At 41.3% G+C, this 125,064-nt stretch overlaps 2 protein-coding genes across 4 annotated transcripts; both read left to right on the top strand.

Moving 5' to 3' along the window:
- Positions 1-2,563: 2,563 nt before the first annotated feature.
- Positions 2,564-16,475, top strand: XIAP (X-linked inhibitor of apoptosis). The gene is made up of 7 exons (XM_033137448.1): positions 2,564-2,645; positions 7,811-8,727; positions 10,240-10,339; positions 10,816-10,891; positions 13,222-13,255; positions 14,070-14,270; positions 16,209-16,475. Exons 2-7 carry the CDS (start codon positions 7,845-7,847, stop codon positions 16,400-16,402), a joined length of 1,488 nt encoding a protein of 495 aa, XP_032993339.1. The 5' UTR covers positions 2,564-2,645; positions 7,811-7,844; the 3' UTR covers positions 16,403-16,475.
- A 15,504-nt stretch (positions 16,476-31,979) lies between these two features.
- On the top strand, positions 31,980-100,931 carry STAG2 (stromal antigen 2). 3 transcript variants are annotated; one of them, XM_033137807.1, is made up of 34 exons: positions 31,980-32,365; positions 57,787-57,941; positions 59,296-59,374; positions 59,878-60,039; positions 61,487-61,583; positions 62,780-62,856; positions 67,471-67,675; positions 68,759-68,910; positions 69,467-69,540; positions 69,635-69,758; positions 70,720-70,818; positions 70,938-71,017; positions 72,508-72,615; positions 74,920-75,031; positions 76,118-76,235; positions 77,216-77,319; positions 79,645-79,737; positions 80,214-80,303; positions 80,606-80,809; positions 81,171-81,241; positions 85,263-85,350; positions 85,452-85,532; positions 86,005-86,097; positions 86,983-87,157; positions 87,804-87,943; positions 88,480-88,581; positions 89,161-89,309; positions 90,461-90,589; positions 92,585-92,790; positions 94,431-94,620; positions 94,714-94,827; positions 95,888-96,014; positions 96,335-96,412; positions 98,745-100,931. In XM_033137807.1, the coding sequence occupies exons 2-34, from the start codon at positions 57,898-57,900 to the stop codon at positions 98,766-98,768; spliced, it is 3,789 nt and encodes a 1,262-aa protein (XP_032993698.1). In that variant the 5' UTR covers positions 31,980-32,365; positions 57,787-57,897; the 3' UTR covers positions 98,769-100,931. The 3 variants fall into 3 exon arrangements, with proteins under 3 accessions (XP_032993698.1, XP_032993699.1, XP_032993700.1); XM_033137808.1 differs by lacking the exon at positions 31,980-32,365 and adding an exon at positions 35,426-35,493; XM_033137809.1 differs by lacking the exons at positions 31,980-32,365; positions 57,787-57,941; positions 59,296-59,374; positions 61,487-61,583 and having other exon boundaries at positions 59,903-60,039.
- The last annotated feature ends 24,133 nt before the right edge of the window (positions 100,932-125,064 follow it).

Below are 125,064 nucleotides of genomic sequence, written 5' to 3'. Positions count from 1 at the left end.
CCGCTTATGGCGAACCAGAGCAGCGCACGGAACCGCCGTTCACCTCACGGGAGCGGTACCTATTTATCTAGTTGCACTTTGATGTCCTTTCGAACTGCTAGGTTGGCAGGAGCAGGGACCGAGCAACAACAGGAGCTCACATGTCGCGGGGATTCAAACTGCCGACCTTCTGATCGGCAAGCCCTAGGCTCTGTGCTTCAACCCACAGTGCCACCCGCTCTGGGCTCAATGTGATCCAAACCCACACAGTAAGTTTCTGCACGCTAAGCACAAAGTCTGTCTCCCCTCACCCTTTGCCCCACTCATTCCAGGCAAAGGATTGCGCTTTAACATTCCATGCCCTAGCTTTATTATTATTACTACTACTTCTTATTATTATCCCAAGCTTTCCCACGAAGATCTGCTCTTTAAAGCTGAATTGGAGGTCAATTCAGATCTTCCACGGCAGGGGTAAGCAAACTTTTTCAGCAGGGGGCCGGTCCACTGTCCCTCAGACCTTGTGGGGGGCCGGACTATATTTTGAAAAAAATATATGAACAAATTCCTATGCCTCACAAATAACTCAGAGATGCATTTTAAATAAAAGCACACATTCTATTCATGTAAAACCATGCTGATTCCCAGACCGTCTGCAGGCCACATTTAGAAGGCGATTGGACCGCATCCAGCCCCCGGGCCTTAGTTTGGGGACCCCTGTTCCACGGTTTTCCATTTGCTCAGACTAGTGCTTAGGAAACATGGGGCAAGCAGAAGTGTGGATGCGCCCTGCTAGTCATAATGGCCAATGACCAAAGATTATGGGAGTTGTAGTCACAAGAATTTTAGGAGGGTACCATAGGCTAAGCTGTGCAGCTGCAAATGCAATGTTTTAACTGCGTTTTAAGTGCATTATACCAATGTGACACTAGATGGCCATGGTGAGCTAATGGCAAATTCAATATACTGTATATTTTTTAAAAAAATTCACAGTGTTTTTTATATGTGTCTAGATTCCACCCATGTTGGCTACCCCAAGGCTCAGAAAAAGTGTTTTAGGCACATAGCCTTAATTTTATCTTACAACAACAGAGTCATGTGGCACCTTGACTTGACTCACTTAGCTTGTTTGCTTTATACTTAACACCAGGTACAAACAGACTATATATGTACAAGTGTTTGCATGAAAGAGTGTAAACTTGTTGATTTGTGAAGTTCAGTGGTTGCGTACACAGGTGCAAAGACTCATAGAATGTAACGTGATGTAATGCTCCTTTTTCTTTATAACATTTAACAACTGTGATGTGCCTCTGCTTTGCTCTCTGTGCCAGCAGGGAAAGGCTACAATATTAATTCTACTGAATTTAATTCGACATCTGGGTATGTAGATTGCATGTAACCCACCATGGCACCCCAAGGTAAAATGTGATCTAAGAATACTGTTACAGAACTGGGGGGCTCCTCTTAAAACACTGCAATTACCATATTTTTCTGAGTATGACTAGGCTTTTTTCCTAAAAAAGAATGTCAAAAAATTGGGGGCATCTTATACATGGGGGCCATCTTCCCCCATTTTCTTAAATCGGAGTTCCCAAAAGTAGGGAGCATCTTATACATTGGGACATCTCAGAGAAGAAAATATGGTAATAAATGCTAGGATTTTGGGTTATTTATGATAGGAAGGGAGAATATAAGCTGCAAAGGAATTTCTGGGTGTTATAAGAATTTTATGGTCTTATATAATAAATGTTCATAAATGTACAAGACTAACACATACATAAATATATAAACCATGTGTCTGAAATAATGCAGGAGAACAATCCCAATGCCATTTTGACTCTTCCGAATTGACCTCAAATACCCGGTATTTTTCTGCCAGGAGAAAAGAAATGGGAAAAGCTTTCCCATTGTCCTTGGACTGTAAGGACATAGGCATAACTGCCGGGGCTTGAGGTCCCTCCACACAAACCTCACTAAGTGATCTTGAGTGATGGAAAACACGATACCTGGGAGGGAAGAGGGGGAGTTCTGCCTGAGCATACATTTACTAATGTAGAGTTGTCATATTTAAAAAACCAGGACACCCCGAAAGTTGTTGAGCTTTCCTTAGACAATACATATTTTTAGATCGCAGCCATAATTCTTTTATTGCCATTTATTATGGCGACGTGCCTCCTTCCTTCATTTCCCTTTCCTCCCCTTTTGGAAGTGCAGTCCGCAAACACGCCAATAAACCAACACAGGCAAGCTGATCCTATATGAAGATGTTGCCTGCTCGATTTTGAGTCGCTGGCTGTTACAAAAGAGCGCAGCGCACCGCCGGCTGAGGCAGGGGATGGCGGCCTGACTACAATTCCCATCACCGCTGGTCCCTGGCGACGCAGCGCTGGGGGCTGACGGGAATTGTAGTCCGCCCGCGGCCTCCGCCGCATTTCTCCGCGGCCACGCTTCCCGCCCTGGCAGCTGGGTCCCGCCAGGTGCCGCTCTTCCGCGAGGCGCTTCGCCCGGCATTGCGGATCCTTGCCGAGGCCGCTCGGTGGCGCTTTCTCCCGCGCCCGGCCGCTCTTCTGAGGAGACATAAGGGAGCCGCCGCCATTTTCCCCGCCCCTCTCTGTGGCAGCTGACGGTTTCTCGAGTCTCAGGAGCCGCTTGGCCTCGCGATTCCAAAGGTAAGGCCTACGTTGCGGGGCCAGGCATGGCCTTCCTCGGCGAAACGGGCGGGGTGAAGCGCCCGAGGCTAGGGTCAGTGGCTAAGCCAGGAAAGGTGGCGAACCCCTAATTTCTGGAGCAGGGCCGCCAAAGCCGCACCTCTTCATATAATAAGCAAATACAGAGGAGGTGGCCTTGGGGAGGACTCAGGAGGGAGTAACTTGGCCCACCCTCTCACGATTTCAGCCCCACAAACCCCTTTCAATAGGATTGGCGTGGGTAGGACCGGCCCACCCCATGAGGCAAAGTGAATCGGTTGCCTCAGGAAGCAGGATGCACAGGGGCGGCAGATGCCTAGGTGGATCTTTGTTCCCCACCTTCCCACCCCGCCCCCGATGCAGATCATTGCTTGCCTGGCAGGAAGGAGGGGCATTTTGTGGTTAAACTCGTGCGCCAAAATGCCACGTACTGGCCCTCTGCGCGGGTGTCCCACACGCTCCCCCCTAGTTGGACAGTTTCCTCCTTGCTTCTCCACCTTACCCCACAGATCTGTGGGACTGTGGGTGTGTAACTTCACTTTTGCACTCCTGCCGCCTTTATCCCGTTAGACTTGAGCGTGTGCATATGTGGGAGGAGGAGGGTGTGCTATCTCGAGTACATCCCCCCCCCTTACTTTCTTGGGAAAGGGTGTTATGAAAGCAGAGCAGCTGCAGCAATCTCGTTTTTAAAAATAAAAAATATATATTATTCCACAATCCCTTCCCTCAAGCTGAAGATGACGGATAGCCGGATGGTGGCACTACCACATGCATGTCGTGTTTTCTTTGGCTTCTGCTTCTTAGGTTGCTTGTTCGGTTTTGACACGTGGAATAAAAGCTGTGCAGGATAAAAGCAAGATGTTTCCTTGTAGTATGCAAAGAAACGGTGCCCCCTGGGAACCAAGATGGTTGGGTGTGGTTGCTGGACACACCTGTACACACGACGAACTCCTGATGCTGAATTCTCCTTTGATCATGCAACCCGAATCCTTTTCTTCATAGTACAATAGGAATGTCGATTACCCAGAATGTAATTGCTCAGGTTTTTAAATAAGTTGTTTGAAAAATGCAGCTTAGCTTAGCTAATTTTTCATCACGGTTCAAATCTGTCAAAGCATGGGAAAAAATAACTTCCATTCCTTTGAAGAGGGGTGGGGAACCTGTGACCATCCATATGTTTTGTCGGCCCCAATTAGCATGGCCAGTGCTCAGGAATGATAATGCTGGAGCATGGCATGCTCCCACCACTCATCAGCTGATAGGTAGTGGGAGCATGCCTAGCTCCAGGAAGGAACATGTTTACAACATTTGGGGCTTTTTAGCTTAGAAGAAAGGCAACGTAAGAGGGCACACAATGGAAGTTATAGAATTATGCATGGTGCAAAAAAGGCAGAAAAAGATTCCCCCCCCCCTTGTCTCATACTAGGACCTGGGTCATCTGATGAAGCTTAATCGTAGAAGATTCAGGAGAGACAAACATAGAATTGTAGAGTTGGAAGGGACCAAAAGGGTCATCTAGTCCAACTCCCTGCAATACTAGAATCTTTTGCCCAGCATAGAGTCTCATGCTCTACTGACTGAGCTATCTCTGTACTTCTTCACACAGCTGTTAACCAGGAGTGGGGAACTCCTGACCTATGGGCCAGACTGGGCCTACAATACTGTTTTCCCCAAAGCACACCCATCTATGATCTGCTGTGGGGTGGGTAAATATGAGATTTAAAAGAAACAATCCAGTGCTTAAAGTGAGCTGATAATTGTTTCTTTGCTTGGAGCAAGATGCAGTTCCGTGGTGAGAGTGCACCTTGCTCCAGCAGCATTTTGTGAAGAGGAACTCCCTTAGGTAGCTGATGCTTCTCTCCCCCCACCCCATGGGTGAGAGAAAGAAGCACTTTGCCAGCCCTATGCTATGTGCTTCCGAAAAGTGGCTGTCAGGTCAAGTGCTTGGAAACTCCACACAAGGGATTTTGACAGATGAGTCAGACAACCCACCTGTCAATAAGGTGATGCCATATTGATGTCAAGTGATTGAGAGGGAGGTTGCGATTTTGAATTGAGGCCTAAGATATTTGACTCTTGTGGCAACCAGCAACTGATGGGCATCCTACTTCTTGTCAACCATGTGAAAGAGTGAATAAAGCAGCTGAAATAATTGAGGTTGCTGTTGGTACATATGATGTTAAATTTGATATATTGAGTGAAGGAAATAACTAGTTGCCTCTGGTAATGCCCATCAACAACTTCTTTAATATTTGAATACTGTTTAAAATCTCTCATCTGTAATATGTCCACCATGACAGAAGCTTTTAATTTGCTGAGAAATTACGCGTACACAGCTGCAAAAAAGTAAAATGCATCAGTAAACAATTTTTGAACATTTTTTTTCTGTGAAGTGAGTAGTTTGTGGATGGCACATTACTGCGTTATTTGAAACACACTAATGAAAAAGTATGTGTGGTGTGCTTTCTTAAAAATTTAAAACTGAGGTCAGATGTGTATTTGTCAATAGTTGCTCCTCTTTGCTTCCAGAAATTTTGTGGACATAATGATTTCAGAAAAATCTTGTGCCATATTTGTGTTACTTGTGTAAACTTGTATAAAGTTTGTCATTTGCTTTTCAGCTGCAAGTTGCCCAAGGCAGTGTCCAACTTATAAAACTAGAAGAGCTGGAACAATAAAGCCATTAAGCTGACACCATTGACAGGGCTATCCTATGCATGTAATACCCCGAAGGAAGTCCAATTGTGTTTAATGGGACTTACTCACTGGTTAACCCAGTGTTTCCCAAACTTGGGTCTTCAGCTTGTTGTTGTTGTTCAGTTGTTTAGTCGTGTCCGACTCTTTGTGACCCCATGGACCAGAGCACGGCAGGCACGCCTATCCTTCACTGCCTCTCGCAGTTTGGCCAAACTCATGTTAGTAGCTTCGAGAACACTGGTCTTCAGCTACTTTTGGACTACAGTTCCCATCATCCCTGACCACTGGTCTTGCTAGCTAGGGATGATGGGAGTGATAGTCCAAAAAACAACTGGAGACCCAGGTTTGGGAAACACTGGGTTAAACTATTTAGGATCCCACACGTTTAATTAATTAATTAATGTTTTAATTAGAAAAGTGCCCACAGATTAAGTCAGCACCTGTACTAATTTCAGTGCATATGCTAGCAAAAGCTACAGCTGGCAACAGCATTTTAGAAGAACTAGAAATATTTTTATTAGAAATTTGCAGGTTAAACCTATTAATGTTGATAACGAATATTAAGTTAAGCTACCTGAAGACTAGAAGGAGCAATTATTAACCAAGAGCTCAGTCCTCTCTATGTTTTCTCAAAAAATTAGTCCCATTAAAGTTGTTGGGATTCATTCCCACTAAGGTTGCAGGCTGAATATTTGGAAAATACTTGGAAACCATCTTGACTTTTTCCACCTAGCCTGAGAATGAAGGGCCCTGATTGACTCCAGCTACAAAAGCTGAGACTGCTGAAGAGGCCAGATGCCATCTTTAGTCTCTTAAGTGCAGAACCAGGCCATGAAGCCTGAGCTTCCACAGTCGCCATGAGCCACCATTGGCAGCATTAGCAGCAACAGCTGCAAATATGTTCTATACATATGATAATAATTTGTTCTCTTGTTAATTATGCTGTTTTAAACACACATTTCATATTTGACTTCCTTTATTAATGCTTTCTTTTGAAAAGTTTAAGGTAATCCCCTCTCATTAGGTTTGCAAGTAAAGAAGCCATGATAGACTCAATGTTTATTTTCAAATCTCATTATGCTGGTCCAGATTTAACATTCAAATAAATCATTTTAACAAATGTATTTAACAGCTGTTTAAAGATAATACAGTGAATGATGTGTCAGAGCCTACCTTGAATTTATAGTATCTGAATTAAGGCTTAACCAGAAGTGTCACATAAACCTAAGAAACTGTTAAGTTCTTGAAGAAGATCAGCCCCACACATGATTACTTGTTGGTATTTTCTATTTCTTCAGGAGTGGGACAACATTTATTTCTACTTCTAAGAAAGGCTTGCGGTAGTCAGGGAATCTCATCAGTTAGTTGAGTACAGGTAACCCCCAATTTACGTGGGGGTTACGTTCCAAAGCACTGCACATTTAAGCGAAATCACATATACAGTGGTACCTCAGTTTACAAACTTAATCCGTTCCGGAAGTCCATTCTTAAACCAAAGCCATTCTTAAACTGAGGCACACTTTACCTAATGAGGCCTCCCGCCGCTGGTGCCCTTCCACCGTTCGGCTTCTGTTCGTAGATCAAGGTAAAGTTCGCTAACCGGAACACCTACTTCCGGTTCTGCGGAGTTCATTAACAGTAGTTCATTAACAAGGCTGTTCGTAGATCAAGGTACCACTGTATTTGAAACACCATTCAAACTGCCTGCATAGACCCAATTCCACCCCTTTTTGTGACATTTTTAGCTCAGTTCTGGGTTTGGCATGATGCACGCAGTCACACACATATCAGACACACCTAAAACAGTCACTGCCTGTAGTCTCAACTACTCAATGAACATTAAGGGTTCATTCACCACCATACATTCTGTTGGTATATACCAGGCTTCCTCAACCTCAGCCCTCCAGATGTTTTGAGACTACAATTCCCATCATCCCTGACCACTGGTCCTGCTAGCTAAGGATCATGGGAGTTGTAGGCCAAAAACATCTGGAGGGCCGAGGTTGAGGAAGCCTGTTATATGCTGTTATCTGCCAGACATACTGTACTTTTCTGCATTCTGCATAAAACAAAACAGGTTATTCCTTAGGGAAGTGAATCAACTCAAACACATCGGACATCAGGAATGATACTTAGCTGCAAGCCCACCCCTTACAATCTGTAAAATAGAAGGTAATAATGGAGGCGTTTATAGGTTTGTTTTAAGGATTATAGCTGGATCTGAGGTAGCCAGTGTGGTACCCTCCAGAAGTTGTTGAAGTACAACTCTCATGATCACTGGCTATTGACCATGATGGTGGCTGGTGTCAATGGGAGTTTGAGTCCAACATATGGAGGTCATCATGTCTGCTCTGAATGTAAAGCACTTTGAATGCTCGAAAACCCATATAAAAGTTAAGTATTAAGTTTCATACCTTTACATTTCTAAACTTAAATGTGTTCTTATTTAGGAAAACGCTCGAAAACCCTTTTCTTGAAGGAGGGATGACATGTAATGGACCAGATAACTGTGAAGCTCGTCCCTCTCCAGAGGATGATCCTGAGCAAGATCTTGCTAAAGTATGCTCCAGACTACAAACATTCACGAATTTTCCAAGTCACTGTCCTGTCTCCTCCTCAACTCTAGCCCAAGCTGGTTTCTTCTACACTGGAGAGGAAGACAAAGTAAAGTGTTTTAGTTGTCATGCAACCATTGAAGGATGGCAAAATGGGGACTCAGCAGTTGGAAGACATAGAACTGTTTCTCCAAACTGCAAGTTTATTAATGCCATTAAGATTCTGAAGAATGATACGCATTCTGTTTTCCCAAACTGTTCACACAGAACTGAAATCAGCCTTGCAGCTGACTCTGCCCAGCCCCCTCTTGATCCATCCTCTGATCTGTATGCAGATTATCTTTTGAGAAGTGGGCAAGTGGTAGATCTCTCTGGTTCTCAGTACCCCAGAAATCCTGCCATGTGTAGTGAAGAAGCCAGGCTGAGATCTTTTCACAACTGGCCTTCCCATACTCTTATCACTCCAAAAGAGCTGGCCCACGCTGGACTCTATTACACTGGCACTGGTGATGAAGTTGAATGTTTCTGCTGTGGAGGAAAACTGCAAAACTGGGAACCTTCTGATCGTGCTTGGTCAGAGCACAGACGCCACTTCCCTAGGTGTTTTTTTGTCCTCGGCCACGATGTGGGAAATGTTGGAAGTGTTCCAAATCAATCTGGTGATACCAGCCTGGATAGAAGTGGCATACATAATGCTGACCTTCCCCAAAGTCCATCTATGGCAGATTACGAGAACCGAATCAAGACATTTGCAACATGGAGGTATTTGGTTAGCAAGGAGCAACTTGCCCAAGCAGGCTTTTATAGCCTAGGTAAGCTGAATACAGAGCTTCAAAGTTTGTATTGCTATCCCTCAAGGGGGGGAAACTACATTATATGATTAGTAGTGCCTAACATGGTTTCAATGAGCTCTTAATAAAATTAGCAAAATGATGGAATTAAAAGCCAGTGGCCTTTTTCAGTTCTCTTACTGTTTTTTAGAGCACCAAGTTTTACTAACTCTTGTTAACATGGCATCAATAGTGTGTAATTCTAAATTTGGTGCTTTTTAAATAATTCATACAATTGAGTCACTTTTTGCTTTTTGTGCTAAATAATCTTCAAATGAAATATTTGTTCAAGTGTATAATTATAATGATGTCCTTTGCACTGGAGAGGATATACTTTTCCTGTACTGTACTTGATTTTGTCCAGATTCTCTTTTATCCAACTTACTTAAAATTCACCCCATCCCAAGAACTTGGGGTAGTTAAAATATGTTTTTGACAGAAATTTACAGTTGGCCTGTTCTTAGAAACCAAAAGTCAATTTGAATGTAAAAGTCTTTCGCTGCATAGGAGAGTTTAATAGGATACCTTAAATGATGTGGTGGGACATAAATTTGGACATGCTGGTTTTCAGTGATGCACAGTTCATTTGTGCTGAACTTTGGTTCCACTCCAGAAAAATGCAAATATCTGTATGTTAATTTGTATAAATTCAGCCTTGTGTAGAGGAGAAAAGTGTTGCCTAGTCACTTGAAAATAAAATAGGGGGTTCTAAAAGAAAAGATGGGATTCAGGTGGTGCTGTGGTCTAAACCACAGAGCCTAGGGCTTGCCGATCGGAAAGTCGGCGGTTCGAATCCCTGTGACAGGGTGAGCTCCCGTTGCTCGGTCCCAGCTCCTGCCAACCTAGCAGTTTGAAAGCACATCAAAGTGCAAGTAGATAAATACCAGGTAGGTACTGCTCCGGTGGGAAGGTAAACAGCGTTTCCGTGCACTGCTCTGGTTCGCCAGAAGCGTCTTAATCATGCTGGCCACATGACCCGGAAGCTGCACACCGGCTCCCTCAGCCAATAAAGCGAGATGAGCACTGCAACCCCAACATCGTCTGTGACTGGACCTAACGGTCAGGGGTACCTTTACCTTTTTAAGAGAAAAGATAAGGAATGATAGATGTTTCCTTTTAAAATACAGTTTGTCTACCTCAACTTACCTGCTGCAGTGGGTGCATATGTGTCTTGGGGCACACACTAGTTCATCTGAGGCAGTTGAGAGGCATGATCAGCAGCACCCCATGTAAACTTAATGTGCACCCCAGACACTCCAGAGTCTGCAGTGCAAGCATGCTAGCCTGATAGATGTGTAAAAGTTTCCCTGAAGGTGAAAAGGCCTGAAAACAGTTGATTTAATTAGGGCAAAATTGCCCCCATTTTGGATCATTTTCTCCAGGACTGCTCACATGGCACCTGTCATAATAAGCTTTCATTCCTTTCAAAGAAATATTTGCAGAGGCAAATTTTATTAAGAACTTATACATGAATATATTCCTACTTCTCCACAGGTAATGGTGATATCGTTGCATGCTTTCACTGTGGTGGTGGATTACAGGAGTGGAAGACAGATGAAGATCCTTGGGAGCAGCATGCAAAATGGTTTCCTGGGTGAGGCACTTCATTTCTCCGTATGTGTATTATCTGTTATCTGTGCTAGTGTCTATATATACATACTGTACATTGTTAATAAGTACTCTTCACGTGGTTCCATTCCATTTTCGGGAGTCTCTACAAATGTAGATTACCTGTTTGTAAAGTGGTCTATGATGTTGGAATTTAAACCAGATGCTCTGTGACCTCCTTTGCAAGCTTCTCACTAATCTATTCTTTAATATTTCCCTTAATATTTTATTTTTGGGAGGGGTGTGGAGACATTCCAGACAGCAGCCTGGTATGGTTCTTAACTTCCAGGTAATCTGCTCAGTGTACATTTTAAGGAATTATGATCACTTCCACTTCCATAACATATTAAGTACCTTTTTTCATAAGCTACTGTGTTTTTCCAGATACACTATAAGTGCATTTTTGCATGTGACTGTTTTAGGTAATATCAATTTTAATTAGTTCAAATATTTTCCATCTAGGTGCAAATACCTGGTAGAAGAAAAGGGGCAAGACTTTGTGAATAACATTCATTTAAAACCACAACAAGATTCTACAGTAAGTGTGTGTCTTCTCCACTCTCCTGCCCCCAGGAACCATGCTTTCTGGACACTGAAAATCCGTTTTAAGATAAATGTAATTTTGAACTATAAATTCACTGAACCAGTCAAATGAATAAAAGGGCTTTGGTTACTATCTTGCCATCTTTTTCCAGCTGCCTATGTGTGAACAGATGGTGCTTCCATATGTTGTTGTAAAGGTTAATTACTATAGTAGAGAATGCTGCGTTCAAGTTACTTAATTTATGGTTGGTTGGTTGGTTGGTTTCTTTTGCCAAAAACAACTGAAAGTGATTTGCCACCAGAAAAGAAAAGAAAAAAACCATCCCTATAAAAATGTAAAAAAAAATTTAAAAAATGTTTTAGTGTGAGATTCCAGGGGTTCCAGGTGCTTACTCAGGGTGTGTGCTGCATTTGGGAATGAGGCAAAGTGGAGACTGTGGAGTCTTTAGGAACTGGCAACACCTCCAACTTCCACCTCCATGTCCTTAATCTTGCTCAGCTGCTGCTTCTGTTGTTGCTGCTTCTGGTGGTGGTTCCTGTCAGGCAGTGGCAGTCGAAGCAAGATGATGATGATGGGGAAAACATGGAAAGTAAATGAGCATAAGACCCCATTTAGAACTATTGGTCCAGAATACATGCTGTTCTCAGCAGAGTAATTTACTTGCTCAAATAAAAAAATGGGCTTGTATAAATCACAATACTGCTTTGAAATTATTGTTTCTAGGGCTTCAATGTAATATTGATAGACTATGGTTATCTATGAATGTACAAAATATTAAAAATGGCACTGGTCATTTCTTCAGTCTGAAGATTACAATTTACAGCTTGACAAATAAGGCTGTATCCAGTATAGTCAGACTTTGAGTAGACCTACTGAAATTAATGGACATGAGTAGCATAGGTCCATTAATTTCAGTAGGTCTTCCCTGAGTAGAACGCAACCAATAGTCTATTTCATGTACCTCTACCCCCTTGGCTTGGATACAAATGTGCCCTTCTACATGCAGAAATTACCTCCCGATCACACCTTGCTTTGGATCACATCCACGCCATACATTTAAAGCACATCACGTCTCCCAAAGGTGTCCTGGGAACTGCAGTTTATCCCTCACCGAGCTACAATTTCCAGCACTCTTAACAAACTACACTTTCCAGGATTCTTTGGGGGAAGCCATGCCAATTAAGTGTGCTTTAAATGTATTGTGTTGATGTGACCTTAGAATGTTCCATGGGCAAAGTATACTTTGCCTGTGAAACCAGTGGCAGACTTGGGTACTATGGTACCCTGTGGAAGTCCAAAATTTGGTGCCCTTCCCAACCCTCACACTGCCTTACCAAAGGTGGTTAAGGAGGTGCCCAGAAGGAGACATAAGGGCTCTGGTAGGGCCCACAAGCACTTCCACCTCCTTCCCAAAGCCAAGCACTAACCTGGCTTTGGGAATAAGGAGGAAGGACTCTAGGACCCTGTCAGAGCCGTACACCTCCTTCCCAAAGCCCAGTGCAGATGTTGCCCACTCGATCAGCTCCTAGTGCATGCACACTGCATGCACTGCCCTAAATCCACACTTGGTGCATTCCACCCTTCACCACTGTTGTTGTTTTTTTAACTAACTACCATTTGGTCCCTCCCTGAACCGTTCCCAAACACAGTAACTTCTCAGAGGGAGAGGTGATTTCACTCCCAGTACTGAGTCCTGTAATTGTCATTCTTCCTGATCACTGTGTGACTTCCTTGCCTAACAATAGATGTAGTTGGTACTTGAATTTGCTTATTCTCTCTCTTTTGTACCACATCTCTTAGATCAGTGTTTTTCAACCTTTTTTGGGCAAGGGCACACTTGTTTTATGAAAAAAATCACGAGGCACACCACCATTAGAAAATGTTAAAAAATTTAACTCTGTGCCTATATTGACTATATATAAAGTAATTCTCTTGAATAGGAATCAAATAAACACATTTTTTCCCACGGCACACCAGGCAACATCTCGCGGCACACTAGTGTGCCACGGAACAGTGGTTGAAAAACACTCTTAGATTGTAAGCCATTATTTTAAAATGTTGAGTGCTTTGGCGGTAAAGTTGATTCAAATGTAGCAAGTAAATGTGTGGGGGTTATTGTGTTTGTTATTGTGGTTTGTATTTTTGTGTTTTTGTATTGTAAACCAACCTGTGATCTTTGGATGAAGGGTGGTACAGAAATTTAATAAATAATAATAGTAGTAATAAATGCTCTAGCACAAGATTTTACAGAACAACACCAGCAGTTGTTTTCTATTCTGCTCACAGTTCATTACATCCATTCTAATGTCAGTGTTTCTGTTTAGATAGAGGAAGCAGAGAAGTTTTCACATTTTACAGGTATGGATGCAATTGTTTGTAACTGTCCGGCTCAGTTTGTAACTCAGTAAGCCTAACAACAGTCACCAGGTCTTCAGTAAACTAGGCTTCCTGTATTTGTGTTCTTTCTCTCCTTGGATTTGTAAGGGAGATGGCAAAACCACAATCAACATAAAAATCTGGTTGAAGCATAGAAAGATTCTCCTCCTCGAAGAGAGACTTTATGTTTCTGCAATGAAGTCTTTTCTAGTCCCGATGGAAATCTCAGATACAGTTTGCAGGCAAGGAACACTTGGGGAAGGGAGAGGGCAGGTAGAGGCAATGAATGAGTCTTGTTAAAGTTTAAGCAGGAGATAATAGAGAGGAGCCAGCTTCTGCATGAGTTCTTGGGAATAATGCATCTGGAAAAAATAGCATAGAGCAGCCTCAGAATTTGAGACTGAAAAGATGAACGAAATTGGGATGTGATGTGCACCCAGCAGAAGGAAAATTTAGCAGATAGCCTCACCCTGAACTTGAAAAGCCTTTCCAACAAAGGATTTGGACCCGAGTGTCCTCACGTAACAAAAAGCATAGATCATATAGTTCTTGGGCCAGCCTGACTCATGTCAACTAAGTGTCATGCCTCAGGACTAGAGCTCAGCCATTAGGGCACTCTAGGAGCTCTACCTGCAATCCAGGAAACTATATCATTCTGGTTTTAATCTTACATGTATCTGAACATTGATAGGTTTTACTGCAAACTATGTTTTCCATTAAGTATTTTAAAGTAATTCAGTATATCAGGACACCTACTGTATTTTTATCTCAGTTAATTCATCTCCTGGTTTTGCAGATGATGAACTTTTACAGAACCAGCTGGTACAGAATGCAGTGCACATGGGTTTCAGCCTGGATGAAATTAGGAGCACTGTGGAAAGGAAATGCCATCTGTCCGCAGAGGGCTACAGATCTATTGAGACATTGGTCACTGACTTAATCAGTGCCCAAAGAGAGAATAACTCTGGTGCATCCTGGGAAAGCACCTTGCAAAAAGGTGAGCACAGAATATGTCCAAAGCATATACAGTGGTGCCTCGCTAGACGAAAATAATTCGTTCTGCGAGTGTCTTCGTCTAGCGATCTTTTCGTCTAGCGAAGCACCAATGCAAGTAGCGGTTTCTGCGACGAAAAATGTTTTTTTTTCGTCCTGCGAGGCAGCCCCAGTGACAATATCGTCTTGCGGGGCAGCCTTCCGCTAGCGAATGCCTTTCGTCTAGCGAGTTTTTCCTCTAGCGAGGCATTCATCTAGCGGGGCACCAGTGTATGGGATGTTGAGAACAAGAAAAGGTGCTCTGGATGGGATATATTTTTGCTTGAGGGCAGAGCGTTTGCTCATGGATATAAGTAGTGGGGTTTTGGTGACCAGAATTTTGGGCAGCAGCACCCTTCCAACATTTTATTACACATTACTCCATTGACTGACTGCTTTGACAGCTGTTTCCTATCTCTTTTTTCGGATGCTCTTAGTGTTCACTGATTTATCATTTTTTAAATACTTGTCCTGCTATGCCATTTAACATTCCTTCTGGTGTTGGTCTAGGAACACCCAGCTGCTCAGTATGTTGTTTAGAAGTTTGTTGGGAGTCAAGATTTACTGTATTTTTCGCACCATAAGAAACACCTTTTCCCTCCTAAAAAGTAAGGGAAAATCTCCATGCATCTTATGGTGCGAAGGCACCCCGTCAAGCAAGCCGCCCGCTGCCCCTTCCCTGCTCTGTGAAGCATCTCCGCTGCCCCCCCCCCCCCGGCCGCAGCAGCTTGCAAAAGCCTGCTTTTACAAGCCGCAGTAGGGTGGCAGGGGGAGGGAGATGTTGCACGGAGCAGGGAAGGAGGGGCGCGCGGCAGCCGCCCGCCACCCCTTCCCTGCTCCGTGAAGCATCTCCTCTGCCTCCCCCCCCCCCGCCTCCGCTGCATTCAGTGAGAAGCAGGTGGCAGCAGAGGGATGCTGCTGGTTCTTCCCCGCCAACCCCGTTTGCAGAAACAAGCCTGCTTTCACAAGGTTGGCGGGGAGCGCAATGGCCGCGGGGGGGGGGGGAGGAAGATCAGCCTGGTAGCTGCTTTTGCTTTATAGTTTAAAACAAAATTTATTTATTTTTTATTTGTTAAAAAACATAAATTGGCAGGTGTACAAAACATTTTGTATGCCAAATTACTTTGCATAAATAGTCTCCAAAGAGTTAGGCTGGTAGTTTTATCCTTATAATGTCGGGGTAAATTAGTTGTTGCTTTGTTTATTCAATGTACCTTTCACCCAGTCTTCCAGAGAATTTTCAAGGTGGCTTCTAAACATAGAATCAAACAATAGCAAAGGCTGCAATCCTAATCCCATTTACCTGGGAGTAAGCCCCACTGAATTAAATTGGAGTTTCTTCTGAATAGACATGATAAGATTGTTCTGTAAATTAGCAATCTCAGTGAAAAGAACAAGAAAATAGGCAATGAAGAAAGCTCTCAAATGGACTGTAGCGACATAACACAAAATTATTGTTTGCTGAAAGGTTAGTCAAAAAACAGTTGACCTGGTGCCATGTTATTTTCCCTTTGATACAGGAGTCTATCCTCCACTGATTTAAAAGCCAAGTGGCTCTCTGTTCTTTTTGTTAAAGAAGTGAGAAAAAATGATTTAGGGACAGTTTATTGTCAGTAGTTCAAAACTTAAACTGAGGATGACTACTCTAGTAAAATTCTAATGGAATTTTAAAAGGCATCCCAGTAAACAAAAGTAGGAAAGGCAATATACTGGGGACAGAGGCTAGAAAACCTGGTAAATGAGGACAGTTGCAGCTCATTAAAAGTTCACAACTTGCACTCTTGGCCAATATGCCACATCAGCTTAATTTAAGTTGTCTCTTTTTTTTATCAGTGATTGTCATATTTGTTTAAGGAGGGAAGACATTTCAAGAATTTTTTGTATCTTTCTGTTTCCTTCTTAGATCTCAGTGCTGAAGAGAAATTAAGAAGTTTGCAGGAAGAAAAGCTTTGCAAAATCTGTATGGATAAAACTATCTCAGTAGTCCTCATTCCTTGTGGACATCTTGTTGCTTGTAAGGACTGTGCTGAAGCAGTTGACAAATGTCCTTTGTGTTGCACAGTTATTACAAAAAGGCAGAAGGTATATATGTATTAATAAAAGCATCATACTATGCAACTGGAAAACTCCTATCATTACAAAAATAGATTGATTGCATATGCAGTGTTAATATGTACCGGTAAATGGTTTTAAAGAAAATTAAGCTTGAATTGAATGCACTGATTTACTCTATGAATTATGTAGCTGCTAAATTGTGGGTACTTTTACTCACTTTAGTCCTGATGGCGTGACCCCGAGAGCCACAATGTATGTAGAGGCATCAGAGATCTGCCCTGAGATGGTATATAGGGCAATATTTAGTTAAGTCACCCACCACCATCTGCAGTCTGAAGGGATACAGCTCAAGCAGAAGTTTACTTCCCCAGTAAGAACTAGGTTAGAGTTGCCCTGAGGTCTAGCCAAAGTTTTGTCCCCATGAATGGCAAAGTGTTTGAAGAATGTTTCACACCAGGGCAGAGAGAATCAGTAGATTGACATTATTTTGTATCGCTTTGGATGCAGTGGCAAGTTGATTGCACTTCTTGTGTCTTTGTCGTAGCAATGGAAAGCACATTATATCTCTACAACATTAAGTTTTCATAATGCATGTACATAAATAATTTATGTTGTTGCTTTATGTCTAGACCTTCTAGAATGTTTGGGGAGTTTCAGAACAATAGCTTTTTGTTGGTGTTTTTAACTCTAATGACTCTTTAGTCTCCAGTTGAGAGTTGAATTGCTGATGGGGAACCTCTCCTATATGTCAGAAGTCATATTCCAGTGATTTGAAGGAAATAGTTGAAAATCAATCCTATTTTGTACAATTTGTATTTCAAAATATTTACATCTACTAGTGTTAAATGTCAGGTGGTTATGTTTCCCCTTCCACCAGCTCACTTGTTATATTTGTTACTGGTGTCTCTTTCTTGTTGACTTTGCGAATGGATTTGTTGAATTTTTCCATTCTGTAGATCTATATATATATATCATGCTGCTTACTATCATGGTTAGGTCTGCATGAACACTAACTGAAAATATGTGTGACACCTTAAATGCATAAATCTATATGATTTGGGCTTTTCCATTAAACTGCAACATTACAGCTGCAGTTCTGCTTAAGTTCTATATTTGGAACCGCTGTTAACTTTATTGGGAGTTACAAAACAGCATAGGATTGCAATATTTAGGCTTGATTCAAAACACTGCTAGGACCATTCCCTTGAGTTGCTAGAAGGAGCAACATGGTGAGATAAGTCTCTGAGCCCCAGGGCTGGCAGCAAGTTTTTGTAGTAGCTGTGGGGCACTGTGCCCTGCTGCTCTGTGGAACTGCATTGTGGAACAGGCTTTAAATGTATTTGCTAGTTGATCTGAAAACAATCCAAAGTATAAATACCTCCAATATGTGCAGTAATCAGACAGGCTTTTGTATAACATTTGGTTTTCCACTTACTGTAGAGTTATCTACAAGTCACATGTTTTGAATATGATTCACATTGGTTAAGCTCAGTCAACCTAATGCTGTTGTTCATTGTAGTTTGTGTAAGAGCACCCAGCCTATCAGCATTAATTAATACTGTGCAGCAGCACTGCTAGTTAAATTATACCCTTCATTGGTAATTTATCCACCCTGGTCGTTATATCTTTGTAGCTTTCATTCTTATCCATTTGTGTTTGCATCATAATGAGAATATGATCTGTATCCAAAAGGGATATCCACAGCATTTATTCACCCTCTCCACTTCTTTCACTTTGCTTTAAAATATATATATTTAAATTTATTACAATTGATAGCAGCTTTAAACTATGTATATTTTGTGGAAAATATTGAAACATACTTATGCAAACAAATATGTTTGGAATCTAACTGTATAATGAGTTTGATTGTAAATATTGTTGATATATAACTATAAAATAATGGTTCACCACCATCTGGATTGAACGGAGCAAACATATGCCAATGTCTTGACATGTGATATATTTTTTTAAAAGTAGTATAATCATGTAATATAATCTTAGTACTATTTTGCAGTTCAACTCTGATGATTTTTAATAAAGTGATTTTATATTATATATTGAAATTTATTTCTCACATTCATAAGGGACACCACAAATAAGTCTGACTCCTTTCTTTTCTCTTCCCCTTCTTATTATTTGGATACAGTAGAGTTGAGAATATTAGTGCTTTAGCTGGAGTTACCATCTCACTTCTCATCAAAGAATTCATACAGGGGAGAAACCACCTCAATGCTTGGAATGTGGAAGGAGCTTCAGCTTAAAGCAAAGTCTCACTAGGCATGAAATAATTCATGATAGAATGAAACTATAAAAGCAGTGATTGCTGGCAGTCACTGGATCGGAGACGGCTGTGCTACAAGGTGTGAATCTGCACCCATACGTGTTTCCAGCACTCTTGTATATCCCTAGGCACACTCCTAACATGTTTAGAGTCTTACTGGAGTTAAAACATGCATCCACTATAAATATGTGTTTCTGTTCTTATCCTTATGCCCCATAAAGATGTTGCACACACCAGACCAGGTATCTCCCAAACATGCATTTGGGGACCCATTTCTTAATCTTATACCATATATTTGTATACTGGTAGTGCTCCTCTTGCACTGCATCTTGAATATACCCTTGAATAAGATTGCGACCCACTGGTCACAACTGGTACCAACCCACCAGTTGAAGGCCATTGCCCCAGAGAAATAAATAAAGATTGGTTTATCATAATAAATGGAAGTGATAGAGTATACAGCTGCTGTTTTCAGGCAGCAAGCTTACAATAAAAGTCGGTAGCAAATTGGGCAGCATGCACACATTGACCATGAGGGTAAATAGAATCCCTGTACTATCCTAAAGAAAGTTGTGGAATGGGTATCTGTCCTAAATAAAGCAGAACCTGTTAGGGATCAGAGGTCTGCACCTTTGGTCTGGAGTTCTGCTCTTCCTCTCAATAGCCTCAACCTGCAAGACTGCAGCATCCCTCTCAGCCCTTTGGTCCATGTCCAGCAAGACATGAAACAGGGAATTCCACTGGAGCTTTGAACTACCCAACCATTGAGAATCTGGGATTTAAGTATTATTTGGAGCCAACGTATCCTTATGGGAAAGGGATGAGTGAGGGTTGTAACAGCTTCATTTCTTAGTACCATTGTTTGTTTCCTACAAGTTCCTGTATGTTTACTATTCTGTGCTAAGTTTGAAGTTGAAAAGAGATGACCCTGGTGAGAAATGACTGGTTGGTTATATTTCTCCTGTTTCATGAGTTTGCCTTTGGAGGAAGATTCTATAGTCTCTGGAGAATGCCATTCTTTCCCACAGGAGGTGATAATTAAGTTTTGCTGGTAACACAGGATTAGTGCACTGAGGTTTGCATTAAGCTTTAGGAGGTCAGGATATTTACTCATATATTCCAGAACACATCACAAGTCACAATTTCTAGTGTTGGTTCATGCCACGATAGCCATACATTACTCAGAAATACGCCCCACTGAATTCAGTAGAGATTGCTTACATATTAGTGTGTCTAGGTTGCAGCCTGAATAGGCTAGTCTTATCAGTGTTGCACAGGACTTTTAACAAGTTACCCCATCTGTTTCTAGAGCGATGGGAAATTATTTTCCCAAGGACCCAGTTTATTCATTCCTTCGACATCTTTCCAGCCATGGCAGGCACTGTAACTTTCCCAGTGGTTTGACTTTACACTCAAAGGTGCACCCCTCCATTGTCTCCTGAGATAGACTGATGCCAACCAGTGATCGTAAAAACAGCACAGCCCCAGCCCTTTAATTAAAAGCATTCAGGTTCCCAAAAGGCTGTTGGAACAAGAAAGTCTGCTGGCAGAAGGACAACAAGGAGGAAGTAAGTCCAGCTTCTCCAGGGTCCAGAGTCTGGGAGCAACCACCAAGAAGGTCCTCTCCCACATCCCTATCAAGGGTGGCTGTGAGGGTGACAGAACCAAGAGAAGCTTCGTCCCCAGATACCCCCAAACCCAAGCAGGTTCATATGAGGAAATATGGGCATTCAAATAGCTTGGACCCAAGCCAAATAGGGCTTCATAACTCATAACCAGCACTTTGAATTATGCCTGGAAACAGACTGGTAGCCAGTAGAGTGATTATAAGAAGAAAGTTGAATGCTCCCTATAACCAGCCCCTTTCAAAAATCTGGCTTCAGCTCTTTGAGCAAGTTGGGAGTTTATGTGCACTTTTCCAAGGTGCCTGTCACATAGAGCATGTTGCAGGAATAGAGATGTAAAATTTTCAGAAATTTTGAAGCTTGGAAAAAAAACCCGGGTTTTTTTCTGGGTTTTTCGGGGAAAAAATGGATTTTTTGGGAAAATTGGAAAAAAATGCTACATTAGCACTTCTTTTTTCTTTTCCAGATTGAAAGTCATTCTGTTACTTTAGAAACAAAAAATATAACTATGGACAATTTCAATGGGCATAAAATTATCACAACTAGCATATTAAAAAATATAGTGTATCCAAACAATTATCACAAACAGAATTTACTTTTAAAATAATATTTATTTGTATTTGTAACAAATGGAGTAACAATCTCCTGAAATGTTTACTAGTTTATGTGGAACAAAAAAAAAATCTCCACAGAACAATTTTTAAAAATCCAGAAGTAACAATTATTCATATTTCCTCTCCACAGTATTTTAAAAAAAACATCCTCATAAAAAGAACTGAAGAAGGAAGTGGGACTAAGTTTCAGTGAATGGGCATGAAATTTAATCAGAATCATTTTCTGAGCTGTAATTAAGTATATACTTTCAGGCCCTTTTTGTTGCTCTGTATTTTCTTCCAGTGCTTTGAGGCCTAGTGAAGAGGAACAGAACCAATGCATACCACATGCATGCAAAAACAAAACTGAAACCTTTTTCTTTTCTGGTGACAACAGCACCTCCTAAAGGAAGAAATGTATCTTGTTCTGGCATTGGAGAGTTCAGTTTGTAACCTAGGACTTGCTTGTCCTCACAGAAATTAGAATAATCTGATACCATACATATTTTTTTTAGAAATGATTTATAAAATATTTGAACCCCTTATCTTAAAATATTTTATTCATCATGTTAAAATAAAACATTCTATAATCTATTTTTTATTTTTCCAATTTTTCGGGGGGACGGGACAAAAAAGGCTTTAGGGGGGAAAACGGGGGGGAAGTCCCCCCCCCGGGTTTTTTCCGGGGGCCGGGCTTTCACATCTCTATACAGGAATCAAGAGAGGATGTAGCCAGAGTGTGTGTCCCTGCCCATCTGCATAAGTCTTTAAAGGGCTGCTTGGCTATTGTTAGTTTCTGCTGTAAATTATGAGTTCACTACCCTTTGATCTTTAGGCGTTAAGCAAAAACATCCTTCTTCTTGCAGGCCTGTTATATGGTAAACTGCCCTGTGATCCTCACATGAATGGTGGAATAATAATAATAATAATAATAATAATAATAATAATAATAATAATAGGAGCCTAGTAAGTTGAAATAAACATAGATATCAGCCTTGTAATTGATGCTCTGTTGGGAGCAGAGGAGAGATACAGCACTCCATCTCCTCCACCAGCCTGCTCTCTATTATCTGCATGCAGTTCTTCATCACCTGTGGCTATCAGATTAGTGCTTAAATACAAGGCTTTTTTATTTGTTCATGGGTTGCTATATCCTTTGACTGCACCTTCAGTCTGCCAGCCTTGATAATCAGCCAAGAAAAGTTCATATACTTTTGACTCCCCACCCCGCCTGTTCCTTTGCATGAATATTAAAATGCCCTTGTTATAAATTTTAAAGAACATTCCATATGAACTTGACTTCCTTTCTCCCCACCCCCCCAGTGGACTGAAATGTGAAGTCAATATTAATATTTAGATTTTATGTACAGTCAGCTCTGCTTTGTAGCTCTGCTGTCATCAGCTCTTGCAATAGATTCTTATAATCTTCAAAGGCTTGGATTTCAGCTTTTATAGAAGCGGGCCTATTATTTTGCAGGCACAGTTATATGGATTCAAAATCTCAGTGTTGCAGAAATGCTTTTGATGGGTTTGAAGCTTGTACGTTATGTAAAGTTAGCTGTCTTATTCACAGCTTGAATTTGCAGGGGACAGAAAAAGGACAAATTTCTCCTAATGAAGCTCTAATGCAGCATTCCAATACCTTGAAAAAATCCTCTCTCTTTCTACCCGATTTATATTTATGAAATAAAATATATCCTTCCTACAAAAATGCGTTGCTGTTGTTTTTCTAAATACTTTCCAAACATCTGTACCAGCACTACAACATATACAGCACAATCAAATGCATGTCTACTCAGAAGTAAATCCCACAATGTTCAGTGCAGTTTACAGCTGAGTATATTGGAGTGCAGAGCCTAGGAATGTGAAAAAGGAAGTGATCTTAAATCTTTATTTAATTAACTGTTTTTTTCTATAAGTTACCTACAGACATGCAATTCTAAATTTCACATTTCTATTATTGAGAGAGTGAGAGAGAGACAGTGAGAAAGAGAAAAACAGGCAGGCAGGCAGAGATAAAAGCTGTTTGAATGAATTTTGGAGTGTTTCTAAGTTTCTATGTGTAATAAGAGAGAAGTTTACTGGCAGCTTCCCCTGTAGTAAGAATGGTAAGTGTGTTTTAAACTGTACCCTCAGTTTGTCGGGGGCAATAGGTGATCCTAATGTGCAGAGACTCCAAGACATATGTATTCATTAATAGGTAAATCAATGAGATAAAATATTATCCAGTGATAGCGAGGTTTTTTGGGGGGACGACGACTACTGGGGGATCTAATGTAATAGAGCAGACCTGTAAGTCAGAAGAACTCAGATCAGGTTAGATGCATTCATATCCAACCTGAACCTCCAAGGAGTTCAGACAGTACCTAGTTCAATCCCTGCCTCTTCCCTTTTATCCTCACAATAGCCCTGTGAGGGAGGTTAGACTGAATGATAGAGACTTTTCCAAGGTCTCATTCTGAACTTCTTGTCTGGCGCTGGGGGATGGGGATGGGGGGTTGAATCTGGATTTTCCTAGTCAATGGGAACCTGTTCCAACTCCAGCTTGCATCAGCCTAGCCAATTGTCATGGTTTATAGGAATTGCAGTTGAACACCACCTAGAGGACCACAGGCTCCTGGCTGCCTCCGCAGCAAACTGCATGGTGCTGAAGAGGCAGCCTTGTGTATGGAGTCAGTATCTTGAAACACCTTTGCAAAAGGCGTTAGGTCCCTTTCCTCATTCAGTGGCACTCAGTGGTGAAAGTTCTCAGCTGGGTGCTGAAGTGCCTCTAGACGTAGGGCTGCTTCCAATCAGAAGGATGATGATAACCAGAAGAAGAAGAAGAAGAAGAGTTTGGATTTGATATCCCGCTTTTCACTACCCTAGGGAGTCTCAAAGCGGCTAACATACTCCTTTCCCTTCCTCCCCCACAACAAACACTCTGGGAGGCGAGTGGGGCTGAGAGACTTCAGAGAAGTGTGACTAGCCCAAGGTCACCCAGCAGCTGCATATGGAGGAGCGGAGACACGAACCCGGTTCCCCAGATTACGAGAGTACCACTCTTAACCACTACACCACACTGGCTCTCAACTCTCATAACTCTTCAGTTTGCTGATACCAGCTTGCCACATAAATTGCACCATGCTAGCCCATTCCTTTCTAGTGTTACTAGCAAGGATTAGAGCCCAAATGGGGACAATTATTGAATTGCTAAAGGGGCAAGGAGAACCATTTTGGATTCAGAACACAGTAAACACACAAACTGGGTGAAAGCTAAATATTCCATTAAATACCCCACAGAAAGCTACAAAGCACCAGCATCAATGGGTGTGATGCCCACATCTGGAGCTTGCTGGTGCACAATGCTTTCTGGATGGCCCAGCCCATACAGAGCTTGTCTGAGACCTGGGGTGGCAGTCTTGTTAGAAATAGAATAAAGTTATAAACTCAAACAAAAAAACAGCCGGCAAGCATAAGATGGCAAGGGAGTTCAGATAAACCAGTTTATTGCATCATCTCCAACACAGTATATCTTACATGCTTTAGAAACTCAGAAGTTAGTAATCACTAATCAATCGTACCCAACTACTGTGTGACTTTTGGTCACACCGTTCATCGTCTCATCGACTAGTCATCCAAATAAAAGATTGATTAGTTCAGGACTAGAAATAGAAGCACAAAGGGAACATTGGGAAGGTTGCCATATGTTAATACACATACATTAGGCATTCAGTGGCTATTTCCCTGGGATCACCCTGACATAACATATAAGCATAAATATAAACTCAAGATACCTGCTTTCTAGATTTCTGTTCAGCAAAAGACTCTATAATGGCATTTTGGTCAATAAGATCTGGGATGGAATGTTCGATGCTGAGAATGAGAAGATCATTAAGGCGTTCATCACCCGTGGTTAACTGAAGTGAGTTCCAAGATAACTCCAGCACCAGACATGTGGTTTTAACACTCTCAATTCCATGAGATGCACCGCCACCTAATCTGATCTGATGTTACATGCTCAGGCCCTCCAAGTGTCCCTGTTTTCCAGGTACATTCCCGGATATACAGAAGCTGCCCCGTTTTCTGATTTGATCCTGCAATGTCCCACTTTTCCTTAGGACGTCCCTATTTTCATCAGAGAAATGTTGGAGGGTATGGAGTTATGTGACACCACCACCACCACCACCACCCCGAGCCAAGGAGATAAGTAACTATACAACCTTTAGAAGACATCTGAAGGCAGCCCTGTATGGGGAAGTTGTTTAATGTTTTATTATGTTTTTCTATATGTTAGAAGCTGCCCAGAGTGGCTTAGGAAACCCAGTTAGATGGGTGGTGTATTGTTGTTGTTGTTGGTATTGAATAGGACATCCTTATTTTCATCAGAGAAATGTTGGAGGATATGCATGCTAGTATGCAGTAACAGAGGTTCAGATTTCACTACTGAAGCCTTGCAGCGCATACGGACAGGCATGAGCTTCTTGTTCATTAAGTCGCTGGTCAGCTGGGAGGCATGGGGAGTTCTTGGCATGACAGTGTAAGACTCCAAGGCCCAAGGCAAGTGTACTTGGCTGCCCCTCTTCTGCACAGGGTTGCTGAGTTCAGGGACTGTTTAGTCCATGGAAAATGAAAGTGTTTTAATCTACTTTGTTTTGTCAATTTTGCTCTGATAAGACAATTATTTTCTGACAAGGACGATATCTAATCTGATGTGGTTTCTTCCCATTTTAACACCCTGATGCTTGGAAGCCCCAACCTTGAGAGGCTTCGGGAGTTGCCAGGAAGAGGAGGTTGTTTAGGCTAACTGATAAAGGGGGAAGCCTCATAGAATAATTTCCTCCCTTTATCTGGCCGCAGCAAGTTAAGTAGGGAGGATGGGCTGAGTATAGTGGAACACCATGTAGCTGGGGATTCCCTTCCCTCAGACGGCCCCAGACCCAGGGTGGCTGGAAGTTGGTCATGACCAGGGGTGGCCAACTTCCAAGAGACTGCGACCTACTCATAGAGTTAAAAACTGGCAGTGATCTACCCCCTTTTGGGGGGTTCAGTTCAAAGTTGTTGAGCTTTTTTTTAGGAAGGAAAGCCCTGTTTTTTTGGGGTTCACGTACAACTTGTTGAGCTTCTTTAGGGAGGAGGAAAGCGACATTGAGCTTGTGTCAGGAAGGAAAGCCCTGTTTTTGGTGGGTCGGGTCATTTTAGGGGTGGAGGGCAAAGATGTTGAGTTTTTTTAGGGGAGCCAAAGTTTTTTAGCTTCTTTGGGGGAGCCACTGATCTACTAGTGATCTACCACAGACATCCAGTGATCTACCAGTAGATCACGATCTACCTGTTGGACATGCCTGGTCATGACAATATGACAATCTGCTCCCCCCCTTTTTTTAAATAAAATTTTATTATTTTCTCTTTTAACAACTTTCAACAATACAAAATCCAACAACCCAACCCTCAACTCTGCCAAGTTCATGACTTCCCTCCCTTCAACAGGTAGATTATTTCAGTGCATTCGCGCACTTTCGTCTTTAACTATAGTCCACATTGTAGGATTTATTTCAATCTTGCTAGTGTCTTTAAATTTTTTTGCAATTGTCATTTAAATAAACAAGAAATTTACTCCAATCTCTATGGAATTTTGAACCATCCTGATCTCGGATTCTGCAAGTCAGTTTGGACATTTCTGCATTTTCCATCATCTTCGTCTGCCACTCCGCAATAGTAGGTAACTCTTGTAATTTCCATCTTTGGCCCAACAAAGTTCTCACCGCCACAGTGGCATACATAAAGAGTCTTTGGTCTACCTTTGCAATTTCATTCCCCATCAAACTCAGCAAAAAAGCTTTGGTTTTTTTTTTTTTTTTTTAAGGAAACGTGTACCTAAACATCTTCTTCAGTTCATTGTAGAACAGCTCCCAAAATGTTCTCACTTTGTCACAAGTCCACCACATATGGTAAAAGTTTCCATCTGATTCCTAATCTGCTTCCCATTTTGGCCTGGTACAAGATGCAATTCTCCCTCCTGGCAAACTAGAACAATGGTAACATTGCTGTAGTTGTAATACTGCTTTGTAAATGGATATAGGCTTAAAGGTGATATAAAATGATTTAAAAACAACCAAAGCGGCTTTGTGTCTTGAAATTAAAAGACTATAGAGGGTATCCTGGGCCCAAATTGTTAATTCATGAAAGAACCTTAAATCTGGTCTGGTAGTGTATGGGCAGTCAGCACAGTCTTCAGATAACATGAACTTATTTCAGCTCAGATCCCCCTTCGATATTAAACCAAAATAAATATTTAAATCAAACTATGCTCATTATTTGCACAATGAAAAAGAGGAAAAAAACCAAGAAATGACATAATCAAAGTAACACAAATATTGTGGAATTAAAAATGCAACTAGCCTTGCTCTCTGCTTTTTATCTTATTATTATAATTATTATCTTATAAGTAGCGACTGACCCAAAGTGAGCTTCAGGGCTGGGTGGGAGATTTGAACCCAGGACTCCCTGGTCCTAGTCACTTAGGTAGCCTAGTCACAGTCATTATGAAAGTTCATCAACACACACAGCTGCCAGTCAATGTCAACAACACTGAGCGAGATGGACTAAGAATATGGTAGTGTCCTATGTTGCTATGCTGTATGTAGCAAGCACCAGTTATTAAGTTATTTTATTATGGGTGCAAGGTGATTTATCTGTCCAGAATGTTAGTGCTTCCTCACTATTCAAATATCAAGTGCAACAAGTGATCAAATTATCTGGTATTACCACCTTAAAGCACTCAAAACACACAGAACCTTTAATCACCCATGAATCATGTCAGGTCACAGTGTAATGACAGAGTAAGAGAGTTTCAAGGTGGAGTTGCTATATTCACATGCAACTTCCTTTGAACCATGTGGAGTTTGGAAGCAATTGCCTTTGTGTTTTCAGCTGTTAGAGAAAGGTTCCTAAAGATAGCACAATTCAGCAATAACAGAATCAGACTCCACACAATAAAGAAAAAGCATCTTTGTGTACTCATTTTCTTATGGGTGGGAGGGAATAAACCCTTTAAAGAGTGGCAGAGGAAGGCTCCGTGCTACCCGGGGCGGCGAAAGAAAACGCCCGGGGGGGGGCATCGTGACGTCACATTGTGACGTCATGATCGGCAGGCCGCTGCCGCTTCTGCAGCCCCCTTTTAAGGCGCAGAGCAAAAAGGCGGCTCGTGGGGCTGCCGAGCGCTATCAGCGGCTCCCCGCTCTTTTTGCTCTGCGGCTCAAAAGGGAGCTGCGGAAGTGACGGTCCGACGACAGAGTTCACCTGCGTGAAATCGGGCCGTGCGCTGTTGCTCCTGGGGCGATGGAGCGAGCGGCGGTGCGTGGGGGTGACAAGTGGTGGCCCCTCCCGCCACTCCCCATGCACCACCGGTCACCCTGGGAGCAGCAGCGCTGCACAGACGGGGTGCTTGCTCGGCCGTGCGCTGTTGCTCCCAGGGTGACGGACGGAGCGGTGGCACGTGGGAGTGGCGCCTGCTTGTCACCCCCACCCTCCCGTCACCCGGGGCGTACCGCCCCTACCGCCCCTCCCCAGCGATGCCCCTGCCTTTAAATCTCTGGTCTTCAGCTTGTAGGTTGCGGCCTAATCCAATGTGGGTCACAACAGGAGCACTCCCCACCGTGCAAATATATGGCGAAATATTAAGAAATTGGTCCCCAAATGCATGCTTGGGTTTAAAGTTGGTCTTGGGTTTGAAAAGGTTGAAGATACCTTCTTTAAATGAAGCGACATGATTTACCAGAGAGACAGTGACATAATGTTTAGTGAGTGCCACAACCCCAAAGTCGTCCATGACTAGACCCAATGGTCAGGGGTCCCTTTATCTTTACCTTTAGGATTGGGATGGAGACCCAAGTTCAAATCCCCAACTGCCATGAAATGAACTGAGTTACCCTTAGGCCAACAAGCAGCCTAACACGCACCTAGGATTGTTGTGAGGATAAGAGGAAGCATGTGTATGCAAGCTAGAGCTCAAAGGAGGAAATCTGCAGATGCGAGGGAAAGAAGGAAGTAGCACAGCACAGCACAGCAGCAGCTGTGCAACCTGATCTTATTGGACTTCCTTCCATGTAAAGGTGTACAGAATTTGTGCAGCCTGATCTACTCAAGAAGCAAACTATATAGTTTAATGGGACTTATTAATAAATATTTATTTATTTTATTAAAAATTTATAAGATTTTTCAATTTAAAGCACAAATCATTACATGGTTAAATTTTTCATACTCCCCCCCTCTCCCACAGAGGAGAGCAAAATATCCAAACCCCCCTCTCACAGGAGTACATATAATATCATTTCACATTTAACCCATTATTTTGCATAAATCATTGCTTAGTCCTGACCCTTTTCCTGGGCCAGGTATTCCTACTCCTTTCAATTTCATCTTTAAATTGACTTCCTCGAATCCCCCCCCCCCGTTGACTTCAAAGTACAAACATATTTCCCAGTTTTCCAATCATCGTCAAATCTAATTTACACTACATTTCTTTCCTCCGTATTATTTTTAAAATCATTAATACATCAAACTTAATTACTTATATTTAAGTTTGTGTTATATCCTCCAAACAGTCACTTTTAATCTCTAGTCCACTTTTCTGTAAAGTTAAATTCAGTCTTTCCACACTCTGTCCCATGCACTCGATTTTTCCAGTTATCTGTTGCAAGAGTTCCAAAGTCTGTTTCTGAAATTCCACCGACCATTTTCCTTTAACCATATTCAAGGTCGCAAAACAACTTCCCAGTCAAAACAATTTATTGCATTGCTACGTACGGCGCCATTTTTGCTTTGCTCTTTGCCAATCCTTTCGAGACCTCCAGAAGGAAGGGGTATAAATTTTCAAAGTCAATTCCAGTCCAAATAAACCTCAAATCCAGCTCCCCTTTTACAGCAGAAAGTTTCAGAAGACTTCTTTATTTCACAACTTTGACAGCAGCTTCGGATACAATGTAGCACTGTCTCTTACTGTATCAGGTGTCAGGGACTGACCTCCGTTTTTAGAGTCCCTTCCAAACCTGATTTTGAAAATCCTTTTTTCTTAATGCAATTGGTACTTACAAAGTCCAAATAGGTTCCTAATCTTGGAGAAATTGAGCGCTCTTTCTGCCAGCAGCCGCTACTTCTCGCTGCGATGGTAGTGGTTTTTCCACAGTGCCCTAGCCTTCAACTCCGCTCGCTCACGGCTGCCCTTACTAGGGCTTACCGGAGCGTAGGGGAGGCTTCCTGGGCACCCGCTGGATCCACGCCTCCAGGACACCCCTCCTGGAGCTTTTCAGGGGGGTCGCAGCACAGTTACGACTCCCCCTCCCACCGCAGCGACGGAGAAACCTCGGAGCTGAGGTTTCTCCCAACTGTGCAGCTTGGCGCCCAATTATTAATAAATATTTAAAAGCATTTATAAACCGCTTAATATTTGATAAATCTCTTAAGCAGTGTTCAGTACAAAAACAAATCCTTATAAAATGCATAAAAGCATATAAAAACAAGTACAGCAGGAATTTGGGACACACATTTGTCCTAGCGAAATGTGTATGGAATCACTGCAAATGTACAACCTAATTTTCCCCAAGCATATTTTACTCTGAAACAAGCCCTTCTATGTTCAATGGGACTTTCTTCCACAAAGCACTGCAGCAGATGTACACAGTGAACCTAAGTATCTAAGTGTTAGCCATGCATCTGCTCAGGATAGTAGTATCGCTGTACAGGTATTCTGCCTATTCAGACCACACCTGCAATCCTGTGTTCAGTTCTGGGCGGCGTAATTTAAGAAGGATATTATTGACGAGATGAAACATGTGCAGAGAAGGGCAACTAAGATGATCAAGGGTCTGGAAACCAAGCCTTATGAACAATGGTTGAGGGAGTTGGGTATTTTTAGCCTGGTCAAGAGAAGACTGAGAGGAGAAATTAAGGTAAGGTAAAGGTAAAGGGACCCCTGACCATTAGGTCCAGTCACAGACGACTCTGGGTTTGCGGCGCTCATCTCGCTTTATTGGCCGAGGGAGCCGGCATACAGCTTCCGGGTCATGTGACCAGCATGACTAAGCCGCTTCTGGCGAACCAGAGCAGCGCACAGAAATCCTGTTTACCTTCCCGCTGGAGTGGTACTTATTTATCTACTTGCACTTTGATGTGCTTTCAAACTGCTATGTTGGCAGGAGCTGGGACAGAGCAACGGGAGCTCACCCCATCGTGGGGATTCGAACTGCCGGCCTTCTGATTGGCAAGCCCTAGGCTCTGTGGTTTAACCCACAGCGTAAAGCCATCTTCAAATATGTCTGTCCCATGGAGGATGGGGGCAAGCTTGTTTTCTGCTGCTCTGGAGGCTAGGACCTGAACCAATGGGTTCAAGTTAGAAGCAAGGTGATTCCGACTAAACAACAGGAAGAACTTTCTGATGGAAAGCGCTGCTGGACAGCGGACCGGCCTCCCGCAGAAGGTGGACTCTGCTTCATTGGAGGTTTCTAGCATTGCAGAGGGTCCCTTCCAACTCCACAATTTGAAGATTCTCTAAGTCCGGAAGAGCCCAACAGTGCTTTTCCCAGCCTAATTTCGGGGGCACATGCACTCAGGAGCAAGCCCCAGGTTATTTGCACCATGGGATTGTCGCGGAGCGGGAGGGGGGGGCAATCTTGCTTTCCCTTCCCCTTCCCTCCGGATTGTTTTGCCCAGGGTGGGGTGGAGGGGGGCGGGGCATTGCACGGGATCCCTGGGCGCGGCGCGCGCCCCGCCTTGCTCATTATCACCATCCCTCCGCCTCTTCTGGGCGATACGTGCGGACTCGAGCCTCCCCCGCGCTCGCAGGGGAACAGCCAGGGGCGTGGACGATGGCAGTGATGACGTAGGCAAGCGGAGGCGGGGAGAACTGGAAAGCGAGAGAAGCGGGGTGCGTGGGGAGGGGGGGGCGGAGAAAGAGGGCTGCACGAGCCGCGCACGCGCAGCACCTTGTTTACCCCGTTCTTATCCAGAATGTGTCTTGTATGCCGTCCTTTACCCCCCCCCCACCCCCTCCCTTGCATTCCCGGGTCCTCCCGGCAGATGCCGCTCTAGGCCCAGCAGCGGAGAGCGTGCTCGGTGGCCGCCAGGTGGCGCCTGCGCTCTCCATTCGCTCTCCTGCCGCCGAGCTGCGAACACCCCAAACAATCCCCAGCGCCGCCGCCACCGCCAAATTAAATAATCCGCCCGTTTCGCTCCCTTCAACCCCCCCCTCCCATAACGCCCCGCTCGAGGGCCCCCCCTTCTCGGCCTTCCTACTAGGCCCCACTTTCCACCACCCCCTCCCCCGCTGAGGGGGCCTTGAAGGTAAGGGGTCGACCTGACCCGAGTTGTTTGGCCTTGGAAGTGAGAGCGAGGGAGGGAAAGAAGAGAGGAGAGAAGCGAACAGCAATAATTACTTGGAAGAGGAGAGCGAGAGAGAGGACGGAGGGGGGAAAAGGCGCGCAGGGCCCGAGGAGCCCCGTCACCGCCAGTCCAGCCAGGCCTGCCGGCTGAGGTAAGTTCGACCGTGGCGTAGAAGCTTCTGGAAGTTTATTTTTCTTAGGAGGAAAAATTCCGAGGGGGGGAAGTTGTTTGTTTGAAATCAAATCGTCGCGAGGGGAGGGGCGCGCGCGTGTGTTTGCGGGTTTTTTTTTTTTAAATGATTATTATTTTTTTGAGCGGCGGCAGAGGGGGGTGCACGGAGAAGGAGGCGGTGGGGGGGGGAGAGAGAAAAGGAAGCGGCCAGCGGCAACAACAACAACAACAACAACGGCGTTGGTGTTGTGTAATATATATATAGATAGATAGATAACTGGAAATATCGTTGCCCCTATCCACCTTTCTTTGAATATGGAATGTAGGGCAGGCCTCGGAACAGCTCGAGTCTGAAGGGAAACTCGCAAGCGCAGGCAAGATGGAGGACGCGGGGCCGAGCGAGCGAGGAGGGAGAGGGAGGAGGAGATGGTGGGGGAAGAAGGCGAAGGAGCCCCGCAGACGCTGCCTGCCCTCCCGCCTCCCATCATTCGCTTGCCCCTTTTCCCGACGCTCCCTTGGCGGACGCGGCGGCGGGAGGGAGCGAGCCTGAAGACGGAAATAACCCCCCCCTAAAAAAAAAATCACCAGTCTTAAATTGCTATTTTTCTTCTCTTTCTCTGCCTCCATCTCCCCCTCTCCAACCAACCTCCTTTCAACCGGAGAGGAAAAAGGCCTAGCCCGCCTCCTTTGGGCACAAAAATAAAAATAAAAATGGGGACTCGCCCCTATCCGTTCCTCTGTGTCCCTCCCCCCCAAAAAAATCGATCCAGGGGTTATTGTGTGGGATGGAGAGGCTGCCAGGGTAGGTAAGAAGGAGAGGATGCGAGCCTGTGTTGTCTACTATTAAGAGCTACGGCTGGCAAGATGGAGGATTTCCAGCAGATTATTTTTGGAGGGGATGGAAAGGGGTGTGTAGTGTGTGTGTTAGAAAAGGGCACTTCGTTGGATATGTTGGTTTTTTTAAAAATCACACACACACAACAACAGCAGCACAAATGCCTAACCTTTCAACGTTGTGAACCGCCCTGAGATCTGCGCATGAAGGGCGGTATACACATCGTAACAAATAATAATGGTGGTGATTCTCTCAACTCCCCAAGCTGGGAGAAGGCAAGTCGGACTTCTCGGTTCTCCGTGGGAGGAAGCTACGGGGCGCTTGTAAGATACACTTGGTGGCAGAGAAATCAGGAAGGGTGTTTTAAAAACGCTTAGTGGTGTTTCTGCCTTCCGATCCTTCTCTCTCTCTCCCCCCCGCACCCCCCGTTCCCCTCCTACACCCTCCTCCACTTCAAAGCGAAGAGAAGGAAAATGACGTTTTATTTTATTTATTTATTTTTGCTTATTGGGGAATTAGAAACTAGCGAGCGGGCGTATGCCTCGAGCTGGACGGAAAACCCTCAACTTTTCTTGTCCTCCTGTGACTTTGGCAAAGGGACAGAATATCATGGGAAAGGGATGTACTGGGAGGAGTGAACACTCCTGTCTTTCTCTCTGTTCCGGCAGGAACTTTTGCGCGAGTTGTTTCTCCACACCGATAATTATTTTTTAAGTGAGCTGTTGGGAAAACGTGGGATTTGCTTCTTGCCCACGTCCATCTCGACGCATTTTGAGTGTGAGGAATGTACAGCCCGATGTCCTGAACATGTTTACGTAGAAAGAAATTGCACTGTGTTCAGAGAGCCTTTACTCACAAGTAAAAACCCTAAGCATTGTAACCTTAGACATGTCATTTCCCACCCCCCTCCGGCCTTTTTATGTTTTATGGTGGGCGCTTTGAACTGTTAGTGGTGATAGTGGGGGAACCAAACCCCTGTTCAAAGTGACTTTTTGGTGTGTTTGTGCTGCTGGAAACCCCGCTGGGTCGCTACCGGGTGGGAGGGGAGGAAGAGGCGGAAGGAGGCTGTTTAATAGCTTTGGGGGTTTTATTTTGGCGCCACTTTTGTTTTAGATACTCGCTTGTCGCTCTTTCCCCCTCCTCTTCACACTCTTGGAAACTGAGCTGATTACTCGCCAGGTATGAACTGGTCCCACTTTCTTAGACGTAAACCTCCCCTTCCGTCGACTGATCTGTTTTTTTTTATTTTGGGGTGTGTGTGTGTGTGTCTCCCTGAAAATAGGGCGGCGGTGAAACGACCCAAAGTGGGTGAAACCTTGTGAGATTCTTCCCACTCCCGATTTTTGGTGGTGTGCGGTGTCTAGCGTGAACTTGCTGGTGTTGGATTTTGAAATGTGTTAGTTTTACCGCCTGCTTTTTCCATTTTCTGTTGACTTGTTAAGCTCCGTTTTGAACCTCTTTGTGTCCGCTTTCAGCACATGTATGTATATGGGGCAGTGTATTGATGAACTTGCCAGCCGACCTAAGCAACTGTGGGTCTCCCCGGGCGATGCTGCCCTCGAGGCTTTCCACACCGCGGCTTGTAGCCCTTATTCGGTAGTTCCCTTCCTGCGGTGAGGGAGGAGGCGCTATTGGCTGCCACACCCCATGTTTGTTTCATTCTAGCCGAGGCTCGGCTCGGCTCGTCCCCTTTCCCAATGGAGATGCCGGCTTAGCTCGGTTCTCTCGACGCCGACGGGTTAAGAGGAGGAAACCTGCCGAACAAAATTATCTGTTGTTGTCGTCGTCCTCCTCTTAGGGGAAGGAGGGTAGTTTTCTTTTTTCTCAGCATCAATGGGGGAGGGAGGGGAGTCGGGTTACCGAACTGCGTCACACACAGTCCTTGTTGATGGGGCCTACTCCGCAGCCGACTTGTGCTCCGATGCTCGCAGAAATCACCCCCGCCCACCCTCTCCCTGCATTCTCGCTTTCGTCAGCCTTGCTAGAAGACACCGAATCTTCTATTCTTGGCAAGTGGGTTTAAGTGCACTTGAGGAAAGGGCTGGATTTGTAAACATCTGAACACGCGTGTGTTTCTGAATGCAAATCATTTGAGTTTGTGGACAAAGTAGTGCATGATTTAAGGCCTACTTCCTGAAAGTGCTAAGGCCTATTCAATCTACACCTTGGGGCTGCCATCAGAAACATCGCCTGGAGTCTTGCAGATAGATACAGCATCTGCCCTGAATTTCAGCCAAAGCTTAGCCTCTGCTTAAGGACACAACAGAAGCTTTGTAAGTTAAGACTGTTCTCAGTAGTGTATGATGCTTACAGATTTGGGGTGTTTTGCAGTGGAGATATAATAGTTTCCACGTGGTGTCACTTCGACATAGGGTATGATATTTTGGAATAAAAGGACACAGCGGTCTGCAGTGCATTGTTTACAAACAGCCAAAAGTTTCTCAGCAAGCTAGGAGGTGATGGTCAGTATTTTTACTACCATAGATTAATAATGTTTCATGGTTTCATAACCTAGAGCCTCTTTTAGCCCAACCTCAAAAGGTGACCCACTTTTAAGATTATACTGTATTCTTTTCATTTTCTCATCTTTGGCTCTCTCTTCCAACTCAATTCCTTGCCATTCCTTTATTATTTCCTTGTCTTAGTCCTACCCTTCACCCTAGGGTCCCAAAGTGGGCTACAACAATTGAAACACAATATCAAAAATAGTTCAAAACAACTTAAAACCATAAATTGCTGCTGCTTATGCAATTCACATTCAGTTGGATACTGTATGATCTACATGTGTCACTAGCCTATTTTATGACTGCTCCCTTACCACCTCAAATCAGGACCACTTTTGACATTATGTAACACTTGGTCCAAACTGTGGTGTCAAATATGTTTGTACAAAGTGCTAAAAAGTTATTAACAGCTCTGTAATCCTGGAGTGCTTAGTATTTAGTTGCTGTTTTGTGAGCAAAAACAACTAAGAGTCTGATTGGTACCTTATTGTGGCATTAGCTTTTCTGAACTGTATAAGAGATCTGGTAAAGCGAGATTTAGTCCACAAAAGCTTATGCCACAATAAATGGGTTAGTCCGTAGAGTATATTTTTAGTTGCTCCTAGTGGAACAGACTAACATGGCTACCCTTTTGAATTTTGTGAGACAAAACTGTAGGATGCCTATAGGTTGATCAAACCAATGACATTTTTTCTAGGTTTGGGGATTGTGAAAGAACAATTTCTTGCTAGTTTTTCTGGTTTTCATGGCTCTTGCTTTAGAACTTTGATAGGCAAATATATACATTACTGAGACAGAGATTTGCTCTGGTGCACCCCAGGAGCGGAATCCACAGTGCAATTCAAAACAGTGCTATGCTGAGTGGGAAAGGTTAGGGTGTACAGTGGACGCTCGGGTTGCAGCGTTCGCAACCTGCAGCACCACTTCTGCGCACGCGTGGGTTGCGATTCTGTGTTTCTACGCATGCGCGAAGTGCCAGAACCCGGAAGTAACCTGTTCCGGTACTTCCAGGATTGGCGCAAGTGCAACCTGAAAAAATAAACCTGCAGTGTTCGCAACATGAGGTATGACTGTATCGTATATTCCAGTGCACTGAACTGGCCTTGAATTAGTATAAGTAACTTATAGCAGCCAAAGCTCTCTTGGCATAAATTAAGGTGATAGAAGTTACACTGGTGTAGAGGGCAAAAGGGTGTGTGTCAAGAATGGGAAATGGGTATGTTGGAGTGGAGAGAGGAATAAACAAAGTACTGTAATGCTGATCCTAGCTGATTTCACTAGCAGAACTCTGCGTGAGATGCACCACCAAAACTGCAGGTAAAACTAAAATCATCCCATAAGAGTCAACCAAAGGACAGAAAATAACACTTTATGCTTCCCACCCCACACAGCCTGGCACCACATACCCTGCCTGAAGCAGCTAGAATGCAGCTTACATTGCCATATGATCATCTTGGCTGTGAGTCCTGGAAGACCTGCTCCCTGTCTTTGTAACCCTTTTCTACTTTGCCTGGGTGGGCAGTGCCCTGAAGCACTCTAGCTACAAAAGCTGAGGTGGCTGAGCAGACTCTTGTGTTGGGGTATTGCTTGTGGGATTTTGTTGCTGTTGTTGATATAATTTTTTGGTATCATTATTTTAAAATATTATTTATGTAGAATTTGTTCAGTTTAGTTATGTACTTTTTGATATGCTTTATTTCTGACTATTGTTATGTCTGTAATTTTGAAATTCTTTTTCTATTGTCGGGCACCTTCAGCATAGTTTTATCTATGGAAAGGGAGCATTCAAATAAATTGATGATCGGCTTGCTTAGGATTGCTTTGCTCAAGACCACCACTTCCCTGATACCACATTCTTCTGCTAGTTTCCCCTCCTACCTTTTTTCCATACACACAAGATCACCCTCCCCAGACCTGGAGGCCAATGATGTCAAATTTATGCTGAAATTTGTCAAACGCTTCTGACTATGAACTTCATAACAGTTGGTGCTCACTCAGTAAATTACTATCCTTTTGTTTCTCCTAATATATATAATTGCCCTGGTGGAAGATAATGTCTGATAGCCTCAATTCCTGTGCAATTTTGCTGAATTTTCAGGAAAATACATAATATACATTTGTTGCCAGATCACATATTTACCATGTACTGAATGTGTGTGAAGGGAAATCTATTTTTCATGTGTGTGAAGTAAAGTATAGTGTTTGATGGTTGACTTGACAATGTGAGTCATGTGGATAGGTGTTTGAACCAGGTCTCCCTGGTCTAAGACCAGCACTCTAATTACTACCCATTAGTTGTGTTTGCAAGTGGGGGGGATTGCTGATTCAGCCAGTGGTCATTCCCGATAGAGTAGAATGGTTGAAGGGTGGTAATGTTGTAGAGTGCCATTCCAGGTTATGAAAAGTTGACGTGATTACTTGCATGGTTGTGAGTCTGTTTGTTTTGATTTGAACACATGGGCAGTTGCATTCATCTATAAAAAATAAAGTCTGTTTTTTGTTCAAGCACTTTTTGGTGGTGGGCACCATTTTAGGGCACACACAGATTGTATAGAAATGCCTTCCTCAGATAATTGTTTAGATGAAGCTGTGTTTCTGGAACTGTGATACTCTTGTGTCTCAAAACAATGCTGTTATATATGGCAATAGAAATAGTTGATTTTGTGTACCCTTTATCTTGCACTACTCAAGTTGTCATGTGAAAAAGAACACATTTGACTAATATAATAATCTGAATTTGTTTTATTTTTTTAATAAGATTTTATTATTTTCCAAATATTAACAAAGAAAAAACAATACAAAAATACACAATAAACAATAAACACCAACAATAACAATAACAATAAACATAAGAAAAAGCACATATACATACCTAAACATACACCTAATTCAATCCTCTTCTATTTTCTATCTTCTTTACATACACTGCGACTTCCCCCGTTCCCTCCACTGCATTCAAAATTAATATATAATTGGGTAGCTTTGTTTTTTTTTATATACCTTTACCATATCTCTCAATAGACTTTGAATTAATTAAACAGATATAGTTTCTTGCTTAAACTCAATATCTTTAAATACTCTTAAACTTTTATAACATACATCTAAACTTCTTCTGCACTATTTTATCTAACATAAACACGCTAAAACCGATTCTTCTAGCTAATTCTGCTCAGATATTCAATTTTACACACTTAAGTAAATAATCCTTGAATTTCTTCCAATCCTGCGACACCTTCTCCTCCCTCTGGTCTCGGATTCTCGCGGTCAGTTCGGCGAGCTCCATGAAGTCCATTAATTTCATCTGCCATTCTTCCACTGTCGGAATCTCTTCACCTTTCCAATTTCTTGCCAGTAAAATTCTAGCAGCTGTTGTGGCATACATAAAGAATAATCTATCCTGACTGGGTATCTCTTCGTTGGTCATGCTCAAAAGAAATGCCTCTGGTTTCTTACTAAAGGTAATTTTCATTACCTTTTTGAGTTCATTGTAAATCTTATCCCAGAAAGCATTTACCCCTGGACATGACCACCACATATGATAAAAGGTACCTTTCGTAGATTTACATTTCCAACACACATCAGTCATTGTAGGATTCATCTTAGCTATCTTAACTGGTGTCAGATACCATCTATAAAGCATTTTCATTATATTTTCTCTTAAACTGTTACCAGCTGTAAATTTGATACCTTTCTTCCACAATCTCTCCCAGTCATCCATCATAATATTATGACCCACATCTTTCGCCCAGTCTATCATTGTCGATTTAACCAATTCGTCTTTCGTATGCCACTCTAGCAACAAGTTATACACCTTGGAAAGGTTTTTAGAGTTCGATTCGATCAGTTCTGTTTCCAGTTTTGATTTTTAATCTGAATTTGTTTTAAACAAACAGCTATGGCGAAACTAGCCACATGTTTCTGTCTTGTCTTGATCCTCCCAAGGTAGTAGGCTATTACTGATCCCAGTAGCTGTTTGAATCCAGGGAAGGATTTAAAAAAAAAATACATATTTCAAAGTCAGTTTATTAGCCACCATGCAGTCAACCACTACATTCAGGCACTAATCCAGGGGTTGCACAGCCACTCCTGATTTCAGGTGCTATGAAGAAATAATCTGTATATCGTTGGTATACTTAAGACAACTCTCATCAGCCAAGGTAGACTTATCACAACCACTTTTACACCACTTATGAACCAATATTACCATGAGAAAGGATTGCTTTAAAATTATTTCAAGCTAACTGATAGTGTTCTAATTCCTTACTCATTTGCTTATTGAGTGCTTGTTGCTCTATAGCCCCTATTAAGCTCTGCAACTATCAAAGAGGAGGCTTATTTCTGCCCATCTTTCCCCAAGAACCAATAATTCTGCACTGACTATTTGCACTATCCCAAATAGTCAGTTAATGCAACCAAGCACAATATACACTGAGGAGACATAAAAATGGGGAAAGAAGGAGCATAACAGCAACATGCTGTTAGAGAAATAATGTGTTATCTCTCAGGGCACAGCAATGATAGGAAGAGAAATAATGGGAAGGAAAAAAAGAGGGAATAAATGAGGAGTTCTGTACAGTGGTACCTCGGGTTACATATGCTTCAGGTTACAGTGGTACCTCAGGTTACATACGCTTCAGGTTACATTCTCCGCTAACCCAGAAATAACGCTTCAGGTTAAGCACTTTGCTTCAGGATAAGAACAGAAATCGTGCTCTGGCGGCACAGCGGGGGGTCCCATTAGCTAAAGTGGTGCTTCAGGTTAAGAACAGTTTCAGGTTAAGAACGGACCTCTGGAACGAATTAAGTACGTAACCAGAGGTACCACTGTATTTGAGTTAGTTTGGGTGGATGGTGAGATTGTATATGTGAAGTGTGTTCTCCCCCACCCCATTTTTAGGGGTGTTTTCAATACTTTTAGCTGTTTTGGTTATATAATTGTGTTCCTCTCTCTATGAAAATGTTACCCATCCCAGTTTAGGGTAAACTATTGCATAGTAAAGCAAACCACAGCAAGTGCATTAAGCCATTTCCAGGTAGTTTTCTTAAACTGTATGTGTGCTTTAGGGCAAGAGTAAACAAGCTTTTGCCCTCAAGATGTTCATGCACTTCAGCCTGGTTCACACATCACATTAAGCCATAGCTTATTATACATATCACTTACTATGAACAAACAAAGGGGGAAGGGGCAAACTATGGAAGTTGCCCTGAGCTCCTTAGAGGAAAGGCAGTGATGCACATTGGAGGCAACTAAATTAAATTCGCTAAAAGATTGACATAAATCTAGCTAAACATTTCTATAATCAGCATACTCTGGTGCTTTGACTTCCTTCCAAAACCTCCCCCCTAACAACACCATCACCTCAGCCACCTCAGCCTAGTTAGCGGCACTATGGTAGAAGTAGGCTTCCATAACCATTTACTTAACTGAATGGGGAATCATAGACAGAACCAACAATCATACACACCTTCCTTTACATCAGTGTTTTTCAACCACTGTTCCGCGGCACACTAGTGTGCCGCGAGATGTTGCCTGGTGTGCCGTGGGAAAAATTGTGTTTATTTGATTCCTATTCAAGAGAATTACTTTATATATAGTCAATATAGGCACAGAGTTAAAATTTTTAACATTTTCTAATGGTGGTGTGCCTCGTGATTTTTTTTCATAAAATAAGTGTGCCCTTGCCCAAAAAAGGTTGAAAAACACTGCTTTAGATGATCCAACAATCAGAACTCAGCACAAGGAGCCCATCTGGGAAGGTTAAAATTCTGCAGATCACCTGTAAGGAAAAGGAGTGGGGAGCAGGATACAGTGCTTGCTCCCCCCCCCCAAATAGCAGTTTAGCAGGGTTTTAAAAGGTAAAGGACCACTGACAGTTAAGTCCAGTCGCGAATGACTGGGTTTGTGGTGCTCATCTAGCTTTACTGGCCGAGGGAGCCGACGTTTTCCGCATACAGTTTTTCTGGGTCATGTGGCCAGCATGACTAAGCTGCTTCTGGCGAAACCAGAACACGGAAACGCTGTTTACCTTCCTGCCGAAGTACCTATTTATCTGCTTGCACTTTGATGTGCTTTCGAACTGTTAGTTTGGCAGGAACTGGGACCGAGCAACGGGAGCTCACCCTGTTGTGGGGATTCAAACCGATCAGCAAGCCCTGGGCTCCAGTGGTTTAGGCCACAGTGCCACCCGCGTCCTACCGCACAGGATTTTAGCTGCTTTCAAATAGTTCTGCACGTTCACCCCTGGCTGCTCCACTCCATTGGGTCAGTATTTCTATCTTTTGCCTCTCAGTTTCTTAAGTTCTAGTGCAGCAGGAAGCCATGTGTTCTGCACACTTTTTTTATCAGCTGAGATCATAAATTTGCTTGCTGCCCATTAGTTGTAAGGACGAGATGGCAAGGGGAAGCTGTGCAAATTGGCTGCAACAAATTGGCTATAGAAACCATGATAATAAGTATCAGCTTAATTTTCTTCAAGCTAAATAAGATCTTCTATCAGCATATACATATTTCTTGAGAGCCACAAGAATGGATTTTCAAGGCAAGTCTCTGCTATTCATACAATTAAATCGGACGTATATTCCATAGTAGGAATTCCTGCTTGGATGTTTCTCACTCTCAAATAGCATAGATAGCGGCTACCAAATGCCAGCCTAAACAGAACAATTTTATGCTTTTGAAAGTCAGTATTGATTTCAACAAACCTTATAGAAAATAAGTTACAAAATTGTAGGGCAGCTATCAGAAAAACCTGTTCATTGAACTTAAATATAGTGCAGAGACAGCATCGATGTGAGAAACTGTTGCTTAAATTCATGGTCACAGTTACAGTTTTTCTGATTAATGATGATACAGCTTTACCAAGGACAGTTTCCCATATATCTCCAATCAGGTCGCAGTGTGAAATGGAAGTGGAATAAATGAGTCATGAGCCAGAAAAATGACTCAACAAGTGGAAGGTAGAAATAAAGAAAAGCTAGTAACAACGGACAGTGAAGTACTGTACATGGGTAGCCAGTGTACATCCCATCAACCCCTGCCAGCATGCCAGTCGTTTTAGTCAAATGGCTACAGATAGTATACAAGAACACAGTTCAACATTTAACCTTCATAAAAGCCCCAATAATTGTTCCAAAATATTTATGCTTGAAAGTTAAGGAAGGTCCTATAGGGGCAGAGTTATCCTGTTACTCTGGATTTTGGATAGTGCTACATGCAAGATGAGGATTAGTGTTCCTAGGTGGCAAAAAAAGAGAGAAGCACTGGATAGCATAATCCAAGGTCTTGCTTCATTCCTACCACTAATTAAGTCCACAGTGGATCCTGAACCACAGAGCTCTGGTAAAGGGAAGATCTGCAGGATCGGCTGCTAAACTAGTACGAGAACAGTAGCTCAGAACAAGTAATGTGAGAGGCACAACTTGTATATATATAATAAATATTTCTTGATCAGACTTATGTGTCTATTCAGAGGAACAAGGAGGCTTAACATACCGTAGGTATACAAAAAACTGCCTATATAATTTCAGACCATTAGTTCACTAGCTCAGGATAAGAGTCTTTCCCATCCCTACCTGGAAATGCCAGGCACTGAACCTGTGACCGGCATACAAAGCAGGTGTTCTGCCATTAGATTGTGGTCCTTCCTCAGCTTATGCTTTACTATTGCATGCTGCAGACTTGCCTTTGCCTCAGCCAGTCAACCCTGATCCTTGATCTAACAACATGGCATGAAAATGGAGCTATCAATGTCTATTAGTTATGGTGCGTATATGACGCTCCCAGGTTCAGAGTTTGCATGTCCCTATATAACAGTACTGCCTGTAGTGGCAGTAAGGTAAAAGAATAACAGTGGGAGATGTTTATTACCCTCATGTTGTGCTTGAAGGCATCTGGTTGGTCATTGTGGAAAATAGGATATTGGATTAAATAAGTATGGCCTAATCCAGCAAACTCTTAAGTTTTTATGGCTGGAACCATGGCACTTGACAATGAAATGGAGTGGTAGCATTCTCAGAGGAATGCAGAAACCAAGCCATTTAAGCTGCCTCCAAACAGAAAGAATATAGATATATTATGGTGAACAAAATCCAAATTGCCATATTAAGCTAACCAAAGTAAGACAAAATAGCATTCAAGTTGTTGAGTTCTGAATAGCACTTCTGGCCAGATGATAAACAAAGGGGCTGGGGGTGGAATAAACTATTACACCCAGCACCATGAGCTGTACATGGTAAGAGCTGTAAGACAAGGTGTGTGAGGAGATAGACTTTTAAATATTGCAAGTGTAGAGTTTTTGTTTTGTTGCAGAGATTAAATCTTGTAGCAGCATAGGTGTTTCCGATGCTGCTATAGCATCAGGGCCAAACTGCCTTTCCAACATAGGTTTCAATATGATTTAGAATATGATAGACAAAAATGGAGTGAAGAGTTAGGGGTACAGATAACAAATGGTATATGGGAATCAAGTATAAAATCAACAGAAATAGCCTCTATGGATTTAAGACTAAGACTTATTCAACAGAAAATAAAATTTAGAGCCCACTGGACTCCAGCAAAACTATACCAGAAGAAAATAACAAGTGCAGACAACTGCTGGAGATGTGGGAGTAAAAAGGCGAACTTAGTACATATGTTAATTGACCGATGATAAGATCATTTTGGTGCGAGGTGAGGATATTTATAGCAAGAGTAATAAAAAGGAATTGTTATTTAGGGGAACTGAATTTAATTCTAAATTATATTCCGGAAATGTGGGAGATTTCAGGGGGTCAAAAATATATATGGATGTACCGTGCTATATTAGAAGCAAAAAAACTTGTTTTGATGAATTGGAAGAGCCGTAAAAAGATTCCATTGAGCACATGGATTGATAATATGGACAGATTAGGTACATACAAATGAATTGCATGTCATCACAAATTAAGAATGGATAAATATGAAGAAATCTGGAATGAATATTTAAGCGATAAGGCGGATAGTGGTGGGAGGTAGAAGGAGGTGAGAGAGGTGGGGAAACTTTTTTTTAAAAAAAGGTGTAGTCATGGTATATCAGTGTATTCAAATTTGAATTGTCAAATTGTGCTATTATTGCTATTATGGTTTTTATTGTTTGTGTTTTTTGTGGTTGATGTTTGTATCAAAAAAAGATTAAATAAATTAAAAAAGCTCTTTTCAGTGCTATGCAGGTATGAGGCTGTACCAGCTCCAGATTCCTCAACTCCAGATATATAAAAACTTTCTTTTATCCAGATCTGCCTCAGTCCTCTTAGGCAAAGCACTCACTTTCCTTAATGATGGATAATTTAAATTAAGAGAATCTAGGCTGTCATAATGGTAACAGAATTCAGAATTAATTTTAGGTGATATTCTAGGCAAAAAAGTCAATAGAGGCCAGATTCAGTAATTTTACCTAGCAGTTGAAAGAACATGTTTATTCAGAGAATACCCCCCCCATCTTAGATGATATAAATATTCCTTCTGTTTTGGTTTTCACTGTTGAACAGCTAAATTTGATATGTTCCAAGTTTACCATCAAGATGATAAACGGTTCTAAATAAGTCAAAAGCTTAAGGTTTTGATTACTAGAAAATGTACAGCTCTAATTTGGATTTTTCATTATGGCCAACAGTGCCCTCTTCACTAATTCTGAGTGGCAGACATTTAAGTCCCATTTACTGTGATGCCAACAAATAAAGATTGAAATCTTTTCCCAATGACATGCTTTTAAATAAGGTGAGAGGAAGTTTAGTATAAAATCAAACATTCTTTAGCACTCTTCACTAAAGAACTGAATAAAAATCTATATCAATATAAAAGTTAACATTTGTTTGAGACAGAGTTTGTGCAGAGTTATTCCCATGTCTTCATCATTTGTCTAGAACTTCGTTATACAGTAACTGAGGAAGAAAGATCAGTCACAGGATGTTATCAGTGCAGTTGTGCCAATCTACTGCTGCACCAAATAACTAAAGTGACACAAGTAATTCACCAAGCTATACATGATGCTACCTCTTGGGTGTAATTAATGTATCTCTGCGTTAACTGAAGCATAGACATAGAGGTTTCCTGTCTTCCAAGTTCTGTGAAGATGTGCTGTCCTTTGTGCAGTACCCAAAATCTTGGCTGTACTGTGTACTGCTAGAATTACAGGAAAATACTACAGAAGCACAAAGGGATTTACATTTCTACACTTTCTCTTTCTGACCATCTCCAATTGGAGACCACTTTGTACTACTTCTTTCTTGAAGCCCCAACTGTGCTGGATGTGTTAACTTCTGGTCCTCTATAACAGGAACGTCCAACTCTCAATAGACTGCGATTTACTCACAGTATAGAAGACTGGCAGTGATCTACCCAAAGTTATGGAGCTTTTTTTTTTTTTTAGGAAGCCGAAGTTGTGGAGCTTGAGCTTTTTTTAGGAAGCCAAAGTTGGGTTGTTGTTGTTGTTGTTGTTTTGCTTTTTTGCTTTTTTGTAAGGAGATCGCTGAGGGGCCAGAGGTCAACCAGGATCTACCAGGAACACCCCTTGATCTACCTGTTGGACATGCCAGCTCTATAAGATCTCATTGCTCTTTGGCAATTTTAAGTAAAAGCTACCCACTAGGTTAAAAGAGATACACACAATGCTGACTGAGGTTGATGGGATTTGCAAGTCCAGCACCTTCAGGATACTGTGTTGACTGCCACTGACTTAGAGCAACCCTTCCTTGAATTTAACATTTGCATTTTAATGCATTTCCAGCCTTTCTCTGTACCTCCACAAAAGTTTTTAGTTAACAGTGACGACAGCAGCAGCAATAATAACAAATACTAGCTGGAAAGAAGAGGTCATTCTCTTCTCCAGCAGCCTGCTGAAACCAAGGGGGCAGCCCACTTGGTTTCTGTGGTGGGTGCAGAGGACAGATGGGGCAGTCCATCCCTTCCAGCAGACCGCTCAAAGTCACCATCATGCTGTTCTTTGTCACCTATGATTACAAGGTTATGCATGATCATGGCTTAAACTTCAGAAAATAATGAATGCTACTGTTTCGTGCTTCAACACATTACTGTGCTCACATTTTCAGTTAGCAATATTAATGCCTTCTTATGTAGAAAATGCAAAGTGTCATGTAATGAGGTGTGTGCAAAAACATATCTTTCAGAGTTTATCATCTAAAGAAGAAAATACTGTAATTCTTAGGTTCATAATACCAGCATACATCTAGGAACTCTTTAAGTTGTACAGTGGTACCTCTGGTTACGTACTTAATTCGTTCCGGAGGTCCATTCTTAACCTGAAACTGTTCTTAACCTGAAGCACCACTTTAGCTAATGGGACCTCCCGCTGCTGCTGCGCTGCCAGAGCACGATTTCTGTTCTTATCCTGAAGCAGAGTTCTTAACCTGAAGCGTTATTCCTTGGTTAGCGGAGTATCCTGAACCGTATGTAACCCGAGGTACCACTGTATGTCATAAGAATACTTTCAGTATAGGGTAATGATCATCAGTTATTTAACTATGAGTTATTTGAATGTAGTATATCATCCAAAAAGTTGAACCTTTGCATTCTGTGCCAAGTTCACAAAATCAGAGTATTAGCTGGACACCTTAGATGAGCTTTTATTTTATGAATTTACTAAATATGCAAGCACAATTGGTAAAGACTGTGTATATATATACATATACATACATATATATATATATATATATATATATATGTATGTATGTATAGGAATTATTCCAACTATAATAAGAAACCAAGAGGAAAATACCTTTATCGAAGACTGGGACTATTTGCATTTGTGGACACATACAAGTTCACTAGCAGGATTAGTTTAAAGTCAAGCAATTAAAATTAATGTGAAAGGAAAACTAGGGATTAATTAATAATTAGAATAAAAGGATAACAAAGCAGTGTTATGAACTATATAAATATATGAAACAGCAAAAGGGGTGAGGGGAAGTCAAAATATACATGTTTATTGGGAATATATTTGATTTGTATTTCTATAAAATGTTTCAAAAAACAAAAATAAAATTTATATACTTAACAGCAAAAATAGAAAAGATCATTTCAAATTAAAAGTATTACTGTATGGTTAAAATTTGACAAAAGACTAACAGTAAAATAGCAAAAATCAAAGGAGTTCATGCTTATGGTACCATTTGTACAGAAGGCTATGTTTGGAAAAGGAAGAACCAATAACCACTACTGTGAATTCCTTCTTCACTCCCAAGCAGTCCACAAAATTCAGACTTGCACAGGTACCCACAATGCACTCATCCGCCCAACAAAAGCAATTACTCCTGGCAATCTCACACAGCACACAGATTTCCTCTCCAAAGCTCCCTTTTGTTCTTCAACTTAGAGGTCTTGAGAAACAACAGAAACTCTTCCAAACAGTAGGATAAATTTCTGCTGGTTCTTACCTTCTCCACACATCAGTGCAATGGAAGTACTTTGCTTCTCTTGCTGCCTCTCTGCATGTATCATGTAACTATGGGAAGGAAGATGGCCATAAATAATGGCTCACTAGTAAGCCAAGCAAAAATAGGTAGTCTACAGGGACTGAACACATTGTTTTCCTCCCATAAGATTTCCTTTAGATACCCATATTCATGCAAACTCTGGGTGAAGACTGACTTTGTATAGCAAAAGAAAAACTGAAATGCCTATTGAGCATCATTTGCTGCTCCTTTAATATATGTATCTTCCAAGTACTGTAGTTAACAAGGTTCTCCAGATCTGGTTTCCAGCAACTTAATGCTCAGTCAGTATCTCCACAGAAACATTAATATTATGATTTATCTAGCACAGCTTTGTCTTCTAATACCAGCCAACCAGATAGCCCAGAGAAGTTGACAAGAACATGATAAAAAAGTTAACTTACCACCACCATCCTGTATAATCATTTATTGTGATGGAGGATGTGCTTACATTGGTCATTACATTATTCTGCCATCTCCCATCAGCCCTAGCCAGCGTGACCAGTTGACACATACGACAGACCACCCACATATGGAGGGCACCACATTAGCTATTCATACACTAGTGGAAGAGAACTGCAAGCAGACAACGCATATGTGAAAGGGGCAGAGGAATTATGAGGTGTAGAGGCTGGACCAGGAGTCACATTGTTTAGCTGCAATATTTGCTACTGTATCAAGCAAAAGTTGGTAAAATGTAGCTGTGTGAATATAGTAAGATTACATGGAACCTCATGATGTGGAGCCACCACCTGCAAGCTCCAAATTGCAGGTCTCACTTCCACCCCCCCACCTGGCGTTTGATTTGTACCTATGATGGAAATATTTAAGAAAAGTGAATACATTTTTATTTGGGCATTTGGATCCCAAAGGATTTCCCTCCCTCTGTGTATGGTTGTAGAATATGTCATAAACACTGCTGAATATTGAATGTTATTGTATTTGTTGGTTTTAAAATGACACTTTACTTATCTTCTAAGTTGCTCTGTGCACTATATTGGAGAAAGGGTATATTAGAAACCTTTAAAAATTAAATAAAAAATAATATACTGGATAAGTCAGATAAGGTACACTAATGAATTGTTCATGCTAGCCCCATGTAGTATATTGTTCCTGTTTCCAGCTGGCAACTTGTTAGAGAGACTTAAGCACTGGCGGTACTTCAGAAGGAATGATGACATGACACTGTAGTACCAGTTCTGAGTGAACAGGTGCAAGACCAAGAAGTCATTTTCAGCTTGACAGTCAGCTCAGAGAAGCCCAAGATCTTTGTGGGCTGGAATATAAAAATCCATCTGTGACAACTGAGGGAAACTTACAGTCAGGGAAGAAGCAATAAACAGCATCCAAGCACAGTCATAAAAAAGTGCTGAGTAAATAGGAAGTCTCTGAGTGGATTTAGCACAACCATTAGACAGATTGCCACTCCAGCTCCATGTAACAATGCTGCTGAAGATTTGAAACAAGAAACTACACCCCCAACCTATGTATTAGGAAGGCATAAATTGTTGTCTTAAGAACCATGAGAAGGGAGGGAATATTTGAGTGCAGCTTGTCTTTCCCTTCATTACCAGAGAACCCAACATCAGGTCCTTCCCTTCAGTTAGGTTAAACCCATTAATTTTGACCAGGCCAATCACTTAACATAAACTTTGGGGACCTTGGGTCTTGGGAAAGTAAAATAATGTGTTAAATGAAGTACCTGTGACACAGTGGGTCAGTGTGTCTGGCTGTTAACCAGAAGGTTGGTGGTTTGAGCCCTCTCGGTGATGACAGTGGGTAGGGTTCCTGTATTGCAGAGGGTTGGACTAGATGACTCTTGGGATCCCTGCCGACTCTACAATTTTGTGATTCTTAGAAACTAAAGAAGATGCAGGAGACTTGACACAAGCAGGAATTCCAACAGCTTAAAATCCATTCCTGTAAGCAAATTGGTGAGATTTTTCAGGGAATTATAGAAGCATGTAAACTTATGGTTTTCAAATAGTGAATGGGTCACTCAAATTGAGAAGGTATATTAATAATAATATGCAGTGGCTATTTCTACTAAAGAATTTAATAGTCCACTGGTGGATATGTTTGTGGAGGGCGCTACTGCAACTGATTCTGAATAGTATGGATTATCTGGATCCACTTCAATCAGGGTCCAGGCCTGGTTTCAGGACTGAATCAGCCTTGGGTGACCTTATTTAGAAAGACAGGAGGGGTGCAACCTGGTTACTCCTAGATTTTTCAGTGACCTTAGATATCACTTACCTTGTATTGTTCTTGATTGACTGGAGGGTGGGTATAAGAGACATGGTAAAGTGGTTCAATTTGTGTAGTTGAGTCTAGAAAGTAGCATTGGGGGAATGCTCTTCAATCTGTTGGCACTTGTGCTATGGAGCTCTGCAGGGAACTATTTTGCTTCCAGTGCTATTGGTAACATTTATATCAAACCATTGGGAGTCATCATTAGAAGTGTGAGAGCATAGTGTTTCTATTGCTATCCTAATCCATAAAAGACTAAGCATTTATTAAAAATTTTAGGTGATGTTTGGAGAACCTGTGGCTGTACAATTTCCACCCGCTGTATTTGCTATGTGTGTAGAACCTAGTGGGAGTTGTAGTCCAGCAATATCTTGAGGTCCACAAGTTCTTCAGTCCTGTTTTTGGTTTATACTTTTTGTGCCTTGCCCATGATTGCATCTAATAGTGGACGGAGATGGTTGAATGCCAACAGATTTATAGCCAAACAAAGTCCACTGGAAAAACAAGTGAGAGGTATTGGCGTGGTTGGGTGAACCCCAAGGTATGCAAAAATACAAAAAAAAGTAAATAACAGAAGAATTGCACAATATTACCTGAGCATACTCAGTTGCCTTCAGAAGCCACAAAAATAATGAGATCCAATTGGAGAAGAGAGATGAAAATGTGCCCCTTGCAGCTTATAGAATCCTAGAGGGCACGGCTGACTTGTTTGAAGAGGAGCATACCTGTTAGAATAAGGATACATTACAAAATTTAGTTGCAGGTCCCACTTGCCAGTGCCTTAAGTCTACTTCTGTATTTTGAAGAGCCCATTCATCTCAGCCAGTTGATGCCAATCACATTCTTTAACTACTGACTGTAACAGTCAGTAATTCTTTCTAGTGTAAACAAAAAATTTAAAAAATTTAAAAAATCCTTCCAGTAGCACCTTAGAGAGCAGTAAAAATGCAGTCAAGTTTGGTTGCTGTCAATTTTCGTAGAGTGAGTATTTGGGGACTTTTGTCTCACAGTAGTGAACGCTTGAGTTAATAAATTGGTTCTTTTAACTGCCCACCAGCTTGCTATATCTTCATCTCAAAACTAAATCAATGCCTGCTGCTAAAGACATATAAAAGAGGCTTTTCTATGCAAATGAAAAACCAGTCTAAACATTTCTCAAATACCGTAGGAATATTTACACGCCACCTACAAAACATAAGCATTTCATATTCACCTGATGAAAGTAAATTACTGCAATATGTCCAATAACAACCATCCCTTTTTTGAACTGTTGGTCAAGGGCACTTGATTTTGTTTTGATACTACTTTTGTGAGATTGGGACTGTATTAAATGAAGCAGAAGGAAATGCTTGAAAGTAGAACGGAAGACAGAATTTTGCAGTGCACATGTTCCTGTATTCCCATACTTAGGCTTCAGACCTGTATACAGGTGCTGGTTTTAAGTCCTATGGGATTTATTAGATGGGCTCTAGTGTGATAGTGACTGGGTGGGTTCTGTGCCCTTCACTAACATTTTTCTCAATTATGTCAGCTACTTTGTGGAATAATTGGTGGCAGATTTTTTTTGGACTGGCTGTTGTTGTTTGCATAATGTGTTTGGGAAGAGTTTGGGGAAAGAGGGATGTAGGTGAAGCCACCACAATTTCACTGATCATCTCCACTGAGAAGGAGATACACCCATGGGGAGGTGACAGGTTACCATGCAAGTTGAAGATGGGGCTATTTACTCTTTCTTTCTCACCCCCAATCCCTTACAGTGGTGGCTTGCCATTTGTGTACAGGTGTACACATTTTCCACTTCAAGGGGGAGGGAGAAAAATTATATATACAAGTGGTTCAATCCCCCATAGTGTAAAGAATGCTGTGCAGCTTCTGCTTTGTGTAGGTTGCAGGCTTACACACATCAACCTCTGATAGTTGTCCTTCTCCCATATGAATAGTCATTGTTTCCTTGTCAGTATAAAGTATAACACAGCAATAACCCTGAATTGGGTTTTTAAACATAATTTGAAATTGTTTGAAAACCTCCATTAAAGCTAATTCCAGCTAGTAATGCTGTACTAGGAAGGTCAGTATCTAGAGTGCAGGTAGCTTAAAGCTTGGTATGAGCCTGACAGAACACAGGTGGGACTGCACCATTTTGCCTTCCATGTGGTGACCACAAAGAAAGCTTATTTCTCTGCCACCATTGCGGCAGCAAGTAGCTGTCTGGTAGAGTATTTCTGAGTGTTGAATGGGCCTTTGTCATCTGGCCAAGAGATCATTGTTCTTACACCCTTGAGGTCTACCATGACAACTTTGTGAGGCACTTTGTTTCCTATGCTATTTAACATGTACATGAAGCCACTGTCGGTCAATAAATAGACAGATATGTAATGTATTTAGGAGGTGGGGAAATGGCCTGTCCTGGATGGGGTTGCCTTCTCCTGGAAGGAGCAAGCTCATAGTTTGGGGGTTCTGCTGGCCTGCAACAGGGTATTCTCTGTGGCAGCACCTAATATATGGAACTCCCTGTCTACAGAAGTGTGTCCGGCAACTTTAGTATAGTTTTCAGTGACCTCTTTATTCTGGCTTTTGACACCAGAGATGCATATTTTTATGACGAACCCTATTTTTGTGATTATGAGTAGTTTCAACTGTTTTTAATGTTGTGTTTATTATTGTTGTAACCCATCCTGGGACCTTAGGGTGAAGGGCAGATTGTTGTTGTTGTTGTTTGTTGTTGAAGGACAGGTTGTTGTTGTTGTTGTTGTTGAAGGGCAGGTTGTTGTTGTTGTTGTTGAAAATTGCATTTGGTTAAAAGATTAGCAATGCTTGGCAATGCTATATCTGCATCAGACCATCAAATTTTTTTTTAACCTTGGACCTTCAGGAGTAGTTTTCTTCAACAGTAATATTTGCTCCATATGTAGGCTTCATTATCAAGCCCTCGTGGGAAATATGCAATAATAATAGTTTTAAATCCAGATGGGCCTAGTTCACATAGGCTGCAATCATATCATGTGATGAATTGCATGTGTAACTGAGCCCATCTTGGATTATTCACTGCAGTGTTTTCATCTTGCTCAGTGTCAGTTCACAGTCATTCCACTTTTCAATGGGAACATTCCAAACATTTGGCCATATCTTGTATGAGGTGATATAGATATTTTCAACTTACAACTGAAAGCACGCTGTTACCTAGAAAATTAACTAATATAACAAATATTCAAATATATTAATGTGATGAGTTTAATCACTTTGCAAAACTCTGTAAAATCACTACCTTCCTCATTGTTGCAGCAGGTTTGGGGGTTGTGTGTGTGTGTGTTTTTTTTTTTTTTTAAAAAAAACACGCTTTTGATAAGCTTGGCATGATTAAAGTGAGGGAGTACCTTATGTACATAATTTTATTTAGCGAGCTGCAAAATATAAATTCTAACTCATTATAATATTGTTCTGCCTTTGTTGTTACAGTTTAAACTTCCTGTCAAGAAATAGCTAGGTCAACCTTTGGGTGACCTGTCTTATTTAGCTTTGGGCTAGAGCTCCACCAAGTGATCTTCTAGCATGATACATTTTTTTTTTAAAGTAAGTTGATTGTGTTTTAGCATCACTTAGTGGCAGTATGAATTTTAACCTTTTATTCCGGGCAGGAAATTACATTTCAAGAACTTTGGTGTAAAATTAAAAGAATATAGTGTTCAGTTGCATTTGATAATATTTAAATTTGATTAATTGGATTTAAAGCTTAGAGTGCTGAAATGTTTGTATATGGTCTTCAATTTTGTCATTTGTTTTCATCTTGAAACCTTCCTATTGCTTACAGTATTTTAAACATGTTAAAAACTACAGTCAGGAGTTGGACAAGAGTGCCACCACTGATAGCAGGTTGGCTACTGTAGTTGCAGTTAATGAAAATGCATGGCTGTGTCTTTGGCGAATAAGCATTTTGCTTAATACAGTGGCAGTGTGTACTGTGCAACTGCAAAGTAATTCCCAGTGTGTAGCATACAGCCCCAGTCAATTCCACTTCCTACTTTGAATTTGGTGTGAGTGACTGACCTTATCGGTAAATTGAAAGATTCTCAATGGCTTAAGATCTGATCCGCTTGCCACCTCTAGGTCTCTGTCTACCAACATTAAGGAGAATTCTTTTTTAAAATCTGGGGGTGCTTTTGAGGGAAGAAATGCAGAGTAGAAATTTTCTCAAATAATAGGGATTGTTAGGAATTTGATGGAACATAAAATGGCCAGTATTGTATTTCCATTATATAAATCTATGGTATAGCCCAGTGGTGGCAAACCTATGGCATATGTGCCAGAGGAGGCACTCAGAGCCCTCAGAGCTGGCAGAAGGTGAGGGCAGCCGTTGAGTGGTGAAGTGAGTAGAAACGCCTCGGATGGGGCGTTGGGGTGTGTGTGTGCAAAATGGAGCCACAACCTCCAGGGCATGTGATTTCCCTTGGGGAGCCTCCGCTCTGTGTGTGTGTTTGTGTGGGGCACAGCTCTAGGCACGCGCTCAGAAGCATGGTGACATGTTGGTGGGCTGCAGAGAGTTCCGAGCAGCCGCCTGCTGCTGCGAGGTTGAGGCTTTACACACCCTCTGGTCGGGACCAATGGGAGCGGAGTCAGAAGTGGAGTGGAAGCTTCGTGCTCCCTGGCTGAGCTGCCCGCTCCCATTCTTACCCTGTTTCTCCTAAAATAAGACATAGCCATAAAATAAGCCATAGCAGGATTTCTATGCATTTGCGAAATATAAGCCGTTCCCCAAAAAATAAGCCATACCCCGAAAATAAGCCATAGTGACGTGGTACCTCCCATTAAAACAGCCTGGGGAGGCGTGGCTATGCAGCGTACCGATGCAACACAGTTAAAATAAGAAAACCCCTGAAAATAAGCCATACTGTGTTTTTTTGAGCAAAAAATAATATAAGACGGTGTCTTATTTTAGGAGAAACAGGGTACTTGTGTGCAAGCTGGAGCCAGGCGGGGATCTCTCAGCTGGGAAGCATGAAGCCTCCACTTCTGAGAGATCCCGGCCTCCACTCCTGCTTACACGCAAGTAGGAGCGGGATCAGGCAGCTCAGCTGAGGAGCGCCAGGCTGCCTTCAGGTGGTGCAGGGGCTCTTAGATGCAGCTTCCCGGCTGCCTCCACCTTCCCCAACCTCATCAACTATTCAGCCTGGCTGCCTTCACGGGGTTGCAGGGGATCTGATGGTTAGGTGGGGGCTCCTTTAAACTTCTCCCTTGAGGGGAGTGCAGCCGCGAACCCCTCAATGGTAAGTGTGACGGAGCCTGCACTTCCCCAGCTGAGCAGCCCCGCTCCAGCTCCTGTTCCTGTGCAAGCAGCAACGATGCCTAGCAGAGCAGCCCGATTCCACTCCTTCTAGCATGCAAGCAAGAGCAGGCTGGGTGGGGTGGTGGGGTGGGATGGCGGCGACATCCCTTGCCTGCCCGCTTGCTGCCCCAGCCCAGCCTTCCCTCACTCAGCGCCTCTGGAGCTGGAGGAGGGGATGGTTGCTGTTGTGGCTGCGATGGCGGAGGGACCCATTGCTGGAGGGCAGCAGGTGCCTGCTCGCTTGTCGCCCAGCCCACCTTCCCTCATTCTGAAAACGGAAGTGTGGCACTCAAAATAGAAGTTATACTCAGAACAGAGCACGTTCTGCTTCCGAAAAAAGTTTGAAAACCAGAACACTCATTTCCGGGTTTGAAGTGTTCGGGTTCCAAGTAGTTCGAGAACTAAGTTGGTCAAAAACTGAGATACCACTGTATTACCATATTTTTCGCTCCATAGGGTGCACTGGACCATAGGGCGCACCTCGTTTTTAGAGGAGGAAACAATTTTTTTTTCTGGTTTTCCTCCTCTAAAAGCCCTGTTTTTTTGAGGATCAGCTAAAAGTTTTGCAGCTTTTTCTGCAAAGGGAAAAGCCCTGTTTTTTTGAGGATCAGCTAAAGGTTTTGCAGCTTTTTTTGCAAAGGGAAAAGCCCTGGGTTTTTTTGAGGATTAGCTAAAAGTTTTGCAGCTTTTTTGCAAAGGGGGAAAAGCAAAGAGGAAAGGCCCCGTTTTTATGGGGTTTAACTCACATTTCTGAAAAATCTTAAGGAAAGGGAGCGGTTTCTACTGTTTCCAGACAGATAATCTAATCATCCAGTCACATGTCGCTGGGGAAACAAACAACCTCCCTCTGCAGCACATTCAACAAAGGAGGCCTGGGCAAGGGGGCGGGGTCAAAAGGGAGCCGGGACTCTTATATCTCTCCCAATCTCTTGCTGATCAGCTGCTGAGTGGGGTCCTTTCAACACCCCCTTTTCTCTTTGTAAAATAAAAAGCAGTATCTGGTTTTGGCCCCGGGGCAATTCAGCTCCAGGGACCACCATTCGCTCCATAAGACACACAGATATTTCCCCTTACTTTTTAGGAGGGAAAAAGTGCATCTTATGGAGTGAAAAATACGGTACTCCACTGTCTCTCCACATGGATCCGCCAACCTCCCCTTCTAAACTAGGTTAAATTGCTCTGTTGGCGCTTTGCAATAAATAAGTGGGTTTTGGGTTGCAGTATAGCCACATTTGGAATTCTCTATATAGTTCTGATCATTCTGCCTATAACAAGGTATTACAGAGCTGGAAAAGACTGGGGAAAGGTAAAATGTTCTAGGGATTGGAGTATCTTCATAGGAGTGAAATGATTGATACATATCAAAGTATGAATGGTGCTGAGAAACTGGATGAGTGAGATAATTTTCTCTTTCTCTCATAACACAGAATTCAGGGCTACTTGTTGAAATGCATAAACATTAATAAACTTGGGGGAAGCAGAAGAAAGTTCTTCCCTAAGGGCACAGTTAATCTGAAATTTTCTACTACAAGATGTAATAACTTACATGGACTTCTTACATGATCTTAAAGGGAGACTACAGGTAGACACATTTGTGGTCTCTCACTGACTGTTAACTATGAGAGAACTAAATGGAACTTCCATGTTGGAAGATGATTTTCTGCTTAAAAGCTATTGTTTGTGGGGGAAACAGTAGGGAAGATTGCAGTTTGCCTTCTCTGTTTCTTGAAGTATCTCAGTGATTTTTTAAGAAAACAGGATGCTAGATCCAGTTGACCTTTGATCTGTTCTGCTCTCAAAGGCATTTATATTCCCAGGAGCACAGTGAGACAATTCTGAGATTGATATTTCACGTGCATATATACTAATCCCAAATATATTTTGCTTCTTGAAAATAAGTTAAAACTTTTATTTATTTTATCTTTAGGGGCTGTTTTTAAAGAAGCAATAATATATATTTGATGAGAGCAACTAAAACCACAAGCTGCTATGTAAATTGAATTAACCTTTTGTTTGTTTTTTAACAGGTATAGGCTACTGCAACAAGAGAATAAAGTGATAAACAATTACTCTTGCAAACTACAGCTGCTTTTTGAATGCTTTTTTAATACAGTTGTGCTCCAGAAGATGATAAAGAAATGATAGCAGCTCAAGAAGCAACAACTAATTTTGCTCTGCTCCAGTAAGTACCTTAAAATAGCAATGTTAAATGATAAAACCACAAAACATCTTCCTCCCTCCCCTCAACAGCAATGATATATACTATTATATATACAGTGGTACCTCGGGTTAAGTACTTAATTTGTTCCGGAGGTCCGTTCTTAACCTGAAGTGTACTTAACCTGAAGCACCACTTTAGCTAATGGGACCTCCTGCTGCTGCGCCGCCAGAGCACGATTTCTGTTCTTAAGCGGAGTTCTTAACCTGAAACGTACTTAACCTGAAGCATACTTAACCTGAGGTACCACTGTATGCCTTAAAATTATGGCTTATATTAACTCTGTAGTCCTAGCATCATTTCATTATCAAAGAATTATGTGATGATGTTGCTTAAAAAGATTACTTGAACGATTTAGCCACTATCAAAGTGTAGCTGCCGTAAATTTGTCTTGTGACTTCTTCAGATGTAATGGCTTTTTGAACCATACGAGTTCAATGTTCAAGGAAGTGTTGGAGGTGTTTCTTGCAGATTTGGGGTAGTGTATGTCGGGTGTCTTCAACCTTTTCAGACCCAGGACCCACTTTCTTAATCTTTTAGCATATATTCACAAGAAGGTAGTGTTGTTGTTGCAACTCACCTTGGATCAAGCTGCAACTCACTAGTGATTCCAGACCCACTAGTTGAAGACCAGTGGTGTAGGCAATGAAGTACTTCACAACTGGCTGAAACAGGTGTGCTGAGTATGCTTTTCTTTAAGATACTACAAAAGTATTACTTGCTAAGGATGAGCAAAGAAATGAGTGTTACTCTGACTGCATTGTTTTTTCCTTTAAATTGTGTGCTGTCTAAATTTGATTTGTTCACCTGATGTTAATTGCGCACAGTCTGTTGGTTTGCCGCTTCCTGCAAATCATACTGGGAGTTTATTCAAAGTTATGCCCATTGAGCTTAGTAGGGTTTACACTCTAGTAAGTTTATTTTGAGTTGTAGCTTAAGTGAAGTATCTGCATGCATCAGGAAGATAAACTGATATGGATGCATGCAAATTTCATTGTTACGTATGCAGTGTTCTTCTCACACATTTAAATTTTGCAGATGGTGGGTAGGAAATATTATTTATCCACATATTAACTCAAGGTTTACTAGTTTTTGCTCTCATCTTTCCACCTTTCTGAATTGGCATGGTGTGTATCGTATGCTGAAACTACTCCTGTACTTTCATGGACTGGCTCACTTCTGACATGTACCTTACTGTTCATATTGAAACCCTGTTCAGCCAGGGTACACTATTTTGCATCCAGGTAATAGACATGGTAAATAAAATACTTTCGAAATAAAGGCATACTTACCAAGAATATAAAACATGTCTTTTTAGGGAGTCTGAAACACATTTTTCTTCAGATACTGACTTTGAGGATATTGAAGGAAAAAATCAGAAACCAGGAAAAGGAAAGGTATGTGTATCTGACATTCTCAGTCATATAGACTAATGATGGTGACGGCAATGTAATAAAATTGGTTTATATTTTATATAATTTTTGAATGAAATTTTATTGATGCAGTAATGGTGACTTAAGTACTTGTTTGAATCTGAATAATGTTGGTGTAATAGGGTGTAGGGAGATTGCAGATTTCCCTTCAAGTTGAAGCTATTCTTCTCAGGAATGTGTTCCAGAGTGTCCACACACCTTTGGGGGCACCTTTACCAGGGATGGGTTGCTACTAGAATGGGCAGGCCAGAAAGTCACTGTGTACATGCAACCCTTTATATCCTGCTCTTTGTGTTGAAAACATTTGTTTCAGCAAATATAAACTGGCAGAACACAACGGGTGCTAATAGTGGTTTATAGTAAATTAAGATTCCAAAACGTTAAACCTCTGGTAACACATGATAATGCCTAAAATAGTTCAATTATACTTTTCCTAACAAATACATTTGCTTTTGATATTTATACAGACCTGTAAAAAGGGGAAAAAAGGTACAGGAGAGAAGGGGAAAGTTGGAAACGGAGCAGGGAAGCCTGGTGGTCCAAATCGAATGAATGGGCATCACCAGCAGAATGGTGTGGAAAACATGATGCTGTTTGAAGTTGTTAAAATGGGCAAGAGTGCTATGCAGGTATGTCTTTTTACGGGTCTTAAAGTGAATATTCAAGCAGTGTAAATAAAGCACTCTATAAAATTGAAACTGTCTAAAGACTTGGGCTCTTATGCACACCCTTGATGTTATATTTTAAAACATAAATTTTTTAACAGCGAGACAACTATGGGGAGGGGGAGAGATACTTGCATTATTCTTTTTGTTTTTGTTTGTTTGTTTGTCTAACCGTTGGAATGAACCCCTGGAAAGTTGTCCAAACTCAAATCTGTCCCTCAGTCCCCCATTCTGGCTATAAACTGAGCATGGCCTCATGAAGAAATTAATAAAATAACATATAATCATATTGGCTATGATTGAACATAAACTAAATAAGGTTTTAGCATTTTATGTTCCAGTAAATACCCGGGCTCATAAAATCCTCTCTCCTTCTCCTCTGGTGCAGCTATGAGGGGGAAAGCAGAAGTTTCTACTGAACAAGGTTAACAGCAGTTTTAACACGTGTGGTTTTTGACTGTGAAAGCAACTTGATAAAACTTCCTTGTTTCTGCAAAACATAGTTAAGGCTGACCACAGTTTGCCCAAATATTGATAACAAGACACGCTGTCATTAAGTGAAACTTCCAAAGTTCTCCTTCAGAGGGGGAGAACACAAGCCCAAGACTCTGTGCACCAGTAGCAGTTTAGTCATGTCAGCCACATGACCCTGAAAGCTGTCTGTGGACAAACGCCGGTTCCCATGGCCTGAAAGTGAGATGAGCGCCACACCCCATAGTTGCCTTTGACTGGACTTAATCGTCCAGGGGTCCTTTAACTTTACCTATTCAGAAATTAATTTATGAAGCTAATTATACCAATATTGGCAGATCTTAAGAGTTAGTGTGCATTATTAGTGCAGGTTTATTTTTAATACTTCTAAATTATTTTGGTTAATGGAATCGTTTGTTTGTATCTAGATAGAAACATAAAAATAGTTTGATCCAAAGGTACCTTCTGCTCATAGGGGACAGCATCTTTGGATTAAAATCAGTGTACCTGACTCTTTTGTCTCATTGTCATCAATCTGCAAGCTATAGTTTTAACAGCGAGAACTGTCTTGCTTGATTAAAACATTTTACCTCTTTCACCAGTTGAAGCTGCTTACAAGCAAAATACTTTGTGTACAGCAATTTAGACTTCTCTGTTTCGCATAACTGGAGTAGGGCTGGCAGAGGGGAAGGAGAAGGGAAAGTTGTTTTGTGTGAGTTGAAGAACATTCTGCTAGTGAATGCATATAGCCTAATACTTTGAGAAATGAAAGAAAGTAAAGACATAAGCAACTTAGCTTGCTGTTTAGAAGAACTGGTTCAGGAAACTTTATGAGCTTATTACAATTTTTTGATTGGTGGCTTTTTGGGGTGGGTGGGAGCTGCATCTTGAAAAGGTAGTTACAGTGTATTTAATGGTGGCTTTATTTATTTTTCCCTAGTCTGTGGTAGATGACTGGATAGAATCCTACAAACATGACAGGGATATAGCACTTCTTGATCTCATCAACTTCTTTATTCAATGTTCAGGCTGTAAAGGTAAGAAGTGTATTTGGAAGTAGTGTTTACTTCCTTACAGACTTAAAAAAATTCAAATCCCACCCTTTTTCAAATAACCATTCAACTTAAATGTGGGGGCTTGGCTTGCAAATGCCTGCCACCACTGTCTCTTAAGCACAGATGGCTAGACATGTTTCCATTAGACTTGCCTGTCACAGAGTAGCTCAGTTCAGACATGATGCCAAAGCATGGCTAAGGAAGCACAACTGTGGTTTGTCATGGCATCTGAATTTATAAACCGAGTTTTGTTACCAGCCAGCAAATCAGAACTGGAAATCACTGTTTGAAGTGGGCTTGCAAACGATGGCTTGAGACTTGAGTTGATATGATGTCTAAATTTCACAACTCAGTGGTCACATAGAGAGGAAACAATGTATTCACTTGAATGGGTTAGCTGCCTCTTTAAAGATTTGAGAAATTTTCTTCAATAAATACTTTAAAAAAATTGCAGTGAGTGAGGAGGTAGAAGAGATAGCATAGTTTGCAGTATTTTCAGTTCTTGTTGTTGGAGAAAAAGACTTGGTTCAGATGTCACTTTCTCAGTCTAATAAACCATGTTTTATTAGATTGAGAACAAGCCCTGTACCATAAGGAAATAAAGGACTACATAACTTTTAAAAGGCATCTGTAGGCAGCCCTGTATCGGGAAGTTTTTAAAGTTTGATATTTTACTATGTTTTATATGTGCTGCAAGCCGCCCAGGGTGGCTGGGGAATAAATACAATTATTATTGTTATTATTATTATTATTATTATTATTATTATCATCTCTCTCCTCCTCCTCGGTTCTCTTGCTTTAAAAATTGAAGACATTGTGGATTGATCTTAGGCTGCCAACCAGGATTTCATGTGTTTGTGTATCATAATATTTCAGGATTAATTTATTGACAATATTTCTGTAGTGGCTTGCCAGAGGTTGAGGTGGCACACAATATAGCATATAGCATATTTTATAAAATTCTAACAGCCAACTATATAAAAATTTGCATGTTAGCAGCTTATATAGCAGGCCTTGCCTGAATTTGTAATTGTTTGTATACACAAACAGTGCTTATAGTCCAAACATTAAATGACATTTCAGTTTAGTATGTTCCTGCATAACTTTTTCCCCCCCACAGAAGTTAAGGTCTGTGATACTGTATGATGTGATTTTAAATCACTATTTGTTACTTGTAGGGGTTGTAACAGCAGAGATGTTTCGACATATGCAAAACTCAGAAATTATTCGGAAAATGACTGAAGAATTTGATGAGGTAAATTTTACACATATTTCTAGAAAATTTTCATGCGTTTATGAAATGAACTATCATGTTGCAGGATATAAATGTTTGATGTAATACATTTCATATTTTGAATTGCATAACAAAGGATAGTGGTAGGGTGGAAAGTTATTAAGTAAAAGCAGTGGAAATGAACTTACAGTTAATACATGCAGGTATAATGATGACATCTCTTTTGAAGAAATGTTTTAAGCAGTGCTAGAAACTCAGATATATAAGCTAGCCACCAAATGGCACCTTAAACCTAAGTGACAGTCACCACAGTGGAATGTTTAAGTCTCCATTGGAATCAAAATCACCTCAAAAAATAAACAGCCTCAGTGATTTTTAAAGGATTGGAATTCAGCATCAAAGTAAGGCAATCATTCTGCCAGGGCAAGCTTTTTTACTTGCCAAGTGGAACAGTCCTCTCTCTCTTCCCCCTGTGCACTGTGGTGGCGGCTACTCCAACCCCCCCCCCGCCAGTTTGGAGGGTGGCTTGTGGAGGAAGGGAATAAAGCCCCATTGCAGAAGCAGAAATCCTTTATTTCATTTACTGTATTTATATCCCACATTTATCTTCCAATGAGCTCAAAGTAGTGTACATTGTTGTCCTCGTTTCCATTTCATCCTCACAACAACCCTGTGAGGTAGGGTACGCTAAGAGATGGTGACTGGTCCACAGTCACCCAGTGAGCTTCATGGATGAGTGAGGATTCAAACCCTGGTCTCCCAGGTCATAGACCAACACACTGACTCTTCAGGGCTTCCATTAACAGGGCTCTTTAATGGAATCCCACCCAAAGTTGGCATTGGTTGATAAATAAACTAAGGTCTTAACCCCACTTCTCTGGGGTATAAGGCTGAAAATTCTATATGTACACCTATCTGGAAGTAAGTCCCATTGAATTCATTGGAGATTACTTCTGAATAGAATTTAATATGATTGCATTACGAAGCTCTATAACGCTATGCAAAAGTGGTGGGAACCAAGTCTACTGAGTATTCTTGGAACTGGTATGATAAAAATGAATGTGAGCACTTAGAGGAGACAGTGAGCATTGGTATATGCATTTTGTGAAAAAGATATGTAGGTCCTGTGCCAGGAAGGCACAAAATGTCACACTATGGTTTAAGTCCACAAATAACTATATATTAACTAGCGTTTTTATAGCCATTTTACTTTTCAAAGTTTCCCTGTGCTTCTAAATGGCTAATTAGCACAACCATTTTTAATGTGACTCAGGCTATCTTTCAAAGACTTTCCAGAAAGTAGCAAGCCACACCATGTGTGTTAAGAGGCGTTCATAAGGCTGGTGGCCATGTCTGAATTCCACCCACCCCCTTCAGTGCATAGTACTGTTGTGTCAATTGGCCTTAAAATACTTTTTTTAAAAAAAGATAGTTTAGCAGTGATAACAGTAGAAGAGGGTCAAAGGAGAGAGAGAGAGAGATACAATGAAGTAAAAGAGAGTCCAGAGAACCACTAGGGACCAGACAGTGGGTTGTAGCCAAATAAGTTCTGCTTAAGAGTAGACCCATTGATTGAAATGACCCTGTTAGCCATGCCTTGTAACTTAAATGAATTTACTCTGAGTAGGATTAGCTTTGACTCGAACCCACAATTCTGAAATCTTATCCACTAAACGTTAGAAATCCTTCTGAGCTTCATTCTGGAGTATGAAAGTTCATGTTTTGCATACATCCCTTTGCAGCCCTGAGGTTCTGTAACTTGTGGATTCATTAAAAAATAAATAAACAACCTTGGAAACTTAGTTTCTTGAGATCTTAGGTTGCATGTTTATGGAATAAAAAAGTGAACACCATGCAGCTTTGGCCTCCGAAGTGTCCTTGGCAGTGACATTAAATGACAAAAATAGTCAGTGGTGTTTAATCCATGAAGCTGTTGAGGAAGGGAAGGTACTACAATGTGCAAATAATTCTGTTGGGGCCACTCTCGTGTATCCTTCAAATAGTGTATTCTTGTGTGTTCCGGACAGCTCTGTGGTTCAGCCACCATCACCCTAATAAAGCTGCTTCTGTTCTCCTGGCTCCGTTGTCTTAACTTCTCCCTCTCTCCATCCAGATTTGCCAGCAACAAAAATCTCCACAGATGGGCTGGTTGGAGCACAGTGGCGTCTTTTGCTGCCATGCTACCACACGAGTTAGCTGACCTTTGTGGTAGTGTGACAGTAAAAGACGCTGCCGACTTGTGGAGATGTCAAGAGTTGCTGGCGATTCTGACATCTCTCCAGCTTGGCTGGCTGGTATGCAGCAAGAAATGCTACTATGTGCCAGCCAGCCAGTTGGTGATGTCAGTCACCAAGTAGATGGTTGTGAGTCGCGAAATGTGACGGGCAACCAGGGAATTTTGAACACTGGTTTTCAGGATAGGGTGGGGAACCTCTGGCCCAGAGGCCGAATGTGACCCTCCCAGGCCTATATTGGGCCCTCAAGATTTTCCCTGTGCCACACTATAATGCCTGTTGTGTGTGGAAGTGTTTGTATTTGTAAACCTCTGTCTGGCTTTTGCATGTCTGGAATGTAGCCTACTGTCCAAAAGTAAGAATCGTGTGTGGCTCCGTCCACATGCCCCTGGCCCTACTCACCACAGGCATGTAGTCCACAGAGGGTTGCCCATGTGAGCCTTCAGCTTTTCAGCTAAAGAAGCTTCTCCACCCCTGTTTTAAGGGGGGCGATGAAATACCAAGCATGAATAGAGATAGGTGTCCCAAAGAAGTTATTGGAAGCCAGACACTTAAAAAGAATACGCATTTCCAATGTTAAATAATGGCTTGTAACAGTAATGAAGAAAACAGTGGACAGTGGAGTTTTGGGAATTTTTGCATGGGATAAATTAAAAGATATTAACCACTGTTAAACAGCCATATTCATATTATTGGCATTGTTAGATTTAATATTGTACTTAAGTCTAGAAACAGTATCTATATATAAAAATGTTCAAGCTGGGTGTTTGTTGGCGAGAGCTTTGCTCCGTAACTGCTTGACCGATTCGTATCAAATTTGGAAACTACGCCACATTCCTATATGGGAGTGTTCTTAGCTACATGGGGTATACAAATGTCACACCCGTGCAAGGTAAAACCCCCTTTTTTGGACCTCAAAACTCAGCCAGCAGACCCTGCCGGGCATGCTGGGAAAAGAATGAACAGGAAAGGTAACGAAACATCGCCCTCCAGTGGCGGCTATACTGGTACTGCATCTCTTCTTCTGACGCCACTGCCACCATCCAGTGAAAAGGCAGATCACCCGTAAACGTTGATATTGCCTGGCAATCGCGCCTGCCATTTTCTGCCTCACCTCGCCCGGCTCAACAGCCAGGGAGAACGGAAAAAAAATTGCCTACAGAGATCCAGGGTGCAATAAAAGCTGCATCCATAATTTCCTCACTCACCTCGGCTGGTTTTCCGGCCTCACCGGACCTGCCAGACCCCGACTGGCCTTAAAGGCTGCTTTTCCGGCCTCCACCGTACCTGCCAGACCCCGACCGGCCTTAAAGGCCGCTTTCCCAGCCTCCACCGTACCTGCCAGACCCCGACCGGCCTTAAAGGCCGCTTTTCCGCCCTCCACTGTAGCCGCCAGACCCCAACTGGCCTTAAAGGCCGCTTTCTCGGCTTCCGCCGCTGATGCAGACCCGGAACATACAGACAATTGAGAAAAAATAACTCAAAAACTTAAATAGTACCAATGATAAGTAGTATACAAGAAGACAAAAACAAACGGGAAAACAGAAAATACCCAACCTGGACGTAAACGCGTAAACCTGTACAGAAAGGTACGATTTCTCTTTTATGCTGTATCTTCCTTTCCCATGTCACTAAATCACCCACAGCAACACGTGGCCGGGTCAACTAGTATGTCATAAAAACATGGAATATTTTATAAGTATTGCATATGTATGTACATGCCCCTACACGAATATTCTACAGTATTGTTTAAACTTTGAAATACTGTTTCAATATGTTTTTATTCAAGACTAATTCCAACTATTCATCTAAAAGAGTTTAGCTGTATTTCTTAGCACAATGGTAATAAACTGCACAAGAGCCATACATATTCTGCTCTGAAGAGGTTATCAGTTTTTGCCTTGATAAGGGAGCTCCTCTCCAAAAGTGTATCTTTTCAACAGCTAAAGAAGACAGTTGACTTGAACAGTAAACTGGATTGCTTATCATTGGTTTCTTTTGAAATCCCTGCTTTGTTTTGAAAACTGCTTGTTGGCATCTCAGGTTTATGTAGTTTTCTTAAAATAACTTCTTTCCCCAAGGCTATTCCAGAGTGATTATTATTATTCTTGCATGTTCAAATGCACCTGCTGCCTTGAGAGTTTTGGTTCTGCAAAAAATTGTTATGTTTTTGTGGTGAGCAGAAATCTTGGTTCCACTTTGGAAAGCAAAACAAAACTTAGAATATATTATGTACTAAAGAAAACAATGATAATCCTTTTTGTGAGGAGCATTTCTTGGGTCTTGAAGAATGCTGACATTTATAGCATTTACTTCTGCTGTTTTAGTTCCTCACGTCATCTTATATTTTAACAAACAGTAATATGAAATATCGTTAACATATATTTGTTTCCTATTGTAGGATAGTGGAGATTATCCACTTACCATGGCTGGTCCTCAATGGAAGAAATTTAAGTCAAGCTTTTGTGAGTTTATTGGAGTATTGGTCCGGCAGTGTCAATATAGTATCATATATGATGAATATATGATGGACACAGTCATTTCACTACTTACAGGACTATCAGACTCTCAAGTCAGGGCATTTCGACATACTAGCACACTGGCAGGTAAGCAGTCTTTATTGGGATGATTTTGTGTATTCTCTTTTTAATTCTTAAATGGCATCCTGAATAATGATTTCTCCCATATCTTATTGAATTTGCGTTGACTGATTCAGAAATCTGCAGTAAGCCAAAGAGAAAAACATAGTTTGATAAAATAGAACAAGGAGATATTTCTATTTGCCTTCCTTTAAAGTGGGAATAATCACAGTAAAATAAAATATATATTGGGCTATATCCAAAAACTCTGATGACCTCACTGGACTCCCTCCTGTATTACTGAATGTTAGCATGTGGATGCTTTGTTGTTTCTACCTTCTGAAATAAAGAAGATGCAACTGGAAAAAATGCCCTTGAGGATATGGTTCTCTGCCCTCTGGAGTTCTTCCCCTGGGAAAGCTTTTTGGTACCAGGCAAAGACATGGGATTTGATTGCTACCCACCCATAAAAAATAGGATAGAGTCTCTGAATAAAACAACAGAGGTGTATGTAATGAAAAGCATTTTTGAAAAGTTTAGGGTTATTTCAAATGGTTATGGAATAAGATACTATACTGTTGTAGGAAATATATTCCTGTTGTTAAATAAATGAAGACATTTCTTATTTATGCTAGTTTCTGTTTTATAAATTTACATACAAATGCACACATACATCTTCTATGTGTGCATGTGTTGATTGTAATTTAGAAAAATAAAATAAATTATTCATATGTTTGTACTGTAGTCATTGTAATGGGCCTGTTTTGCTATCTCCTCCAGTAAGGAAATAGAGATACAGAGGCATATCAAGATAGTGGTCCGTTAAGATCAATATAATCTAGGTTGCATGTAACCATCCTTTCCATTTCTGAATGAATCATTCAAATGGTGCATTCCTGTACAAGTCCACTAAGAAGTAAGTCCCCTTGAGTTCAGTGGGACTTACTGCCAAGTAAGTGTGTATAAGATTGCAGCCTTGTTTACATTGAGCAGTCTAATTTAAATGTACTATAGTGGTTTTGTCTCTATGTCTCATTTGGCAGTCTTGATAATGTCTTTATTTTTTAAAACACATGCACGCTAAGTGATTTTATCTTTCATACTTTTTAGCTATGAAACTGATGACTGCATTAGTGAATGTGGCATTAAACCTCAGCATTAACATGGACAATACACAACGGCAGTATGAAGCAGAACGAAATAAAATAATTGTAAAACGGGCTAATGATAGACTGGAGCTCTTGCTACAAAAAAGGAAAGAGGTTAGAGCCTTTGTCAATTATTTTAATTTCTAAAGATTTTGATGCAAAATGAGGTGTGCTGTCAATTGATTGTGAAATTTATCTTGCCATTGCTTAGTTATTGCAACATAAGAATAGCCTGCTAGATCAGGCCAATGAGCCATCTAGTCCAGCATCCTGCTCTCATAATGGCCAACCAGATGCTTGTGGGAAACCAGGGAGCAGAACATGAGTGCATGAGCACTCTCCTCTCCCAAGGTTTCCAGGAACTGGTATTTGGAAGCATTGTTGCCTCCGACTTTGGAGGTAGAGCATAGAAATCATGGCTAGTAGCCATTGACAGCCTCTTCTTCATGAATTTGTTTAATCTTTTAAAGTCTAATGCATCCAACACACCAGTATGGCATGCAATGGTGTTCACACACTCCAGTTTCTGGGGTGAAAATGATATTTTAATATGCAATTATTCTGTCTGGTAATCTTTTTTGAGAATTATTTCAGTTTTATAGACATATATTGTGTCAGTATATCTCTTAAAACTACAGTTTCTTCATTTGGCACTTAATGTATTTTTCAGCTCCAAGAAAATCAGGATGAAATAGAGAATATGATGAATGCAATTTTTAAAGGTGTATTTGTTCATAGATACAGGTGAGTTCAGTTGCTCTGTGCTATAGAATGTGCTAAGCTTTGCTTGTGATTATTTTATTTATTATATTTTACTTACTTTTCGATCCTCTTCTAGGGATGCAATAGCTGAAATAAGAGCAATCTGTATTGAAGAAATTGGGATTTGGATGAAAATGTATAGTGATGCATTTCTCAATGACAGCTATTTAAAATATGTGGGATGGACAATGCATGACAAGGTAAGGTGCTGTGTACCATTTATCCATTTTCAAGGTTTTCAGAATTAATTATTGAGAATAAAGCAGCAAAACCAAACAAAGTTAGTTTCAGTACAGGCACAACATTTTAAATATATATTATCTGCTGGTTTTAAGCAAAATGGAAAAATACAAAAGTTAAGTTACATGAATTACATTCCAAGATGTCTTTGAGTCAAAAGCATTTCACAAGTCGTTGCGTGTTGCTTGGGATCAAAGTGCCTGAATACACATGTTCATCAGGCTCTTTACATTGTGCCTTGTCAGTAGTGGTGCCATAACCCTGGAATGCTTTTTAGGAAGGCTGACTGGTGCCTACTTAAATGTTGTTAAATGTGTGGTGAGCCATAAACTATGGCTTATTGTGAATGAGCAATATGCTAGCACACACTGTCAAATCGCTCCTGCTGTACATCTCCCCTAGTGTGAGCATGAGCAATCAAGCAGGAACCTTGGTTTCTATCAATGTCTGAACCAGCACATGGTTTTCTTTCTTTATGAACTACAATCTGTGAAAATAAGGCTCTCGCTTTCCCAATTTCTAGTTTGTTTGGGAAACACAAACTACAAACTCTGCTTTGGATTATAGCTTGTTACCCTCACTCTGGAACGAGAGCAGCTGGAGCAATTGGCCAGCATGCAGTAGTGTGCTGTTCATTCACAGTAAGCCATGTTTATGGATTATCATGTTAGAATGCAGCCAGTAGTTGTTTGGATCCTAGTCACAATCATAGTGAGGAAGATTATATTCTTTCTGGGAATATTGCCTGTTTGATCAGGAAAGTGCTTGGTTATTAATATGACAGCAACAAACCAAGAACAGTAAAGACCTGCAGCATTAACTTTGATTTAGAATAGATGTGGAGCTGTTCAATCAATGAATGCAGCATATCATGTTGAAAAATGATATTTAAAGCCTACATGTGTTTGATCTTTTTCTTAGCAAGGGGAGGTAAGACTCAAATGTCTTACAGCTTTGCAAGGGCTTTATTATAATAAAGAACTGAATTCCAAATTGGAGCTCTTCACCAGTCGATTCAAGGTTAGTATTTTTAACTCTTTCATTTAAGCTAGCATTTTCTCTCTCTTTCATTTAAGCTAGCATTCCAGACTTTCCATTTTTAACACTAGTCGTTTTAAAACTTTGTTTCTCCCCATCAGGATAGAATTGTGTCTATGACTCTAGACAAAGAATATGATGTGGCAGTGCAAGCAATAAAACTACTTACTCTTGTTTTACAGTAAGTATTTCTGGCCAGTGTGTAATATAAACATGTGGAGTTAATTTATACATTTTGTTTACGTGTACTTTGACAAAGCTTTGAACATAGAATATCTGTTTTGCAGTGTCACTTTTATTATGTTGCTTATGGGGCTGAAAATTCATTTTTTTGGTTCAGTTTTTATCATGCTGGGATACTCTGCAGGTTTTTAAGTAGTTCTTGACAGCCATTTGTGCCAGAAAATGCCATGATTCCTTGATATATTTGTTTAAGAGCCCAAATTCTTGGGTGGGTTTTTTGTTCATGTCCACAGTGAGCAGCAGGACAGCCTAAATTGGCTTAGTGAGGTCACCTGTTCTGCTGTGGTAATTTTAAAAGCCCACTGATTTCATGGAAGTTATTTGTAGGTAGTGTAAGAATTCCTACAGCATCTTCCCCCAGTTTCCAAGCAGCTGCAGCTATCAACTACTTAGCAATCAACCGGATTCACCCTGTCTCCATTGTATCATTTTATTGCCAATTACATTTCATTATACTTGAATAAAAATGTCTGAGAGAATTTGGCCCATTTCCCACAGTGCAAATAATATTACATATAAAACTGCTGTAGTACTTGACCAGCCTTCCATTCATAACCAATTCTGGTAGCTATGGGGCATGTCAACTGTTAGTGGCAAAGATAACTCAACTTAGCTGTTAGCATTTACCGTATTTTCCAGCGTATAAGACGACTGGGTGTATAAGACGACCCCAACTTTTCCAGTTAAAATACAAAGTTTGAGATATACTCGACTGCAGATTCTTCACCCGGCGTATAAGACGACCCCCGACTTTTGAGAAGATTTTCTTGGATTAAAAAGTAGTCTTATACGCCAGAATATACAGTACTTCAGATCACTTACCATTTTTTATACAGCTGTTCACAAATTTAATAAGCAGCTAATGAAACTCAGTAAAATGAAACTAGTTATGCAACCTCTGAGCGGTTGGTATACATGGCTTTGGACTGCAATACCTCAAGGACCACCTCCCCCCATATGAACCAGTCTGGACCTTATAATCATCTGGGGCCTTCTTTGTGTTCCTTCTCTGTGAGAGGTCTGGAGGGTGACAAAACCATAATGGATTTTCTGGGTTGGCTCCCTGTTTGTGGAATGTTCTCCCCAGAGATGCTCACATAGCACCTTTGTTCCATAACTTTAGGCACCAAGCAAAAACATTCCTCTTCTTCCAGGCCTTTGGCTAATTAAACTATCTATGGCCTTTTAAACTGTGGGGTGGGTGTGTAGTGTTTTTATATGTTACTGTGATATGTATTTTTGTGCTTTTTTATATTGTAAACCTAGCTCTGCTAGGCTTTGTGGTTATTGTTTCTGTGCCTTTATTTTTGTCTGCATCGAAATGTTAGTCACTTTTGCTCCTTCTTTATTTTAATGTTAACACCAACATTGAATCTCTTGGTTCTTCCTTAATATTTTGGAATATATATTTTTTATTTTCATTTCTAGGAGTAGTGAAGAAGTCCTGACTGCAGAAGACTGTGAAAATGTCTACCACCTGGTTTACTCAGCCCATCGTCCAGTAGCTGTAGCAGCAGGAGAATTTCTTTATAAAAAGTAAGGCAGGATAATGTTTTTGTATAAGTACCACTTATGAAATAGTTAATGTTTTCTGTAATTAGCATACTATGGATATGTTTTAAACAAAGTCTCTCCTCATGAGGGAAGCGATAATTGAATGCAGTATAGTTGCTTCAGACTGTAGGAAGTTACACACACAAATATCACAACTAAGTTTTGTTTCTCTAGTTCCACCTGAGCACTAAATCTCAGTACTGTGCTATATACAGGGCTATGTCAGAGTCAGTTTCAACTGAATGGGGCTTGATAATGTTAAAGGGGATAAAGTTCTGGACCCCATTTGAAGTGCTCATTTTGAACTTTAAAGTCTCATACAGTTTAGGGTAAGTATGCCTGTTCACACTCTGTGGACATCATGTGCTTTTCACTGCATGCCACAGCTCTAGTAAATGGACAGCCTGAAAATCCAGGTGGTTTTTATATTTATGGTTCAGTTCAGACATAATGAGTTAAGGTTTTTTTCGTGTGATATCTGACTTGACAAATAACAGTTTATGGTTGATTAGCAAATTGGATGATCATAAACCAGGATTTGCAAACTAGTTTCCACTAACTATGGTTAGTGGAGTGCAGGAGGTATTATGCAGACTTAAGATGAGTATAGTTTTATGGAATTCAAAGCGTAATACAATAAAATACAATGTGTAAGAAACTAAAAAAGCAATTTGGACATCATTTGGGGGAAAGGGTTGTTTCCATTCCTGATCTGGAGGCAGTCTTCTACTTGGAAGTAAATCCCAACAGTTCAGTGGGGTTTCCTCCCAAGTAAAACATGCATGGATTAAGGACCTCAATGACTAAAGCCATTTGTGTGTGTGTAATAATACTGCTGCCCTGAGACATTCCATAGCAACTGCTGGTCACTGTAGGCCATGGGTAGGCAAAACTAAGGCCTGGGTGCCAGATCTGACCCAATTGCCTTCTAAATCCGGCCCGCGGACGGCCTGGGAATCAGCATGTTTTTACATGAGTAGAATGTGTCCTTTTATTTAAAATGCATCTCTGAGTTATTTGTGGAGCATAGGAATTGGTTCATTTTTTTCCTTCAAAATATAGTCATCCCCCCACAAGGTCTGAGGGGGGGGGTCTGCTGAAAAAGTTTGCTGACCCCTGGTAGGCCAGTGGTGTGCAAACTTTTTTCAAAGAGGGCCAGAAGTGAAGGGCCGTGAGGGTCAACCAAAGTTGTTGAGCTTTTTTTTTTTTAGGATTTTACCCCAGGAAGTAAACTGCCACAGGAGCCAGTTAAAACCATCTGACAGGCCAGATTAGGTCCCTGAAAAGGACTTTGGACATGCCTGGTGTAGGCAGTACTGAGGTAGACAGAGCAATGAGTCTGACTTGGTATAAGGCACCTTCTTGTGTTTCTGTTTCAGAGGGACTGTTTCAGAGGGCCAACAGCATCTTTTTTTGCACCTAGAAGGACCTTGGTTCAACTCCATGCTTTGGTTAGAGCATGGTGGTGATAATGCCATGGTTGCATGTTCAGTCCCCATATGGGACAGCTGCATATTCTTGCATTGCAGGGTTGGACTAGATGATCCTCAGGGTTACTTCCAACTCCCCAATTCCATGATTCTAAGTATGCAAGCATTTGCACTCCTGCTATACTAACCCAACACACACATATTTAAACTAGGCCACTGAGTGTTCAACTCACCAGAGGCGAGTGCCTTAGCTTTTGCCTCACAGAACAGAAAGTAGAAGTTGGAAAATGTGTCCCCTTTTTTGTTCTTCAAAATGTGGCAACCCTATTATAGGCAACCCTTCCATAGTGATAGAGGAATTCCCCTTCCTCTTCTGCCCCCTACGTTTCCCCCTCCCCCATCTATCTCAGAGGGTCCCTCAACCCACTGGAGCAGATTTTGGGGTGCATTGGTGGCAGCAAGGAAAATGATAAATAAAATGTATCACGTGTGCAAGTGGAAGTTCACTGCATCAGTAAGGTAAAGGTAAAGGGACCCCTGACCATTAGGTCCAGTCGTGTCTGACTCTGGGGTTGCGGCGCTCATCTCGCATTACTGGCCGAGGGAGCCGGCGTACAGCTTCCGGGTCATGTGGCCAGCATGACTAAGCCGCTTCTGGTGAACCAGAGCAGCACACGGAAACGCCGTTTACCTTCCCACTGGAGCAGTACCACAATTGGATATTGTCTATAAAAGAGCAAACTTTTACCTGTTAATAATAGTTAACTGTTGCTCTTGAAAACATCATCTGTCTAGTAAATGCATATGCAGCAATAAATGTCTGGTGCTTGTTTTTTTTGTTCCCTTGCTTTGAAAGGCTTTTTAGTCGTAGAGACCCTGAAGAGGATGGAATTCTTAAAAGACGGGGGAGACAAGGTCCAAATGCTAACCTTGTCAAGACTTTAGTATTTTTCTTTTTGGAAAGTGAGGTATGTTTATGAGTAACTTGTTCATTTTATAGAACTATAGTTAAGATAAATGCTTGATTTTTATGGTGATTTCTTCCTGAAGAGCATACCAGGCATTCAAGACTTTCTGAATAGTAAGAAGTGTCTTACCCAGTTTTGCCCCAGTTCATTTTATATACAATGGTACCTCGGGTTACAAACGCTTCGGGTTACAAATTCTGCTAACCTGGAAGTAGTTGCTCCAAGTTGTGAACTTTGCCCCAGGATGAGAACGGAAATTGCGGTGCGGTGGCGGCATCTGGAGGCCCCATTAGTGAAAGCGCGCCTCAGGTTAAGAACGGTTTCGGGTTAAGAATGGACCTCCAGAACGAATTAAGTTCGTAATCCGAGGTACCACTGTATCTGTTGAATTTTTTTTTTTTAAACTAGGATGTCTTTACAAATCTGTTATTAAAGAGATTATTTCTTTTACTATAGAGGTAGTTTTTGATAATTAAACAGCTGCCTAGAGTGAGGCCGAGGCCTATATTTTTTTGGCTACACTAATTAGTGGGAAATGAGTTCATGAAAAGTTTTGGCTACTCTGTTAAGAGTATGAATATAAACAATATGGCCAGGAAGATTGAACTCATAGGCCAACTTTCCTTTGCTCTTCTGTGCACCTCCAAATCTCTCCCTTTATGATTTGCTGACACTGTTTAGCATTGACAGTTTTGATAATAGAAGCATGAGGGGAGAAGAAGAGTCATCTGATTTGAGGTTCTTTGAGTGTTTTGCTGCGATTAGATCTTTCAAATAACCATGACTGTCACTGTCAATTAAAATGCAGCACACATTTCTGAATAAGTAAACCAGTTCAGGATGCTTAAATACACTTGTTTCAAGGGGTCATCATAGTAACTGCAAACAAGTAACAAAACATTTTCCTGGTTAATTGCCCATAATTCTGTTCAATATTAACACCTCCCTTTGAAATTATAAATAACAGGAATTAGTACTGGCTCTTTCACAGCTTCAACAACAGTAGGGCTTTTTCTAACCATTGGGGTATACATATTAACTAGTTTTCCTGAGACAAAATGTTAAATACAGTTGAATCTTTTTTAGTTACATGAGCATGCTGCTTACTTGGTGGACAGCATGTGGGATTGTGCCACTGACCTCTTGAAGGACTGGGAATGTATGAATAGTCTTCTGTTGGAGGAGCCACTCAATGGAGAAGAACGTAAGATTTCACTGTATTCTTCAGCATCAAACTTTTTTATAAGAAGATTTTATAGTCTGGTTGGGAAGGGGTTTTGAGCTTGGAGAGGTTTCCTTTCTCATGGAAGAGAAAGGGAAGCTCTTTTGTGTACGGAAATCTGGATTGCAACCATTGGTTAGCAATAGTCCATATGTCTTGCAGTCCATAGGTCAGTTTGGTCCTATGCATATTTCCTTGGAATGTACTCTTGGATGGGGCATGCTCGTTATGAAGCAGAGTTTGTAGCCTAAATCTGTTGAATTTTTGTTGTTGTCTTCAACTTGGGGATCAAATGAAATATGTATATGTTTAATAAGCACGCTCTCCAGAGAACTATAGACTGGATCTTGCAGTGATGAGGAGCAAAATCAACTTTCCCTTGTTCACTCATCGTGATTTTTTAGTATACAAAGTTAACCCCCTCCCCTTCATAGTCAAACTAGCAAGTGTGTTTTAATAAACAAACAGATGTCTGGTTGCTCCTTAGTTTTTCTGTATTGGTATTGTGCTTGTAGGAATAGTGCCATCTTGCAGATTTATACTGAAGCATCATCCCTGATAATTTTATTAAACATTTGAAATTAATGCTAAATCAGTACCTTGAGTTAATTCTGCAGATCAGTACCCTTGCTCCTGCTTTGTTCTTAACATGTGAATCTCCCATTTACTTTATTCTGTAAAAATAATACTGCTGTTTTCTTAAAGAAAGCATTAAAATGCAAATACAGCCTTGAATGTAGTACAAAAACTGTAAAACATTACTATTACTTCCAAACCTGAATTCAAACTCATAATTGTACGCATTTGTTGTTTTCTACTTAAACTTGATGCCCCAGTTGCAAGTTTAAGCTATTTACATAATTCCAGTAGAAAACCTTTACTACTTATATCTAAGCCTTCATAAGCAGGTATGCTCTTAGGAAAAATGAGTTGAAATATTTTGATATTTTTTATAATTTCAGCTTTAACAGACAAACAGGAAAGTGCACTAATTGAAATAATGCTGTGTACAATTAGACAAGCAGCTGAATGTCATCCGCCTGTAGGAAGAGGCTCAGGAAAGCGGGTATGGTTTTGTTTTTGTAAACTTATAGTATGGCAGTAGTGCTGAATTCATTCTCATATTTGATTTTAATAATAAGGCTTTCTAGCAAATGAAAAACTGTGTTGGTAATTCTTCACATATGTTGTGACAGATGGGTGTAATACAATGTCAGTAATGTTGCATTGTTAAAATACGTATCAAAAGACCCTATAGTTCAAAACATATGTGTTGTGTCCCAAAAGCCTTTTAACTTTCATTGGATTATTACGTTTTTTCAGAAGTAAGATGTGCTGATTGGAAGATGCACCCATAGCCTAGTGTACATGTTAGTGAAAGTATCTTAACTTTAATTACCGTATATCGCGGCGTATAAGACGACTTTTTAATTCCAAAAAATCTTCTCTGAAGTCGGGGGTCGTCTTGTACGCCGGCAACATCCGCCCCGCCACTGGCTGAGTGTGTGCGTGCACCGTCTCAGCCGCCATGGAGCCTCTCCCCACCGCTCCAGCCGCCGCTGCCGCTGCCTCAGCCGCCATGGAGGCAAGCGCGGAGGGCTCCTGTATGGCGAGGGGGAGGCTCTCCCCGCCGCCTCAGCCGCCATGGAGGCAAGCGCGGAGGGCTCCTGTGCGGCGAGGGGGAGGCTCTCCCCGCTGCTCCAGCCGCCTCAGCCACCATGGAGGCAAGCGCGGAGGGCTCCTGTGCGGCGAGGGGGAGGCTCTCCCCGCCGCTCCAGCCGCCTCAGCCGCCATGGAGGCAAGCGCGGAGCGCTCCTGTATGGCGAGGGGGAGGCTCTCCCCGCCGCTCCAGCCGCCGCTGCCGCCATGGATCCCGGGCTGGGCGTGGGCAGCGAGTGCGGCTCCTCTGCGGCTAGAGGGGAACCTCTCCCCGCCGCTTCAGCTGCCGCCGCCGCCATGGAGCCCGGGCTGGGCGTGGGCGGCAAGCACGGAGCGCTTCTGTGCGGCGAGAGGGGAAGCTTTCCCCGCCGCTTCAGCAGCCGCCGCCGCCATGGATCCCGGGCTGGGCGTGGGCAGCGAGCGCGGCTCCTGCGGCCAGAGGGGAAGCTTTCCCTGCCGCTTCAGCCGCCGCCGCCGCCGCCATGGATCCCGGGCTGGGCGTGGGCAGCGAGCGCGGCTCCTCTGCGGCTAGAGGGGAAGCTTTCCCCGCCGCTTCAGCAGCCGCCGCCGCCATGGATCCCGGGCTAGGCGTGGGCAGCGAGCGCGGCTCCTCTGCGGCTAGAGGGGAAGCTTTCCCCGCCGCTTCAGCCGCCGCCATGGATCCCGGGCTGGGCGTGGGCAGCGAGCGCGGCTCCTCTGCGGCTAGAGGGGAAGCTTTCCCCGCCGCTTCAGCAACCGCCGCCGCCATGGATCCCGGGCTAGGCGTGGGCAGCGAGCGCGGCTCCTCTGCGGCTAGAGGGGAAGCTTTCCCCGCCGCTTCAGCAGCCGCCGCCGCCATGGATCCCGGGCTGGGCGTGGGCAGCGAGTGCGGCTCCTCTGCGGCTAGAGGGGAACCTCTCCCCGCCGCTCCAGCTGCCGCCGCCACCTCAGCCACCATGGAGCCCGGGCTGGGTGAGTATACCCCAAACTCTGTTTTTTCACATAAAAAGTTGGGGGGGGGGTCGTCTTATACGCCGAGTCGCCTTATACGCCGCGATATACGGTAAATTATTTTTTGTCTCAGAGACCAGAGTAAAGCAATCCAAGTTCCAATACTGAAATTTGGTCATAGAATTGTGGCACATTTTTGTAGCATTAACACTTATTAATTCTACTATGCAATAACTTTATGTAGTGTAAATTGTGTGGCTGTTCATGATTCTATCCCCATTACTTAACTTTGGTTGTACATTGGTTAGAGGATGCAGTTAATAAGAAACTAATAAATGTAAACAATAAATTTTAGTTTGCTGCTTTATATGAATCTGTTCATACATGTAGCATCTGTACCATATTCCCCACACGTGTCACTGGGCATGCATGAGCACATGGATGGGTGGGGATTCTGGTGCAGTTGCTGCACATATGAGCCACACCTGTTCTTTATTTTATATATTAACTCCAGAAAGTAGTACAGCATAGCATGTCTTTGAATAACAATTGCTGGAAAACAGCAGAGGGATAGAGCTATTGTTCTTGTGTCCTGCTTTTGGGTTTCCCAGGGGCATGTGGTTTGCCACTGGAAAACAGGATGCTGGACTATATTGGCCTTTGGTCTGGCGCAACAGGCTCTTGGGTCTACTATGAGTAACATTTTTATAACTTGGTAAGTTACTGGTTGCACTAAACAATTGTTGAAACTGTTGATATGATCACTTATTTAGTTATAACTATCCTTGCACTTTCAATGTAGGTACTTACGGCAAAGGAGAAAAAAGCACAGTTGGATGACAGGACAAGGATCACAGAACTTTTTGCTGTGGCACTCCCTCAGCTATTAGCAAAAGTGAGTGATCTATTTCTCTCTCTTTTAAGACCACAATTACATAGGTAGCTACCTATACAGAGTCAGACTATTGGTCAATCAATCTCAGTATTGTTTACACTGACTGGCAGCGGCTCTCCAGGGTTTCAGACAGGAGTAACTTTCTCAGTTCTACCTAGAGAAGCCTGGGATTGAATCTGGGACCTTTTGCATGCATATCATGTGCTTTGCCCTTCTTGTGCAATTTTCTACTGGTCCCAGCACTTGAAGAGGCATACAGAAAGAATGCATTTGGAGAAGCTACTTGGTTAATGAAGTTAACAGTGTTGATTAATAATGAATATTTTTTATTTCCTGGTGAAACTCATATCTGGAATTGTAGAATGCCTAATTTAGTAGAAGGCTGGTATTAAAATTTAACAAATACATGATTATGTGGGGCACTTTTGTTTTCTTTAAAACTATTTGAGCTTTGTTTTCTTTATCAATTTCTACAGTATTCTGTAGATGCAGAGAAAGTCACCAACTTGTTACAGTTGCCACAATATTTTGATTTGGAAATCTACACAACAGGGAGATTAGAAAAGGTAAGCAAATATACAAGTATTAAGGGAATAAAAACTAAACAAATCCTCCTATTAAACAGATAATTGTATATTGGGGGTTAGCAGCATTCTATAGTGGGGGCTATTGCAGGGTTGGCTATGAAGCAGATTGCTTCAAGAGAATGCAATTCTTGTAACAGGTGAAGCCAATACCTACCTCTTTTGAAATAAGTTTTAAATAAATTCCTTTTGGGTTTGTTTGTTTGTTTGTTCTACTTGATCAAATCACCAGAAAACATATGTTTTGCTGTGCTTACCTCATAATTTTGATTTGTCTTTTGTAGCATTTGGATGCCTTAATGCGACAGATCCGGGATATTGTTGAAAAGCACACCGACACAGATGTTTTGGAAGCTTGCTCTAAAACGTATCATGCACTCTGTAATGAAGAGTTCACAATATTTAACAGAGTGGACATTGCAAGAAGTCAGCTAATGGATGAACTGGCTGACAAATTCAATAGACTTCTTGAAGATTTTCTGCAAGAGGCATGTATCTTGTTTTTATTTATTTATTTGTATTTCTTGCTTTAGGATTCAAGCTAGCATTCACACTGGCCAGATAGCAAAAGGCTTCTCACAAGGTACAAAACCCCAACAATTGTGTTTATTTACAAGGTTCTCTTGTGACATATTACAAGAGGCAATAGAAGATGTATTTGTTTCTCATCGCTCCTTGGAAGAACAAAAAACCTCAACAATTGCAAGTACTTCATATCTGGCCTGAAATAGAAAGCATTGATAGTTGTTGATTTTGTGAGTGCTTTTCATTTGAGCTACTCTTAAAATACTACTTTACCATTTATTGAAGATACTTACTTTTACTGCAACTGTATAATTTTTTTAACAGGGTGAAGAGCCTGATGAAGATGATGCTTATCAGGTCCTATCAACATTAAAGCGAATCACTGCTTTTCATAAGTAAGTACAGGAATAGCCTGTCCACTTCTTGCAACACTCAACTCTTTGTTTTAATAAGAAATTTAAATTCTAATCACTGAGAAGTTTTAAAAGTGCTAAAATTAAACTTATTTAAAAAAAAAAATAATTGACAGTAATGCTGTGATCATTTTAGCAGCCATGTATTGTGCAGACATTTGACTACTTTCTGCTCAATATGTCCAACTTCTGTTCCTGCTGGTCTTTCCCCCTATTAACATCACCACAACTACACATTTCATGTTTGTGTAAAGAGGCATTGACTCTTTTAATATTAGAGAGAGAGAACCACCGGTTAGCCTTCATGTTGGCTCTTTGTTTAGAACTACTTACTTAGGGAAAGCTGTGCATGAATCTGTCTTGTCTTGTTTGAAGGTAGGCATTAAAAACCTGTGTAAGTGTCCACTACCTACATGTCTTCTATGTACACTCCCAATATTAAGCTGAGGGAGGGTTCAGCATCTTTTTTGCTAGAGTTACAGTGTGCTTTAAAAAAAATACTATGAATGAGTTTACCCTTATTCTTATGCCCACAGGAAACTCATATGTAAGAGAATAAAGAAATATTGTCTTACTACATGAAATGAAAGAGGTTGAATACATGGATGCTGCTTCAGACAGAAAATTTTAAAATAAGCAGGCAACAAATCTTACAACACTTAACATATATTGATCTAAAGAGTAAAAGAATCCTTAACTATTCCCAAAAGTTTCATTACTTGCTTGAAGTCAATTGTTTCCTGAGTCTTCAGGTTATCTTACTGTTGACTATGTGGGACGCATTCCATTACAGGAGATGTTGATTAAATTTTGCTGGTAACCAGATTATTTGTGCTGTACGTTACGTAAATAGTCTTAGGAGGTTAGGATGTTTGCTCAATGCTTTCCAGGACACATATGAGATAAGAACTAGACCAAGATCTGGAAAGTTCATTTAGGAATATATTTTATATTGAATGATACCAACTGTGCTGATGCCACCATCTATTCTACAGTAAAAAGCTATTTTACAGATTGGCACCCCTCTTTCCTTCCTCTTCCAATCCAGGGGAAGGGGCAGAGAGGGAAAACCAGGCACATTGCATCCTCCATGGCTTAGTGCTGTGCAAAGCACACTGGAACTCTGTAGCAGGGGTAGGGAGATTTATTCATATCAAGGGTTGTATTCCCTTATGGGGAACCTTTTTTTAAAAAAATGTATTTATTGACTTTTTTCAAAACATCAACAAAACACATAAAATAAACCAATACAAGAACTACAAAAACACCACAAATACTAAAAAAATTATACAAACTACAAAATACAAAAACAAAAAACAAAAAATTAATTGTTAAAAACTGCTTCTTTCCTTAACATTGTTGCTTGACTTCCTGCGTTCATTGTCCTTCATCTTTAGTAATTTCTTTACATTGTATCAACCATATTTTCTAATAAATCTTATCCATTTCTTAAATTATTTTCTTAATTCATTATTTCACATTTCATTAACATTTAACATAATCCTAAATCTGCAGTCTAACATTTCTTCCAAGTTCTTTCTAAATTTCAATCTTACTATATTTTTTCAAATACATTTTAATTTTCTTCCATTCTTCTCCCACTGCGTCGTCCCTCTGGTCACGGAGTTTCCTGGACATCTCAGCAAGTTCCATATAGTCCATCATTTTCATCTGCCATTCTTCAATCGTTGGTAGTTCCTCTGTCTTCCAGTTTTTAGCTATCAAAATTCTAGCTGCTGTTGTGGCATACATAAATACAGTTCTATCACATTTTGGGATTTCTTGGCCTAGGATGCCCAGTAAAAAGGCTTCTGGTTTCTTTTTAAATGTGTTTTTGAACACCTTCATTTCATTATAAATTCCCATAAGTCTTTTACCTTTGGACACATCCACCACATATGGAAAAAAGTTCCTTCTACCTGTTTACAGTTCCAGCATTTATTACTTTGTGCATAATATATTTTTGTCAAATACCACCTATACATAATCTTCATAATATTTTCTCTAAGCGTATTACACGCTGAAAATTTCATACCAGTTTTCCACAATCCTTCCCAGTCTTCCAACATAATATTGTGCCCCACATCCTTAGCCCAATCTATCATTGTTGATTTTGCCATTTCGTCTTTTGTATGCCACTCAAGCAATAAATTACACATTCTGGATAAATTTTTTGATCTAGGCTCTAACAATTCCGTCTCCAACTTAGATTTTTCTAACTGAAAACCAATTTTTCTATCTGAATTAAATACTTCATTAATCTGATAATATTGTAGCCAGTCCGTTAGATTCTCTTTCAATTGTTCATATGATTTTAATTTTAAATGTTCTCCTTCTTGTAACAAAATATCACTATATTTCTGCCATTGTCTATCCATGTTTGCTCTTTTATGGGCTTTTGCTTCTACGGGTGATAACCATCTGGGTGTTTTCCTTTCAAGTAAATCTTTATATTTCATCCATACCTTAAACAAAGCTTTTCTGATTATATGCGATTTAAAACCTTTGTGGGCCTTGATCTTCATACCAAAGATATGCATGCCAACCAAAAACATTATCATGTCTTTCCAAATCTAATACATCTGTGTTTTCTAACAAAAACCAGTCTTTCAACCAGCAAAAGGCAGCTGCTTCATAATAAATTTTTAGATCTGGCAGCGAGAATGCGCCTCTTTCCTTTGAATCAGTTAATATTTTATATTTAAATGTTGGTTTCTTCCCCTGCCAGATAAATTTCGACAAATCCTTTTGCCACCTTTTGAAACAATTCATCTTGTCTACAATTGGCAAAGTTTGAAATAAAAACAACATTTTTGGCAATACATTCATCTTTATCACTGAAATACGCCCTAACATTGATAGCTTCAAATTTGTCCAAATTGCTAAATCTCTTTTAATCTCATTCCATATTTTATCATAATTATCTTTACATAAATTTAAATTTTTCACCATCCTGTTAACACCCAGGTATTTCACTTTCTTAACAAATCTTAGTCCTGTCACTATTTGTAATCTGTCTCTTTCTTCCAATGTCTGATTTTTTACTAAAACTTTGGTTTTAGCTTTATTTAGCTTGAAACCTGCTACTATCCCAAATTCTTGTATAGTCTCCAGTGCTTTTACGGCACTGTGTTCAGGTTCTTGTAGCGTCAACACCAAATCATCTGCAAAGGCTCTTAATTTGTATTCTTTCTCTCCCACTCTTATTTATAACAGTCCTGGAGGTCTTGCTGAATATGATAAGAAAAGAGGAAGATATCAAGGGAATAAGAGTGGTGCCCTTGTCTGGTTCCTTTTCAATTCTTATTTCCTCTGACACCACATTATTCACTATAATCTTGGCTTTTTGCTCGAAATAAATCACATTTATTCCATTCATAAAGTTTTGACCTACTTCCATCTTGACAAAATTTTCTTTCATAAAACTCCACGAAATATTATCAAAGGCCTTCTCCGCATCTATAAACATCAAAATAGCTTTTGCATTAATTTTCTTTTCTAACCTTTCAAGTATATCCACTAAGTTTCTAATATTTACATTCATATGTCTCCCAGGCAAAAAGCCTGCTTGATCATTGTGGATATACTCTTTCAATATTCCTTTCAATCTTGTGGCCAATACATTTGCAAATATTTTATAATCCATATTCAACAGGGAAATTGGTTGATAATTTTTCATTTGAGCTTTATCTGTATCTGGTTTTGGTATCAAGAGTAATATATGACCCTTATGGGGGCCACATGACTGTTGTGGGCAGGGTCAGAGGCAAAAGTTGCGCCTGCGATAGGTGTGGCCTAGAGTGATATGAGGGCCACCTGAGGTTTCCTCTTCTGTGGTGATAACATGTCTAGATCTGTTATAAGGAGAGTAATTTGACTAATGCCTAAGGGTAGTAGCACTGTGCTGCTTGCACTGTATTGCAAGGATTACAGTAATCAATGCGTTGTAAAGTGGGAGAAAAGGTGTGATGAAATTGAGCTGTTCATTTTCTTTCTATTTCAGTGCTCATGATCTGTCAAGATGGGATTTATTTGGTTGTAACTACAAGTTATTAAAAACAGGCATTGAGAACGGAGATATGCCTGAACAGGTCTGTATATTTTAAAAAGCAGTAATAGGAAAAATACATCTAAGGGGAAAAAAACCACAGTCCTTTTTTAATAACCATTTTATCTTGTATTTTAAACACAGATCGTTATTCATGCACTGCAGTGTACTCACTATGTAATCCTTTGGCAGCTAGCAAAAATTACTGACAGCAGTTCTACAAAGGTAAGCCTTGTTATGATGATGGTGGCAACTTATAGTTTCATAGAATGAAATGTGTAATAACAGTGTGTCACTAGGTCAAGCTACTTGAAGTGCCTGTCAGTATGATTGGGGGGGGGGGGGAGAGGACAGCTGGTAACCCTACTGACCTCTGAAGGGCAGGGTGGATTTATTGAGCTGAGGGAGGGAGGTCTCTCATTTAAATGATATAAATGGGACATCTCTTTTCAGCTGCTTATTTCTATCTGTAATGAGGAGAACAGAGGGATGCAATGTGTGATCCAGAAGCCTGCTTGAAACTTGCACTGGGTATAATTCCAAGGGTCAAATAAGCTGCAATTATAATACATGTTTTTTTGTTTCTTTTCTTAGATCATTTCTATTTTATGACAAGTTCTTAGTTAACATACATTTTTTGTTTAACAAGCAAGTATAATTTAAAGCATTGCATATTATTTAACATTCTATTTCCAAGGAGGATCTTCTACGCTTAAAGAAACAGATGAGGGTATTTTGTCAAATCTGCCAGCACTACCTTACCAATGTAAATACTGCTGTTAAAGAACAGGTTAGTCACTGTTTTACTACTTGGCTCCTCTGTATGTAAGTGATTGAAGAATATATATATATATATATTCTTGATTTTCCTCAATTGTGTAATAGTGCAAATTGTTAGGATGCTAGCGTTTAGAATATGGGAAAGGCAGTATCTTTAGATTTTTTTCAGCATATGGCATATGAAAACACACTTTTGTTTGATATTTTAGTTCAATAATTTCTAGCCCTGAGGTTGCCATTGCAGCGCTCGCTGGCAACCTGGTACCCCAGGACACCTACATTAGTTCCACCGCCCCACCCAACAATCAATCAAGAAAATTGGTATTTTTTTTTTTAATTTAAAAAAGGGCTTTCAGCTATTTTCAACCCAGAATGCTTCTAGGTGAACATGGGCCTGGATGGAAGATGGACTGGCTCCTCAGGTGTTGCCTTTAGAAAGGTGAAATATACATGTGCTAAAATATATAGCTCTCTCACTAGATTTAGTAGAGCTCCTCAGAATAAAAGGTAATCGGGGGGGGGGGTGTTTCATAAGTCTAGGTTTTTGTTTTATTTTATTGGATGTCATTCTTTTGGTGTTTGAAAGGTTAATATTTAGAGAAATGGGAAACTTAGTTGGATCCTTACTTTCCAAGTTTAGCATATCATATCACTGGTTGATTATGACTATGACTATAATTGTTTATTGGATTCTTTGCCACAATAATAAAACATACTAAAATCTGTTAATGCTTAAAATCGGAAGAATAAACTGGGTCCTAAAACATCTCAGGTGCAAAGGTCTTCATAATATGACAGAAGCAATATAGTGATGGGGTGGGAATTCCACATCTAACAGCAACAGAAAATAAAATTACAATCATATAATTATGGTTCTTAACATTATTTTTTGCAGGCCTTTACAATTTTGTGTGATGTATTAATGATCTTCAGTCATCAGATTATGTCAGGAGGTCGTGACATCTTAGAGCCGCTAGTTTACACTCCTGACTCTTCATTGCAAGCTGAAATGTTGAGTTTTATTCTCGATCATGTCTTCATTGACCAGGATGATGATAACAACAGTGCAGGTATAAGGCTGTGAAATCATCTTCTAATCATATTGACAGAATCTGAATATGACCCAAAAGACTTGGGTTCTCCCTTAATCTACTAAATCACTGGCTTCCTCAGAATAGCTTGCCTGTTTTCTTATCTTATCACATGAGTTCTCAACTGCAGTCTGAAGTGGTACAGTGAAGACACACATTTATCTCTCGTGGGAATTAGGCCCTAGCTTATACCACATTTTCATCATTGCAGTCTAAATTGTAGTAACTCACATTAGCTTTGAATATGTCATTTACAACAGTTAGAACTTCCTGGCCTTGCATGGTGTCCTGCTTTCAGTTACCTTTAAAATATAGCTCTATGATTCCATGAAGTACCAGTCTAGGTGTAAATTCTTGTAAAAAAGTTGGAAAGGGATCATATAAGAAATGAATAAAGAGAACTGAAATCAACTACCAAAACTATTCTGTGCTGCAGTGTACTTAAAGTTTTAGGTTCTTTTTAAAGGTTGCCTTGTTAATACAGTGTAGCTGGCAAAACATTTGGTAGTCACTTCTTTTTTTCTGCTATCATAGGTTATTTTCAACAAAATTTTAGCAGCTGTTAATAAAGGTCCAGTTGATGAGAATTGATTTTTAATGCTGTGCACCTTACTTCATTTCTTAGATGGACAGCAGGATGATGAAGCCAGTAAGATTGAAGCTTTGCACAAAAGAAGAAATTTGCTTGCAGCTTTTTGTAAACTTATTGTATATACTGTGGTGGAAATGAATACTGCTGCAGATATTTTTAAGCAATATATGAAGGTAATTCAGCATTTCTGATCTTCTGAAAATGGTGGGGTGGGGCTTTCATGTTAACTGGTTGCTGTCAGCTAGCATGTTCTCCTTTTTTCAAGTATTTTGTATTTCCTTTTTATGTGTGGCTGGTAGACCATAAACAGATCATATACTTGATTCGTATCAGAATACAGTACATTTGTTTTCCTTCTGTCTTGTATTGATAGAATGCATGTCTTGTTTGGGCCCTGGGAATGTCTTGTTAAATTGTAGTTAAATGAAATATTTTAAAGTCCTTTTTTAGTATTTTTTCTTTTCTTTTTTTTTAATTTTTTTTTTTAAATAAAAATGCTTTATTTTAATGTTTCAAATTATAATACATACAGTGTGATGAAGATAAGGAAAGTATGATGGAGTGTTTGGTTTTTAAGATGTTGAAAAATGTATGTAGGTTGTGTATGTTTTGTCGGAAATATGTGTATGTTTTTAGTATTTTTTCAATTGACTTCTTAATACTGTTGTCAGCAAGTCAAGCTATTTTGTGTGTTTTCTCTCCCTTGTAGTATTACAATGATTATGGAGATATAATCAAAGAAACAATGAGTAAAACAAGGCAAATAGATAAAATCCAATGTGCAAAGACTCTGATTCTCAGTTTACAACAGGTAAGTACTTCCTCAGTTAAAGTACCTGATCCCAATGGTTGCTAAAAACAGACCTTATTAAAATAAATAAATTAGTGCAACTCAAGTTATAGGAGTAATTCTATTTATATCTGAGTCCATTGTTATGTCCATGAAGCTCTGTGATACTTAATGCTAACTTTAATACGCATTGACAATTAGCAAATTTCTGGGAACAAATCACATTTCATATGTTTGTGATTTCTCTCAAACAGAAATTCAATCACTTAAATGTACGCGAGTGTGCATGGGCCATGTGTTGGATTACCCTCACCTGAAGGAACAGGGTTTCCCATATGTTTCCCTCAGTCTGTAAATTAATGGGTTGAATAATATTTGTCAGCTTGCATCACCCTGCAAGCCATCAGATGATAATTCTGAAATACTTTAATAAATCCTGGAGTGTAAGCAAAATTATTATTTTATGTTGAAAGACTAGCTCTTAAGATGGTTTTGGTTAAAGTTGGTAGAAGTCACTCATTTTGTAAGATTTGGGGAAATAGATCATGCATTAAATTATACAAAATTTTATTAAGACTAAAAAGTACTTTCTTTATGCAGCTTTTCAATGAGATGATTCAAGAAAATGGGTATAACTTTGACAGATCATCACCAACTTTCAGTGGCATTAAGGAGTTAGCTCGACGTTTTGCTTTAACATTTGGACTCGATCAACTGAAAACAAGAGAAGCCATTGCTATGCTACACAAGTAATTGCTCCCATTTTTTTGTTTTTTTGTTTGTTTCGGAAAACACAAATGCATCTGGAATTTTGAATTGCTATTTAGCTTTTTGTGAATTTAATGTGTGACCAGTCTCACAATTTTTAGCAGCTGGAAGGTCTAAAATGAATAATATATTCAATTCTAGCCAATTCAGTCTTTGTCGTGGGGGTAGAACCTGTGGCCCAGAGGCCAAATATAACTCTCCAGGCTACTGTCTGCTGTTCAGGACACTCCATGGGTTATATCCCCCACCAGCCCAACTTTATACCCCCCTTGAATGCTTTTGCCTAACTGGAATGTGTCCATGAATTCCTATATTTCCTCTTGTTTGCTTGGGTAGAGGGTAGAGAGGGTTGTGAGAGTGTTTGTTGAAATGAGCCTAGTGCACAAAGGTAAAATGCATATTTATTGCTCTGCCCACTTTTGCCACTGACCCTGCCACCACTAGCATGTGTCTCCTAGAAGGTTATATATGCATAGAGGCATATGTGAACCTCAGTTTCAAAGATTCACTACCTATGTAACTTCCTGTAATTTCAGCAATGCTATCACACAAACCCCTTGGAGGTCTGTGCATTTTACTCCATCTGCTGTGCAATAGCTTGCTTTCTTCTAGCCTAGCTGGGCATATCAGAATGTAGACCATCATATTTCTGAAGCTTTTTTATGGTGGTAAGGCTGTAGTTTAGTGGCAGAGCACCTGTTTTGCATGAAGAAGGTCTGAGGTTCAAGACCTAGCATCATCTTTGTTTTTCAAAGTTGGGCATCAGGCAGTTGGTAAACTTTCATAAAGCACTTTCATATGTGCACACAACACCAAAAAGAAAAGTGTCATACTTTGAATTTACTGTATTCTATGAGAATACAAAAAACAAATAGGAAAAATCATTTTAGCTTCATTTAAAATGTTTAATTTGAATTAAGAACAATGTTTCATTCACAGTTGTAAAAGACATGATTTGCAATATGTGAAATGTAAAAACACAATACGGTTTACCATTTTGAAATATTTTTCTAGCATCAATTGTTTTGGAGCCTTTTCATGTCAAAGGAAAATCTTGCTGTATGTTTTTCATTTTTTGCCCTTTGTGAAAACTTATTTAGAAGTGCTCACTTCAGTTCTTAATTGTTTTCAGGGACGGCATAGAGTTTGCTTTTAAAGAGCCTAACCCTCAAGGTGAGAGCCATCCACCATTAAATCTGGCATTTCTTGATATATTGAGTGAGTTCTCATCCAAACTTCTCAGGCAAGACAAAAAAACAGTGTAAGTACATTCTTTATATTTGGATTTTCTTGCAAGGTACACTGATGTCTTTTAAGTTTCATCATTTGTTCTTTTAAGAACATCTCTGTAATATAATTCTCTGAGAATAACTGTGCCTTAATGTGGAACACTATATCTTCAGTTTGCTTAATAATTGATTGCTCCATGTAATTATTATTATTATTATTATTAGTAGTAGTAGTAGTAGTAGTAGTACCCCGCCCATCTGGCTGGGTTTCCCCAGCCACTCTGGGCGGCTTCCAACAAAGATTAAAATACATTAAAATGTCACACATTAAAAACTTCCCTAAACAGGGCTGCCTTCAGATGTTTTCTAAATGTCAGGTAGTTGTTTAGCTCTTTGACATCTGATGGGAGGGCGTTCTACAGGGCGGGCGCTACTTCCAAGAAGGTCCTCTGCCTGGTTCCCTGTAGCTTTGCTTCTCGCAGTGAGGGAACTGCCAGAAGGCCCTCGGCGCTGGATCTCAGTGTCTGGGCTGAACAATGGGGGTGGAGATGCTTCTTCAGGTATACTGGGCCAAGGCCGTTTAGGGCTTTAAAGGTCAGCACCAACACTTTGAATTGTGCTCGGAAACTTACTGGGAGCCAGTGTAGGTATTTCAGGATCAGTGTTATATGGTTTCGGTGGCGGCTCCCAGTCACCAGTCTAGCTGCCGCATTCTGGATTAGTTGTAGTTTTCGGGTCACCTTCAAAGGTAGCCCTACGTAAAGTGCATTGCAGTAGTCCAAGCAGGAGATAACTAGAGCATGCATCACTCTGGCGAGACAGTCTGCAGGCAGGTAGGGTCTCAGCCTGCGTACCAGATGGAGCTGGTAGGCAGCTGCCCTGGACACAGAAATGACATGCACCTCCATGGACAGCACCATTCAGGACCAGGGAGTCCCCCACACCTGCCCGCCTCCTGTCCCACCAAAACAGTACTTCTATCTTGTCAGGATTCAACCTCAGTCTGTTAGTCGCCATCATCCTCCAACTGCCTCCAGGCACTCTCACAGGACCTTCAGTGCCTTCACTGGTTCCAGTTTGAATGAGAATTAGAGCTGGGTATCATCCGCATATTGATGAACACCCAGCCCAAACCCCCTGATGATCTCTCCCAGTGGCTTCCTGTAGATGTTAAAAAGCATGGGAGAGAGGACGGAACCCTGAGGCACCCCACAAGTGAGGGCCCAGGGATCTGAACAGTCCCCCCACACACACTTTTTGGACATGACCCTAAACGAGACATTTAGCATTGTGATGAGTAAACATCAGTGTTAAACAAATTATGAGCATAGGATGAGATACAATTCATGGAGGTATATTTCATTCTCTTGTGATAGTCTATAAAAATTAGAATTGTTTCAGAATGTAGGTGGACAAACTTTAGCACTGGGACGTAGTGCCCAAGTCTTCTTGTTGCTGTTTGAGACACTAGAATTGGGACAAAATATACATGATGTATGGAACAAGAATAGCTTTTACCAAAATTCCAGAGGAGAATTTGATAATAGTTCCAGAGCCAACATAACATTCCATTCCATTCTAACTCTAGGGGTCAGTTTGCTATTACATTCCAGATTAGAGCCTACTCAACAGTCTTTTCTTACTTGATGCAGTCTGCTAGTGGGGTGGAGAATCATTACTACAATTAATATTACAATTATTATTAAATTTGTATACAACCCTTGATCCAAAGATCAGAGTGTGGCCCATAACATAAAAATACCAAATGAGAACACAAAATACAAAATAACCCAAAAACAAAATGAGCAGATGTAAGAATGGCTAGAGTCTGTGCTGACAAAAGCAATACATGAACATGGCTGCTAGCTGTTTTGTTATTACAGGGGAGAATTGCTACTTAAATGCTGTTTCTGTCTTTAGACCTTTGAATTTAAAAGCTTTAGAGAACTGTGTCTTTACTTTTGATATTCTTAAGTTAAATGTATATCCAGCGTGTGTTAGTAATAATTTATTGTTCCTTCTTAAAGGTACGTATATCTGGAGAAGTTCATGACTTTTCAGATGTCTCTCCGAAGAGAAGATGTGTGGCTTCCACTCATGTCTTACAGGAACTCTTTGCTAGCTGGGGGTGATGACGATACTATGTCAGTCATTAGTGGAATCAGTAATCGAGGGTCTACAGTAAGGAACAAAAAAACAAAACCAGCTACAGGGAAGCGGAAACTACCAGAAGGTTTGGATTTTTAATTTTTCCATTGCAGTATGTTTGGCTTTCAACTTGAGAAGTGCTAAAATGTAAACAGTAGTACAGTTCCTGATTTCACTTTATGTGAGGGCCTCGTTCACAAAACCTTAGCTATTTGTAGCAGACTGTTTCCAGCTGTCTTATATAAAATAAGAAAGCTTTCAGATTAATTTGGGCTCAGTGTAAACAATATATTTATTGTACTACAAACCACTGACTTGTGTGATCCTGCCTCCCTTCATGGTTTTCTGAAACCACAGTTGCTGTTCTGTGACTTCTGACAGATCTTGGGCAAACTTTTGTTAGGGCCGGTAAGGGATTTCAATGAGTTGAAGTGGTTTCGTAGATGGATGTTTTGCAGGCAAGGCTGGTTAGCATGAAACATAGTTTCCCTGCAATAAACAAGGGAAGGGAGGCAGGGAACCACCTATCAGTGGTGGTGGGGATGAATGACCCTATGCCATATTCCTGATAGCCATATAATTTTAGGGAGTGGTAATTGAAGCCATATAATTTTACGAAGTGGTAATGGGATTTTCTGCATTGAGTCTATGACCGTTGATTCCCCCCTCCCCCGCAGTACAGGAGGGGACCATCAGGTGAGGTGTTCCAGTAGTCAGGCAGAGCTAATGTGCCTACCAAGTGGGAGTGAGATGTTGTTGTTATTTGTCTTGAGGTCTACTGCCCAGTCTGTGCAACCACACTAGCTCTTTTTCTTCCTTTGACTTTCCTTTCTTGGGGTTACTGACAAGGGGGACACTTAAAAAAGAAGACGAAAGGAACTCAATAAAAAGACAAAGACTTTCTTTTGGAGGGAACCAGTACAGGCAGCACTGCCTAGCAAGTACAGTGCTTCCAACCCAGAAGTCTTGTTGGAGGGAGGCAGGGGCAAAGGAGGGAAGCCCTCAGAGCTACAGAAAGCAAAGCAAGGGGCATCTAATGTGGTGGGCCTATTCCTGCCAATCAATCTATGCCCTGGCATTTGTTCCTGATGACCAAACGTTTCCTGAAATGAGGTTTCCTGGCATTCATCAGGGAAGATGTGCCAATCCAGGATTGGGCAGTGGTAGGTCAGATGCTGGCAGTGGCCAGCACAGGTTGTCTCACTCACCCATGATTAGCCAGGCCTTTACTCTGAATTTGGCAGATTATTTTGGTGAGCAGCCCTGTAGCAAACCAGATGCAGGAAGGACCAGCTGCTTTCTCTACATCTCCAAAAGTGTGCTTTGCATCCAGTGGCTTCACACAGGTCAAGCACAGTGGCAGCAGCAGTAGGGGGCTCATCTGGGGAGCCCATAGCAAGCACCCAGTCTCAGAAGATCATCACAGAAGAGTTTAAGCAGCTGTGCCTCAGGACAGTTAAGACTCAAAGACTGGGCAAGAGACTCCAAGATATATAAAATATATTAAAATAATAAGCAACCTTGAGGGGAAGTACCCTTTCTGAGAAAGGTGGTCATTGAAGTGAAAGTAGTTTGCTTTGCTTTGTACAAAACGATAGTTTCTTGCTGGGGTATTTTATCAGTACACTGTACTCTTAGATACGTGACCACAAACTATATCACTGCAGTTTTATTTAGTTGTTTTAGTTATGGGTTTTGAGTTCTAAAACTGTTTTATCTCTCTAGCTGAGGAAAGCAGCAGTAGTGACAGCATGTGGATGAACAGGGAGCAGACAATGCACACACCTGTCATGATGCAGACGCCGCAACTCACATCCACCATCATGAGGGAGCCCAAAAGATTGCGGCCTGAAGAAAGCTACATGGGTGTCTATCCAATGCAACCTGAACACCACCAACCTCCACTCGATTACAAGTATATACACGCTTCTCTCCTCTGTGCTTTGCTGCTACTACTGAAATATTTGGTCTGCCCTTCTTTTAAAATCTTGTTTATTCTTATTTCAAGTACGCAGGTAACATGGATGTTAGCTCAAAGACAGCAAGAAGAAGTAGCGAGACAGCAGCAGGAGAGAGCAGCCATGAACTACGTGAAGCTGAGAACCAACCTGCAGCATGCCATGTAAGCTCAAGCAACAATTGCCTATATATAATGTTGCTTATTCTTCGCTAGTATGCTTTGTCCTTAGGTTTACATTATCTCTTAATTGTAGTCCACGTGCCTTGATACCTCTGGCCAAGATCTAAAGAACTCTGAAACTAGCTTCCTTTGGGGGTTTAGTCTCAAGTTTCTCACGTGAACTTTCCCAATGCCACACAGCAAAGTGCCTTTGAAATTGGTGGAGTTTTTGGTACAACAACAACAACAACAACAACAACAACAACTTATTATTATTCCACCCATCTGACTGGATTGCATAAAATCACAGTAAACATCACATGTTTAAAATGTTTCATTCTTTTGGAACAGCTGTTCTCAAGCCATTCATTCTGCCCTGCATGCCTGAATGATAAGCAAGGGGTGCAGTGTTTGCCACATTGGACACAAATTTATATCAACAGAGCTAGCTAGCTTGCCAGGGGATGGCGGGGGGAATGAGGAGGAATTGCAGTTGCACCAGTTCCAGAGCCATAGCAGGATATAGATGGGAAGACAAATGAGAATACAATGTGGACTGTGCCCAAGGAATATTTGTCTTTGGCTGGAACCCTGGACAGTCATTTCACACGGTGCAAGCCTTTGAATGCAGCCATCATCTTAAAAGAGTTGCTGAATCCCTTCTCATAGTTAAAAATGATGCATTATGTGCCTGCATATAAGGAGGGCAAAGCACTCCTGATACTTTCTGAAGCCGCTTACTCTTTGGAAACTGCTAGTGTTGGGTCTTGATGCAAACTATATATCTTTGAGATTGTTCTTAATTTATGTTTCAAACATACATATTGGTGAAAGGCTAGGCATTGCTCACACATTTGCTTATTACATTTTTAGTTGTTTCATTCTCTGAGTGACTTTTTTTGAGATAAACTTTTGAGAGCTTCTGATAGACAAGAGTTTTTATTGCCAGTGCTTACTTTCTGTAAGTAACTTGATAGCAAACGCCAATGGATTTTTTATATAACAGTTATATGTATTACACAACTAAGTTAAAGTTCTGTATTAATATTTATTTAAATATCAGTCGACGTGGCACAAGTCTAATGGAGGATGATGAGGAGCCAATTGTGGAAGATGTGATGATGTCATCAGAAGGACGCATTGAAGATCTCAATGAAGGCATGGATTTCGATACCATGGACATAGATTTAGTAAGAAAAATCAATTACTGCTATCTTAAAGATTTTCTGCTGCTCTGTCTTCATAAGATTACTATAGCATTGCACTGATTCTGCCACAGCAGGTTTTAGGCCTCTGCTGCAAATGTAGCTTTTGTACTAACTAAAACTGGATGCACCATTTCTTTGTCTAATACATCAACTAAATTAAATGTTAACAGATCTCTAGATTTTATTCACTGGCTGACACATTTTAAATAAAACTCGTAGAAGTATGTGTATTAATTTTAGATGGTCTAAGCAGATTGCATAAATAAACATCCAAATATGATGATACCTGGTTTGCTTTTCAGCCACCATCAAAGAACAGGAGAGAGAGAACAGAGCTAAAGCCAGATTTCTTTGATCCTGCTTCAATCATGGATGAATCTGTAAGTGTGATATGACAAGCTGGGTAATGTATTTAATTGCAGTATTTGATGATCTACAAATTAGTTTGTCAGGGCAAACATCACTTCCCCCTTGGCAACTGTGGTAAGGACCTTCCCCTTGGCTCAGAGCTTGGAAGGTGCTAGCACATAAATTCTGTGTTCATTCCAGAAGTATTCCCAATTGAGTCTGAAGGTTGCCATGAAATGGGATGCCCCTTCCTCCTGAGTTTGTAGCTAGTGGGGAAATTGTTCCTGTCCTCTAGTTACAGTTCTAGTGCCCCTGAAGCTCATGGTGAGATGAGGCACAGAACCACAGATTTTGACTATTATAGCAAAAATGTGGACCCATTAGAATAGAAAAAGTTACAATAAAAAATAAGAGACTAAACACCACAGAACCTTTCTCCTAAAGAGTATATTTCCAATGTAAAAACAAATGTATTGATTATTGGGCGCTATATTTACTCTATTTGGCTTGTATTTCATTCACTCATAAGTAGGTCAGGTTAAGTAATTAGGAGTTGGGAAGATCCTTTGAAGGTAATCTGTAAACTGTTTAGTCACACAAACACCCCAGCTGCTGCTTCCTGACTGCTAAAAGGCACTTAAATCCAATCCTGGGGAAATTAATAATGAATAGCATTTTTTTTTTACAGTATTTAATCTAAACCATAATCCACTTAAAATTAGCATCCTGTTGCCCTTCCAGCTTCCTTTCTTTTCTTGCATTTATATCCTCCCCCTTCCCATCACGGAACCCAGGTTGTCAAAACCTTTGTCAAGAGTAGTCCTTTTCTGTTATGGGTGTGACCACAAAATAGCTACCAATGTGTGTTTGGGGGTGGGTGGCTAGTCATAAACTTTTAAGAGCACCCTCTGACTCAGTGTCTTTTCTACATGTGTGATTCTTGGTCCTCTCTCTGTTTTCATTTCATTTCATTTCATTATATTCTTCCCATCCCTAGTCTCTGATCTCCCACCCTTCCTTTCCTGCCTTTTTCTTTCCTTGGGTTGGTGGTGATTTTTTTGTTGCTTGGCTTCCAGCTGCTGTAGGCAGCTGTAATCTTGGATCCCCCAAATGCACTGCTTAAGGTCAACACCATGCATTTGGGGGGTTTAAGAAAGCAGTGACCTGCATGTGGCAAATGATCATCTCTCTTACAAAATTGCTATTGCTTTCCATTCTGGGGAGCATGGGAATAGGTAGGATTGAGGGAACAGCAGCAGGGGTGGATTGGTGCCACAGTGGGAGGTGCACCAGGGAATGCTGGCCTAGAGTAAATCAGTTCCTTTTGCTTGAATTGGAAAAGTAGCAGCATATTATCAATTGCACCACAAGATGGCAGTAGATACTAAATTACTGTATTTGATCAAAAAGTCTTGTTGTAGCTGTAAATACGTACAGTAGTTTTTAGAAATAGATAGACTTTGGCTTTTAATTTCAGAAGGAAACTGTAACCTTTACTAGACTTCTTTTAACTTTTCCCTCCAAGTCATAAGTTTTATTTCATTGTTTTTCTAGCACAGGCACTTGAAAGGGAAACAACTGGTAGATACAGAAATGTGTATATAAAGAAATACACTTTGATTCAAAGTTTACCCTTGGTTTCTCTAAACATAAATATTTTTAGTACAGTTCTAATAATTCTAATGCAACCATAGTTGGAAAAATGAAAAGTATTTTCTAGTGACCTACTTTCTGTATTCTACAGATTCATGTTAAATATTGTCTTGGTGTGCTCAACCCAACTGAAATTATTTGCATTACATTTCTTCTGCATGTAGCTGAAATATGAAAATACGTTGTAGCTTAAATATGAATAAGCTGCATTACCTTCTGGTTTTGCAGTTCTTTGTATATTTCCACTAACCCAATTTCATCGTGAGGAAAAGAGAAAAAGTTGTAATACTCTATAATGATTGGTATTTTCTACTTAGTATTTACTGGGATGTGGGGCTCCCCGCTTCAGGCTAAACTCCCTCAGGGGAAAGGGGTTGGGGGCTGCATGCCCAAAGCAGGTGGGACCAACACCCAAAGTGTCCAAGGCCAAAATGTACACACAAACTCAACACCATTCTCTCTTTCCATGCTGATTGGCTTGCACTGAGAAAGAGTTTCCCAGATAGGGCAAGCAGTGATTTAGCATCTACACTTAAGGCTGCCCTTTCGTAGTGGATGTTGTTTGATAAGAGGCCTGGCAGACAGCTTCACACTGCTGGTGTATGCACTAAAAGTTTTTTTTGTTTATAGATATTAACTGCTGTAGACACTGGTGAAATTTTTTTTTTACAACCTGATCTCAACTTCATACATTTTCCCCCTCTCTTCTAGGTTCTTGGGGTATCAATGTTTTAATACCAGTACAACCGATAACTCCATGCTGAAGTTGTTTTCTAATATGGAAGAGATTTTTAAAATAAAAAACGTGGTAGATACAGCGATATTCTAAATAAGATTTTTTCTCTAAGGAGAATGATGTGCTTACAAGATCCAGTACATTTAAGAGGCAGTTTTGTTTGCCTGAAACATAAAGGACAAGTAAACAACTTGAGGATAAGCTACAGTTTCTGTTGGCAAACCAGTATTTTATTTATGTAATATTAGTTTATTTCCAAATCATAGTAAATAATCACTTTTTTGAAATTTGTAGCTGTTGGATAGGGGCTTGGTGCATTTTCAAGCCCTCCTCTTTATAATTTTTCTGATAGAATTAAAATAATCATGACTTATTCTAGATTACTGTTGAAATTATGAGCTGAAATGATGGGATGGTTCAGAGAATCATTGAATTGTTGGAAGGGACTTGAAGCATTTTCAGTGAAATGCTATAAATTTTGGTCAACTGAAGCATTGGTAAGTTACAATAATCATAGAGAGAAATAAACTTACAAGCTGATTGTTTTACTCAAAAGCTATTTTAGGATCTAAAAAAAAGTAACGCCCAAGCCTCCCCAAACTTGCTTATTGCATATTCATGAAATATTCAGAAAACATAAACTGCCAGAAAGCACTGAGATCAATCCTGCTTACCCATTTATGACCCTGAGAGTTTGCTTGTCCTTTAAGAAAAATGTAATGTTGTGAAATTCCTTCCAGTAGTGCCACTGTATTTTGTCTCCAAATAAAGAAGCTTATTGTAGTATGTTTGCAGAAAAAAAAAATCTAAACAAAAAATATACAGCTTATTAGAGTGTGGGAATAGGGGTCTAAATTCTAAATAAAATAAATATATATATATATAAATATACATACATTATATATATATATATAAATTGGTGCTGATTTTATAATTGCGCAGTTTGTTTAGTTTTTTCTTACTTTTAAATTCCAACTTAAAATTATGAGGTTTCAGAAATATATTGAAAGTTTAACAATGTTTAAAAATAGATGAGCATGAGAACTCATGCTTTAAAAATGATTTTTAATTTTGTATTTTATATTGGTTTATCTATCTCTGTCTTTGCAAGCAGTCTTCAGGTTAATACTTCTAACAGGTTACAGTACATTTCCTCTGTATGTAAATTAAATTGGATAATAGAATTCATCAGTTCCCCCCATAATATTCTTTGAAAGCTAAGCTTTAAATTTCATTTCATGACTTTTTCACAATTAAATTTAACCATTCTAAATAAAAACATGGATCTATGCCATTTTGACATCAACTCACTGCAAGGCTTAGGCAGCTACACATCACTTTAAAGGAAATGTTAACTTATATTACATATGTATATTTTTTGTCAGTTGTCTCTCAGCTCTTGAGGTATATAATTTCTAATCATTCCATGCGCCTTAAAATGCTTGCAATACAATAACTTCCTCAGATAAGCAAATATTTTTAAAAAGGCCTCTTATTCATTCAAAAAATCAAATTGTGGGCTGTGGTAGCCATAAACCATAGGTTTTCTAAAGTATTGTGATGACATAATTATTTTGAAAAATCATGGGTTAATGAACACATGGAGCCAATCTGCCTAGCTTCATACTATCATGTCTAAAAATGTACTGCCTATATTTCCCCCCCTTCTCCACACCACTGCATTTAAATAGAACTGCTGAAAGGACTGTATATATGATTTAAACTTAAGCTGATTTTTTCTTACTCTTGAAGGAGTGTTTCTTTGTGAAAGCAGTTCTTACAGCTTTATGTTTTCAAACTAAAAATGTTTTATATATTTACCTTAACCTGTTGTCCTCCACATTCTATTGTCCTAATTGTACTGTTTTCTGATTTGTATTTATGTCTTGAGACAAGTAACTTTTTGAATAAAAATAAACCTACAGTATGTTGTAAGTTTGATCTTTTTGAATCAAGGGTAGAGGAGAAAATAAAAAAGAGTATGAATGGTGCAAATGTTATGTTTATAAAAATTAAAGCTTTTTCCATGTCTTTTGAGTTTTTGTCTCAGAATTGGGATAATGTATGGAAAATGCACTGTTTTATATTTGTAATAAATTGTACAAGTTTTTAAAATGTGAATAAAGCACTAATTGGGTTAATAATTTAAAGTAGAGATGTTATGCAATGATGATTGGTGTAAACATTTCTTTAATTGAAGATAAGTTTGTGTCTCCTCCCCCTCACCCCCATTCTCCTACCTGCCCGAATTGTAATTGTATTTATCAAGCTCATCAAGAGAAAAGAATTTTTAGGGATATAAGCTGTTCACTGGTGTTCATTAAAGTTGTTGAAAGTCCAAGCTCTGCAGAAGCCCTAGCACCTGTATTAAGTTGGTCTGATTTAAGCTGTTCTGATTCTGTGTTGCTACTGTAATTGTGGGCATATGCATACAATCTTATCAAAACTTAATAATGACTTAATAATTCTGATGCACACTTATTTGAAAATAAGAACCAATAGCAAAGATTTTTAAGAATGCATAGGTACTATATATTGAAATCAGTGGGATTTAAGTTTCCATTGTTTTCAGTGAGACCTTGTGTAACTGACATCTATCCATAATACATGACACAAGTTGAATCACATGCATACACATATACATGCATAATATTGTATGCCGCCTTTCCATAGTTCCATATTCAAGACTGCTTACAATCTGAAAAAATACATAACTGCAACATGGCAAAAGTGGTCATAAATAATAAAAAGACATCAAAAAATACACAACCAAGCTGAACAATTTCCAGCTAAATCACAAGATGTAAAATACACAAAAAACAACAGCAACCACCCCCTACCCCCAAGAGTCTGTTCAGCAGCCTCAGTTTTTGTAGTTATAGTCAGGCCTCTTCCCTCCCAGGCCAAGTTGAAAAGGCCTGCAAGGCAAGGAGCCAGTCTTCAAGGACTCGCAGCCGAGAAGGTCTTAGACTTGTTCCATCTGTTTTTCACCTTGGATAACTAACCTGAGAGCTTTCGTTTGTAACAAGCTACTCTGCCATATCAAGACTGGGGGGAAGCTTCTTCACACTACAGGATTTGACAGATTACAAATTTCCAAACAATTGTACTGTTTACATGGATGGAGTCACATAAATGTACCTCCTGAATTAATGTAATCCACCTGCAGTTCTGATTTCAGTGTCAGTTTCCCAGAATTTGATACACTCCCCATTTTTCATACATGATTTACCTGAGATTCCTGCATTGCAGGGGGTCGAACTAGATTACCCTCAGGATTACTTCCAACTCTAGAATTTCTGTGATTCCATTTGACACCTCAAGCAGCTTCTATACAAAAACATGTCTAGTGACCTGTCATAGCTGCTCTATTTGCATAAAGCATACCAAAACAACTGGGTGTGATTGCATATGCAGGTTTAGTGGCCCAGCTTAACAAGCAGAGGTGCTCTTCCCCAATGAAGTAATGGCAAGTTTCTCTTGATGTGCCAATTCTCAATTCACTGGCTGCACATTGTGGAGTTGTGGGTCAGCATTCCTGCAGTACATTTTCCACTTGCATGTTATTGACAGCCTCCAGCAGGTGCAAGACATTTTACCACTGAGGGAGAATGGTGCCTCTCATTGTTAGTTATGGGTGCTTTGTTAATACATTGAAAACAACAGGGAAGAGTCACCTCTCCTCTGCCTCCTGCCTTCTCTACAGCCCCACCAACATACTGAGTCATTTTTGGCAAAAAAATTGGCAAATTTGCATGGTCCTTGCAAACAAGGCAGACAAGAATGCCATTGTGAAGAAGATTGCTACATGCCTAGAGGAAGCAGCCAGTGGAGTAGCTGGCATAGTGCAGGCACAGCAGCAGGACCAGTCCAACACTCACTGCCTTGCCCCCTTGATAGTAGCACATAGCCTTCATGACTATTATTTGATAGTCTTAATTATAGAATCTTAAAATTGTGGACTTGGAAGGGACGGCAAGGGTCATCTAGTCCAACCCCCTGCAATGCAGGAATCTTCTGCTCAACATGGGGTTTATACTTACAACCCTGAGATTAAGAGTCTCATGCTCTGCTCACTGAGCTTTTCTACTCTTGAAGTCCAAGCTGGTGACCATCACTACATTCTGAGGCACTGAATTCCACTGTGTCCATCCTGTTCACATCTCTGCTTAGGAAAAGGAGTCTAAAGACCACTGTACTCTGGAAAGCCACTGCCTCTTGCAATAAACTATGCTGGGTTAGATTGGTGGTGGCTAGTCTGGATCTCCAGAAATGGTTGGACATTTAGACACATCAATCCCAGCCAGGGCCACTCCTTAACAGTTACAAGTTGTCCATCTAAGAGTGAGAGCTCGGAAATCTCCAAATCTCAACCCTCATCAGCGTTTAACTCATTTTAAGCAGCACTTGTGTTCTCTATAAATAACATCATAAAAAACACTGCCATTTATGAGTAAAACAATAAACCAGACCTGCTTCCCAAAATCTGTTTTCATTACTTCTAAACGGAAAACTAACAAATTCACAGCCATTATGTCCTCCCCTAATAAGTGAGTACATGACTGCTACCTTCAGTACAAGCAGTCAATTTGTAAATGTTTACATGAGCACAACCCTCCCCATTCAAGTCTGCAGTTCTAGCCCCACTTATGTGGAAGCAAGCCCCGTTAACTTCCTTTACTTCAGAGTAGGCACGGCTAGAGCTGCGCTGTTGCTTCTATAATAAAGTCACAAAGATACTGGTGGCATTTTAAAATTTAACAAATGCACTGTGCCACAGGCTTTTGTGGACCATTTCTGTAAAGTGCACTTGACAAAGCAGGGACATGAAATAGTAAATAGGTTAGGCTGCAATCCTACGGCAATTTACCTGGGAGTAAGTCCCATTGAACTCAGCAGGACTTCTACGTAGAGATGCATAGGAAGATGCTGTCAAGTGACACCTGAATTCCAACCACTCCATAACACAGTTAATAAAAAACCATACTAAAAAGAACATTTAATCACATGCCAGTTGCATGTTTCCATGCTGGATTGGAAAAGGGCCAAATTGGCTAAGGTAAAAAAAAAAAAAAGAAACTTCAAACTGGAACGTTTTAAACAGTTCTTAGCTTTCGCTTCACAACCAAGAATTCACATGGCAGATACTGTACAACATCACGTTAAATGACACAGCCTTTGATAAGCATTGAATCCTGTCTCCCAAGTCGTCAATAATGATAAAAAGGAATTTATTTCTAACTACTGCAGGGGAGAATCGGAAAATAGTCCATTTTGACGCTTAGGAAAAGCAGGATGGGGAAAGCAGAAAGAGAGATGTGTTATTTAAAATGGTGTGTGCGCGCGCATGCTGCTTTTAGTTCAAGGGTGGGGGGGATGCGGATGGGGAGGAGCAGCCACAAAACTGCTCTTTGTCCACTGATTTAGCGGATCCAAAAACAAAACCCCAGGTAACGAGGAGGCTGATCTCTCTCTCCCAAGTTCCTCTCCCGAAGCGATCCGAGAAGTGAAACTTTTCCTCTCTTATTTGTGCTTTACGTAACCGAAATGTAGGATATCGATGGGGCTGCTATCCTCAGCAAGCGCGCTGGCTAGGAAGCCCGCCTCAATTGCAGCGAGGAAGGGTTGCTTCCGAGTAGACCAGACTGGTTAGTGTTACCCAGGTAGCGAGAGCACATATGCTTTGTAAAAAGCATCGATGGTGGCAGTTTATTTAATAGTCTGGGGGTGATACGGAAGATCATCCAGCCGAAACGTCCAGACATCCTGAATAGGGTAAGCCCCATATGAGGGGCCAGAGCCCCAGAATCCTTTGGAGCTCTGCAAACCAACTTTAATGATGGTATACAAGGAGGTGTTTTTTTAAACACGCCTCAGAGATTTATTTGTTGCATTTATATCCCACCTGAGCTCAAGATGGTGCATTGCTATCTTTTTCCTCATTTAATCTCCACAAAGGTAGGTGGTTGGGCTAAGAGGAAATGACTAGCCTAAGGTCATCCCGTAAGCTTCATGGCGGAGTGGGGATTCGAACCCTGATCCTACTCCGACACTCTAAACCACACCACCACCACCACCACAAGGAAATGGTCGGTTGTTGGACGTGGAATCGCACAGGCGGTGATTTATTTATTTTTTTCAAATGCCGTGAGTTAATAAAAACCTCCACTGAAAAGATGTATTCTTGGGAAATTCTCCTGCGCAAATGCCTCGAAGGACCCGAGAACTGCCCCGTGGATCGTGCCCTCAAACCACCAATAAATGAATGGAATCGGATGCGTCTTTCCCTCCCTTTCCCCCAACACTCCGCTCAGAAACTGCCACGCGCTCTTCTCTACTTGACTGGTTCTCCTTTTGCACTGAACATAAACCTGGTTCCTTTGAAATTGCAAAGCTTTCAAACAAAGCAAAGCCCGGCGCAACTGGGTTAAGTCCATCTCCGCCTGTCCCCATCCGCCCCCCTCCCGCTCCGAAGCAAGCCCCCACTGAGCATTGAGAGAGCCAATCAGAGCTGCGAGGAGAAGCCCACAAGACAGGAGAGGGAAGAAAAAAGCAACTTTCTAAGACAGCGAGAAAGGGAGAATGCACATGCTGCCCCAGGAGGTGACAAATCGCCCCTTCTTCCGCATTGACGTTGCTCTGATTCAGATTTAAAGAGCGGGTCTTCCAGCGCTCCAACAAGGAGCGTGAAAGTTCTGCCTGGAAATGGGGCGGGGGGTGGGGAGAGAGAGAGAGAGAGAGAGAGAATATGTGCATAAGCCCTAAGGTAGGGATGGCCCTAGTTCTACTTCACCTGCACGCACACATACCCCCACGCACCTAAACGCCTACTCATTGTTTCTCCAAGGCATTGCTGTACCTTCCACAGCTTCTTTTCCCAGGCTCCAGCAACAGGAACCCACACGAGAGCGCAAAAGCCCCAGCCCCAGCCCCTTGGCGGGCTATCTCTCGCTCACAAAAGCCCCCGGTGCTAGCTGGAGCGGAGCAGTGGGTGTGCGCGCTTAGACTCTAGCGCTCCAAAAAACAGCGAGTAAACTAAGAGCGCCCCGCAGTGGCTTTGACTACAATAGTCACTCCAACTGCAGCACCAGTTCCGTGAGAGGTGGTGAGGCAACCCAGGAACCAAGGGACTGACTGCTGTTTTGGGCAAAAATCAGGGGGGGGGGGAGAGAGAGAAGAAACATTCTCACCACCCACAGCTACCTACTCCCTCCTGCTGGCATTGCACCTGCTGAGCCTTTTACCATCAGGCAAGCCAGCCCTAGCAGCTGAGAGAAGCAGCAATCTTGTGACCTGTGTCTGCATCTCCTAGCTGCAACACCAGCTACAAAGCAAAGAAGGGTCAAATGCATTAAACACTGCTGAGGGTTTGTGATCAAGTCTACTTAGTGGCAATGAAGGCAGCTTCATTCATGGGCAAAGCCAGGCTTTATGTTAGTGGGGCCAGAAACTCAGTTAAGAATTTTTATTGATTTACTTTATTTTTTTTTTTTGGGGGGGGAGCCCTGCCTTAGGCTATGCCCATGCCCCGAAACTTGAGGGACTGGGTCTTGCTAGGTTTCCCTGCAGTGGTGCCAGGCCTCGCCGGGCCTCATTGCCTCCTCCTGACACACGTGAAGTCACATGTATGTGTTGCACATGTGACATCAGGTGCACATGATGAGCCTTCCCAATGTCTCATGGAACTCTGTGCTTCTGGCCACCCTGCAGAGCTCTTTTGGGTAGTATGAGACCTTTTACAGTCTGGCCCAAAGGAGGTAGCGAAGTTGATCATAGCTCACTGTGACTTGTTGACAAAGCATTTTGAAGACTAAATCACTTGCATCTGCTGAGAACCCGTCTTCAATGTTACACAGATTAATCTCAAGGGGGTTCCTTGGCACTGCTTTGTCCTGTTGGATGAGTTTCAGTAAGGCCCAAGGACACAGACATAGCACTTGGATCGGTCAGAGCGACCGCTTGTGCTCTGAACCCTTGGCCCTCTTGGCCGATAAAAACTAGCAGGGAGGAGACAGCTGGCTGGGCCAGGGAGGAGATTAATGTTTTCTTGTGAGAGGAGGTGGTTCCTGCTTGCTTGAAGGAGGCAGTGATAAGACCACTCCTTAAGAAACCCTCCCTGGATTCGGAAAATCTAAGCAATTACTGGCCTGTTGCCAATCTACCCTTCTTGGGCAAGGTTCTTAAGCAGGTGGTCATGGACCAGATCCAGGCTCTGTTGGATGAAGCCAATTTTATAGATCCATTTCAGTTGGGTTTTAGGGCCAGAAACTGCTTTGGTCGTTCTGTATAATGACCTCTGTCAGGAAAGACATGTGTCCCTGTTAATTCTTGACTTTTGATACCATTGACCTTGATATCTTTCTGGAGTGGCTGCCTGAGTTAGGGGTAGGTAGCACCACTTTGTGGTGGTCCCAGTCCTACTCGGATGTTCACTTCCAGAGGGTAATGCTTGGGGAGTGTTCGGTCCCATGGAGCTTTCAATATGGGCTTCCTCAGGGTTTGATTTTGTCCCCTATGCTGTTTAACATCTATGTGAAACTGCTGAGTAGGGACATCCAGAGTTTTTGGAGTACATTGTCAGCAATATGCTGATGACTCACAGCTCTACTTCTCCTTTGCATCTTCAGGTGTGACGGTGGATATGCAGGACCGTTGTCTGGCCTCAGCAACGGACTCAATGAGAGCCAACAAAGTGAAGCTCAATCCAGATAAGACTGAGGCACTGTTAGTGGGTGGCTCCCTAGACCAGATGCCCTGCTCTTGATGAAGTTACACTCCCTATGAAGGAGCAGATACATAGCTTAGGAGTCTTTCTGGATCATTTGCTGTCTCTTGAGGCTCAGGTGGCCACAATGGTGTAGAACAGTGTTTTTCAACCACTGTTCCGCGGCACACTAGTGTGCCGCGAGATGTTGCCTGGTGTGCCGTGGGAAAAATTTGTTTATTTGATTCCTATTCAAGAGAATTACTTTATATATAGTCAATATAGGCACAGAGTTAATTTTTTTAATATTTTGTAATGGTGTTTTTTTCATGAAACAAGTGTGCCTTTGCCCAAAAAAGGTTGAAAAACACTGGTGTAGAATGCTTTCTATCAACTTTGGTTGGTGGCCCAGCTGTGCCCCTATCTGGACAGGAACAGATAAACTACAGTGGTACCTCAGGTTAAGAACTTAATTTGTTCTGGAGATCAGTTCTTAACCTGAAACTGTTCTTAACCTGAAGCACCACTTTTGCTAATGGGGCCTCCCGCTGCTGCTGCACCACCAGAGCACAATTTCTGTTCTTATCCTGAAGCAAAGTTCTTAACCTGAAACGTTATTTCTGGGTTAGCGGAGTATGTAACCTGAAGCGTATGTAACCTGAGGTACCACTGTACTGCTGTCTATGCTCTGGTAACCTCTAGGTTAGATTTGTGCAACATATTATATGTGGGGTTGCCTTTGGAGATAGTTGGAAACTTCAACTGGTGCAGAATTTGGCAGCCCAGTTGTTCACCAAGGAAAGATTGTTTAAACATATAACACCAATCTTGGCTGCCAATTAGTGTCCATGTCCAATTCAAAGTGTTGGTTGTTACCTATAAAGCCTTAAACATTTCAGAATCACAAAACTTCAAGGACCACCTTTCCCTACATGAGAGGTCTGGAAAGTGGGAACATGAGAATGGGCCTTTTCTGCAGTGGCTACCTGTTTGTGTAATGCTCTTCCCAGGGAGGCTTGCTTGGCACTTTCGTTACGTATCTTTAGGTGCCAAGTGAAGACATTCCTTTTTCCTCCCAGGTCTTTGGTTGATTTAACAATCTGTGGTCTTTTAAGCTGTGTTTGGGTCTCTTTGTTTTTGTTTGTTATTATGGTATGTTTTTATATTGTAGTTACAGGTAGGTAGCCGTGTTGGTCTGCCATAGTCAAAACAAAATATAAAATCAAAAAATCCTTCCAGTAGCACCTTAGAGACCAACTAAGTTTGTTCTTGGTATGAGCTTTCGTGTGCATGCACACTTCTTCAGATACACTGAAACAGAAGTCACCAGACCCTTCAGTGTATCTGAAGAAGTGTGCATGCACGCAAAAGCTCATACCAAGAACAAACTTAGTTGGTCTCTAAGGTGCTACTGGAAGGATTTTTTTGATTTTATATTTTTTTATATTGTAAACTGCCTTGCGCTCTTTGGACAAAGAGCAGTATAGACATTAAACACACACACACACAAACACACACACACACACTCCTTGGAACCTAGATCTGCCACTGTGGATCCTGCAGGTGGGCCAGCTGTGAGCAGGTGCAGGCAAACGTCCTGTGTGTGATGCCTCTATTCATGTGGTGAATGTTGCTAAATACTAAGGCTGGCAGAGGAAAACTTTCATTTCCTGTTGCAGTTTTAATAACCAGCTTATTTCCCCTTCCCTATATCTGGTACCATGTCTTTTTGAAACAGGATATTTGGTTTGAGGAATGGGCAAGCGCATGAGCTTATTTCTTCTTCTTCTTTGTATACAAAGGACAGCCACTGCCAGTCAGTGTAGACCAGGGGTGACCAACCATTGGCCTTCAAGATGCTGCAAGGCTGCAACTCAGTTGTCAGGGGTGTTTGTTCATTTGTTTATTAAATTTCTATCTCACCTTTCCTCCCAAAGGAGGCAAGCAGTCACACAGGCAATAAACCAAGTAAGATCTCTAAAAGCAGGTCCAGTACACATGCAGTCTGGGAAAGGTCTTCAGTAGGCACACATACACAAAAGAAAACAGATGGCAGCAGCCTAAAATTTAATAGAAGGGATTTCCAACGGGTGGGTACAAAGACACTAAATTCCTACATTGTATGGAATGGACCTCCTCCTAACATGACATCTGAAGGAGCTTCTCACCCGCAGAGCAGAGTGATCAATTGCCTGGGCAACACTCAACAGGGAGCTGCCACTAGCCATGGCTGAGGGCGCTGCATGCTGGCTTCGTAAACACCTGATTGTTGCCCCATGTACACCTTTCCATGTTGAAGGCTAGGATCCCAAGCACACTTACTGGGGATACAATACATGCGTGTGAGGGGATAAGGGGTTCAGTACTGGACTGGTGGAAGGGACTCAGGGAACACTAACAGCCCACACAATACTTGCCAGGCATTTGCAACCTATTCTACACCACTGTTTGTTGGTTATTTTTCAGGTGCCCCAGTCCCAAGCTGTATAGGATAATGGGAGTTCTGGTGCAACAACAGCTGGAGGTTTACCAGAGGTCACCAACCCTTGCTCTATAAAGTCCATTAAGTGTTGGTTTTTCCATCCCCAGCACAGATATCTATCTCTATCTACCTCTACCTCTTTCTCTATCATCTCTCTCTCTCTCTCTCTCTCTCTCTCTCTCTCTCTCTCTCTCTCTCTCTCTCTCTCTCTCTGTGTGTGTGTGTGTGTGTGTGTTAGTTTTTGTAAGGCTTTGGTCCTCCAGATGTTGCCTGAAATACAATTCTCTCGGTCCCTACTGGGATCAACATCTGGAGAGAAACGTATTTCCCATTCCTGCTAGATAGAAATTGAAGATATATATATATGTAGTTAATGTATCTTTCTCAAGTTAACCAGCAGAGGGCATACATGAGTTAAAAAAACCCTGAATAGTATCAACCTTAGAACAATTCTGAATGATTAAAAGTATTTGTACTTTCCAGAGGAAATTTCCAGCTACTCTTCTGCAGCAAAAACAACAAAGGGTTGTATCTACTCCTACTCAGTAATTAAGTTAGAGATGTCCATTAACTTCAACAGGTCAACTCTGAGTAGGATTAGTATTACAAACACCCCAAAGCAGGCATAGGCAAACTCTGCCCTCCAGCTGTTTTGGGACTACAACTCCCATCATCCCTGTGCCTGCGCTGGGTGCCACCCCCCCCCAGGACGAGTGCCAGTCCTGCCCCTGCCTGCTCTCCGCTCCCCGGTGCTGGAGCATGAAGCTCTGCCATCATGGACAAATGCTTTGCAAATGTTCTGAATACCCTAGCCATGTGGCCCATAGGCTGAGGGGTAATTTTTATAAGCTTCTACCATACTTGCTCTTCCTTGTCTTTTCTTTAAACTTAAAAGCCCCAGATGCTGCAACACTTCTTCACAGGGCAGCCACACCACCCCCTTGACTGTTTTAGTTACCCCTTTTTTTGAACACCACATTATCCCCCCCCCCCTTTTTACCTGAGCTTGTAGATAGGGCACTGGGTTGGGCAATGAAGAATGCAAATAGTTACAAGTCCTTAGAGAAAAAATGAATGCAGAACTGAAACACCAGAAATAAAATATCTCTGAGTCAAGGAAAGCAGCAACAACAAAAAGGAAAGAAAACAGCACACTGAAATGAATAATAACTTTTATTATATGACAGCATGGTGGCATTTTTTCATCTTGGGTGGGAGGTGTTGTGTTCCCCCATTTCATACATATTTCAGACTCACATACCTCAACACCTACTTGCAGAGGAGAGACTAGATTTCATGGAATTATAGAGGTGAAAGGGATCCTGAGAACCATCTATTCCAATCCCCTGAAATGCAGGAATATGTAGCTGTCCCATACAGGGATTGAACCTGCAACCTTGACGTCAGCAGCATCATGCTCTAACCAACTGAGCTATTCAGCATATTGTACACACGTTGTGCACAGAAGGCCCCTGGATTAGATTTGTGGCATATCCAGTTAAAAGAAGCAGTGACAGTTTTGAGCAGGATGTTGATGCCTACCGCATTACTGATCCTGTCCACTTGACCCTATTGCTGGTTGCCCCCCCTCCATTAGAGGTTTATCCAAGCTGCTGCTTGATCAGTGCTGGACAGATGTTTAATTTCCCTCAATGCAGCGCTGCAGAATGCCCAATGTTGCAATGCTAAGCCAGATGCTCTGCAGCAATGCATGGTGGGAAAGTAATATTGAGGGGGGTGGCGGATGGGGCAGGATAGGCTGTCTTCCAGAATCCCTTCTAATTCCTGGCTCCAAGAAGAATCCAACTTCTGGAATAGCCAGGCGAGTTGCTTGGCAGCGGCCGAAGTATGGGTTGTTAAGGTAACAAAGGAAGTGGCTCTGTGCTAGAAAGCAAATGGGTGGGCCCTGCTCCCTCAACAATCTGGTAGTTAGAAAGACAAAAGGTCAGAGTTATATGAGAGAGCTAGAAGCTAGATGCAGGCAGAAGCCAGCCAGCCAGACAGACAGACAGACAGACATGCTTGATTTCTGTTGGGATCCAAGCTTGCAGCCATGGGAGAAGCAAGACCTTCTTAGGGTGTTAATGCTGTGAGCCCTTCAGGTTCTATAATATATGAATAAATGAACCTAAATACACCACAGTCTTTGCTGTCCCCCATTTTGAGGAATCTGAACTCTTGGTAAGTGCCTGGAACCCCTGGGATCTCACATTACTTGGAGATTGGGGTGGTGTGCAATGGTAAAAATGGCAGCCTCCTGGTGATGAGTGGTTTTTTTTTTTTTGTTCCCATGAGATATCCCCCCCCCCCGGAATGGTGACATCTGCCTGAGTGCCAATCAGCAATTGGGGAAGTGTTGCTGCTGACTGGCAGTGCCTAAGTCCTGGTTTCAGTGGGGTCTGTCAGGATACATGTACCCTGGCACTCACCAGGTGCTGCCACTGGGTCTGGATTACAAGTAACCTGGTTGAGACCCTGGAGAGCTAAAGTTAGCAGGGGCCAGGCCAGATAATACTTACCTCCCGGTCCAACCCAGTCACTTGCACAGAGGGGAGTGCAAGTGAGCCAGTCTCTAGAGATGGAATACTTGCAGATAGCAATGTGTATTGGCCAAAACAGGGCTGCTGATATTCTGGTGGTACTGGTGGTGGGGGTCAGGAAATGGTCCTTTTGATTGTCACTGTGTGCAAGTTCCATTCTGCTGGTAATGACTGTGGAGTAAGAGCTGCCTTGCTGGATTAGGGGTTAAGTTTCATGGGATGCAACGAAGAGTGGGTAGAACTGAGTGAGATGGACCAGTGGGAGTATAAGGCAGTGCCATATATTTTGTTCCAGTAGCTCACCATATAATGCTAGAATTCTTCACACATTGATTAGAGGAAAATTTCATGCATGTGCGCAGAGGCTTAAACCAGTGTTGTTTGCCTTGGCATTAAGAGTTCCACTTAACAGAAAGAGCTACTCTTATATGGTTAATATTGATTCAGACCGAAAGGGATGAATATGTAACTCATCTGAAGATGTTATGAGGTTAGTGTTTATATGCACAGGAAGAATAATTAATTCCAGGAAATGGAACATAAAAGATCAGGGATGAGTCAGGCTGCATTGTGAAGCATACTTAGCTGGGAGTAGCAAGCAGAGTTTGATGAGGACTGTCAAGGAAGCTGTCAGAGGCAAGAAGACCTTGTGCCTGTCCAGGAACCCTTGTATTGCATGGTTATTTGTGCTCATGAAGCTTTTGAGAGGACCATATGCAGTTACGCTTCCAGCATTGTGTCTGCAAAAGTTACACTGCTTTCATTTCCAATTGGTGCATATCATGTAACTTCCTGCTGAAACCCTGTAACTTTTTGCACCATCAATTTGCGGTGGGGGGCATGGCAGAACAGAAAATGGCTGCCACATCGGGGGGGGGGGAGTAGGAGAAAAGACAGGACCACAAAATGGTACAGTCAAACTTATCATCAGCTGCCCCATTAATAGAGGAAAAGGCACATGCACCAACCCCAACCCACCCACCCCGCACTAGCTCACACAGAAACTCTTTCTACCTCAGGAACATATGTTCAGGAACAATGAGAAGTTGGGTGTCTAATTCTGCTATCCAAAGAAGGATGTGCCTATTTAATGTGATGTGTTAATGTATAGGAGATATTGATCCACAAGAGCAAACAGTCTGTCACGGACTTTTGAGGGGATATTTGCTGAGCCCTTCCATGGAGGTAATGGGTGGCACACTAGTGTCCACAGAGGCCAGCCATGTTAGCAACCCCCGTCACATAAGCATAGTTTAGCGAACAAACTTCTGGCTCTCCTCTTCCCTCCTACATCACAGCCATAAAGAGCAGATCAGAGGCATCTGCTTTAGTTTTCAGCTAACTACAGCTGAAAGTTTGTTAGAACCAAGACATACAGTGGTTAGTTTTAGCTCCAGTTTGCCCAAGTATGACAAACTTCAGATCACAGTTTTTGATCCTGGCCTGTTTGAATGCATCATTGTTACCTGCAGATTCAGTAAATTTGCAGTAGAAACTAAGAAAGAAAGAAAAAAGGAAAGGAAAGGAAAGGAAAAAGGAAGGAAGTAAGTCTGTTTTCCAGCAACATTGGAGAAGAAGGTTGTGTGTGTGTCAGCATGCTCAGATGTGCATTGAACCAGGCCATTAGCTATCCAAACATTACCAATTATACAACGATTAAAAATGGGAAGGTAAAAAGAGCCAACAAGATCTCTTGCTGAGATGAAATAAAAAAATCATTGCAAATTCCACAAGCTGGGCAAAAATAAAAAATGTTTTCATAATTCATCAGAAAACCCACTGCTTCACAAGTAGGGGGCCACATCTGAAAAGGCCCTGTCCTGTGTCCTTGCTCAGAAAAATTATGAAGGTAACCGCAGTGAGCAAGCAGGTTGACGTAGGTGAAAAAAAAAGTCTCGGGTAACCTGTTAACAAACTGCATATGATAGTAAGAGCCAGTGTGGTGTAGTTGTTAAATGGTTAAGTGGTTAAATGTTGTTGTTCAGTCGTTCAGTCGTGTCCGACTCTTCGTGACCCCATGGACCAGAGCACGCCAGGCATGCCTGTCTTCCACTGCCTCCTGCAGTTTGGTCAGACTCATGTTGGTAGCTTCGAGAACACTGTCCAACCATCTCGTCCTCTGTCGTCCCCTTCTCCTTGTGCCCTCCATCTTTCCCAACATCAGGGTCTTTTCCAGGGAGTCTTCTCTTCTCATGAGGTGGCCAAAGTACTGGAGCATCAACTTCAGGATCTGTCCTTCCAGTGAGCACTCAGGGCTGATTTCTTTAAGGATGGATAAGTTTGACCTTTTTGCAGTCCATGGGACTCTCAGTCTCCTCCAGCACCATAATTCAAAAGCATCAATTCTTCGGCGATCAGTCTTCTTTATGGTCCAGCTCTCACTTCCATACATCACTACTGGGAAAACCATAGCTTTAACTATACAGATCCCTATTTACCCATGAACTCACTGGGTGACCTTGGGACAATCACCGTCTCTCAGTCTAACCTACCTTACAGGTACAGGTAGGTAGCCGTGTTGGTCTGCCATAGTCAAAACAAAATAATAATAATAATAAAATTCCTTCCAGTAGCACCTTGGAGACCAACTAAGTTTGTTCTTGGTATGAGCTTTCGTGTGCATGCAAACTTCTTCAGATACACTGAAACAGAAGTCACCAGACCCTTCAGTGTATCTGAAGAAGTGTGCATGCACACGAAAGCTCATACCAAGAACAAACTTAGTTGGTCTCTAAGGTACTACTGGAAGGATTTATTTTTTATTTTTTATTTTGTTTTGACTACCTTACAGGGTTGGTGTGAGAAAAAATTTGGGGGAAGTGTACGATATACAGTATATAATATCAGCCCCAACCAGTATTGCCAGTTGCATAATCCTTCATCAGTACTTTGAACTGGATCCAGAAATGAGCCTGCAACCAGTGTTAATGTACACGAGGCCGTGCATACTTTATCTGCGGCTTCTATTTCTTGCACTCAGCACAGAACCAAGGTTGAACAAATAGAAATAAAGGCTTGGCTTTTTTTTTTTTTTAAAAAAATAGAAAACTATTATCCCATTCTGATACATTTTTATTTTTACAAGTCCAGGAATTCCGATACACAAACTCTGTTCCACATGCATCCGAATGAACAGTGCTCATGTGTGCAAAACCTTCATGAACGCAACTGGGTCTGCATTGATTTCCTGCTCTAAATCCATATTTTCCTGCAACATGCACCAGAAATAACTGTCACTCTTTGGGTAAATTAAAAACACAAAACAAACACAAAACTCAAAGGCCTAGAACTTAAAGATTTAAGAGTGGATAAAGACCTGCCATGCTAAATGGTTGGCAATGGGCAGGCATGATGATTTATTAATGGTACGAAGAAAAGGAAGAAGAAGAAGAAAGACCTCATGAAACTATTGTTTAATGTAGTTTGAGAGGGAAGTTCAACAGGAATTTCTACCCCAAGAGGAAGGTGTGTTGTTTTATGGGGAATACAAATATGGCTCAGCACACTCAGGGCAAAGGAAACAGGAAGCCGGCTAGAAAAAACTCTGATACAATCTGTCACGGAGAAGTGTGAGGACATACAGTCGCTTATCAGTGATGTGGTTTTAAATTCCACAAGCCTTTGCAGACACTACTTGCAGGAGACCCGGTAGTCTTTTGTGAAAGGAAAAGTAGGATATGAATAATTTCCCATGGTGGCTGCAAAAGGTGGGTTACATACATTTGGGCTCATGAAAAACTGTTTTTACATGCACACCTTCAGCTTCAGGATGGGTGAACCTGTCAATTTCAGTTTCTCATCTTTCCACATAAGTTTGCTGTTTCATTCATTCATTCATTCATTCATTCATTTATTCATTTTTATTGGAAAGTCGTCATGAGGATTCATTAGCATCTTAGTGCAAATTTCTCCTGATATATATATACAGACTTGAATGCAATGTTGAATAACATACATATGTTTCTGAAGCCCTTTCCCCTAATATAATGCATTTTTGTATGTTATTTTCACTAATATATGCACACTTTTACTTTGTATGCACAATTTTATACACACTGCTGGAGAGCTGCATTGCAAAATTAGGAGACGTGCAAATTTTGAAGGTTCGCTGTGTTCTAGTTCACATATAGTTTCAGAAAGTGTGAATCAGGTAGGTTCACTTTTAAAAGCAGACTTAATCTGTTTTCTCCCCATCCCTACAAATTAAACAGAGCCTTCTCTCTAATCCTCACCCAGATCTACTGGAATTCAAAATGAACCAGGAGCCAATGTAGTTCAAAATTTATGGAAGCATTGCACTCAAAACTAACGAGGCCCATGGTATTATCTTGGAGGCAACATTTGGCACCAGTTATAGCTACTGAACACTCTTCAAAGATCACTCATTATAGGATGTGTTGCCTTACAATATTTTTCATTCTTTGGCCTTAAGATGAAGTTGGACTGCATCTCCCAAAATTCCCAGACACTTAGCCAATGCTCAGGGCCAATGGGAATTGTAGTTCAGCAGTATCTGGGGACCCAGGGTTGAAGAACAATAACTTGGAATATTCCCTAGAAACCACTGAGATACGCTGTAGTTCCATAGTCAACACAGGGGGGTTCCTCAGAAGACTAACACCAATAGCATTTCCTATAAGCTTAAAATTTGACAAATGCTGGATTACAACCACCAATAATCCATACTGTAGCTGTAGCATCTCAGTGTCTTCCTGCAACAATATGAAGATACCAGTTCTGTTTTCCCCAACAATCATTTCAAAATAGCAAGTACAACTTGACAACGCCCTGAAGGCTGCAAAATCATTTTGTTTTGGCTTCCTTTTCCTTAGTGAAAAACATGTTCTTGGTTTTAAAAGTGCTGCCTCTGGCTTTGCATATGACTATGTTTTGTGTCAATCCAAACTCTACGATTCATTTGAATCTAAAACTCTTTTAAAGGGGAGAGAGGAAGTGGGAACATTTGGATGAGCAAAAAAGGGGAAAGGATCAGTAAATTTTCACTGAAGCAGCGTGGGCAGCTTTTCCAGATGGTTGAATTGCACACCATACCAGTTGCATCTGTGGGAAGGAATAATGCCTACTGTTTATTATGTTCAGGCGATGAGTGCTGTTGTTTATGTAGCCAAAGCACCACCACATTTATTTGTTTATTTATATCCCACTTTCCCCCCCTCTAAGGAGCTCAAGGTGCCATGCATAGTTTCCCCTCTCCTCATTTAATCCTCACAAGAACCTTGCAAGGTAGGTTAGGCTGGGAATCAGGGACTGGCCAAAGCTCACCCACCACGTTTGATGGCTGAGTGGGGTTTTGAACCCAAGTGACCCTGTCCTAGTGTGATGCTGTTCCCAAAATACCACACTGGTTGTCATGGGCACAAGATGAACTCCTTAGCACGGATGAACAAACTTCTCAATCTCCACGTCAGTTTGTTGTTGTTGTGATGATGATGATGATTTAAGTCCTCATGAAAATTCAACAGCAGTTTTCTGTGAGTTTCTCCCAACATCCACATGTTAGCATGCAATATTGCTTAATATACACTTTCTTGCAGAGCAATTGCCCCCTAACATGATGTGTTCAGGGCCAGAGAACTGAATTGCACAAAAATTCGAAGAATCACTGTGTATTGGTTCTTGTATTGTTTGGGAAAGTGCAAATCATGTAGGTTCACCTTTAACTGCAACTGAACTGAGTTTCTCCCCCATCCCTACTCTTAACCATGGGAAAGGGGCTGTGATATTGACCCACCATATTCACACACATCACTGCTCATCCCAGGAGCTATGGGAGGAAGTAAGTAAGTAAGTAAGTAAGTAAGTAAGTAAGTAAGCAAGCAAGCAAGCAAGCAAGCGGATTGCTCTTGTAAGCATGTTGAGGCATATATTCTTTTTATAAGACTACACACACACACACACACACACACAGAGAGAGAGAGAGAGAGAGAGAGAGAGAGAGAGAGAGAGAGAATGAGGCCTACTCACTCTTCTCATTACAACCAGCCGCTAAACTGGTCATTGGCTATGATAGGACTCTTCCAATGTATGTATAGGAATACCACTTTCATGGTCACATCCCTGAAATAACACAATCAAACAATAGAAGCTGATGATCTTTGTTGACAATGGAAAGAGAACAGCGTAGTGAGATTTTCCAGAACATAAAACGTTCCTAAATCACCATCTCTGTATGATCCAAGGTCATGAGTGTGCGTGGCTGAAAGCATCTGTGTAGCTGTTGGAATGAACAGAAGATGGGTTCACCTAAGGGCCAAACGACATGGTCAGCAACAGAGCTGTTCGGTAGGAACATGTGGTTTGTACCAAAGTCCCACATTAACAGGATTGGACCTTAAGCCTACAGTCAACTTTGCAGTAGCTGCTTCAGAAGGGATAAAGCCTGCCCATTTTCAGACAAAGAGATGGAAGGATTTTTGTGCCAGGTGCCTTTAACATAATTACTACATATGTCAATAAATACAGTGGTGCCTCGCAAGACGAAATTAATTCGTTCTGCGAGTGCTGTTGTATAGCGAAAATTTCGTCTTGCGAAGCACCAACGGGGGAAGAGCAGTTTGACGGGGGGGGGGGAATCGGAAATTTTTTCGTCTTACGAGGCAAGTCCATTGAAAAATTCATCTTGCGAGACAGCCTTCCGCTAGCGAATGCCTTTTGTCTAGCGAGTTTTTTGTCTAGCGAGGCATTCGTCTAGCAGGGTACCACTGTATATCTATTTAATCTCTATCTAATTTATAGGTGTATGTATGTGTGAATGCATGTGTGTGTGCATGCACACACATTTATCTGATAGTAGAATCAGATAAAATAGCCAATAACAGCTGCCCCATCTGAAGGGAAGAAGATTAATAATAATAATAATAATAATAATAATAATAATAATAATAATAATAATTTGCTCCCTGGGGGAGCAAAAAAGAAAAAAGAAAAAGAGTTGACCAAACTACAGGAGGCAGTGGAAGACAGGAGTTCCTGGTGTGCTCTGGTTCATGGGGTCACGAAGAGTCGGACACGACTGAACCACTAAACAACAACAACAAAGAAAACACCACCACACTTTACCACAAATGTGGTCAGCATTCTTGCTCCTAAGAGAACGAACTAGTAAACAGCTGCAGAAATATAGGCATTATTCTGTTACACCTCTTTAAACAGCACTCTGACTTGAAAGAGCCATGGAAGAACCATTCCCTGGTTAAAAGCTACAGGCAGACAGTCATGAAACACTATGTGAACAAGTGCTTCCTTTTGACTGTCCCAGATCTTCCACAATTTCAGTTCATTAGAAGATGCTTGGTTCCTTTAGTATTATGGGAGAGCAGGAAAAAGGGCAGTATTCTTCCCCACTTTAGGTGATCCCGATGCCCTATTGTCAAGCGAGTCAAAGCTGGTTTTGGCAGTCATTCTCATTTTTTATTATTATTATGCAAAATAGTTTATTTGTAAACTGTTTAACAAAGATATACAATAAATATTACAACCGCAAATCATAATAAAAACTTAAAAAAAAAAACCATTAACAGTTATTGTCATCAATTTGTTGGGTTATTGTTCCATTCCTTTCTGAATTATTACCGTATTTTTTGCTCCATAAGACGCACTTTTTTCCTCCTAAAAAGTAAGGGGAAATGCCTGTGCGTCTTATGGAGCGAATGGTGGTCCCTGGAGCTGAATTGCCCAGGGGCCAAAAGAGGATCATGCTTTTTATTTTACAAAGAGAAAAGGGAGTGTTGAAAGGACCCCGCTCAGCAGCTGATCAGCAAGAGATCGGGAGAGAGATAAGAGTCCCGGCTCCCTTTCAGCCCCGCCCTCCTTTGTTGAATGTGCTGCAGAGGGAGGTTGTTTGTTTCCCCAGGACATGTGACTGGCTGATTAGATTATCTGTCTGGAAACTGTAGAAATGGCTCCCTTTCCTTAAGATTTTTCAGAAATGTGAGTTAAACCTCATAAAAATGGAGCTTTTCCTCTTTGCTTTTCCCCCTTTGCAAAAGGAGCTTTGCTTTTCCCCCTTTGCAAAAAAAAAGCTGCAAAACCTAGCTGATCCTCAGGGAAAAAAACCCAGGGCTTTTCCCTTTGCAAAAAAAGCTGCAAAACTTTTAGCTGATCCTAAAAAAAGCCTTTTGCCTTTGCAAAAACAGCTGCAAAACTTTTAGCTGATCCTCAAAAAAACAAAAAAAAAACACAAAAAGGGCTTTTAGAGGAGGAAAACCAGAAAAATATTTTTTCCCCTTGTTTCCTCCTCTAAAAATGAGGTGCGCCCTATGGTCCGGTGCGTTCTATGGAGCGAAAAATACGGTACATGAAAATCTGCATTAGTTTAGATGGTGTTAACCGAACATATCCTTTCATCAATCCATATGTACATGATGCAAAAAAAGAAAAAAACCAAGAAATGAAAAAACAGTCAAATGCCCTCACCTCCCACCCTCCCCCAAAAACAACCTGAAAAAAGAAAAAAAAATACATAAATTAAGACTGAAAAACAGTATCAACCACAAAACTCAACCCTCTCGACTTCCTGTCAGACCCAAACGTAAAACTCACTCTTGCTTATGAGTGTGTATCAACATGTCTCCTTATCTTTATATCAGTGTTTTTCAACCTTTTTTGGGCAAAGGCAAACTTGTTTCATGGGGAAAAAAAATCACGAGGCACACCACCATTAGAAAATGTTAAAAAATTTAACTCTGTGCCTATATTGACTATATATAAAGTAATTTTCCCACGGCACACCAGGCAACATCTCACGGCACACTAGTGTGCCGCGGAACAGTGGTTGAAAAACACTGCTTTATATAACTCTTTGTTTCACTACCGTCTCGACCAGTGCCCCCATTTCACTTCCACCCCTTCTTTTCCGTCTCCAAGACTATTGAAAAGCTGGCATGGCTATCCTTCCCTTAGTATACTTTTCAACATATATTTTATATCTAACCCAATTATCTTGAAATTTTTGCTTTGATCCCCCTCTTAAACTGTTAGTTATCTGGGCCATTTCGCTGAACTCTTGCAGCTTATTTTGCACTCTATTATTGTAGGTGGCTCTTGTTCTTTCCACCTCTTTGCGATTTAATTTGTTTTTTAAAGTGAGTTTAATAAACAAGAATAATGTTATACAAATAAGTATACCAAGTTTTCTAATATCATTTGTATATCACAAAAATAGCATAATAAATGTTGATAAATAACTACAACGTATGTTTCATACTTTCAGACATCTCTTGAAGACCTTTTCATGCTGACAGGTCTTTGTAGCTTTCTTAAAATAAAATAAAAATGAGCTGGGCACAATAATGATTTCTTGTATTGCTTTAGTATTTTGTGCGTTTCCACTGTATACTGCCCTCTGCTTTTATGATATGGTGGTATACAAACAAACAAACAAACCAAACCAAACCAAACCAAACCAAACCAAACCAAACCAAACCAAATTTCTCCTCCATCCCATCTCTAAAGCTAATTTTTCATGGTTAACCTATAGTGGCTACCATATGTGTACTAAAGCACATGGTTAAACTATGGAACTCACTGTCACAGGATGAAGTGAGGGTCACCAGCTTGGATGGCTTTAAAAGAGGATTTGCCAGATCTGCAGATGGCCAGGCTATGAGTGCCTACCAGCCACAATGGCTATGTTCCGCCAGTAGCATTGTTGGAAATTGCAGGCGGGCAGAGGGCTGCTGCGTTTACATCCAGCTTGCAAACTTCTTATGGGCATCTGGTTGGCCACTGTGGCACTAGGAAGCTGAAGTAGATGGGCCATTGGCTTTATCCTTCAGGGCTCTTATTATTTTCTTAATGAGGAGGAAGCTGACAGCCAGTGCCACCTACTGAACATTATGCAAGTAAGTCAGCTGGCAAGTATGGACTGGCTAAGCTAGGTAGGGTAGTGCCCCATTCATCCCAATGGACCAACGTCCACCCAAATGCTTAAGAAAGCCTGTGCACAAGCTTCTATGCATGCTCTTAAGGAGGGTGGCACTAAGCTGCACACCTGCAGTTCCCTGGACCCCAGCCCATTCATGGTTTTAAATGTGTGATTTCAATTAACTTTTACTCATTTGGGAATAATAAATGTCTTCTGGTTTGCTTTAAAAATACCTCCCCCAAACCTGGCACATTAAAAGAAATGTCAGCAAAGTTACCTTTTGATAACAGACCTGCTTATTTATATAGCAGAAGTAACAATGTATTGCTCTGTAAAATGTGCTCGGCAGGGTGAAATCTCATTGTGTTTCCATGATCACCTAAACAAAATAGTTCTAACAAGGTCCTGAGAAAGAAAGGAGAGGAAGTAGGGAAAATGCCGAAAACAAGCTGGCAGGAAGCAGTCTCCGTCACTTTCTAGGGTCTGCAAGCTGGATCAACAAGGAGGGGAAGGGAAAAAAGTAGTCCAGAGGTACATTGAAGCATCTTGTGTTCATCTCAACAGATGCACAGATGGCACAACGGAGGACCAAACCAGAGGAGGCCTCAGTCCTTGTACATAAGGGGTGTGGAACCTCAAGCCTAGGGGCAAATGAGGCCCTCCAACCCTCTGTGCCTGGCCCTCAGCAGTCTCCCTTGGCCACTCACCTCTCCCCAGGCATCACCCCTTGCTTTATGCCAAGCTGGAATGTGTGTTTTTGTACTGTGATAATGTTTACTGTGTGACCTGAGGAGGGAACCACATGCACCACCTTGACCTCATTGGAGGAAAGGTGGAGCATAAATGTAATAGTTAATAAATGCAACTAAGAATTGGTGCCCGAGCTTGCACGATTTCCTCTTCCCTCCCCTTCCTTTTCCCCTTGTGTCATGTCCTTTTGGCTCATAAGGCTTTCGGCCAGAATTTTCATGTTTTTCCCCCTTCTGTGCTCAGCAGTTAGTACATTTTAAACTGCTTATAAATTGTAAATCGTAAGAATAATGCATTGCTGCATATGCATGTGTGCATGTGTGAGCACCCTCTCTTGGTCCCTAGCAGCTGGTTATGCAGTCCATATTTCAGAGGTTATTTCCTATCAGAGGGGAGGGAGCAGGTGGTGGCACAGGGGCACCTAAGGGGAGACGGTGAAGATGTCGGATTTCCGTCTTGGTTAAAACAAACAAAGAAAGAAATCTAAATATTTTCTGCCAACCACAGGCATAAAGGGCTAGATGAAGAGAGCCAGTGTGGTGTAATGGTTGGAGTGCTGGACTAGTATCTGAGAGATCAGAGTTCAAATCCTAACTCAGCCCGGAAGCTTGCTAGGTGACCTTGGGCCAGACACTGTCTCTCAGTCTAACCTGCCTCTCAGGATAAAATAGGGGTGGGGTGGGGGGCAGGTGAGGGAAAGCCATGCAAACTATCTTGAAGTCCTGGAATGAAAGAGGGCATATAAATATAAGAAGAAGTATAAATAAAATAAATATGCCAGCAGGGAGAAACAAATTCGGCAGCAGTGTTAATATATACATATATATGCGGGTGGTGCTGTGGGTTAAACCACAGAGCCTAGGGCTTGCCGATCAGAAGGTCGGCAGTTCGAATCCCCGCGATGGGGTGAGCTCCCGTTGCTCGGTCCCAGCTCCTGCCAACCTAGCAGTTCAAAAGCATGTCAAAGTGCAAGTAGATAAATAGGTACCGCTCTGGTGGGAAGGTAAATGGTGTTTCCATGCGCTGCTCTGGTTCGCCAGAAGCGGCTTTGTCATGTTGGCCACATGACCTGGAAGCTGTACGCCGGCTCCCTCGGCCAGTAACGTGAGATGAGCGGCGCAACCCCAGAGTCGTCCGCGACTGGACCTAATGGCCAGGGGTCCCTTTACTTTACACACACACACACACACTTTTTATTAAAGATTTTATTGAACAAACAAATAAACAAGGAAAAGATTCATGGAGTCTTTTTCATAGTTCATTTACATTTGGTATGAGACACGATTGTCATAGACACCATATGGTTGGGGGAAAAGAGAGTGGAAAAGAGGGGGCAGGAGAGAGATGGGGGGATAATGATATTTCATTCTATTTCATAGTGTTTGTACAGGGGTTTTGTGTCAGCATCACGTGGGTAGGTCCTTTATTTATATATTTACTTATTTTTATTCTGTAGAGTGTTGCACGAAAGCTAGCTGCTGCTATGCCCCCTGCCTCAAGGTCCCTGTGTTGACCTTGAGGCGGACTCTGATTTGGTTGATGCACCATCCAGCAGCTCAAGGGCAAGGCCTCTTGATGCACCCACTTCTATACCACCCTGGACTGAAGACGTGGCTCTCCCATCATCCTTGGGGCCTGAATATGTTTCCTGAATTTTGCGATGCAGTTCTTTAGCCAGGTAATTTGTACAAAAATGCATCTATGCAGGTCAAGTGTGCCTCAAAATACACGTATTAGTGAAAATAACACAAAAATGCATTGTATTACGTAACACAGCTTGCAAGAACGTGCATATTTGGCAACAATCGCATTAAAATGTGTATATTAGGTGAAATCCACACTAAAATACTGATGAATTCTCATGATAACTTAAAAAAATAACAACCACAGACTAATGTAGAGAACTGAATTTAGGAATGGGAAAATGGGAAAC

Source organism: Lacerta agilis, chromosome Z (genome assembly GCF_009819535.1).
Source record: "Lacerta agilis isolate rLacAgi1 chromosome Z, rLacAgi1.pri, whole genome shotgun sequence".
NCBI classification, from domain to species: domain Eukaryota; kingdom Metazoa; phylum Chordata; class Lepidosauria; order Squamata; family Lacertidae; genus Lacerta; species Lacerta agilis.
This window is presented reverse-complemented; position numbering and strand designations above follow the sequence as displayed.

Bases quoted from the DNA above. Each gene is read 5' to 3' on its own strand.
- XIAP (XM_033137448.1), top strand. From the start codon at position 7,845: ATGACATGTAATGGACCAGATAACTGTGAAGCTCGTCCCTCTCCAGAG. The intron at 13,256-14,069 runs GTATGGATGCAA...CTGGTTTTGCAG, and splicing joins GAAGTTTTCACATTTTACAG to ATGATGAACTTTTACAGAAC. The intron at 14,271-16,208 runs GTGAGCACAGAA...TTTCCTTCTTAG, and splicing joins GGAAAGCACCTTGCAAAAAG to ATCTCAGTGCTGAAGAGAAA.
- STAG2 (XM_033137807.1), top strand. From the start codon at position 57,898: ATGATAGCAGCTCAAGAAGCAACAACTAATTTTGCTCTGCTCCA. The intron at 75,032-76,117 runs GTATGTTTATGA...AATCTTTTTTAG, and splicing joins TTTTCTTTTTGGAAAGTGAG to TTACATGAGCATGCTGCTTA. The intron at 92,791-94,430 runs GTTTGGATTTTT...TTATCTCTCTAG, and splicing joins GAAGCGGAAACTACCAGAAG to CTGAGGAAAGCAGCAGTAGT.